The sequence below is a fragment of the Procambarus clarkii genome, chromosome 51 (assembly GCF_040958095.1).
Source record: "Procambarus clarkii isolate CNS0578487 chromosome 51, FALCON_Pclarkii_2.0, whole genome shotgun sequence".
In the NCBI taxonomy this organism is placed as follows: Eukaryota; Metazoa; Arthropoda; class Malacostraca; order Decapoda; family Cambaridae; genus Procambarus; species Procambarus clarkii.
In genome coordinates, this window is record NC_091200.1 from 13,511,923 (window position 1) to 13,633,818 (window position 121,896).

The 121,896-nt window shown below is 43.0% G+C and overlaps 1 protein-coding gene across 1 annotated transcript; it reads left to right on the forward strand.

The window, feature by feature from the left end:
* The first annotated feature begins 9,545 nt into the window (after positions 1–9,545).
* Positions 9,546–121,350, forward strand: LOC123774647 (protein SpAN). The gene is made up of 14 exons (XM_069304034.1): positions 9,546–9,722; positions 48,661–48,841; positions 55,432–55,625; positions 56,074–56,277; positions 56,542–56,668; positions 56,796–56,930; positions 75,423–75,506; positions 91,200–91,362; positions 93,094–93,231; positions 115,415–115,967; positions 116,168–116,283; positions 116,449–116,584; positions 117,020–117,118; positions 120,888–121,350. The coding sequence occupies exons 1-14, from the start codon at positions 9,600–9,602 to the stop codon at positions 121,137–121,139; spliced, it is 2,505 nt and encodes an 834-aa protein (XP_069160135.1). The 5' UTR covers positions 9,546–9,599; the 3' UTR covers positions 121,140–121,350.
* Positions 121,351–121,896: the final 546 nt, after the last annotated feature.

Sequence of the window (121,896 nt, forward strand, 5' to 3'; positions counted from 1 at the left end):
TACATTTAACTCTAGTTTCCCTTTATATATGTGTATATATATATATATATATATATATATATATATATATATATATATATATATATATATATGTATATATATATATATATATATATATATATATATATATATATATATATATATATATATATATATATATGTCGTACCTAATAGCCAGAACGCACTTTTCAGCCTACTATGCAAGGCCCGATTTGCCTAATAAGCCAAGTTTTCATGAATTAATTGTTTTTTGACTACCTAACCCTACCTAACCTAACCTAACCTATAAAGATAGGTTAGGTTAGGTTAGGTAGGGTTGGTTAGGTTCGGTCATATATCTACGTTAATTTTAACTCCAATAAAAAAAAAATTGACCTCATACATAATGAAATGGGTAGCTTTATCATTTCATAAGAAAAAAATTAGAGAAAATATATTAATTCAGGAAAACTTGGCTTATTAGGCAAATCGGGCCTAATAATGAATACAAATGGATCGAACAATATGATCAGGTGTAAACAAAAGGCATACATTGGGTAGACATGAAGGAGAAAAGAAACTAAGCATCAGGAGGTTAAATAGGGTACATACAAAGATTAATCAAGCGTAGTGGGCGCTGTTTGTCGAGCAGTGTCTTCTATGTTGGCATCTTGACGTTCTGGTCTTGTTCTTACTCTCATGGTGGGTAGAGTGAATAGTTCTGTAATTTGAGTATTTATGGTAATTTGTTCTACTTTTATGTGGTTTGCTTCAAGAATTTGTAATCTTCTTACATCTTGGGTTTTGTCTATTATACAAGTGTTTTTATTCAACATTTCTCTTGTTAGAGTGATGTCATGGGCTTGTCTCGTATGATTTCTGTGGGCATCGGATTGAAGATGACAGGTCAAGCACCTCGTCAGCTTCGTCGACGTCATACCTCTGTACTTAGATTGAAGGTTACATCCTTCGTGGGGGCAAGTGTACATGTATACAACGCTTGACTGCTGTAGAGGGTTCTCCGTCGGCTTCGGGCTGCTTTTGATAAGGAGTTCGAAAGTCTTCTTGGTTTTGTAGAATATGATTAGGTCTATGTTTTGGTTAGGAGTAATGCTTTTTACTCCTTTACGGATTATTTCTTTCATTATTCTTTCCTCTTTTTTATGTTCACTGTGCATAGTTGATTTGTAATATAATTTTATTGGAGGTATTGTGGTTTCTGTTCTAGGTTCAGGGTTATACCATCGGTCCAAGTGTCTTCTTATAGCAGCGTTTATTTCCGTGTTGCTATATTCGTTGTTCACCAATACTTGAGTTATTCTTTCAAACTCTCTACTCACGTTACGCTATTCGGAGCAGTGGGTAAGCGCTCGACGATTATAAGCATTGAGAACACTGGCTTTGTATCTTTGGGGGCACTCACCTCTACCGTTCAGGCATAATCCTATGTTGGTAGACTTAGTATATACGCTGGTGCTTAAAGAGGTTCCTGTTTTTGTTATTAGTACATCCAAGAATGGCAGACTGTTATTTTCACTATTTTCATGTGTAAATCAGAGTACTGATTCTCTCTCTAGATGGCTTTTTAGATCAATTAGTTCGTCTGAGTCTTTTACTATGACGAATATGTCATCTACATAACGGCAGTATACAATTGGTTTTTGTCTGCTACTGAAGACTGTCTTCGATGGTTCCCATATAAAAATTTGCAAATAACACTCCTAAGGGGAGCCCATTGCTACTCCGTCTATTTGAAGATACATGTCTCCTAGTGGACTGATGAAAGGAGCTTCCTTTGTGCATGTCTTTGTACATGTGTATGTCTAATTTAGGGGTGGTCTCGTCTCTGTATACTCTATCCAGTATCATTTCTATTGTAGTGTCGACTGGGACGTTGGTAAATAGGGATTCGACGTCCAGGGAAGCAATGATTCCATCGGGCTGTGTAGTTTTGATTAATTCTAGGAAATCTGCTGATGATTGTAGACTATAGTTGCTTGGAGTGTATGGAGTTAGGAGTTCATTAAGTCTTTTTGCCAGGTGATAGATTGGAGTTGGTTTTGGCTGATTACTGGGCGTAGTGGGTTACCTGGTTTGTGTGTCTTAACATTGCCATAGGCATATTCTAAGCCATAGTCGCCTTGGAGTTTAGTGAAATGAACACTACCTTTCTTTGCGTTGATTGCAGTAATAGTTTTGTTCACTTTGCGTTTAAAATCTTCCTCAGGGTTTCTCGTGATTCGTTGGAATTTAGTGTCATCACTAAGGATGTCTCTAATTTTGTTCATGTATTCTTGGGTAGGAATCAATACATATGCTGCTGTCTTGTCGGCTTTTCTTATTGTTACATATTTCAATTTTTTAGTTGTTTTGCTGCTTCTTTGAGTCGTGGGGTTAAGATTGTAGATGAGTGTTTCTCGTTTTTTTTTTTGAGTTAAAACTAACGTAGATATATGACCCAACCTAACTACCCTAACCTAACCTAAACTATACGGGAGCCGGTTGGCCGAGCGGACAGCATACTTGACTTGTGATCCTGTGGTCCCGGGTTCGATCCCGGGCGCCGGCGAGAAACATGGGCAGAGTTTATTTCACCCTGTGCCCCTGTTACCTAGCAGTAAAATAGGTACCTGGGTGTTAGTCAGCTGTCACGGGCTTCTTCCTGGGGGTGGAGGCCTGGTCGAGAACCGGGCCGCGGGGAGGTTATCTTGAGATGATTTCGGGGCTTTTAGTGTCCCCGCGGCCCGGTCCTCGACCAGGCCTCCACCCCCAGGAAGCAGCCCGTGACAGCTGACTAACTCCCAGGTACCTATTTACTGCTAGGTAACAGGGGCATTCAGGGTGAAAGAAACTTTGCCCATTTGTTTCTGCCTCGTGCGGGAATCGAACCCGCGCCACAGAATTACGAGTCCTGCGCGCTATCCACCAGGCTACGAGGCCCCTGCACTAAAGCCCCGAAATAATCTCAAGATAACCTCAAGATAACCTACCCTACCTAACCTAACCTATCTCTACATAACCTAAACTAACTTAACTAAGTCAATAATTTACGTTCCCAATATAATATAATATTAATGATTCAAATAAACTAATTAAAAACAATTTATTGAAAATAAGAAAAATTATTCGGCCTATTAGGCAAATCGGGCCTTGTATAGTAGGCCGAGAAGTGCATTCTGGCTACTAGGTACGATATATATATATATATATATATATATATATATATATATATATATATATATATATATATATATATGCGAACAAGCCTGAATGGTCCCCAGGACATATGCAACTGAAAACTCACACCCCAGAAGTGACTCGAACCCATACTCCCAGAAGCAACGCAACTGGTATGTACAAGACGCCTTAATCCACTTGACCATCACGACCGGACAAAATGAGGTGATAGCCGAGGCTATATGAACCACCCCACCGCCGGCACTCGGATAGTTATCTTGGGCATAGCATTTTACCAAATCACCTCATTCTTTGGGGCACACGTGAGGAACACAAATGCGAACAAGCCTGAATGGTCCCCAGGACATATGCAACTGAAAACTCACACCACAGAAGTGACTCGAACCCATACTCCCAGAAGCAACGCAACTGGTATGTACAAGACGCCTTAATCCACTTGACCATCACGACCGGACAAAATGAGGTGATAGCCGAGGCTATATGAACCACCCCACCGCCGGCACTCGGATAGTTATCTTGGGCATAGCATTTTACCAAATCACCTCATTCAAATCATTCATATATATATATATATATATATATATATATATATATATATATATATATATATATATATATATATATATATATATATAACTGAAAACTCACTGAAAATTCCTTTAATGGTCAAGTGGATTTGGATTAAGGCGTCTTGTACATACCAGTTGCGTTGCTTCTGGGAGTATGGGTTCGAGTCACTTCTGGGGTGTGAGTTTTCAGTTGCATATTGTCCTGGGGACCATTCAGGCTTGTTCGCATTTGTGTTCCTCACGTGTGCCCCAAAGAATGAGGTGATTTGGTAAAATGCTATGCCCAAGATTACTATCCGAGTGCCGGCGGTGGGGTGGTTCAAATAGCTTAGGCTATCACCTCATTATGTCCGGTCGTGATGGTCAAGTGGATTAAGGCGTCTTGTACATACCAGTTGCGTTGCTTCTGGGAGTATGGGTTCGAGTCACTTCTGGGGTGTGAGTTTTCAGTTGCATATTGTCCTGGGGACCATTCAGGCTTGTTCGCATATATATATATATATATATATATATATATATATATATATATATATATAGGGGTACCACCTCTATAGGGGTATATATAGGGAGCCGGTCGGCCGAGCGGACAGCACGCTGGACTTGTGATCCTGTGGTCCTGGGTTCGATCCCAGGCGCCGGCGAGAAATAATGGTCAGTTTCTTTCACCCTATGCCCCTGTTACCTAGCAGTAAAATAGGTACCTGGGTGTTAGTCAGCTGTCACGGGCTGCTTCCTGGGGGTGGAGGCCTGGTCGAGGACCGGGCCGCGGGGACACTAAAAAGCCCCGAAATCATCTCTAGATAACCTCAAGAAGATAACCTCTGGTGCAATTGCAGAGACTCACATCCTCGAAGAAGAAAACAAAGAGCTTTCAGAGAAGACCTTAAGGATTCTCACTGAACACTTTAATCTTTTCCTCTCCTACCATCCCTATTATTTTTTGTATGTTTTGTTTTATTTTATATTGTTTTATTTTATTGCAATGCTACAGTTTACAGAGAACACACATATATACCAATTTATTATAACAATCAGCGTTCGAAGACCTCGTCCAGCTCCTCGGAGGTTGGGTGCGTACCCAGGATACAGCACGCATTTCCCCTCTGAACTGCGACACTGAGGCGCTGGAACAGAAAACTGGCCGCTCGTGGGTCTCTAGTTTTCCAAATGAGTTCCTCACCCACCTCCTTTATGAACTTAAGTGCACATTTACCCCAGGCGCCCAGAGTCTCAGAGCCTATCGGCACGAACCTGTAACAACGTTCGATGTCTCTGTACTTATTGATTTTCTGGGTTCTCCCTGAAGGTGGCTGCCCCACCTCCCTCCGCTGAGCTGTAACGTAGATAGGTATCAGCCAATGTGGAAGCCCATACGACCTGTTTACCTTCCCTCCACGGCTGCAGGGTGACTCCATCTGGGCGTTTTTGGCTGTTGTCAGGTCTGCACAACTGAGGTTCCCTTTGTGCTGGGCACCCAGCTGTTGCAAAACTTCTCTTGATGATGTCATTGACTGCTTCATGTCTGGCAATCTTTCCCTGTGTCTTACGACAGATGAGACCATGGCTGCCGTATTGGTCTGCCCATGCATGGCCGCAAATACACCGGTGTTCGGTGGAGATAGGGGCGACAAGGCGCAGGGCAACACCAATACTTTGGGCCCGATGGTCCAGGCGGGTGCCCAAGGCGGAATTAGGGACTGCCAACAGGAAGTCCCCGGCATGGGGGGCTTGCATATCTAGGAGACACGCTCTGTCCTTCTGAGAAGCTGCCTCCAGCAATGCTTTGGCGATGTTTTCCATTATGGGGCTATCCCATTTCGCCTCTTTGCCGTCGTTTGGAAAAGTTGGTCGAGTGTGTGAAATGGCAAGAGTGTCCCACTGACCAGCTCCTTCCACAAATTTGAGATCACGAATCCCAATGGAGTTCCTTAGGTATTCTGGTAGTATTTCATTCTCTAATTCACTTGTGGCACTGGTCGAGGATAAGAATGCCGGCAATGCTAACTGTGTCGCCTTGCGAATATTTATACCCCCGAGTCTAACTGGGAGCGTTGCTTGGTCCCACTGGTCATCTTGCAGGGAGAGGTTTAACACTTTCATAGTTATTGACTTTGGGAGTGAGTCGTATTCCGTTAATTTTGGGCTGTCAAAGGAAGGAGCACACCTGAGGAAATAGTTAAGTCTGGGCAAAGCCAGGCTTTGCCCAGACTTACGTTTTTCATTTCTTACGTTTTTCTTCACTGTCGAGGGTAAGTGAAAAATTAACTCTGCAAAGTTCATTTTCATATTTTTATTTATGGACTGAAGCCTAGAAGTGTTTCATAAGAGACTTTTCACATTTTCAAAAACAAATTTTGTATGTACTCCGTTTCATGCTTATATTTGTTTTTGGGTGAGGTGATAAAACACGAACCAATGGGTAATCATGGGGTAAAGATTATATTACATTGTCAGAACACGAATTATTGCGTATTTTCTCTTCTTGCTTCTGTGTTGGTTCGGGGTCTTGAAGTGGGGTAGAATGTAATTATGTGTAAATTGCTGGTGTTGACTTTTTGATGTGTAGGGCCTCACTGATGTCGAGCCGCCTGCTATCGCTGTATCTATCAATTATTTCTGTGTTGCTTGTTAAGATTTCTCTGGTGATGGTCTAATTGTGTGAGATTATATGCTCCTTGATGGAGCCCTGTTGTTTGTGCATTGTTAGTCGCCAAGAAAAAGACGTTGTTGTCTTGCCTATATACTGAGATCTTTGGGGCTGACAGTCCCCAAGTGGGCATGTGAAGGCATAGACGACGTTGGTTTCTTTCAAGGCGTCCTGTTTGGTGTCTGGAGAGTTCTTCATGAGTAGGTTGGCCGTTTTTTTGTTTTGTAGTAAATTGTCAATTGTATCTTCTGATATATGTCTGTGGGGATAACGTTCCTATTAATATCTTTCAGGACAGATATTATTAATAGTTCCTTATTAATAGGAACATTATCCCCCTCAACCTTATATCCGCCAGGGCAGGTCACCTGACCACCAAGAACATAAGAATAAAGGCCCATTGACCTATATACTAGTAAAGAAAGGAGATCCCTAAGGATAAAAGGTAACGAAAAAGGTGTTAAATGGATGCTATATTGCATTGACGTGCTATATTGAAGCTTATTTGGGGATATAATTTGTACATGCCAAGGCTGTTGTTACATTGTTTGATCAGAGCAGACTCGATCACATTTCGTTCAACGAAACCCTTACCTTCAACAATACATTTAATCGCCAGAATGATCACATAAACTGGAATGTAAATACAATGCACTGGAGTGCTGGGCTGTATAATAACATATAAATGTTGTTTTAAAAATGGGGAAAGATATTTACCAGTCTGGCCGCTGTAAACACCTGCACACTTATTACAAGAGATGGCGTACACACAACCCTGCTACAGACGAGGGCGAGTTCTTAATTAATATGGACTTAACTGTATTATTATTTTTGAACACTTGGTTAATATTAAGGATTTTCAGGGCTGAGGCAAGATTTACTAGGCCATTAAAATATGGTGTCACCAACAAGGTTTTTATTTCCAGCTTAGACTTGGGAGCTTGTTTGTAGAACGCCCTTTTTTGTTTGACCAAACGCGAAATCCAAGACTGATTTTGGGTAATTTAGCTTCTTCCCAATCTTCCCAAAAATATTTTTGTTATTTCTTCATAAAAAAATCCTGGCTGCAAACTCTCAAGGCTCTGAGAAACCTTCCAGAAAATACTGCCCGCTTAACCTGAACATGATGATTTGAGTAAAACTGAACTGGATATGCTAAGGTTTATGAAGCCCTGACTGTCTGGGTTCGAATCCTTCATGGGTGAGGAGTTTTCGGTTGTATATTGGCTCGGGGAATCCCAAGGCGCTTCTTTCGCATGGGCCATACGTCTCAGACACTATGGGCACAAAGGTGTATTGACCTTCCAATTGCCTGTATTTAACTGATTTTGCTTTTTCCCTGTGGTTGGCCGCCCCACCTTCTTGATCAGCACCGAAGTGTATGTAGGTGTCAGCCAGGGTGGATACACATGTGTAGTCCCAGACCAGCTGGTTGCCCCGGTCCAGGGGAATACTGTGATGCCAGAGGGCTGGAGGGCTACCTGAAGGAGAGGAGACCCCTGTGTCCGGGTGAGAGGTGATGGTGTACTACCATAGTGTCCGGGGTGAGAGGTGATGGTGTACTACCATAGTGTCCGGGTGAGAGGTGATGGTGTACCTACCATAGTGTCCGGGTGAGAGGTGATGGTGTACCTACCATAGTGTCCGGGTGAGAGGTGATGGTGTACTACCATAGTGTCCGGGGTGAGAGGTGATGGTGTACTACCATAGTGTCCGGGTGAGAGGTGATGGTGTACCTACCATAGTGTCCGGGTGAGAGGTGATGGTGTACTACCATAGTGTCTGGGTGAGAGGTGATGGTGTACCTACCATAGTGTCCGGGTGAGAGGTGATGGTGTACCTACCATAGTGTCCGGGTGAGAGGTGATGGTGTACCTACCATAGTGTCCGGGTGAGAGGTGATGGTGTACCTACCATAGTGTCCGGGTGAGAGGTGATGGTGTACTACCATAGTGTCCAGGTGAGAGGTGATGGTGTACCTACCATAGTGTCCGGGTGAGAGGTGATGGTGTACTACCATAGTGTCTGGGTGAGAGGTGATGGTGTACCTACCATAGTGTCCGGGTGAGAGGTGATGGTGTACCTACCATAGTGTCCGGGTGAGAGGTGATGGTGTACCTACCATAGTGTCCGGGTGAGAGGTGATGGTGTACCTACCATAGTGTCCGGGTGAGAGGTGATGGTGTACTACCATAGTGTCCAGGTGAGAGGTGATGGTGTACCTACCATAGTGTCCGGGTGAGAGGTGATGGTGTACCTACCATAGTGTCCGGGTGAGAGGTGATGGTGTACCTACCATAGTGTCCGGGTGAGAGGTGATGGTGTACCTACCATAGTGTCCGGGTGAGAGGTGATGGTGTACCTACCATAGTGTCCGGGTGAGAGGTGATGGTGTACTACCATAGTGTCCGGGTGAGAGGTGATGGTGTACCTACCATAGTGTCCGGGTGAGAGGTGATGGTGTACCTACCATAGTGTCCGGGTGAGAGGTGATGGTGTACCTACCATAGTGTCCGGGTGAGAGGTGATGGTGTACCTACCATCACCTGATAGTGTGGTGGTGTTTATCTATAGTAATATATATTGTTTATTCTAGTAATAAATATTTTATTAAATTGGGTCATTGGGGGATTTAGTATGTGTTTGAAAATATAATGATTAGGATATAAGATATTAAAGTTTTGACACTTTGAGAATGATGACTATTTAAGTTTTTTCAGCGATGAAAACTATTTTATGTAAATATTAAAATAATATATACAACATATAATATTTAATTGCAACTGATAGCAATTTAAGTCTCAAGCAATAAGCCTAATTTATCAAATTAAAATGTGAAATGTAACGCCTTGAGAATAAAAAAAGAACTGTCTCTTGCTGATGTAAATCGTATTTTAATAACGCAATTAAGCAAATAAATAAATAAATAAATAAATACTAAATTGGTGTTTGATAAGGTTAAACATTGGTATAATGCTTTTAGATTAGTTTTGAGTTTTGAAGTTGAGGGTTTATATATATATACAGATCCGTGCCAAAGAATTACATCGACTTTGAGGAAGGAAAACAATGTCTGGCGCCACAGGACTGAGTGAGGGAAGGCTTGGTGTAGGGGACACTGAGGTGTGCCGCAGACGGCTGACCCAATATATATCCCGGTGGAGCGAGGGTGGCGCCAGTTGTGTGGTTGGCGACGACCAGGCGACATGAAGATCTTGGTCTGGTGGTGTCTGCTGGCGATGGGTCTCCTGACTCGACCCTCGCTGCTGCTGGATTCTCCAATTTTGTTCGGAGGCAACAGCCAGAGTCTGCCACTTGCTGAAATGACGGTAAAGCTCCTTTTTTATAACAAGATGAAGGTAAAGTCTTGTTTATTTATTGCCATTTTAATTGTTTTGTAGCTGTGAAAATGACATTATAAATCAGGGTGAGAACTGAACAGTGAGGATATAGACCAAGCTTTCTCTCCACAAACATTGGCAAATATAGCCACTTGCCAGCGTTTGAGTGTTTCCAGTTGCCAGATGTTACATTTTCGTGTAGGTTAGTTGAAAGCCAGATGTACACACGATATTTAGCCCCTCTTGTGGTCAAAAAATAAGAGATAGACTAAGAATGTTGCATTCCCAACAAACAAATATGAAAATAAAGGAAATAACAAGGTTTCAGTCCTTCCTGGACCATTATCAAGTCGTGAAACGTAAGAAAAAAGAATTGTAAAGTTAATTTACGAGGATGAAGTATGGGAATAAGGATGAAGTATGGTAATAAGGATGAATTATGAGGAATAATAAGGATGAAGTATGGGAATAAGGTTGAAGTATTGGAATAAGGTTGAACGAAGAGAACGAGATATAATAGAGGTAAAAAGAGGTAGCAACATTAGAGAAAGAAAGGAGAGAAAAGCAAAAGGAGCTAACGCTAAGTCAGACCACGTTTGTGAAAAAGTTTAGAGAATTTAACTATGTAATGAGATAGATAAGAGTCAGCAGCAACAAAGCCAGGACTAAGGTTTATGTTGGGTATCAGAGCCAATTCGAGAAGACGGCGTCCGTGAAGAATAGAGGCAGGAAAGAAGAGGACCAATCAATAGGATGATTAGAATCCCTAACATGACAGAAGAAAGCATTGTTTGTGTCTGCACACTTAACACTTCTTTTGTGTTCTACTAGTCTGTCACTTAGTGTACGACCACTTTCACCAGAATATTTGAAATGACAAGAACAAGAAGTGAAATATGCACACTAGCAGCTTTGGAAGCATGTCTAATTTTCAGCCACACTGTTGTGACTTATTGGCGACTCAAAATATTCCGTCCTCTAGGGATAGGCTGAGGTCATGTTGAGCATTAGGACCTTTCCTCTCTGAGTACTGGGAGTCGAGATTACAAACCAACCCCAAATGTTATATGAATATTTTTAAACATTGAGTCGGTGACGTTATTATTACTGCATCAAAAACACTATTTAGCGATCAATTACAGCAGACAGTGAAGCATCTCCACAAAAAATGTTTGTCCTAGTCCAAAATTAAGCCATTACTTGGAATTCCGATTTTTAAGCAAGATTTAAGTTTAAGAGTCTGAATAGTTAGACTTCAACAGTAGTTGCTGCCCAAACATAGACTTTGTGGAGGACTTTAATGTTTACTGCCTTACACAAGACCCGGTCACTGTGAAGGTGTTACCTTATTGAGCATTGTGGGGCTCATTTTCATATACTAAAGGTATTAACTTGATCTTCAAGGTTGGGTTCACTCTATTTTATATTTGACCATTTCTAAGGTTATGAAGAAGAGTAAGACAAGCTTCATCAAGTCTCTAGACTTTGTCCAAGTCAAACGTTCGTAATGCTTAACATAATGTTAGTATATTAATTATCTCTTGAATTAAGTACTGCGTATTGTGTTATCTTCTTAACAAACCATTGATACTATTTGCGTCAAAATTACCTGCGGGAAGCCGCACATGGAAGTCAGGTTACAGGGCAACACATTGTCATCATTAGTCAAACTGACGGTGACAGATTCAGCCATTGCTTAGGGCCAATAACTGCTCAAGGAACAGCTTGTTCTTCGGCTAGGCTCGTCAAAGCAGTGGCCAACCCAAAACGTGCATTAATGAATTTTAACGTACCTTATATTTAATTTTTTTCTCAGACATTAATTAATATTAGAATTTTGTTTATAATTAGACATAGGTTAGGCTAGGTGTTTAGATTCCGTTGGCAATTATTCAGCATGTCCTCAAGCCGGGCTCGTTAAAGCTGCGGCCGTCCCTTTTCCTCCTTTCCACCATGACGCATTCATCAATATTGACATATTATTGTGGTGCTACTATACTAGTTATGGCAGCTCCACCACATGTGAGCATAAAAGTGTAATAATTAACAGAGGCTCACCTTGAGTTTGTAGCCATCTGAAGTGAAGTTAGAAGATATCCTAGGCTTCAGAGGTAGATGAGTATAGCCCAAGATTGGCGAGGTCCCGAGGTACAGGTAATATTAGCACCAATCAGAACCAGAACTGCCCGTGAGATAAAACACTCCTGCCTGCGAGTATTTTGAATGTGGCTCCCTTCACAACATTGTGAGAAAAAAATAATTTTTTTGTCATATATATAAATTAATATTATTATACATTAAATTTCAATGTATAGTTAGGCATAAGTTAGATGTTTAGGTTCTGCTGGAGATTATTTTGTATTCGAAGTACGAGGGTGAACCATTTGCTCGGTTGCGATTCGAACAGAGGTCGTCAGAGAAGGATTGTTCGAGAAACGCTCAAACATCAGCAGGTGTGAATCGTGTGTAAACCGTTTTGCTTTCATAAACGGGTTTGGGGAGCGGGCTGGATTAACGATTATTTGGCTTTTGTTAATGAAGATGGACTGTGGTTATTTGTATTTTAAATATAAGTATGAAGCATTAATTAGAGATGCAATGCGAACAGAGAATGTGAGCAAACTACTGTTCGAGAATTGTTCGAATGTAATCAGTCAGCCCGTCCTCCAAACAAAGACCCAAAAGTGATTCCATGTACCCGCCAAACCCCCTGTTTATGAATGAAAAACGGTTTACACACGACTCACAACTGATTTCCTTCGAACACTTCCGGAACAAGTGCTTCACTGACGAATTTTGTTCGAACAACAACGCTGTAAATGCTTCACCAGCGTACTACAAATACAAATAATCGCCAACAGAACCTAAACACCTAACCTAACATATGCCTATATATGCACAATATGCTAATATATTATAATATTAATTTATATTAGAGAAAATTACTGTTTTGAATGAACAGCATGTACAAATTTATGAATGCGTCCGTGGGGTCGACCGCTGGATGTAATGGACTTTAGTCGAGGACGGCTTGCCCAAGCAGCTCAAGAAGTATCAAGCAGCTCAAAGGACCCACTGAAATAGGCTGAAAAAACTTCGAGCAGGTCGAAGAAGGGGCGCCTCACAGCTGGGTGGACAGCACTTCGGATCCGTAACCCTGAGGTTCCGGGTTTGATCCCCGGTGGAGGCAGAGACAAATGGGCAAAATGTTTCTTTCACCCTGATGCCCCGGTTACCTAGCAGTAAATAGGTACCTGGGAGTTAGACAGCTGCTACGGGCTGCTTCCTGGGGTGTGTGTAATAAAAAGGAGGCCTGGTCAAGGACCGGGCCGCGGGGACGCTAAGCCTCGAAATCATCTTACGATAACCTCAAAATAGGTGAAGAGGACCACATGTAGCTCAAAGAGCCTCTGTGACGGTTACTTTTTTTTTTTTTTTATTTTTGTTCAGGAACTTCAAATAAATACAATACGAAATATCAGTACAGTGCAAAACATACAGAATCATGAAAAAAATAATAAAAACTGAAAAAACACAAACAACAACTAAGAACACAAACAGGAGAACATAACATGGTCATATAACATGAACAAAAACACAGAACTAACACAGAAACACAAAACAGGAAACACACACATTTGAGTGGTCATGGGTCACACCATCCTTGACGGAGTGACCCGCTGGACACGTTGCGCCGCTCTCAGTTGGGAATTCATATTTCGGGACATCTGAGGGATGCACGGATGATTCGTTGCTTGGTGATGATACGAAGTGGAACACACCGATTAGAAAATAGCAATTTCTTGGATTGTGTCCGATAGTGCAAATTGGTCAAGATCAGGGGTACGACGTCGGTGCCAGGACGGGCACGTGGCCGCCACTGCTTGGCCATAGTGTACACAACTAGATGTGATAGTGAAGATCATAACAAATAGTTCATATAATAGTGAAGAAGTGATTGTAAACGTGTAGCATTAGAGCTATACCGGTGCTAAGGGGAGCAAGAAGCTGATTACTGGTGATAGGTAGCAACAAGTTGGAGTGATCTTCACCCGGCAGCGGCGTGGACACCCGCAGGCCTACGAGGAGTAAACAAGACTGTCAACAGTAGTCAAAACACCCATTTCACTTATGGTAAAAGGAGAAATGCTTGGAGTGACTCTGTGTACATGCGGCTCAGGCTTGGGTACAAATATTACTGGGAATATGGGATAGATGTTCATGGTAATGACACGAAGTGTAAACTATGTGGTATGTTAAGGTCTCACACCCTTGCCCATTATATTCTTGATTGTCCGTTGATTAATGTATATAGAAACACTGAGATAAGGACTGTTCCTGAACAAATAGCCTGGATGTGTCACAACGGAAAGGTTGATGATATTCTTGAGAGATATAAGAATTTTGCACCAAGATTGTAATATTTTGTTGAATTATCTGCAGGTGTCTTGCAAATTGTCTATACAGTATACCTAGGTCATAAAAGTATTTGTGTGTACGTCTGATACCATACTACTTGTGAGGGAGGAAATGTATATGTTTACCTCTCAGAATGTTTGGTAATGTGTTTATTTGTGATGTGTGTATATGTATATATTAACACGTTGTACTGAATGGGGTGAGAATAGCTTGAGCTACCTCATCCCTTTGTGTGTATTTTACCTCAATAAACTTATTTCAATTTCAATTTCAATTTCAACAGTGTTTCTAACACCTGTTTGTGCTGTGGGATTTTTTAAATTGGTAGTAAGATAAGGCCTCTCAATAAGTCACTCAATCATACGGTGTACAGTGTTATTGCAATATAATAGTTAGTCTTGGATATAAGTTAACAAATGGAAACGAACCTCAAGGGACAATATACGGCTCACATGGGGACTAGTTATGTGGCACCCAAATGGGAAAAAACACTACTCCCTACACTGGACAACTCCCCCCCCTTCTCACCCCCACCCCCTCTCACCATAGCACCAACAATACACACACAGCCTCCCAACCATAAGGCCCACACCCTCCCACTCTAATCCGCCCCACACACCCTCACCATCCCCTCCCTCTCTCCCCCTCTCCCACCTCCCCCCCATACACACACACACACAGCCCTCTCTCTCTCTCTCTTTCTCTCTCTCTCTCTCTCTCTCTCTCTCTCTCTCTCTCTCTCTCTCTCTCTCTCTCTCTCTCTCTCTCTCTCTCTCTCTCTCTCCCCTTTCTCTCTCTTTCTCTCTGCCCCATTTCTCTCTCTCTCCCTCCCTGCCTCCCTCTCTCCTCTCTCTCCCCCCACTACCTGCTCTCCCTCCCTCCCTCCCTCCCTCCCTCCCTCCCTCCCTCTCTCTCTCTCTCTCTCTCTCTCTCTCTCTCTCTCTCTCTCTCTCTCTCTCTCTCTCTCTCTCTCTCTCTTTCCCTTTCTCTCTCTGTCTCTTTCTCAGGGAAAACATGGCAGGGAGACAAACTCGGGGTGACAAACGCAGGAGGACAACCACGGCAGGAACAAGCTCAGAGGAAGGGGAGGGACAGGAAACTTGGTTTAGGGATACAATCGAACACATGTGGAGTGAATTCAGTGAGGGACTGAGGGTTATGAAGGAGACAGTATTCAATCTGCAGGATGAGCTGAAGGCAGCAAAGGATGAAATAAAAAGCCTGAAAGAAAACCCTACCCAGCACCAGATGCAAACCATCTCGCAGGGAGATGGTAATGTTCTTGTTGAGGGGAATCTTACAATATAACCCTCATTTGCAGAATTGTTTAAAAAGAACCTTGAAGCTAGGTATGCAGTAAGGGAAGTTGCTATGGAAGTGGCTTCTTCTCAGGAAGCAGCTAGCTGGCTGATAGAGAAAAACAGAGCAGTAGTAGTAGCAGGCATTAAGGAGCAAACAGGGACCACCCCAAAGGAGCGGAGAGACAAGGACAAAAACATCATTACCGAGATCCTTAAAGAGGTTCAGATAGAGAGGGCTGACTAAAATATTGAAAAGGTTTTCAGGCTTAAAAAGTACAACAACGACAGAGGTGGTATTCATGATAATACCACCTCTTTATCAATAATTTATCAATAATAATTGATAAAGGTGGTATTCATGAGCGAGAACACGAAAGAGGAACTGTTGGCAAGGAAGAGCAGTCCAGCAAATGTACAGAAGTTAAAAAAAAGTATTCCTGCAGAGGGATATGACAAGGGACGAGAGAGTGAGGGCAGCAGACACGAGGAGAGAAAGCAAGGAGAGACAAAGGAATCAGAGAACCACAATCCCGAACCCTACAATCCCAGAGGGGAGTGGGGGAACCCTCCACAAACAGTTCAACTGCCACAGGGAGTGGAGCACCACCCCCACATTCTTCCCAGTAGACACCCAGTAGGGAGTCGGTCGGCCGAGCGGACAGCACACTGGACTTGTGATCCTGTGGTCCCGGGTTCGATCCCGGGCGCCGACGAGAAACAATGGGCAGAGTTTCTTTCACCTTATGCCCCTGTTACCTAGCAGTAAATAGGTACCTGGGTGTTAGTCAGCTGTCACGGGCTGCTTCCTGGGGGTGGAGGCCTGGTCGAAGACCGAGCCGGGGGAAACTAAAAAAGCCCCGAAATCATCTCAAGATAACCTCAAGAAGATAACCCAACCTGCCCCATCCCCTGACAGCCCCCACTAAGTGCCCACCTAGGGCACCCTCCCAACACTCACCCCACTTCCCCACTCACCCCTCTCCCCAGGACCTCCCTTCTCTCCCACCCCCCAAGCCCTCCCTTCTCCCACATGCCCTCCTGTCTCCCCCCCCCCAGAAGCCCCCCACTCTCCCCCACCCCCCTAAACCTTCCCTTCTCCACCACTCCCCTAATCCCTCCCCTCTTCCTCAGTCCCCTCAGCCCTTCCTTTTCCCCCATGCCCCCCAAGCCCTCCCTTTCCCCCCACGCCCCCCAATCCCTCCCCCCGCTCTTCTGCCCCCAAGCCCCCTCCCTTCTCCCCCATCCCCCCAAGCCTCCCCATATCCCACGCCCCCAACCCTCCCCATCTAACCCACCCCCCAACCCTCCCCCTCTCACTCTTCCCCCTAACCCTCTCCCTCTCAACCCCCTTCCCTCCCCACCCCCTCTCCCCCACCCCCACCCCTCAAGCCCTTCCTCCTCCACCATTCTCCCTGTATCACCTCCTCCCACCCCAGTTCCCATAGCTCCCCCCAGAGGAAGGGCAGAGGAGAGTCAGTTTCAGGGTAATGTACTCGAACATAAATGGGATTACAAGCAAGGCAAGTGAACTAAGGGAAAGAGCACAAAAAAGTGAATCCATATGTAATCGGACTCACTGAAACAAAACTCACAGGAATCATAACAAATGCTGTGTTTCCAGTACACAGTAATAAGAAAAGAGAGGGAAGGTAGTGGAGGAGGCGGAGTGGCCCTACTAATGAGAAAGGAATGGAGTTTCAAGGAGATGGTCATCCTGGGCTGTGAGGGATTCAGAGACTACATAACAGGCACCATGACAATGGGAGGACCATGAATAGTAGTAGCAAATCCACAAGGGCCGTGACGAGGATTCGAACCTGCGTCCAAGAGCATCCCAGACGCTGCCTTAATCGACTGAGCTACGACATGGTCAAAAGGAGTTGAAACCGAAGTTCTACTGAACTTACTGGATCGTGCAGCCTCTCCGAGGCACAAACCAGGGTTTTACACAACTCCCACCATGCACTCGAGCTATGTCAATAGGCCGTTCTCCCTCTTCGCCCTTATTTCATTACACACACAAATCACAATTGTGTGATGCATCGAATGAACAAATCCACAAGAGCGTGACGAGGATTCACATTGATGCATCAAATGAACAAATCCACAAGAGCGTGACGAGGATTCGCATTGATGCATCATTTGATGCATCACGCAATTGTGATTTCTGTGTGTATAGTAGTAGCAGTGATATATAACCCTTCATCAAATGACGAAGACCCAGTCAAGAGTATGACAACAACAATATGGCAGTTAACACTATAATTTAGAGGGCAGCCTCTGCTGCCTGTAGAAATAGATCCCATCTGCTAATCATGGGGGACTTCAATCACGGAAGGATAGACTGGGAGAACAAGGAACCGCATGGAGGCGAGGATACGTGGAGAGCCAAACTGTTGGAGGTGGTGACTAGAAACTTTTTAAGCCAGCATGTCAGGGAACCCACAAGGATTAGAGGAAACGATGAACAAGCGAGACTTAACCTAGTCTTCACTCTGAATGACTCCGACATAAGAGAAATCGGTTTTGAGGCCCCAGTAGGAATGAGTGACCACAATGTACTGGCGCTCGAGTACCTGGTTGAAGAAGGGTTATTGAACTCGGGGAGGGGTACTGAAAACAAAAGGCTGGCATTCCGAAAGGGAAACTACGAGGAGATAAGAAAATTTCTAACAGATATAACATGGGAAACAGAGCTCAGGGGTAAGACAGCCCAAGACATGATGGACTGCATCACGCAGAAGTGTAAGGAGGCAGCAAACAAGTTTGTCCCGGTCAAAAAGGAAAACAATGAAATGAAGATGAGAAACCCATGATTTAATCAGAGATGTAGGCTAGCTAAGCAGCAAAGTAAAAGGGCATACCTTGAGGTTACCTTGAGGTGCTTCCGGGGCTTAGCGTCCCCGCGGCCCGGTCGTCGACCAGGCCTCCTGGTTGCTGGACTGATCAACCAGGCTGTTGGACGCGGCTGCTTGCAGCCTGACGTACGAGTCACAGCCTGGTTGATCAGGTATCCTTTGGAGGTGCTTATCCAGTTCTCTCTTGAACACTGTGAGGGGTCGGCCAGTTATGCCCCTTATGTGTAGTGGAAGCGTGTTGAACAGTCTCGAACCTCTGATGTTGATAGAGTTCTCTCTCAGAGTACCAGTTGCACCTCTGTTTTTCAACGGGGGTATTCTGCACATCCTGCCATGTCTTCTGGTCTCATGTGATGTTATTTCTGTGTGCAGGTTTGGGACCAGCCCCTCTAATATTTTCCACGTGTAAATTATTATGTACCTCTCCCGCCTGCGCTCAAGGGAGTACAGTTTTAGGCTCTTTAGTCGGTCCCAATAGTTTAGATGTTTTACTGAGTGGATTCTAGCAGTAAAGGATCTCTGCACGCTCTCCAGGTCAGTAATTTCTCCAGCTTTGAAAGGTGCTGTCATTGTGCAGCAGTACTCCACTCTAGAGAGCACAAGCGTTTTGAAAAGTATCATCATCGGTATAGCATCTCTAGTGTGAAAAGTTCTTGTTATCCAACCTGTCATTTTTCTTGCAGTTGGGACGGCTACTTTATTGTGTTCTTTAAAGGTAAGGTCTTCCGACATGAGTACACCCAGATCCTTTACATTGCCTTTTCGTTCTATGTTATGATTTGCCTGAGTTTTGTACGTGGTTTCCGTTTTTATATTTTCATTTTTTTCCATAGCGCATGAGCTGGAACTTATCTTCGTTAAACACCATATTATTTTCTGTAGCCCATAGAAAGACCTGATCTACATCTGACTGGAGGTTCGCCGTGTCCTCTATGTTGCCTACTCTCATGAAGATCCTAGTGTCATCTGCAAAGGATGATACAGTGCTATAGGTTGTGTTCTTGTCTATGTCCGAAATGAGGATGAGAAAAAGTACTGGAGCAAGCACAGTACCCTGGGGGACTGAGCTCTTCACGGTTGATGGGCTGGATTTTATTTTCTTGACTATTACACATTGGGTTCTGTTGGTCAGGAAATTGTAGATCCATCTGCCTATTTTTCCGGTAATTCCTTTTGAACGCATTTTATGTGCAATAACACCATGGTCACATTTATCAAAAGCTTTTGCGAAATCTGTGTAAATTACATCCGCGTTATGTTTGTCTTCCATAGCATCTAATGCCATATCATAGTGGTCCAGCAACTGCGACAGGCAAGAGCGCCCTGTTCTGAAACCATGTTGTCCTGGGTTATGGAGTTGCTGTGATTCCATGTATTTTGTGATTTTACTTCTTAGCACTCTCTCAAAATTTTTTATGATGTGCGATGTTAGCGCTATCGGTCTGTATCGGCATGGAGAAACCATAGAAATAACAGAGCACTTGAGAGCAGAGAAAGATACCAGAGTGCCAGGAATGAATATGTCGGGTTGAGAAGAGAGGCAGAAGGGCAATACGAAAATGACATCGCATTGAAAATTGACAGGCAAAGACTCAACCTAAATTGCAGCACAGCCACATCAGGAGAAAAACAACAGTAAAGGATCAGGTAATGAAATGAAGGATAGGGGGCAGACGGATTCACTACAAACGACAAGGAAGTGTGAGAGGAACTGAATAAGAAATTCCAGGAGGTCTTCACTTTAGAGCAAGGAGAAGCTCCAGAGATAAGAGAGGGAGTAATAAACCATGATCCACTAGAAGAGTTTGAGATTACCAGCGGGGAAGTAAGGAAGCTTTTACTAAGAGTTGGATGTGACAAAGGCCATAGGCCCAGATGGAAACTCCCCTTGGATACTTACGGAAGGAGCAGAAGCTCTGTACCTGCCACTCTCCATAGTGTATAATGAATCACTGGCAACAGGGGAACGGTCAAGAATTTGGAAAGTGGCTAATTTAGTCCAGATATACAAGAAGGGGGATAGACAGGCGGCACTGAGGCAAGTTAGGGCCAGTGTCCCTAACTTGCATACCATGCATGCTGATGGAGAAGATTGTGCAAAAAAAAAAAAGCTAGTGGAACATCCGGAGTGAAAGAACTTTGTAACACAGCATCAACATAGGTTCAGGGATGGCAAGTCCTGCCTCACAGGATTAATTGAATTCTACGACCAGGCAACAAAAATCAGGCAAGAAAGAGAGGGGTGGGCAGACTGCATATTTTGGATTCCCAGAAAGCCTTTGACACAATACCACACAAGAGGCTAGTGAAAAAGCTGGAGATGCAGGCAGGAGTGAAAGGGAAGGTACTCCATTGGATAAGGGAATACCTAAGCAACAGAAGACAGCGAGTCACTGTGAGGGGCGAGTCTCAGACTGGCGGGACGTCACCAGTGGAGTCCCGCAGGGGTCAGTCCTTGTACCTATACACAATCTGATATATGTAAACGATCTCCCAGAGGGTATAGAATCGTTCCTCTCACTGTTTGCTGATGATGCAAAAATTATGAGGAGGATTAAAACAGAGGATAATAGTAGGAGGCTACAAGATGACCTAGACAGATTGAATGAATGGTCCAACAAATGGCTGCTAAAGTTCAACCCGAGTAAATGCAAAGTAATGAAACTAGGCAGTGGAAACAGGAGGCCAGACACGGGATAAAGAATAGGAGATGAAGTACTTCATGAAACAGAGATATCTATCTAGGAGTTGATATCACACCAAACCTGTCTCCTGAAGCCCACATAAAAAGAATTACATCTGCAGCATATGCGAGGCTGGATAACATCAGAACAGCCTTCAGGAACCTGTGTAAGGAATCATTCAGAGATATGATTCCTATATCCCTTACATATGTATACCACATATGTAATTATGTATTGTTAACATCTTTATTGACAAAATTAATTACAATTTTGCCTAATCTGAGGATTTTGATAGTCTTATTAAAGTGAGGATAATGCTGGTATTCACTGTCACGCAGGACAGAGGGTCATACATAAGACAATAGGTCTAAACTGTAGGCTGAAGCACATATATATCATGGTTACAATCAATGTTTTAATGTATGGATATGTGAAAACAACTTTCTATTGTGCACTGCCACACAAGGGCAGGGATGGGTTCATAAGTGATGCAGCTTAGAAGTAATATAAATAAAAATTGTTCTTCATTCTTTAAAATGGACAAGCAAATTTTGGGTAAATTGTTAGGATGTCGTCCAGAACACCTGAGTCAATAAAATAGTTACACAGTTGGTGGTACAAGAGGCCAGGAGGTCTAAAGTCCTTTACGGTTTCACATTCATCAATATAGTGTTCTAGTGAATGCATTAAAGGTTTTTCACAGATTTTACAATCTGAGTATTCTGGTAGTGGCTCAGCCTCACCAACCTGCCAGATGTGTCTATAGCCAAGGCGAATTCGCGCAATGACTACATCACATTGCCTGGTTCGGTTACTGTGCTGACCATACAAATACCTATTATTACAAAACTTGTCATAACTTTTAATACTGCAGCTTTCAGGTCTCTAGGCATTTCTTAGTTCTTCTAAATCTGAATTAATTTCTTTAATTTGTATGTTTCTAATAACTGCATTAGATAGTCCAAAGTCATAATCAATGTTTTCTTTCCTGCAAGCCTCATTGGCCAATCGATCTACAAAGTCATGTTTTCCAACTCCAACATGGGATGGGATCCACACAAATTTTATACAAGAGTTATTATCATTGGCAAAAATTACATTCCATTTAATATTACAAGCTACTTCCGACATACATTGTGATGGGTTATTTAAGGACTGCAGAGCACTTTTAGAGTCACAGAATATCACTCCACCACCATTGAGCTTAAGGTATTCAGTGGCTAGATAAATACCCAATATCTCAGTCTGTGTCGTGCTTGCCCAGTTGTTCAATCTCTGTGTATTAGAATATGATCATGTCATTCCCTTTATATACTGCACATGCACAACCTGTTCTACCAGTGCCTAACTGCACTGAGCCATCAGTAAAGGCATAGGATTCAGTCGGTTTGAGAATTTGAAGATGACTGTCAATAGCTTCTAATGTTATACATCTCAAAATGTCAGTGTTATACATTTGTTTTACACTGATGGGGATTTAATGCAGAGAGACCTCCACATCTTTCCAAGGGGGAATATATAGTGAACAGTTTTATCAGGGTTAAGAGACACATTCAGTTTCTGAAGATTATAGGCACAACAACTGAGCCACACACTGTAGGAAGCTTTTTGCGGCGGATTGAGGGAACAGTCAGAATTGTTTAGAATGGATCTCAATTTAATTTGAATAGAGTTGGGGGGACCATTATTTTTCAAGGTTTTGGCGCAAAACATAGTACTAAGTAGAACTATTTTTTCGTAAATGGAAGGTAAGTTTAGTTCCTTTCTCATGTTAACAATTCTGACAGTTCTAGGACAACCCAGGATGATGCGCATGGCATCATATGTAAGATTGAAATTGAAATTGATATTGAAATAAGTTTATTGAGGTAAAATACACACAAAGGGATGAGGTAGCTCAAGCTATTCTCACCCCATTCAGTACAACGTGTTAATACATACATAGACACACATCACAAATAAACATATTGGATATGTAAGATTAATCCTGGAGTATGCGGCCCCAGCATGGAGCCCGTACCTTGTTAAGCACAAGACGAAGCTTAAAAAACTTCAGAGGTATGCCACTAGGCTAGTCCCAGAACTAAGAGGCATGAGTTAAAAGGAAAGGCTGCGGGAAAATTCATCTCACGACTCTAGAAAACAAAAGAGTAAAGGGAGATATGATCACTACCTACAAAATTCTCAGTGGAATGGACAGGGTAGATAAGGATAAACTGTTTAACACGGGTGGTACACGAACAAGGGGACACAAGTGGAAACAAAGTACCCAAATGAGCCTCAGGGACGTTAGAAAGAACTTTTTCAGTGTCAGAGTAGTTAAGTGGTTGAATGCATTAGGCAGCAATGTGGTGCAGGTTAACTCCATACACAGTTTCAAATGTAGATATGATAGAGCCCAGTAGGCTCAGGAACCTGTACACCAGTTGATTGACTGTTGAGAGGCGGGACCAAAGAGCCCGAGCTCAACCCCCGCAAGCACTAATAGGTGAGTACAAATAGGTGAGTACACAGGAAACATACACGGGGAAAAGACACATGAGCAACAAAGAAGTGCACACAAAGAAAAACACATAGCAACAGAAGAAATTGAAAATAATAAGAGCCAGAAGGGCCACAGGTAAAACACAGAACCCAACACACACGCAGGGACCGGGAGTAACAAAAACACAGCCCCACGAAGGAGGCACACCCACACACAGAAACAAACCACCGGAACACGCAGGAACCGGGAATAATAAAACAAAGCCCCTTGAAAGAAGCACACACACATACACACAGGAAAAGACACACGCCCCAATATATACAAAACGGGGCAAAGAAAAACCGCACACCACGTCAAAGCCTACACATATTTTCCAGGAAACTTATCTTGGGGATACTGGATACAATATACCTCCCAAAGCGCCTAGTCAAACTGGGTAAGGCAACCGCCCGGTGGCACCTTAGGGCACTGCATGTAAATGGGAATCTCAGGGAAGAAAGCCCTCACACTAGGCACCCACACAGCTGGTAAGTCATCGCAGACCTGCTGCACACTGATCCGCAGCACAGGGCCCGACCCCACTGTAGCAACCGATACGGTGCCCCCCGACACGGCGACCTCTCCCCCTGGAAGGGGGCACCATAGGGAATACCAGCACAGAAGGAGGCACAGGGGGTGACTCCACACTGGGGCCAACACCTCAGGGGGGAGGCAGCACATAAGGCGGCAGCACAACCGACGGCAGTACAGGGGACAGGGGCACAAAGCCCATATGGAAGCATCCTTCTTCAGGACCACGATCAAATCATGAGCCCCACCAACGTCCTCGTCAGGGAGGACCACCCCCCACGCCGGGGAACTGAAACACGGACGCGGGCGAGGCAGCCAAAGCAGGAACCAAAGTCTCTGCACCAGCCACCACTAGTCCAACAGGGTCAACAGCCAGCCACCGCCTCCCTGAACAAAAGGGTAAACAGCCACCACCCTGCCACGCCACCCCACCAGTATCACACTAGTCCCCCTGCACTCCACAGAGGAAGAGCTCACAGAGCCCTCAAATTCATGCTCGTTAGTTCATGCATGACGGGGCGACACACTCTGAACCCACCTGGAAAGTTTGGCTACAGGCCGTTGATCGTCAGAACTATCGTATCTCTCAGGAGGCACCCCAGGAGAGCCCCCCAGGCAGCCACACCACACCACACCACACCACACAAGGCACGATCCCGAATCACAGCAGCTTCGACGACTGGGGGCACAAGCCCACACCCCCACAGGCAACACCGGAATCGGAGATGGGACAGGCAGAACCGGCAGGGGCGGGGTCTCACGCACCACCACCTCTACACCTAAACCACCAACCCCACCGTCGTCCATGCAGGCCAAAGAACCCGGCAACACCACAGGGGCACCAGACGGCAGGGAAGCCTCCTCTACCACACCATCACAAGGTGACAGGTCCAGGGCCACCAACGGGGAAAAGTCCTCCCTGAACAAATTGACAGGAGCCGCCACCACACATGGCAGACTGCCACCTGGTGCCCCGCAAAGCCACACCGGAAACATGTCCTGGGTTGCCCAGCATAGAAGGTGCATAAGGTGAAGCCAAGTAACATGACTGAAGATGGTATAAGGGACTGGAGATGCAAAGCAATGGTCCGGGTCCTATTCGAGATCCCCCGCCATCTTCCGGAAGAGACAACGTTCATCCGGAGGGAAGGCACTGCACCATATTTTCTAAAGTAATGGCGCAGCAAACTGTTTGGGAACTCAAACAAGACCCCATGAAGCTCCTCATACGTAAGATTACAGCAGCGGTTGGACACAGTGACAGTGCCCCTGTCATCAGGGAGCAGGAACGACCGACCATCGTTGAGAGCTGCACACCACAGACGCCCGCCACCTCAACTGCCAGCATATCTAGCATCACCACCTCCACTGACCGGTATGATGCCCGTCCAGAGAACGCTAAGCTAATAGTCTCCGAGCGGCGGACAGGGGGCAGAGGCTGCCCCATTGTGCCAACAGACGGCCGTGCCCCTGGTCTTGACACACCGACTGCTAGGTCAACACTGGAGTAGGGCGCCACGCACATCCGCCCCCGACGCCGGCCAACTAGCCAAAACTTTGTTTGGTTATTGTTTGCATCCTTGCAACACCTGTAAATTTCATGCAACTGCACCAACACCAGTGGGGGCCGCACCACAAGAGGTCACTTTGCAGAAAGTCACAACAAACAAACCCCGATGTGTGAGTAAAACGCCAAAGTCATCGGCATTTTACGACACTTAGGCTGTTCGTTCTGCAACTTGTTTGCAAGCAAATATAGCAGGTAACGGATGGATCGTCACACCAAATTTGCATTCACTGCTTGAGGCTTTGGGCTGGATCTCGAGCCAACTTATCAGTTGCACATGAGCACAAACATGGGGGTAGTACTTTAAAATGAGGATTGACATAATGGCACGTGTACTAGCCAAAATTAATTTACACAATGACATCCGTTCGTTACGTTACTCAAGAGGGTTACCTCAAAAGCTATCAACACACTAACTTGCAGCAGGAATCCATTCTCACAGCTCAGACAGGTGCTAAAGAGACCTTAGTTTCGACCCACTGGATAGGTCATGAACAAAAATGAACTAACTGAACACTTTGTGAACACTGGCAATTACTGTACTCGACACTGGTAGTATCAAACACTTCAACATCACATGAAATTAACATACGTTAATGAATGCAAATAAACAATGTCACTAAAACATTAAATCACAATTAATGAATTACTAGATTGCCTGCTTGCCTGTCAGAGGGAGTAGTCACTGCGTTGGCGCTCTTCAGTTGTTGGCTGACGCAGGTCACTGTTGTTGGTGTGTGGTGTGCCGGCTGGTGGTATGACGGCGTCTGTGACTCAGATTCGACGGGTTAATTCTGCAGGATTGGAATTCTTGAAGGCTGCTGATTGAACGATTATGGAGGTGGCCCTTTTGGACGTTTTCCGGGTGAAGCTGACTTCAATTTACTGTCTTGAGAAGATCTCTAACAGGCGTGTGGTGGTTAAATTCTCTGCACCTGCTCCGTATCAACATTTCGTGGGTGATTTTGCAGGACGTACTTTCCAGCTCCCTGGCTCTTCCAGTCCTGTGGCGCTGTTGGACCGGTGTGGATTTTCCTGAGTATGCTCTTCGCACCTGCTTCTCCTGGTTTGGTACAGTGTTCACCCACCGCATAAATCGTCTCCGCATTGGCCGGCTGATGGGCTTGAGGACCGGTGTGTGTGTGGACGCTTTGCATGCGTCCACACACTTGTCACGTGCTATTCCGTCTCATGTCACATTCTACGGGTTCAACTTGAGGGTCTTCTACTAGGATTAACCATGCACCTGTTTCTGGTGTGGTTTGAGCGGGCATCTTGCAGCCGGATGAGGTGCTTCCGGGGTGGGGAGGCCATCCCTCTCTCAGGAGGGTGACTTCCTCCCCTTGGAAGTTGGGGGGGGTCAGGCCCAGTGTTGCGGGGGCTGTGGTTGTCCCCCATGAACCCTCCCCGACGGTGATGCATTCTGATTCATCTGTTCCTGCTCTGCCTGTTCAGCAGTTCGGCCCACCTGACCCGTAGGTGTTTGCTGTGACGGCCTCACTTCCTGAGAAGATCGTTTCTGCGGAGGTTCATCAGGCTTCTACTGTTGCTGATGTGAAGGTACGTGCGCCTGTGGAGATTGTTCCGGCGTGTGTGGGTGGGGGTATCGATCCTATGGGCCCTCCATTTGGTGTTGCCCCTTCGTCTGGTGGTGGTGTGTCCGTTGTGGTTGCTGCTGCTCCAGAGCTGCTTACTTTTTTTACAAAGCATGCCATTGGCTGAGCTTTGGTTTGGTGTCCTACCTCCACTGCAATCCTCTCGTGGCTCTAGAGGGCCTTCCCCTGTAACGGCGTCGGATCAGCCCGTCGTAAGCGAGAGGCACGGACGCGTTCCTCAGACAGGGGTCCTCCCATCAAGAAAGGGGGGCCTACGGCTGGGGCTGCCATGGCATGCGCCCCTCCCTCTCCCCTTTGGTGGCCTTCTGGGGTCTGTTGATCCTGGGATTCCCTCTGGAGGCGGCGAAGCCCCAATGGTGGTGGAAGATGCTCAGTAGGTGGTGTCTACTGGTGTGGAGGATGGCGATGGGGATGCGCTGACCATGAAGTTGAAGAGGTCTACGAAGTGTTTGGTACCACCGTGCCTGTGGGGACCTCTGCTGCAGTGTTGCCCGATGATGCGCATTCTGTTCCTGTTGCCTCCCCTGTGGGGGGGTTCTAGTGCATATTCACAGGGGCCCTGTGGGGTTGGCAGGGTCCTGATTGCCCTTCCTGATGGCGCCCTCTCTGACTTGTGCGACGTTGAATGTGCGTGGGTTGCATGACTTAAGTGTGCAGATGGGCTTGGTGTCTGTGCTTCGTAAGCAGCGTATGGATGTACCCTTTATTCAGGAGCATGATGTGCGTGACTTGGCTGCTTTGTCTGGGTTGACTGCAGATTTTCGTGTAGGGCTTAATCCGCCGAGGTTGTCTTTTGGGGGCACGTTGATGCTGTTCTCCCAGAGGGCATCCATTTCGGTGCTTCACATGGAGGTGGATGAGGATGGACGGGTGCTGTTCGTTCGTGTGCGGTACTTAGGGGTGGAGATCCCCTTATTAATTGTGTACGCTATTTCTGTGGTGGCACGTCGCCAAGAGAGGGAGGAGTTTTTCAAGGGTAGGCTGTTGCACCTTCTGCGTCACGACACGAGGGCGATTTTTGTAGGCGATTTTAATTGTGTCGCTCAGGTGTGGGATTGCAATAGCGCGCATCTGCAGAACGTTTCTAAGGTGTTAGTTTCCACTTTACAGAGTTGTGGGTTTCGTGATGTTGCGCTCATGTTTGGTGGCGAATTGGAATTCATCTTTGCTGTGCGTGGGGCACGTTCCAGGCTTGATCGTTTTTTATGTTCATGGGCGGGAGGGCTCTGTTTTTACGTTTCGTGTGGTTCTGGCTACTTTTTCTGATAATTGTTTGGTGGTGGTGCGTGTTGCTGTTTAGTCAGATATGTGTGGGGTGGGGTTGATGGAAGTTGAATTGTCGGTTGCTACATTGTCCTTGGGTGTGTGATGAGTTTCGTTGGTGGTGGGAGGGGTTTGTTGCTTGGAAGTTTGATTTTTTCTCTGTGTTGGACTGGTGGGAGTGATGCAAGGTGGAATGCAAGATTTCTTTGTTGTGGTTGCAAAGCGTGAGGCAGCAGGACGGTTTGGTTTATTGCGCTTCCTTCAGGCCTGGTTGACTCAGTTGTATGTGTTGCTTAATTGTGGGGGTTGATTGTTTTGATGTTATTTCTGTGTGCAAGGAGTGCATTTGTGGTTTGTGATGGGGGGGGGGGGGAGTTGGCAGAGGGGGTTCGGCTGCGGCGCATGTGGAAGAGCGTGTGTCTGGTGAACGTCTTTCTCCCTTTCTTCTGCTGAAGGAGAAGGCCCTTTGGGACTGTTCTTTTCACTGATCTCCATCGTCCGGACGGTTCCGTTTTGTCTAACACGGATGGGGTACTGTTGTATGTGCAGCAGGAGTTGGGGGCACTGTATGAGGAGGTAGGGGTGGATGAGGGTCTTGCTGCTTTCTTTTTACTTCACTGCTCGCCTGGGTTGTCGGCTGTGAGTTGTTCTGCTTTGGTAGGGAACATGCCATTGGCTGAGCTTTGGTTTGGTGTCCTACCTCCACGTCGGCAACAACATGTAATTGGCTGAGTGCACCACATGTCATGTGGTGCGGTCTTTCCTGTCCTGCAGGGTGCCTGGTTCGGATGGGCTCCCTGTGGACTTTTATGTTAGGTTTTTTAATGTACTTGGTGCGGCTTTCTTGGAGGTGGTGCGTTCTTGTTTCCAGAACTGTTCTTTACACGAGTCCCATTATGATAGGGTTGTGCAGTTGCTTCCGAAGCCGGGCGATTTGCGTTTTCTATCTAACTGGAGGCCGATCACCTTGTTGAATGTTGATTATAAGGTTGTCTCAAAGCTGCTGGCGGGTCGGTATTGGGATGTTATTGGTTCTGTGGTTTCGGTTGAGCAATTTTGTGGCGTTCTGGGTAAGTCTTTGCTTCATTGCAATGGTCTTTTCCGTTATGTGATTATGTGTGCCTCTGAGCTTCGCCTGCCTGCTGTGATGCTCAGCTTAGATTGGTCGAAGGCATTCGACCCTGTGTCGATTGGCTTTGTGTTGCGGGCTATGGAGAGGTTTGAGTTTCCTCCTTTGCTTGTTGCTTGGGTGCGCATGTTGTATGCCCGTTGTCGTAGTAGTGTGTGCATTAATGTTTTTTTGTGCCCTGCTTGCCGTTCGTCGGTCGGTGTGGCAAGGTTGTCCTTTATCTATGCATCCTTATGTTATTTTTCAGGAGCCTTTTTTCCATGCAGTTAAGTCCTGTGCTTTGGTAGTTCCTCGTGTTTGCCCGCTGGTATCCGTTTACGGATCTGTGGGTATGCTGACGATACGGTGCTGTTCGTGGCGACCAGGGGTTCTGTTGGTGCGGTTCAGGAAGTCGTTCGACGTTTTGAACTTGCCATGGGGGCCCTCGTTAATATGGATAAGTCCTGTCTGATGTTGTGCTGGGCCTCCCGTTCTGTGTGGGTGGGGTCGTGGTTTCCAGTGGTCGAGTCGCTTCGGGTTCTCGGGGTTACTTGGTTTAGCTCGTATGACCGTTCTTTGGCATGGAATTGGAACGCTGTCTCTCGGTCGGTTGAGTTAGCGGTTGGTTTATTGTCTTCACACCTGTTGACGATTTATCAGCGGACGATTGTTGTTACTAGTAAGGTTCTTTCGATTGTGTGGTTTCTGGTCGGCGCTTCCCCTTGGATGGGCGGCGTGCTCGTGGTTTGGAGTGCAGCGTTTATTGGTATGTGTGGTGTGGGACGTATCATCCAGTTCGTCGCTCCTCCTTGGTTTTGTGGGTGGAGGAGGAGGGTGTTGGTATCCCTAATGTTTTTACCAAGGCAATGGCCTTGTCTTGAATTTCGTTGCGTCAATATTTGAGGTTGGGTGGGGGGTCTAAATGCATTTGTGTTTACTTTTGTTCTGTTAGGTTTGAACAAATCCACAAGGGCCGTGACGAGGATTCGAACCTGCGTCAGGGAGCATCCCAGACGCTGCCTTAATCGGCTGTTCATTTGATGCATCACGCTATTGTGATTTCTGTCTGTTAGGTTTAGTTATTTTCTGGAGTTGGAAGCTGGTTGTGAGGTAGCTTTTTGTATGCCTGTTGAGTATTCGTGGGCGGTTGGGATTCTGGGGGCACTCTGTCGTCTCCCAGGGTTTTTTGTTCTTGTCATGTCGAGGGGTTTATGAGACTCTCCTTTGCTGCGAGCGCCATCGGGTTGAGGGCTTATTTCCGTGCTGGTATTGTGGGGGGGGGGGGGGATTTGGTCGGTTTTGGGTGGGCAGCATCTGACTCCGCAGCAGCGGGAGTTTTTCTTTCGCATGCTGCTCGAGCCGTTGCCGTCGAATGATCGTTTGTGTATGCTTGGGTTGCATTCTTCCACGGCGTGTGCACATTGTGGGTTGGTTCAGATGCAGTTGCATGTGTTTTATTTTTGTGTGCGGTTTCAGGGCTTAGTTGATTGGTTGCGTGATGTGATTGAGGTGTTCTGTGGGCCGGGGTTTTGGGGTGATGTTTTGTGGTTCCTATTTCTTTCATTTCCTCAGAGCTCCCGGTGGCTTCGAAACACCCTGTGTATTTTAATTGTGGATTATGTGTTTTGCATGTGGGTTGGGCATTTGGAGGACTATGGGGTTCATTAGATTCTGAGTTTTCTGCTTAGGCGTTTGCATTTCACATGGTGGTGATTGCGGCGTGCTTTTCCGGTGGAGTTTGTTGGTTGACGAACATACTCTGACGCGTATGTTCGGGGGTGATGCTTTGGGGCTGGTAGGGGGGTCGGGGGAGTGATCGGTGTGATAGGGGTGGGTTTGGGGGAGGTAGATTATTGGGTAGTTTGAGCGTTTGGGTTGTGGGTGGTTGGGTCTTCTCCCTGGGGGGCTTCCTCGACGGTGTGTGGTGTGTTTTTGCGTGTGTTACGTCAATATTAGTTGTTCACGCAATGGGGTTTTGTGCTGCTCCATGTGTGAGTGTGTGTGCCTTTGGTGTTTGGTTTTGTGTGTGTTTTGTGTTCCTTTTTGCCCGTTCCTGCGTGCACCCGTGTTTTTTATTGTGTGCTTGGGTGTGATTGTGTACTATGTTTCCGCTGTTTTATTCTGTTTGTGTGTGTGGGTGTGGCTGCTTTGTCGCGTCCGGCTCCTGTGTGTGTGCTGGTCTTTGTTTTCTGGTGTGTCTGCCTGTGTGTCTTTCCTTATGTTCCACCGGTTCCTGCGTGTTTCAGTCCTGTGCTCCTGTCTGCGTGGGGTTTTTACCCTGTATGCGTGGCCTTTTTGGCTGAGTTTATCCATCATGCTTTACAGTGTTATTTACCATGTGTTATTTTACCTTGTTTTCTTTTGCCGCTGACTTGTTATATGTACATGTACTTTGTGTGTGCCTTTGTGTTCTCTCTGTTAATCCTGTAGTTCCTGTTTTGTGCTTGATTGTATTTATTTTTTATTGTTTTTCTATTTCTTTTCTGTTGTATTCATATTCTTACATTTATGTTTTTGCATTGTTTAGCATTGAACCCATATGCTTGTTGACCATCTGGGTCCCTTTATGTTCATTTGTTATGTACTTTGTCAGGATTTGTAATTCTTTATTGTATATATTGTACTACTTTTAAAAAAATAATATTGACATATGTTCGTTACGTTACTCGAGAATGTTACCTTACGTCGAGAACAGAACCCTTACGTCGATCTCTCCACAGTGGAGCTGTAACACCTGCTACCACTATAACACCTGTTACCATTGTAACACTTGCTACCATTGTAACACTTGCTACCATTGTAACACCTGCTACCATTGTAACACCTGCTACCATTGTAACACTTGCTACAATTGTAACACTTGCCATCATTGTAACACCTGCTACCATTGTAACACCTGCTACCATTGTAACACCTGCTACCATTGTAACACTTGCTACCATTGTAACACCTGCTACCATTGTAACACTTGCTACCATTGTAACACTTGCCATCATTGTAACACCTGCTACCATTGTAACACTTGCTACCATTGTAACACTTGCTACCATTGTAACACTTGCTACCATTGTAACACTTGCTACCATTGTAACACTTGCTACCATTGTAACACATGCTACCATTGTAACACTTGCTACCATTGTAACACCTGCTACCATTGTAACACTTGCTACCATTGTAACACTTGCTACCATTGTAACACTTGCTACCATTGTAACACTTGCTACCATTGTAACACCTGCTACCATTGTAACACCTGCTACCATTGTAACACTTGCTACCATTGTAACACCTGCTACCATTGTAACACTTGCTACCATTGTGACACTTGCTACCATTGTAACACTTGCCATCATTGTAACACCTGCTACCATTGTAACACTTGCTACCATTGTAACACTTGCTACCATTGTAACACTTGCTACCATTGTAACACATGCTACCATTGTAACACTTGCTACCATTGTAACACCTGCTACCATTGTAACACCTGCTACCATTGTAACACTTGCTACCATTGTAACACATGCTACCATTGTAACACTTGCTACCATTGTAACACTTGCTACCATTGTAACACCTGCTACCATTGTAACACCTGCCACCATTGTAACACATGCTGCTATCCTACTATGGGCAGATTTAATTGTGTTTTGTACCCTGTATTATGTTTAAAGTTCTCATTTTTACAGTTTACAGTACCTACCTTGAGTTGGTTTCGGGGCTTAGCTTCCCCGCGGCCCGGTCATCGCCCAGGCCTCCTCGTTGCTGGACTGGTCAACCAGGCTGTTGGACGCGACTGCTCGCAGCCTGAAGCATGAATCACAGCCTGGTTGATCAGGTATCCTTTGGAGGTGCTTATCGAGTTCTCTCTTGAACACTGTGAGGGGTCGGCCAGTTATGCCCCTTATGTGTAGTGGAAGCGTGTTGAACAGTCTCGGGCCTCTGATGTTGATAGAGTTCTCTCTCAGAGTACCTGTTGCACCTCTGCTCTTCAATGGGGGCATTCTGCACATCCTGCCGTGTCTTCTGGTCTCATGTGGTGTTATTTCTGTGTTCAGGTTTGGGACCAGGCCCTCCATTATTTTTCCCGTGTAAATTATTATGTATCTCTCACGCCTGCGCTCATGAGAATACAGATTTAGGCTCTTTAGTCGGTCCCAGTAGTTTAGATGTTTTACTGAGTGGATTCTAGCAGTAAAGGATCTCTGCACGCTCTCCAGGTCAGCAATTTCTCCAGCTTTGAAAGGGGCTGTCATTGTGCAACAGTATTCCACTCTTATAGAGAGCACTAGCGTCTTGAAGTGTATCATGATTGGTATAGCATCTCTAATTTGAAAAGTTCTTGTTATCCAACTTGTCATTTTTCTTGCAGTTGTGACGGCTACTTTATTGTGTTCTTTAAAGGTAAGGTCTTCCGACATGAGAACACCCAAATCCTTTATATTGCTTTTTCGTTCAATGTTATGATTTGACAGCGTTTTGTACGTGGTTTCTGTTTTTATGTTTTCATTTTTTCCGTAGCACAATAGCTGGAACTTTAATCTGGTACTAGTACTGTAACTGGTATTTAATCGTCATTAAATACCTCAGAGTATTTAGGTTCTCTCTCTCGCAATCTCTTTGGTACCTAGAATTTATCACTGTTAAACATCATGTTATTTTCTGCAACCCAGTCTAAAACTATATTAATATCTGCTTGTAGTTTTTCAGTGTCTTCAGCAGATGTAATTTTCATGCTGATATTTGAGTCTATATCTGATATGAGAATAAGGAAAAGCAGTGGTGCAAGGATTGTACCTTGAGGTACAGAGCTTTTAACTGCGCTTGAACTCGATTTTATTTGGTTGACTGTTATTCTTTGTGTTCTGTTCAACAGAAAACTGAGTATCCACCATCATGCTTTACCTGTTATTCCCAATGACATCATTTTGTGTGCTATCACTCCATGGTCACATATATCAAATGCCTTTGTGAAGTCCGTGTATACCACATCTTCATTTTGTTTTTCTTCTAATGTCTCAGTGATTTTGTCGTAATGGTCAAGTAGCTGTGAGAGGCGTAATCTTCCCGCTCTAAATCCATGTTGGCCTGGGTTGTGGAGGTTATTGGTCTTCATGAAGCTGGTGACCTGACTCCTGATCATTCTCTCCAATACTTTTATTATGTGGAACGTTAGTGCAACTGGTGTCTAATTCTTTGCCAATGCTTTGCTCCCTCCCTTGTGTAGAGGGGCAATGTCTGCTACTTTAAGCGCATCTGGTATTTCCCCCGTGTCCAAACTTATCCTCCACACTATACTGAGTTCCTGTGCAACTGGAACTTTGCATTTTTTTTTATAAATATTGAATTCCATGAGTGGACCCGGGGCTGAGTGCATGGGCATATTGTAAATTTATCTTTCAAAATCTGCCACGCTCGTGTTGATATCACTTATATTTTCAGGGGTTTGGATATCACGCAAAAATAAGTTGTCTGGATCTTCCACTTTTATGCTGCTTATTGGAGTGCTAAATATGTCTTCATACTGCTTTTTTAGGATTTCACTAATTTCCTTGTCATCCTCAGTGTATGACCCTTCAATAGTACGAATAGGTCCAATACTGGCAGCGGTTTTTGCTTTTGATTTCGCATATGTGAAAAAATATTTTGGGTTTTTCTTTATCTCTTGTTCTGCTTTCTGTTCTAGTTGCATTTCTTCAATCTGATATGAATGCTTCAGTCTCTGTTAGATATCTTCAATCTCCCTGTTTAAATTATTCCTTCTTTGACGGGAAATTCGTGTCTGCTTAAGCATTCCCGTTATTTGTTTCCTTCTCTTGTAGTGTCGTCAGCGTTCTCTTTCTATATTGGACCTCTTTCTGGCTTTCCTCAAAGGAACATTTTTCAGACAGACTTTATATGCTACGGAAGTCAGTTGTTCTATTCCTTGTGTAGGATTTTTATTACATAGAACAATTTCCCCCATTGAATGTTTGTAAGTTTCCTGTTTATTTGTTCCCTGTCTATCCTTTTATTATTAAAATTGAATTAACTGAATAACCCATCTCGCTTGATCATTGTTTTAGGTCTATTATGAGTATTGATGTTAGTTTGCACTTGAATGAGCTGGTGATCTGAGTATATGGTATACTATATATGATCGTAAGTACACGTATAGGTATGTACAGTATAGTATAGTATATGATCGTAATGTCCCTGATTGTTTTAATTGTTTAAAGCTGTAGAATTTTGGGAGGTTCTAACAAGGAGGTTCAACGTTCCTGATGATGTACACCGGAGATGACAATGGGGGAAATCAGAGACACAAAGATGGGGAATTAACAAGATTTTATGTAATTGAAATTATGATATTCACCAAAAATTCGTAAGTTACTCTTATCCAACTACTGGCAATTGTAAGTAATTTATACATGGACAATAACATTAGAGATATCACACGTTACCTTATGACCATAAACTCTCAACAGCTGGAGAGACTGTGGTCATCACTGACTATGACTCTGCCCTCTACCCGACTCTTGATAACACAGACCTGCTCCAGTCACTACCCCAAGTTACTCTGAATTCTATCATCCTGCCCAAGGGTTTATATACTCGAAACTGCGCCAGCTAATGCAAGCTTGTAGTTTTTTTAGCTTGTTTCCAATTACAAGTTGATGGTTTGTAGTTTAGTCAGCTTGTAATGTCGGCTCACCCAAGTACATCTTATCTATTACATTAACACGAGGCAAAATATCACACTCGGTATTCTATAGGAATTTCGGTTATAGCTGTTTTGTCATAAGTTTTTACCAGACTTTCTTTTAACTGGCAAAACATACCACTCAGCGTGTTATGGGGGGAAAGATCAAATACCTCCTACTTGCTTTGTCAAGTCAGCCTTCTTGACCCCTTACTCGTATACTCATACTAGGAAATGGGACATGACCTCTCCCAGGAGAGGGACCTAGGAATAGAAGAGGAGGGGGATTTTCCCGGGCGTTACAGTTCGACGCGACCATTGAAGGTGGTTACTGAACTGAACAGTTACTGAACTGACAGTTTAACACTTCGCAATCTCTTTGGATCCAAACATCAGAGAAAGCTTGTTGCAAAATCTGATCTAAAATTGGGTGAGTACTGATCATCAAAACTTACGTGCACAACAACAGATAAATGGGGCCCTTTTCTACGTATATGCAGTTACTCCTCCACACCGACATTCATTCATCCTCCTCGATGAAGATACAGGTGACTTCAGGCGCTAACTATGCTTGTTATTATCCGTGAGGAAACACCGCCCTGATTTATCTTCTCCACAAAGCTGTGATCGTTCAAACCTCCAGCTGATCAGGTGAATAAAATCCAGGAATAACTGGAATGCACCACGCAAGCTGGCCAGATCACCAGACATCATCATCAAGAGCTCTAGCTTAATTACAACCACACTTTACACAGTCCGTCATGAATGCTGGTACATCCCCGCCCACTTCGTGAGAGAGCCCTGCCTCGGCTGAGGGTTCTCACCTCTCCTCTGACCCAGCTAATGTTACCTCAACACGAAGATCAACAGTTAAGTCTTTTTACACTGCTATTGGGACTTTTCACAGCTATTGTCACTAATGATGTTTCACTGCTACATAGATTATCAATTCCTCTAAGACTCACTTGACACTGAGTCTTACCATTGTTGCTTAATTAAGATGCTAGTACACAAGATTACACTGCTGGCATTTACCGGTTAACTGAGATTGTCCTCTACACTGTTTTTCCTCTATGAAATCACACGTGTCTCTCTTACACACTCTGCTAGTATTGTCCATACAAACACCGGTGGTTTTGGCTAATCCTTACCCGTTGCTGGCGTCGTAGTCTCCCAACAGCCTTAGGTGAGATTAGTTGACCCCAAGCTCTAGTGGGCCAACGTCCTCTCCCCTCGATATCTGGTGTCCAAATACCAGCCAAAGGCACTCCATATTCTCTCCAGGACTCTGTGACATCATCAACTGTCGACCAATGACAAAAGGCCTTTCCCGCCTTTTCTGTAAACACCCGATTGGTAACAACACCTGAGTGCTCGGTGACATCGTTTAGTTCCCCAGTGTCTCGCTAGGAGAGATTCTGTCGAAGAGGGGAGATGGGGGGATTTTGCATTAAAAAATCCAACGGTTTATGTAGGGAGGCCCACTTCCAGCTTCTCCCACCACACTCTGTAGCTCCAAATATTCCCCCTGGGTAATATGGTACCTACCCCCCCTGATCCTGTCTCTGCCCGAAACGCTTTGCGTAATAGTGGCTTAATTTAGGCATTGTATGTACTAGCTCTATCTATAAATCCATCAGTGTTTTGTATCTCACCTTGTATGTATGTACTTTACCTGAATGAACATTTGATTTGATTTGATTTGATTTGATTTGATTTGTGCCTCTGCATAGTTCATTGCAACAGAACTAGATGACCTAGGTCAGAATTTATGACCTCTTTGTTCTCCTCATACCAAGTAATGAGGAGTCAATTCGTTTATGGTCAACGAATCCATAAACTCCAAACCTGACAAATATTGGATGACAAATAATAAAGTTATATCATGCAAGCACGCATGCAAGCAATCATCCATATTTCCAATGAGGAGGATCCTCACATAACCCCCAAATTGTAATGTATGTAGCAACTTGCAACCATGCATTAACACAAGCATAAACTTATGAGTGTTCATACATGCTTGCAATAAGCAATGTGCGTGCTTGCTTGCAACATAACTTTTTTTATTGATATAAAAAGCCAAAGTACAAATCACATAACAAGGAGATAACAGAAAACTTAAGACAGAAATAGACAAAAAATACATCATATAAAAAGCAAAAAGAACATCAACAAAACATGAACAAAACATGAACATAAGACAAATACAGAGGCGCACAATAACACGCAAAAGGCATGCGCCTCACACCATAAAAAAGGCATAAATAACAAATTTGGTACAGAGCACAAGAAGAGCCCCATTCAGGAGCCAGGAAAGAAACACACTCACACACATCCAAATTCAAAACAACAAAACAATCGTGCAACTTGCAAACAGGAAACAGACATAAAATACACACGAAGGGACACAGGAAAGCACAAAAGATACAAGCAAAGAAACTGCATAAAATATACAACAAATAAATGACATAAGAACAATAACAAAAACGTACAAGAAAAAATACACAAATTCATAATAAATATACAGAAAGCCAACCACCCCTAAAACAAAAAAAAGGGGGGGGGGGGGTCGGAAGAAAATCACAAGCACGGGCATCACAGGCAGTCCGACCCCACCCACAAAGGGGACATAAATGAGGGCACCAACAACCAAGTAACATGACACCCAAAAAACTACACACGAGAACATAAATAACAGAAATAACATAAAATATGTACAAGGAAGAAAGCAATCACCAGGACAAGAAAATAATCACACGCACACAAGCGACATACACAACCACACCGCCTGCCACCCCAACACAATACACGGGGCGGGTGCAACGACACGAAAGAAATAACTCCAAACACCCACAACCGAACACAACCACAACACAAACCCATACCAAAGACAAAGCACAAAACAAATAGCAAACACAACAAAACAGGCCACGCAAGGGTCAGGAACAACACCCACACGCACAGACAAGGACACCAATCTGTGCACGCAGGCACTGGGGAAACATCACGTACAACACAGACAGAAACCAACCACACCAATCACTCATACTTCTCCGGGTACTCCCGAGCTGGAAACCGTAAGCAATAAGCTTCCCAAACAAGTTGGTCACCTTCAGGAAGCGGATATCCAGGAGTCGCAGTAGGCTGAGGCATCGAATTCGGCATGCCCAAGACAAAACACTATGCCCGCGGAACCCAGATGGTAGATGGGCACCAGGCAACAGGACGCACCAGGGTATCATACTCAAAAGACAGAGTTGCGTTAGATCTGTTGATCATCTCGCCGGACAGGAGGATGAAAGGGATGGGTTTCCCCCTAGGAAGCTGGTCACAAGGCTGCACACTTGGAAGCACACCGGGCTGCACGGCAGGCCGCACACCGGTCCGCCCACTAGGGCGCGCACTCTGTTCGACGCCGGACACTGCACCGAGCCCCGCGGAGGGGGAGGACTCTGCAGGGGCCCCAGTGCTCCCACAAGCCGGAACAGGAGCAGAGGGCCCCCCCGTCGCACATCCTTCGACAACATCACTACAAGGTCGCGATCACCAGGGGCTACCATCCACTGAGGGGAGCCACCAGCAGGAGGCACAGCGTCCAAGACAGAAGGCACCACAGGCGCTACACAGCGGCGCCCACATCATCATCATCCATCGCATCACGTTTCTCTGCCCACGTCCGGCGAGGGGACGCATCCTGAGCTGAATGACGGCGCTTAAAAAGAGGCCGCTGATCGTCGGAACCATTACTCCCAGTAAACGGTGCCCCAGAAGAACCATCGGCAGGCGGCCCCAAAGCCGGGGCAGTACGATCACGCAGAACAGCAGCATCAACGACGTGGGGCAAAAAGCCACTACCATTCAAGGAGACTGGAATCAGAGAAGGAAGAGACACAGCAGGTGGCAGGGCAGACTCCAGCACACGTGAGGTATCCAGTGAGGGCGACGGAATCAGCAGAGGAGAAGAGGTCCTGGGAAGCACATGTTCTTCAGCAGGGGATGCAGGCGACCCTCCAACAGCACTATCCAAGGCCACCAACGGAAGCAACCGGCTGCGGATGCACCTCCACATCCGTCGAACTGCGACGGTCCGAAGCAAGCGCCACTAGGTCCCCCGAGCTCACCGGTGGGGCAGACAGATCAGGTCCAGATGGAGCAACAGCTGGAACCGCCGCGGGAACCACACCAGGCACCTGCACAGAGCGAGGACCCGCCGGGAAATCCCAATGCACAGATAAGCGGGAAAAATCATCCTCCAGGAAAACTGAAGGGGCCTCAGCACGAGGAGCGTCGCAACAGGCCGCTTCGTGGCCCTCAGCACCACACCGGAAACACGTGCGGGTTTGACCTTGATAAAAGGTACACAGAGAAAGCCCACGAAACGAAACCCTGGATGGAATAGGACTCGTGAGCCGCATGATGAGCATGCGGGAACCCAGCTGGACCCCCTTCAGCCGGCCCACACTCAAAATGTTGAACCGGTGCTTCACCACCGTCCCAAACTGCGTAAACAATCTCATGAGTTCCGCCTCGGGGAAGGTCACCGGCACGCCGTGAACACTCACAAACGTTAAGGGCCCCCAGGGATCCGATATCTCCACAGACACAGCCGAAGCCGGGAGAGGAAGCGAGTGGCCATCCCAGCGAGCCACAAACTCCTGGTAAACATGTGACGCGGCAAACGACACCGCAACATGGGTAGGCGATAACTTCTCGAGTCCCAAAAGCTCGGGGACGTCGACACGGAATACGTCTAGGAGAGCAATTTCCACAATGGGCGTGTCCACAGCAGCAGAAAATTCCATCCATACAGTATCTATCCTCCGAATACGGCCATTGCCAGCCGCGTCCATCCCATCAAGCGGAGCCCCGACTAGCAGGCGCTCCACACCCCCCACAGCAAACCACCACTCAGCAACAGCAGACGACTACTGAGAGTTGAAGCCCGACACCTTCACTCTCTGGCAGCGCATCCAGGAATCTCACTCAACATAACAACTTGAGCAATCCATGTTGACCATTCCATCCTTGACAACTTCCGATGACACTTGATCTTCACAACTGAGTGTCCATCCTGTGTTCTGTTCCTCCTCGAGTTTAGACATATAGCGCAGCTCGTCAAGTGCTCGTGCATGCACCGGTGGAACAAATGGTTCAACGCCTCGAATTCGTTACCAGACACATGACTCAAGCAACCATACTACATTAGGCAAGTTAATAATAATAATAATAATAATTTTTATTTAGGTAAAAGTACATACATAAAGAGATTTTACAAAGTTTGTTGGCTTTATAGATAGAGCTAGTACATACAATGCCTAAAGCCACTATTACGCAAAGCGTTTCGGGCAGGAAAAAACACTAATGACTAAAGCTTAAAACTAATGGGTAAAAAGAATAAAATGTGTTGAGTACAAATAAAAATAGAGGTAAAAGAGGGGGGAACATTGTTGAAAAAGCAGCACAAATACAATTACAAATTACTACAGAAAATTACATTCAAACAGCGTTGAATTGAAAAAAAAAAAAAAAAAAAAAAAAAAAAACATACATGGGTTGACAGCAGAGGGGTAAGGTAGGTTACAGGGAATTTATTAGGTATAGCTTCGTTTTTAACTTAAACTGGTTGAGAGAGGTACAGTCTTTAACATGGTTGGGAAGGTCATTCCACATTCTGGGCCCCTTGATTTGTAGAGCATTTCTGGTTTGATTAAGTCGTACTCTAGGAATATCAAAACTGTATTTATTTCTGGTGTGGTGCTCATGGGTTCTGTTACAACCTTCTATGAAGCTTTTGAGATCAGGATTGGCATTATAGTTTAGCGTTATATATATGTATAATACACATGAGAGAATGTGCAGTGACTTAATGTCTAACATATTCACAGATTTGAGTAGGGGTACCGAGTGATGTCTGGGGCCAGAATTGGATATTGTCCTTATAGCAGCTTTGTGTTGAGTAATTAGAGGACGTAAGTGATTTTGGGTAGTAGAGCCCCAAGCACAAATACCATAGTTGAGATATGGATAGATAAGGGAGTAATAGAGAGTCACCAGGGCAGGGCGTGGTACATAATATCTGATCTTAGAAAGAATGCCCACAGTTTTTGAAACTTTTTTTGATATGTTTAGAATGTGTCCCTGGAAATTCAGCTTGTGGTCAATGAGAATGCCAAGGAATTTGCCATCTAATTTGTTACAAATTTGGGTATTGTTTATTTTGAGATTTATTTGATTAGAGGATTTATTGCCAAACAGAATATAGAAAGTTTTGTTAATGTTAAGGGTGAGTTTGTTGGCAGTTAGCCACAGATGGACTTTATTTAGCTCAGTATTTACTGTGGCATTTAGAGCAAGGGGATCAGGACTGGAGTAAATGAAGGTTGTGTCGTCAGCAAATAGAATTGGTTTGAGGTGTTGGGAGGCATTTGGAAGGTCATTAATGTAGATCAGAAAGAGGAGAGGGCCAAGTATGCTGCCCTGGGGAACACCAATGTTGATGGGTAGGGTGGGAGAAATTGTATTATTCACAGAAACACATTGGAGCCTGTCAGTAAGGTAGGATTTGAGGTATTGTAGGGAGTGTCCTCTGACACCATAATGATGTAATTTAAGAAGAAGGTTTTGGTGGTTGACAGTATCGAAAGCTTTACACAGGTCCACAAATAACCCAACAGGGAACTCATTTTTATCAAGAGCTGTATGAATCGAGTTAAGCATACTAATAAGTGCATCGTTAGTGCTTTTTTTGGGCCTGAAGCCATATTGGCAAGGGCTAAGTATATTGAGTTTGGCTAGATATGAGTAAAGCTGCATATAGATTAGTTTTTCAAAAATTTTTGACAAGTTTGGCAGGATTGATATAGGTCTGTAGTTGTTAACATCTGTGAGATCACCACATTTGTGGACAGGCGTTACTCTCGCTTTTTTTAGAATATCTGGAAAGGTTTGGAGTTCAAGTGACTTGTTGAAGAGCAAAGCAATAGCAGGGGCTAAAGATCTGGAGGCTTTTTTGTAGATTAAAGTTGGTATCTCCTCAAGGGCACCAGACTTGGTTTTAAGGGAAAGGATTGTCTCATTGACGTCAGTGGAATTAATAGGCTTTAGGTACAGAGACTGTGGATAGTTCCCTGTAAGATAGTCCTTAATGTCAGTACTGGAAGATGGAATATCATTAGCAAGGGATGAACCAATGGAAGAGAAGAACCTATTGAACTCAATAGCAGAATCAGAGGCTGAAAGCTGACCATCGTTATTAGACAGGAGAGTCGGGTTGTTATTTAAAGACTTCTTTGATCCCAATATTTGTGAAATTGTTCTCCAAGTTTGTTTAATGTTGCTCTTTATTTGGGTAAATTTATCTTCGTAGTATTTAGTTTTGGCTCGTCTAATTATCTTAGATAGCAATAATGAGTAATTCTTTGTGAATTCTTTGGAGACAATTCCTAACCTATACTTCTTCTCAAGATCATGTTTTTTATTAATAGATTTAAGTATTCCCTTTGTGAGCCAGGGATTGTTAAGCCTTTTGGTTGTGACTTGTTTTGTAAGCATAGGACAGTGGGTATTATAAAGGCTAAGAGTTTTTTGAAGAAAAGATTGAACTGCTAGGTTGATGTCCTCTATGTTACCTAGCTCGGACTCCCAGTTGACATTATCAGTAGCAGTTATAAAATTGTCTATAGCAGTTTCATTGTGTAGTCTAAAACGTATCTCTCTTGACTCAAGAGGTGGTTTGCTAATGTTAGTTAAGAGAAATGTGGGGTAATGGTCAGTAGTGCTATCGGTGATTATACCTGAAGTAAGCGGAGAGGTTATGTTTGTCCAGATGTGATCTAGAGTCGTGGCAGTGCTATCAGTGATTCTAGTAGGTCTAGTGATTAAGGGTATGAGGAAGCAGGAATTCATACAGTTGAGGAAGCTAACAGCAGTAGGGTGTTCTGGCTCGCAGAGGTCAATATTAAAGTCCCCTGCGATAATTAGGTGGTTTTTGTTCAGTCTGTCATCAAGTATTAGATTTCTAAGGTTTGAGTTGAATTCGGACACATCAGTGTTAGGAATTCTATAAACTGCACCCACAGACAGGATAGACTCAGCACCCTTGACTCTGAAGCTGGCGAAGATATACTCCCCATAGCAGTCTCTAGTTCTAATTTCTTTTAAGCATGTTAGTTCTTGGTGGTAGTAAAGAGCAGTGCCACCACCTCTCTGAAGTTGACGACAGTTGTGAATTGCTGAGTAGTTAGGCATGTTAAAGAGTTGAGTAGTATCCTCTTTCAACCATGTTTCAGTAAGTATAATAAAAGAGAATTTGTTGTCAATAGCTTCAATCAAGGCACTAACATCATCGAAGTGTTTACCTAGGGATCTAACGTTCAAATTGATTACAGAGATATTGTGATTATGAGTTAATACATTGTTTACATCATGTGCTGCAAAATATCTGCAATTTAGATCATTAAAGTGATTATTGTCATAGATAGTGGATAAGAGGTTAAGTTCTGGGTCTATACTTGACTGCATAAAAAAAGCTGATTGCAGGAAAAACAAGAAAAAAAAAATGTACACAATACTGTACCAAACAAACACAAAAAGGGCTTACAGGGGTACAATGGAGTAAGGGAGTATGGCTAGGCTAGGAAACCTAGGTAATAAATGAGATTAAAGAAAAAATATATAAACATGGACTATATAAAACACAAGATATAGATATACAAAGCAAAAATATAAACAAGACTAAGCAATACAAAAACAAATTGAGCAAAAATGAAAAATGAGGTAGATTGCTTACAGGTACTCTCAGGTACACTGTAAGTAACAATAGACAGATAATATATATCAATATAGATAAGAATGTCACGATACAATAAGATAAGCAATTACAGGAACAGATGAAAAACAAATCTGCTGTAAAATAGAAAGTAATTATAGCAAAACACAATAATATAATAAAATGACAATAATAGTTCTTCAATAATAGTACACCTTGGGTCGTACGCTAATGACAGCTGGCTGGCAAACATAGACTCCAAATTATTGACTCCATAGACTCCAAAATCCATAGACTCTTAATTTGAAACACATTCGATAGTAAATAACGAAGTTATATCATGCAAGCAATCATCCATTTGTGCACTGAGGAGGATCCTCACACCCTCTTAACAGTTGAAAGGGTCTCCCAATCTACACCAGGGTGCCTCCAGAAGCTAAATTAGATCCCGATTAGTGAAAACGGGTCTTTAAACAGCTGAAGGGCAGCCCCAAGCACCTCAAGGGGCAGCCCATCCTCACTAACAAAAATAAACCAACCCGTCCTCGACTCAAGTCCATTACATCCAGCGGTCGACCCCACAGACGCAATCATAAATTTTAACATCTTGTTCATTCAAACAGGAATTTTCTCAAATAAAAATTAATATTATAATATATTAGCATATTGTGCATATATAGACATAGGTTTGGTTAGGTTAGGTGTTTAGGTTCTGTTGGCGATTATTTGTATTTGAAGTACGTGGGTGAAACATTTACAGCGTTGTGGTTCGAACAAAATTCGTCAGTGAAGCATTTGTTCCGGAAGTGTCCGAACGAAGTCAATTGAGAGTCGTGTGTAAAACGTTTTTCATTCATAAACAGGGGGTTTGGCGGGTGCATGGAATCGCTTTTGGGTCCTTGTTTGGAGGACGGGCTCCATTATGAATGTTTCGGCCCGTCCTCCAGTCAAAGACCCAAAAGTGATCAGAAGACCCATCCTCCAATCAAAGACCCAAACCTAAACACCTAACCTAACCTATGCCTATATATGCACAATATGCTAATATATTATAATATTAATTTATATTTGAGAAAATTCTCGATTTGAATGAACAGCTTGTAAAAATTTATGAATGCGTCTGTGGGGTCGACCGCTGGATGTAATGGACTGGGGCCAGATTCATGAAGCAGTCACCAAGCACTTACGAACCTGTACATCTGTTCTTATTCTTTGGCGGCTTTGTTTACAATTATTAAACAGTTAATGAGCTCCGAAGCACCAGAAGGCTATTTATAACAATAATAACAGTTGATGGGGAAGTTTTCATGCTTTAAACTGTTTAATAAATATAACCAAAGCCGTCAAAGATTGAGGAAAGATGAGAACGTTCGTAAGTACTTGCGTAACTGCTTCGTGAATCTGTCCCTTGAGTCGAGGACGAATTGGAATGTTTAGTTTCCTGGGGAGCTGATTACCAGTGGTGTGCGAGGCGAGACAAGTCTCGACCAATTCTTACTGATAATGAAGCAAGATCACACTTGCAGTTTGTGTTCGAAATTAAAATTACAAAATCAATGTTTTGATTTAAATGATATTGAGTGCATAATAAAGATAATAAACTAAGTAGCATAATACCTTGCAGTATATATTTTCTTGGCTTGGGAATGCACTATTATTATTAATTATGTAAGAGATCATGCTGTTTAAACCTGTTCGTAAATTTGGACACAATAATACTCGCATTTGTCATCTTAGCCGAGGGCCATACATCTTGTACTTATTAATTGGAGATGGGCTGGGGTTTAGACTTGTTATCTGTCGTGATCCTGAAGCCCCCAAAGTGCCTTCTGGGTATATATGTGTATATGCATCGATACATACTGTTGTTGTTGTTGCTGTTTTAGATTTAGCTACTCAGAACGAGATGTCCATGTAACACGGGCTATAGTGAGCCCGTAATCGAGACATACACTTATCGGTGTATAAATACATCTGTTCATTGCTTTGCACCTTATTTGTTGTACACCTGCTCATTGTTGTGCATCTTGTAATGACCGCTTACCCTGTCGTAATAACCGCGGCCTCTATTGTAATAACCCGATGTTCCCCAGTATTAATCCTGTTATCTTGTTATCTCTCGTGATCGTAATATACGCTCTCTGTTGTACATCTCTGTCTCTCTTCACTCAATACCCCAGCTTAACACTGTTACAGTCCAGCATGACCCCTCACTGGACGGCCCCGTATATGAGAGGAATATTAAATGAGGAAGATACACCAAGGACAAGGGTTATTAGTTAAAAAAAATAACAAAACACATTTGCACTGCCACCACCTTCCCGACCAACCATACCTGAATGTGTCTTATCACCGATCCCCCAGGAAGGCAAGGAATCAGTAACCATGGGACTCCGGGTAATATGAATTTCAGTAATAAATTTTGGAAAATTAGTTTGTTTAATTTACGTTACTTATTTGAATCCAAGGGCAACTTTAGTATCTATTAATAGTAGGAGAACATGGGGGCTTCCAATACAACACCTAGAAATGACAAAGTAGCAAAATATATCAAAGGGGAGTTAAGTGAATACCACTGGACAAGCTATACAATTTATTTTATGAAACATGTAAATTAAGACAATTTGAACACATTACCTATTCTATTTCCCTAGAGGCACAATGGATATTTATTGAGGGCACGAACTCAAGTGCTACTATACCTTAAATACCCGCACTACGGCCACGATGTTGATAGCTGCCCTCAGTCCCGAGGATACGGGCTTGCGGCCCTGTTCCTAATACACTCCCAAGACACACTGATGAAATTTAGTTTTTCCAACTTATTGCTGGGAAGGATTACTCCTCCCACCATCTAATACAGCCCCAGGGCTCCACCCATTATTTTGGCAATGGCCAACCATTTAACACGTAGGCCTGAGGTCTGGCTCTCTAGGGCCAATAAGGACTTGGCCCTTATCTCAGGCCAATCACCTTCACTGATCTGTCGTGGAAAGCTACATGAATTCCTGAAGATTGAGTCAGCTCTCCCCAGCTAAAGAGAAGGGGGACAAGGCGCGTCTATGGAGCCCAGGCACCTGCGAGCAATGTTTACAAAACTGATAAATTATGTTCAAGCCTGTCTCCTCTAAGATAGCGAGTAGGGACATTTGACTCTGCCTCGTATGGGGAAGAGGCCGGTGAGAGGGGAAGAGAGGGGATGAGAGGGAAAGAGAGGGGATGAGAGGGGGAAGTTGAGTGGGAGAAGCCAAGGTATCCAAGACCACCCTACCCTCAGGTCAACCCCTTGACCCTGACAAATGGGCGACAGGGGGGGGGAAGAGGAGGAGACGAATGACGGCCAAGGGGAGGGGAGAAGGAAGGAGGGGAGAGGGAGAAGGAAAGGAGGGGAGAAGGAGAGGGGAAAGAGGGGAGAAGGGAGAACCAATGATCTGAGCCCCAGATCATTACAATCTGTTCACTGCTGTACAACTATAAGTTGCAAATACTGAATCCTGTTTATTGCTGTTCTCTTGTTCACTATTGTTCTGTTCATTACAACCAGAGTACAGCGATATAATTGGCTACGAACAAAGTGTCTGACTCTGATGTTCTCCCTGACAGGAGCTGGACGTCCGGGAGACCAGCCCGGAGGTGGTGCGGGGACAGGTGTTCGAGGGTGACATGCTGCTGACGGTGGACCAGTGGCAGTCGCTGCGGGAGAGGAAGGGCCTGGGCCACAGTGTTCTCCTGTGGCCAGATGGTCCAGACGGCTACCCACACGTACCGTATGTCTTTAATGATGGTGAGTTGTAATCTGATGGTTGATCCCCTCACTTGGTGAGGTCTTCCACGACATTAGGATATAGACAAATAGGTAAAGAGGATGCATTTATTTAGTTAATAACTACTCGAATTCCTAGGCGTTATTGGGTGAAGAACAAGAGCTACGTTACTACTCACGATGGTCGTTGAAACATCTCTGCAATATCCGACCCTCCCGGAAGTCTTATGGGACTTACCCCTAGGAACGTTGGTCTTTGGAATTGCTCAATGGTTATGAAAACGGAAGATAATAATCGTGTTAGGGACGATTGTTACAAAAGTTTCAAACATAGCCATTGTGATGAATAGAACTATCATTGCTACAGGAAGGGTCTATGAATTGAAGCCTCATATATTCTATGACCTTCCTAGGGTCAAATGGTAAAGCGTTGTCAAGTTTTATATTTAAAAATTTTGGACGATGAAGAGGTTCGCTTCGTCCATAGGAAGTGAGTGTACGCTCGATAAGAGTAGTGTCCGAGATTACTTTGATGTTGGACCGCCACTGTGTGCTGCTAGGCTGGGACTAGGTGCTCAAACCACTCACAGGGGTTATCAACAAGGTAAAATGCCTAGAGCAACATGCACAAGATCTTGAAGGGATCTTGGCAGATACAGCTCGTGTCTGGTCTCTACCTGGTGGTACAGGCAGATCACAGTAACCGGTTTATTAAAAAATAATAATTGTCTACTTTAAGAGGTGTCAGAGGCAATCAACGCACAGTATAGTCTCTTACCAACTCTTCCCAGGTGACGTAATGCAGCCTAACTTAACACTGTTAATGTGAACACCTCGTGCAATACCGCTGCCTAAACACCACTGCTGTGTGCAAGGGACAATTTGAACCTCACATGATGCTCGGGAAATTATTTGTATGCACATAAAACTGACACGTATTATAAATATATTCAAGAACACGTGCACAGTCAAGAACCAGAACTCCGCAGAATGTTGCTCTGAATGTGTGGGGAAATCTCCCAGCAGGAATTTATTTATTTATTTAAATTATTGATTTAACTTTTAAGCACTTATTTTAATTTGAATGGTCTGTATTTTCTTAGTGGACTGAAGGATTTTATAATTTTCCTGCTTGGAGCCTCCCTTCACATATCTGTAGGGTTTAATACACCTAGACTATCAATCGAAATTAATCAACTAATATAAATTTGCTAAAATTGGTTAGTCTACAACTAATTGGGTTAATTAAAGTACTGTACAGCTTAGCTGTTATGTTGAGTGAGGCCTGGTCAACTAGACATGGACACAAAAGATCAAGAAAACTGATGCTCCTTGTGGATCAGGCTATAGCAGGGGTGGGCAACCTTTTTGAGAGTGCGTGCCAAAATCAGCCAAGTCTCTTGACACAAACTTTTTCCACGTGCCAACCATTTTTTTTTAGAACATATTTGGTATCTCTTAAGAACTTTTTAAACGAAAAAATAATAAATTACCTCAGTGCAGTAAAACATAGTATAAAAAAAAAAACAGAAAAACAATTATTTAACCTTCAGAAGTACATTTCAACAGCCTTTAAGCTTTTGTGACTAATAGAATACAACAGATAAAAAACTTGTTGACTCCTTTTATATACTGTCAGTGAGACTTCTGCTGCTGCATAACTGATGACAGATTTTACATCGGTTTATATTTAGTAACATTGAGAGAGATGCATGCAGCGCTAGTTTCATCTGTCATGCTACTCCTGTTACGAGACTTAACAAAGTTCATAATTGAGAACAAAGATTCGCAAGCATATGTAGACGAAAACATGGTTAGCAATGCTGTTGCAAGGTTTTTTAAACAGACATAATTTTCTGGAATAGTATTCCAAGTCCTTAATACTTCGTTTTCCGCATTTCTCTGTTACTTTCATCTCTAATCTCTCTCTTTCAATATTTTCCAAGTCAACTCTAAGGTCAACAAATTTCTGCTTCCAAATTGAGCTACTCTGAAATTCAATCAACTGCATCTCAAAATCATCCATGTCTATCCATGAAAACATTTGCAAGTTTAGTTCATCCATTTTGATGCTATCTGGAAACTTGATGAACTTTACTGTGTCTTCCAGTTCTCTGAATTTGGCAAATCTTGTAGAGAACTTTTATGAAAATTAGAGGGTTTTCTTTATTTTACATAATTCCAGAAACAACACCAGCAGCCGCTTATCACAAAGACACTACTTCCTAGGCATTGAGTACTTATGCCAAGAGTTTATAAGACTTCACTTGGTTCGATAGACACGTTTTTGTGTGTTTGTGTGGTGTGTTGTGGCGAAACATCGTTGAGTCGGTGACATCTTGCTTATGTCAGCTCTGTTCTTAGGGAGCAGGCGAGCGAGTACGTGTGAATTTAAGGATTAAGACTATTCTTACAATGATATTGAGTTTCACAAAGTTATTGATTTATAAGGGGAATAATTTTCACCTGGAGATGAAGTACTGACCTTCTTCTCGGGGAGGAGGCAAGTGAGCAACTGTGAGAAACACTACGAAGCAAGACTGCGAGAGAGAGTTACGAGTCTGAGATCGTCTGAACATGTGCTCATTACGGGGACTTCATGGGGGGTGGGGGACTGTTGATTTCACTGGTTATATTACGGCCGTCAATGGAGAGAAGGGGAGAACATAAGAATTCTCATCTTTCTTTAGCTTTCGAAGGTGAAGATGCTTTAGATTTAGATAGTAAAGCGAGTTTAATTAATATGCGTCAAACTGAAGTCGGGCGGCATTCAAACACATGAGGTTTAGGGGGGGGGGGGAGATGTTGTGGGAGTTTAAATTCAAAGTTTACGAAATTAATTTTTAAAGGTGGGCAGACATGGCGTATTTTGCCTTCACAGATATGATTGTCAGTGTACACTATGGTTATGGGTGCAGCCTTTAGGTTAGAAAGGCTTATTACATAAAATATGAGCCAAAGTAAATAGAGGGGAATCATCATACATCGGCATGATCGATGACGTAAAAAAAGAAGGTAACTATGGCAACAAGATCAACTTCTTTTTCTTGAGACTTCTTTAGCTTCGTAGAGCTTAAACCTCTTCACCACCAGGACGTACATATACTGTCATGGCATGTAAGCTTATACCCCAAGGAAAGTAGTTTTTTTTCGTCTGTGCTTAGGGTAACATGTGCTTGCATCTGTGCTTAGGGTAACCTATGCTCTTGCGTGCCAGAGACAAGTCATCGGCGTGCCAAGTTTGGCACGCGTGCCAGAGGTTGCCCACCCCTGGGCTATAGCATCCTCACGTCTCACGTGTTGTACCAGGTAGCGTTGCTACTTCAGGTCGTCACAGGTTACATAGTGGAATTATACACCGTAAAAAAATGCAATATCATTCTTATAACAGATTTTTTTTTACATGCAAGCATGTGTATAAAGAAAATAAAACGAGAACAAAACAAACAGAACAAATCACAAATTACAAAATCACAGAAGCACAAAAATTACAAAACACAAAATACCGGCCTGAAGGGCCGACAACAAAAACATAAACACAAACAATGCAAAACAGTACAGAAATAAGAACAGTACAAGACATGAGGGTAACGTTAGCTTGACACGCAAGCATGCACATAAATACAATAAACCGAGAACAAAACAACCATAACACAAATCACAACCTACAAAGGCACAAAAGTACAAAATTACAAAGACATAAAATACCACCCCGAGGGGCCGACAACAAAAAGCACAAACGTAATGCAAGACAGTACAAAAATAACAACAGTACAATATATATTACCCAAACCCGCACCCAGCAACCCAACCATCGAAACCACACAAAACAAGCCTACCGTCCCAGGAAACCACACACGGAGAGGCACCAATACATAATGACAATAAGAAGAAAGGAAACAAAAATAAAACACAAACACAAAGAAATTAACATCGGCAATTCATGATAATGGGAATAAAAGCAGGCACGGCCACACAAGCATCCCGAAGGGCACGCATCCACTCAACAAACAAGCACACACCGGAATACACAGGAACCGGGAAAACAAACCCGGCCCACCCACACACACACATGCAACCTCGCCCCACGTCCACGCACACAAACGGACACAACCCCACAACACACAGCAAACAAATTAAATCACTTGAAAGAAGAACAAATCTCAATGGGAGGTGAATATTTCTCAGGGAACTCATACACAGGATATTTGTGCTTATAAGCCTCCTATATCAAATACTCCATGTCGGTAGGGTAACGATCCCCGTGCTTCAGGGAGGGCCGCATAAACTCAGGAATCACTAAATCAGGTGGAAACCAGCAGCTCCCGGAGCTGGTCGTCAGAAGTCGCATAACGAGGAGGGGTATGGCAAACCAACTCCTCTGTGGAAACAGAAGATACCGAAGAAGAGTACGTAGGCCGCCGAGACGGCCCCGCTGCCGGATGCACAGGAGAAGAAGGCGAAGGCTGCCGAGACGGTAACACAACTCCCGACACAGCAGGAGATGCAGAAGAGACAGCTGGAAATGGGAGAGGCGGCAAAACCGCCGCCGATGAAACTGGGATCGAGGCTGGGGGCACGGAACCCCCAGAGCGAGCAGCCATTTTCAACAGATCAGATCACCACGCTCACCACGAACCTCATCAGGGTGAACCACCCCCTACGCAGAACCAGAACCATCCGACGCGGGCGACGCACCTGAAGCAAGATCCACAGGTACCATACCAAAAAAGAAGTCTGAGACACCGTCACCGACAGCCACAGGCACATGGACCTCCACCACCACCGAAGAATGCGACACAACCGGAACCACTCCGCCATCGCCGGAAGATCCACAGTCGTCGAACTCTCCTACATCAGCCCAGTCATGAAAAGAACGCCGGGAACGCTTAGGCACCGGCCGCACATCATCAGCGCCGGATGTCGACCCAGAGACCTGGGCAACACAAGCCGGGCGAACCAACGTTCTCCACAGGACGGCAGCATCCTCAACCACACTAGCACAGTAGGAGGCCCTACAACCACCCCAGCACCCAGCACTGCCTGGACACACGGCGAAGGGGTAGGGGACAGGCACAACAGCTGAAGAACATGAAGACGGGGGAGCCGTGCAGAGGGCAGCCGGATGAACCACGGGAGCACCAGAGACAACAACCTTGGCAGGACAAGCACCCGACGGTGACACAACCTCCGGAAGAGAGGCGACAGCAACAGGAGGCGCAACAGGTGAAACAGGAGGCACTTCAGCAGCCAAAGAGTCGTCCACATCCACAGCTACCGAACCCTCCTCCAAAGAGTGCGGCGGGAAGTCCTCCTCACGGTTGACGGGCGCGATGGCAGGTGCAGAGCACCCAGCAGCCTGATGGCCCAAGATGCCATAACGGTAACACGTACGAGGCTGGCGGGTGTAATACACCCTTACATAACAACCCAGGAGCTTCACCGAGGACAGAATGTCTGCCTACAGTCTCTTTCCCAGTGTGCGAATGTTCGACCGCACACCCTTAAGCGATCCCAAGGAGAGCAGGTCCAACCGCACACTGACAACAGCTCCAAACTAGTCGAAATAATGCCGCAGCAGCCCCTCCGGGAATTCCAAGGGTGCCCCATGCACGCATAACATACGTAATGGCACCACTCCGATCTGAGACAGTCACAGTACCTGCACCTTCCTGCAGGGGCAAGGTTCGCCCCTCGTAATGACGTAAAAATCCCCAGTACACCTCCGTCTTAAACTTGACAATCATCCTGCGGGCAGTCACCAGTTCAATGCCATAAACGTCCACCATCGGGACACGCAGCAATTCACACAGCACGAGCCCCACCTCAGGATATCCAGCTCGATCAAAAAACTCGAGACCCACAGACTGGGCACACACAACATGGGGGAGGGGGGTTCCCATGGCGCCGCTACGCCAAACAGCACCCTCCCGCTCGCAACTCCAGACAACAACTGGCAGGGCAGGCTAGCACGTCCAAACCCCCTGGTGGCCAATGAGGCAATCTATTATAACATATGATATTACACTGATTGTGGTTAAATTAATATTGGACTCTTACCCAGTTCTGGGTGGTTGTCAGCCTCATAACTGGGTTGAAATTTAACTAATACTATCAGATCTGGTAATATAGAGAATTATTTCAACCCGATAACAAGGTACTCCCCATAATTGGTGAGGTCACTTTGGCAACTTGACTACAAGTTGACTCGGGAGACACCTTACATGAGGTATTTGTCTCCTTAATAGAGGCAATAACCAATGTTCAGTGCACAACACTGCACATACAGCGGCCATGGGGTATACGTTTAGCTTTGAGAACATCATTATCTCATACTGAGAGTGTTTACTGAATCAAAACGATATAGCACATGACTTTCTTCGTACAAATAGAAAAACTGTGCAGTTGAACTGAAATTCGTTATGGAGTGCATGAACACATTGTGGACAGACGCACACAAATAGAAAGTGATATAGTGATATAGGTTACATGGTCAATCAAACTCACTATAAGAGACAGGCACGTGTCTGAGTGAAGATAGTAACATTCATATGTGATGTAATGAAGCCGTTCCGCCCGGGATGGTATACAACAAAGTTGTAAATTTGCAGATACTGTAAACCAGAGAGTGTGTCTGGCTGGGATGAGGCACTGGATGACTCACACCTGCATCAAGTTCTCCCCGACCACCGACACTGACCAGCCCCACCTGAGGTTCATATATGGAGATGGGTGCTACTCGTCCCTGGGCCGCGTGTTCTTCCTCAATGGTCAGGATGTCTCCATGGGCAGCGGCTGTGACAAAGTCAGTACCACCACCTTCATCTGATTATTATTTGTCATGTCCATTAACATTATATCTTACGATATTTCTCTATTCTGAAGAGCTGCTAAGCTTTTGAATAAATGCCAGAATGCCTTTTCAACAACAACAATAATAATAATAATAATAATAATAATAATAATATCTTACTTATTCTAGGTACATATAATGATCAAACCACACATCAGAAAATGAAAAGTAATTAATTAACAAAAAAGGGCACCAAGCCGGGACAGAAACAAAATACGACGACATTTCGGTCCATCCAGGATGGATCGAAACGTCGTCGTTTCTTTACTTTCTGATGTGTGGTTTGGTCATCATATCTTCAGCCACGTTATTGTGACTCATCGACTAGAAAATTTAATTTGTGTTCTACTATATTCTGTACCCCCCCCCCCCAACAATAACCACCCCCCTCCTCCTGCAGCTGGAGACCATTGCTCACGCCCTTGGTCATGCTGTGGGCTTTGTACATGAACACTCTCGCTCTGACAGAGATGACTTCGTCCACATCAACCAGGAGAACATCATTCCCAGATACGTTGACAAGTTTACAAAGACCTCCCCGTCTGGTGTCAACAACTTCAGCGTCGCCTATGACTACACTTCTCTGATGCACTACAAGGACAAGGTGTGTACAATGGACTTACTTTCCCAAAGTTGCTGCTGTCTATAATAATTTACATACCGTCTATCTGAGCATATATCAGTTACCAAAAGCACCTAAGCAGTGTTTTTATGGCTAGTAATATTGTGCTGTTCTTAATATATACTTCCGATAATTCAGAAATCTCTTTAGGTAACGGTAGTCGCCTATTAAGAACTAGGTAATATATTTGAATCATTCATAAGAGGCTATTGTCTGGATTGGCGGCGCTCTCTTTCTCTCCCCCAGACATACACCATCAACGGCAAGCCCACCATCGTTACGCTCGACCCTCTCCTCCAGGGGCTCATGGGCCAGAGTAATGGACTGTCTCACAGGGATAAGTTGCTGGCGAACAAGCTCTATAACTGCATCGGTGAATGACCGTGGCTGTGTTTGCTCGTGTAATAATTCCGTTCTCTTTGACTACTTACCGCGTCACATTTTCAACTGTTGTGAGAGTTGAGTGTCTTGTAATCTTAGATGAACTGTTCTCCCCACAGGCAAGTGGCTGAGAAGCTGCAACTTGACGACTGACCCGTGTGAGAACGAAGGCTATCTAGGTGCCAACTGTGGGTGCGTGTGTCCCCCTGGAACCTCCGGCATCTACTGCCAGGACAAGATTTATGGCTATTACGGTAAGGGGCAAGCAAGCTCTCCAGGGACCTGTCCATCATGTACAGTTTGGCATCACTGCACCACAATGCTAAATGCTCTCCAGTCAGCTTTAATTCTTGGAGAGAATATTCTCTAGTCAACCCATCAACTGAATTACTTGGAACTGAACAGTATTTACCAGTCATCCCGTTCATGTGTTCGTTTACGTGTTTACACCACTACCGTTGACCGGGGCAAGGGAAGGGAACTATCAGGAGGAAGCACCAAGCCATTACGACTATGTAGCACTTGGAAGGGGTCAGGATAAGGATTTAGGATGGGACGGGGGGCGGGGGGGAACGAATGGTGCCCAACCACTTGGACGGTCTGAGATTGAACGCCGACCTGCATGAAGCGAGACCGTCGCTCTACCGTCCAGCCCAAGTAGTTAGGTTGACCGGTTGAGAAAAAATTACATCTTTCTCATTTAGTTGTAAATTTGTAAATCAGTTAAGTTTTAACGAAAATCCAGTAGGGATATAGTTGTGATTCATGAATCTAGCTTGAACTATACATTTTCAGAAAGATTCGAATTCGGGACATCTGGGGTGGAAAACTAACGATAACCAACTACTCTGCCATCCGTACCTGATAAACATTCGTTAATAATTGGTTTTCACAAGCATATAAGTAATGAGTGCAACATTTAAAGTGGCTATTTCAAGAAATAAACGATAGGGGTATTCTTAAAACATCAGTTTCATTAAATATAGAGACAATTAACTTAAACAAATAGACAGCGGGACGACAGTAGGAGGCTTGGCAGCTTAGCAGAAAGTTTTTTTTTGGGTGGGGAAACTTACTGCTAAGTTGCCATCCTTAAAAAAAAAAAGAGTCCCCAGGTCAGACCTACAAACTTACCGCTAAGTTGCCACCTGTTTTCAGGCGGAATTATTTCAGAGTCCAGTTTTAGTTAAAATCGTATAAAATTCCATGTTCAGAGAATAGTTTTATTAGGAGTTTGTTAAAGAATTCTTATATAAAAAATATACACTGTTTCCGTTTAAGACTGAATATTTTCAAAGTTATAAATAAATAAATAATAAATGTTTATTTAGGTAAGGTACATACATACAAGAGATTTTACAAAGTTTGTTGGATTAATAGATAGAGCTAGTATATACAATGCCTAAAGCCACTATTACGCAAAGCGTTTCGGGCAGAAACGAAGTTATACTTACAGAAGTTATACTTACACCTGAAGTATTAAAGAGTTATTACGTAGAAACAATATAAGCTCTACGGGCTTAAGTTTCCATTTTAAAAGTAATTCACAGTATCAGAAGTTAGTTCTTGGACCTGGCTCTATACATTTATAAGTGAAGTGTTCTTACTAGTAGCCCAAATTTAAACAATCATATTTCGGACACAGTATATCAGATCAAGACAGTTACCGAGTTCTAGTTCCCATCCCCGCCTTAGATCACTCGTAAATTCTCTACTATCAGTCCAACTTCCCTGAAATTTAAAACCGCTATATGTCGGACGTAGTAAATATGATCAAGGAAGTTACTGAGTTTCATCTCTTGTCCTCCACCTTAGTTCCCTCTCATATCTTCGTTAGTATCAGTTCAATTCCTTTAACATTTAAACCCGCTGTATTACAGACGTTGTAAAATAAATCAAAAGCAAATACCGAGCTCTGGTTCTTGCCCCCCCCCCCCACCCCCCATCTTAGTTCATTCGTACTACTCCGCTATGATCCGATGAATTTCCTCAAGATTTAAACAGTCATTTCAGACATAGTAATAAAAGAAAGTAAAGTTGCCGAGTTCCAGCTCCTGGTCTCCACCTTAGTTCCCTCTCATATCTTCATTAATATCTACCCCAAATCCTCTGAGATTTAAAACCGCTATATTTCCGACACGGTAAATATAATCAAGGCAAAGTCCAGTTCTCTGTGTTCTTTGTTACGTTCTCAGAATGTTCTTCACAAGTTTGTTGTTCATTCTTCATGTACTCTCTATATTCTTTTTATGTTTCCATGTTCTCTTTTATTCATATTTGCTGCATGTTCACTGCTGTGTTCATCAAATTCTCTTACATGTTCTTTAAAATCAAATGTACAGTTGTTTATAACATTCATTAACTAGTTCTTTTTCAAATATTATCAACCGTATTACTGTTTCTCCTTACAAATTAGTTAAACTTTATTTTGTTTTCAAATATTTAGTTAAAATTTATTTAAAAATTTATAAATTACTTAGTTACACAGTATTTATTTAGTCATTGTTGACCAATCCACACACTAGAAAATGAAGGGACGACGACGTTTCGGTCCGTCCTGGACCATTCTCAAGTCGATTGTCGTTTACAATCTTTACAATTTACATTTACGTATTTAGTCATTTACCAAGGTTATTTACAATCGACTATTCTTAAATAGTTCTTAACAAAAATTTACTGTTCTTTGATGTTTAAGATGTTTATGGCACTGTTTTAAAAATAATCTACACTTTATTCAGTAACAAATTTACTAAGACAATCTTTTCTTTACGTTTCTTACTAAAATCAACCATCAGTCAACTGAAAATAGCTAACTTTTTAAATTCATTTCTTAACTAAGATAACTCGTTGTTCGTTCTAAAAAATAGCCAAATGATTCTTTCCAGCATCATTCTTAAATAAATAAAACTTCTCTCAGCTGAAAATAGTCAAATGTAACTTCTTTCAACACTTTCGTAACTAACAATATACTTCGTGGAGTAAGAAAAATAGTCAAAGATACTCTTCAAGACATCAATAATACACTCAAAAACATCAAAGATACACTCAGAGTCATTAAAGGCATACCCAAAGACAACAAAAAAATTCTATTCATGCCATCAAAAGTTATTCTCAGAGACATCTCCAAACATTTATAGGTACACACAATGCTCTCTTTATGTAAGAAGAATGCGCTCAGAAACATCAAGAATACTATTCGAATCATCAAGGTTATTCTCTGAGTCATCAAGATACAATCTATGACATTTTTATGCATCAAATGATACTCTCGTGACATCTTTGTTCTCCAATGACACTCTCAAAGACATTAAGAATATTCTCACTGTAGTGTATTTACGTAAAAGAATACTCTCCGACCCATCAAAGATATTCTCAGAGACCTTAAAGCTTATCTCAGATCCAATAGTGTTATTCTCAGAGTCATCAAAGATAATCTCTTAAACATCAAGAATAGTCTTCAATCATTAAATAACATTTTCACTGTAACAAACATTGTAACAAACGTCTCTCTGTAACATATCTAACATTTCTTATTTACATAACTTCCCTTACACAACCTATCCCACCTGACATAACTTACCCATTCTAACTTGATCTAACTTACATAACTTAATAATGTAACTTACCTATCCTGATTTACCTCTACTACCCTATCCTAATGTAACTTACCTAACCTACCCTACCTAAAGTAATTTACCTAACCTACCCTACCTAAAGTAATTTACCTAACCTACCCTACCTAAAGTAACTTACCTATCCCAACATAACTTATATAACTTACAAAACCTAACTTACTTAACATAACTTATTTAAAGCACCATCTTGTTCTCTCTGAAACATATACCTTTCGTTTACTCACACAACACTCTTTCACACTTACTAATGAAAGTGTCAGACTACGGAGGAAAATTAAAACAGGAATTTCCTTAAGTACTTTCGTATATTAATACATCTTCAGAAGGAGTGATCACGTGTCTATTTTTCGTGATTTACACACTTATTAATGAATATAAATTCATTCTTTATCTTAGTAATAATGCAAGTAAAGTATTAAAGAAGCAGAGCCACTAAGACTTGAGACTAATAAAGGAAGAAAGAAAGAAAGATAGAAGAGAGACTGACTAAGCCAACTAAAAGATAAAGATACAATAAGATGACAGAAAGAGTGAATCTGAAACTAAGAGATAGGAAAAGGAAGCACACTAATACATTGACAAAGAGACAGACAGTGAAAAAGACATTGCCAGAATAACGGAAACTGAGACAGACACAGACATTGACAAAATAAAGAGGGACAGAGGTAGGCATTGACCGAAAACAAAGACTAAGAAAGATAAAAGCTAAGGCATTGAGACAGACATGAATACACTGAGAAACGAACGAGAAAGAGGTACGAAAAGCTAAGACATTGAAATTTAAAATATAAAGTACAGAGGATTAAAGAAAACTTAAATAATTTATTGTAACTAAATATTTGAAGCTAAATGAAATTGAACTAATTTGTTAGAGGAACAGTAATGCTTTGTTAATATTTGATAAAGAACTAGTTACTGAATGATAGAAACAATTATACATTTGATTTTAAATAACATGTAAGAGAATGCGAAGAACGCAGTGAACATGTGGGGAATATGAATTGAACTCGCATAGAACATTAAAACACAAAAATAATTTATGTTTTTATCAATTTTATAAATTTATTATAGGGAAATTTATCAGTTAATAGGAGAGTTGTAGGATCGAACTAAGATCAGGGATAGGAGCTGAAGCTCGGAAACTGCCTTGATTTTATTTACCAAGTTACATAGCCTTCCCGGTTTGGTGTCTTCTTTTGATAATTACTTACTTACTTATTTACCGAGTCGGAAATATAGCGGTTTTAAATCTCAGAGGATTTGGGGTAGATATTAATGAAGATAAGAGAGGGAACTAAGGTGGACGACAGGAGCAGAAGCAGGACTCGGTAACTTTACTTTCTTTTATTACTATGTCTGAAATGACTGTTTTAAATCTTGAGGAAATTGATCGGATAATAGCATAATAGCGGAGTTGTACGAATGAACTAAGGCGGGGACAATAGCCGGAGCTCGATATTTGCTTTTGATTTATTTTTCTGCATCTGAAATACAGTGGGTTTAAACTTTAGAGGAATTGGACTAATACTAATGAAGATACGAGAGGGAACTTAAGGCTAAGGATACAAGCTGAAACTCAATAACTTCCTTGATATTATTTACTACGTTTGAAATATAACGGTTTTAATTACCAGGGAAATTGGACAGATAGTAGTAAATTTACAAGAGTGATCTAAGGCGGGGGGCGGGAGCTAGAACTCCGTAACTGTCTTGATCTCTTTTACTGTGTCCAAAATATGACTGTTTTAAATTGGGCTAATAGTAGCGAAACTACACTTACAAACGAATAGAGCCGGGTCCAAGATCTAACTTCTGATACTGTGAATTACTTTTAAACTGAAACTTAAGTCCGTAGAGTTTATTACCTGGTTGATACCTGGTTGATGAGGTTCTGGGAGTTCTTCTACTCCCCAAGCCCGGCCCAATGCCAGACTTGACTTGTGAGAGTTTGGTCCACCAGGCTGTTGCTTGGAGCGGCCCGCAGGCCCACATACCCACCACAGCCCGGTTGGTCCGGCACTCCTTGAAAGAAACAATCTAGTTTCCTCTTGAAGATGTCCACGGTTGCTCCTGTAATATTTCTGATGCTCGCTGGTAGGACGTTGAACAACCGTGGACCTCTGATGTTTATACAGTGTTCTCTGATTGTGCCCATGGCACCTCTGCTCTTAACTGGTTCTATTCTGCATTTTCTTCCATGTCGTTCACTCCAGTACGTTGTTATTTTACTGTGCAGATTTGGGACCTGTCCCTCCAGTATTTTTCACGTGTATATTATTTGGTATCTCTTTCGTCTCCTTTCTAGTCAGTACATTTGGAGAGCTTTGAGACGATCCCCATAATTTAGGTGCTTTATCTCGTCTATGCGTGCCGTACTTGTTCTCTGTATTCCCTCAATTTCAGCAATCTCTCCTGCTCTGAAGGGGGAAGTGAGTACTGAGCAGTACTCAAGACGGGACAATACAAGTGATTTGAAGAGTACAATCATTGTGATGGGATTTCTGGACTTGAAGGTTCTCGTAATCCATCCTATCATTTTTCTGGCTGACGCAATACTTGCTTGGTTATGCTCCCTAAACGTTAGGTCGTCGGACATCATTATTCCCAAATCCTTGACATGCTGTTTTCCTACTATGGGCAGATTCGATTGTGTTTTGTACCCTGTATTATGTTTAAGGTCCTCATTTTTGCCGTATCTGAGTACCTGGAATTTATCACCGTTAAACATCATGTTATTTTCTGCTGCCCAATCGAAAACTTTGTTAATATCTGTTTGTAGTTTATCAGTGTCTTCAGCAGAGGTAATTTTCATGCTGATTTTTGTATCAGCAGCAAAGGATGACATGAAGCTGTAACTTGTGTTTTTGTCTATATTTGATATGAGAATAAGGAACAGCAGTGGTGCAAGAACTGTACCTTGAGGTACACAGCTTTTAACTGCACTCGGACTCGATTTTACTTGATTGACTGTTACTCTTTGTGTTCTGTTCGACAGGAAATTGAGTATCCATCGTCCTACTTTACCAGTTATACCCATTGACCTCATTTTGTATGCAATCACTCCATGGTATTATAGACTGTGGGTTGGTTGGTGTTGTCGTCGTTGATCCTTCTCTACGGACAACCCAACCCACAACTCGGTAGAGTGCTTACACTTCACTAGGAGATCACACTAGGCGCTTCTGGCTCTTGGAGAGGGGCTCCACGTCACACGTTTAGGGGATGCGGCTCCAACACTCAGCCTCGTTGTCACGTGCACACACCCACTTGAGCCGCTGTGACTCCCCACTCTCTCCTTATGAGATATGATCTCCTCAATCCCCTATGACTTACTAGTATTACCTCTTACCCTGTCCACAGCAGTGGTTCTTGGTTCTTTCTCTCTCCTTCTTTACTACCTCCTGGGAAGCCTCACTAGGACAAGGGCAAACACCAGCAAATTGTGACACATTTACTGGACAAAGCACATACACGATACATACACACATATAATAATAATGAATCCTATACTCTATAATATCACAATCAGGTTGCACTCCAACACCATCAGAACTCTATTATCAGCTTATCCAGTGGTATCCTATCTCCTGGTTCACCACCTGATACTATTAACCTCCTCAAGTTGGTCAAGCCTACATACACTGTTGCCCCATCAGCAAGATAATATATATATAGAAAATCAGCATTTGAATGCAATCACATATATCAGTATAAATGTTCATTGATACACAACAATGATTAATCGATCACTGTCAGTCCTCGAGCACATACATCTGTAGGTAATCAAGCCTACGACTGCAACTCTAAACTTCAGTATAAAAAACTCCTTGGCATAAGAATGCCAACAGTCACTCACCTCTCACTGCGTCTTGCACGCTACTGACAACCAAACACTATCAACTCCCTACAAGTAATCCATCAGAACTTCCCCTTCCACCTCTGGAAGTTCACAACCCTAATATCCCTTAGGTTCTTCCGGGCTTCACTACCAGGATCCTCTGCAGCTCCTCCAGGCTGCTATCATGAAGTTTCCTTGAGTAACTACGGTGCTTCACCCTTCTGCTAGGTTCCTCCACAGCTCTCTTGGCTGCTACACCATGAAGTTTCCCCGAGCAACTATGGTGCTTCTCCACCTCTGCAGAAGCACGTGACACTCCTCTTCACTGCTGCTTCTCCTCACAGCTCGAGGTCCTCTGCTCCACTACCTTGGAGTCTCATCAGCTACTTCCTCTGCTGGCTTCGAAGTTCTCAGCAACTTCTTCCCCAAAGAACAAACCTGCAACCCATCGACACTCCAATAAAATGTTCCCCTTTAACACATAAACAAAAATAACCACACAATATGCTTGCCTCAAACCTCTATCTGTCCTCTACATACAGTGAGAGTGGACTCCCCCGTTTTGGGCGGGTCCATACTCCACCTCGCCTGGCGGCGGTCCTCACTCGCTGGGAGGGTCTTCCTCCATCCGGAGCCAGGCTCCCTCAGTCGTCCGCCAGCGCTCAGAGGGGACGGACGTCGCTCCGTGTTCCTCCCTCTCCACTCTCTTATTTCAGGCTTTCTGCCTTATTAAAATATGTCTAACTTATAAATAAACATCGCTACTGTCGCTGGGCACACGACCAACTACAAGCAATCACTATGAACTGGCGTTTATCGTGCTTACCACAGATTAATTGGTCGAGGGCGCTTTCCCTCTGACGGCGTCTGGTCAGGGCGCTCCACACAGCCCACAATAATGCTTCTGGGCGATTTAATATCTGCTCGTCGACCAGGACTTGAGACCACAACGTTCCCAGCTCGATTCCACAGCTGGTACGTCCGCACACTTCTCTTCTCTTCGAGATATATCACTAGGGGTTCCCTTCTAACGGGAGCTCAACGGAGCGCGGCTTCCCCCTGCGATGTCTGGCACTCAAGTGAGGTCAAGGTCCTCCAGAAGCGAGCCTCACGCCTCCAGCAAAATGTCCACATCTCCTAGCCCGTCATTTATCTATTTTCTTCTGCATTGCCCATAATCTCAAACTGTTACACATACCCAACCAACTATTTTACATATGCGTTATCACCTCAATACTTGCTAGACCTTCTAGTTAGGTCAGGCTTGCTGAATAACTCTCAAGAAGGGAGACTCGTTTCTCCTGCAGGCTGAGATCATAACAATGGTCACATTTGTTCTCCGTAATAACTTAAATACCGCAGGTGTAAGTAAAACTGAAAATATTCAGATTTTAACTAAAACTGGACTCCAAAATAATTAATCTTAAACTGGACTCTGAAATAATTCATCTTAAACTGGACTCTGATATAATTCAGTATTAAACTGGACTAAAACATTAACCGGAAAATAGGTGGCATCTTAGCGGTAAGTGAAATTCTGAAAAAATTTTACCCGAAAACAGGTGGCAACTTAGCAGTAAGTTTTTAGGTCTAACCCGAGGACCCTTTTAAGGATGGCAACTTTGCAGTAAATTTCGAAAAAAAACGAAAACTTACTGCTAAGCTGCTAAACCACTAATGGCGACAGCACGGGCGACAGCAGGCCTGGAGCTGCACTCTTTAGTGTCCCTGGGCTCACTCTAACTCCTACATTGCTCACCATGTATATAAAGGAATTTGACGTGAAATTAACAGCAGCATAAGTAAATTTCCCGAAGACACTAAAATAGGGGCAATAATAAACCTATGTGAAGATTCAACTTTATTGCAAAAAAACACACATTCACTGTCAAATTGGACTGAAAATTGGCATATACATCTCATTATTCATAAGTGAATAGTTCTATGCCTATAAAAAGTCAACGTACCAACAAGATATACACTAACAATATTTAAATTGCTAAATTTAACTGTGGAAAGTATCATGATTAATTCGCATCTGAAACCTAGAAAAAATAAATAATTGTTCGAAATTAGACGGATAGGTGAAGTAAGGTAAGTATGGAGAGGCAGCACTAAACCAGTAGGACTATAAAGCAGCTGGAAGAGATAACAGGTAAAGCAGCTGGAAGAGATAACAGGTAAAGCAGCTGGAAGAGATAACAGGTAAAGCAGCTGGAAGAGATAACAGGTAAAGCAGCTGGAAGAGATAACAGGTAAAGCAGCTGGAAGAGATAACAGGTAAAGCAGCTGGGATATGATGATAAAGTGAAGGAACAGTGCCCAACAACTTGAATCATCAGGACTCGAACGCCGACCCTATAAAGTGCCGAGCCGTCGTTCTATTGACCAGGGGCCAGATTCACGAAGCAGTTACGTACGTACTTACGAATGTTTTTCTTCTTAGCATCTTCGTAGCGGCTACGTCGGTATTCAGGTAGGCATTTACATATAAAAATCTTCGTAAGTACACCGCCTCAAACTAAGGGCGCTCTGGACCACTCGTTGCTTTATGTTAACAGGATATAACTCAATTTTTTTCTACTACACAACATGGTGGATCGATTTTATTATAAACAAACAATTTAGCTGGTGAGTTTCATCAAGACGGAGTCCTTCGTGTTAACTATATATGCATTCTCTGCTTGAAAGTTGTAGCAAATATGTCTTTTATAATATTAGAATTAGTTTTATAATAGCAAGATATTATACCAGTAGTTAATAAGTAAATAAACACTGGTGAACATGAAATATGAGAGAAGGTGATGAGCCCTGCCTGATGGGAGCATTTACTACCACCAAATGCCCCTGTTCACCTAGTAGTAAGGGTGTACCTTAGCTAAAAATACCCATTTTTAATTTATTTTCATTGGTTTTATTTTGAAATTAAATCTGAGTGAGACATAAAAGAAAAATATGCTGCACAAATGATGTTAGGTAAGGGTAAGTGTAAAAACTTCAAACTTTTCTCATTGAATATTTAATTCTATAATAATGACTATATGGACTATTATAGCTTGTTAAAAAAGAGAGGGGGAAGTAGGGATCCAAGACCTCTTCCTGTTACCCAATTTGGCTGTGTGTAACAATAAGTAATTATCAAAAGAAGGCACCGAGCCGGGAAGGCTTTGTAGCAGTAGGGCAGTGAGGTGAGGCAGCTACTTATTTGAGGAATGCTTAATTTATTTTATTTTATTTACTTTGTAAGCTTAGGTAGCTTATTTTATTTGAGGAATGCTCAGCTGATTCCTCTACATTTAGTATGGAACAAATTTGTGTCCAAGACCTCTTCCTGTTACACAATTTGGCTGTGTGTAACATTAATAAGTAAGTAATTCTCAAAAGAAGGCACCAAGCCGGGAAGGCTATGTAGCACCATTGTGTGTAACAATAAACCAAATTTTGTTTAACAGATAATGCACTTATGAGTAAAAACAAATCCTGTCAGCTGTTAAAAATATGGATCCAGTTATTTAAATAAAAAATATAATGAAACTAATATTTATGGGTTGTTTATCATATTTTTTTCTAATGTATACCTAAAGAAGTGAAAATTGAGACATACTGCACAATTTAATGATTCACAAGAAATATTAATAACATTGTTGTCCTCTTTTTATCTTCTAGTGTGTGGTTTTGTTAACATTACTAACATTACATATCAATATGAGATCTTAATAATCCATGGTTAACATTTATATTTAATAAGAATAATACTAGTAATAATAATAATACAAGCTATAATTTAAAACCTTTAATACTGAGTTATTTTTAATAACAAGCTTAGGTACACACAGCAATGTGCTGCTACCCTATTCTATATGAAAGATTACAGTGTAGGCAATATGGGAGTAAATAAACAAATTTGTGGCCACTGTAACAACTTCTTAAAGACGAAGGTAACGGGAATTGAATGTTATATCTGTAAGACTAGATTCCATTCGGCTTGTACAGGAGTGAGTAACACTACGGCACTGAGAGCTGGCCACTTGCTCTGGGTGTGTAAAAATGACCTGCCAGCTTGGAATATCCTAAAAAACCTTCTAGATAACATGACGCATGATCGGAAAACATCATTCATTGGAAGCCTACCAGCCATCCAGAAGGAGTGGGAAAGGAACAACAATTCTAATATACAAGGGGCGGAGGCTATAGTCAGGGATGAAACTGAGGCTGAAACTCAGGAAGTTGTAAACTCTGACTCAGTAGGCCAGGATGTAGAGGACAGTAAACTAGAAAGTGTACCAGACAGCACTGACTGCTCGATAGGTACAGACACTACGACGGTTCCCGATAGAGCAATTCAGAACAGAAGGACAGACTTATGCAAATTTTATGCAAAGGGCATATGCAGACATAGATATGCTGGTAATAAGAAAGGATTAGAATGCAGTTACCAACATCCCAAAAAATGTTTAAATATGCTTAGGAAAGGTGAGTGTCGATTTGGATCAATATGTAGGCTTTTCCATCCTGACATGTGCCAAACCTCACTGGAGGACAGAAAATGCTATGACCTCAGCTGCCCACACTTTCACGTGAAAGGCACGGAACGCTACATAAAGAGTGGCAAGCAGGATAATGAATTTGGAGGAAACTCTATAAATTTTTTATACCAGACCGGCAGAGAATTCAAAAGGAGCAGCATGGAGAGTGTATGGAACTGGATGCCAGATCCACTTGCATTCCAGAATTACAGATACAATTACCCACTGAAAGGGAACTACAACTACGACAGACAACTGCCCTACAACAATCAGTACTGGTCAGAACAAACTCATTATGTCCACGAATAATGGACTTGCCGAAAAAGTCTCCCATTCAAACTATCACTAATAGAGTAACCTCATTCATCTTTGCCAACATACAAGGACTGAAAACAAGAACAAACAACAAAGTACAGTTCATAAATGGCCTCCTCACAGAGTCAAATGCAGTATTTGGAGCTTACACAGAAACCCATGCAGGGGAATTGTTGGACAGTGAGATCTGGATTCCAGGATATAACCTATACAGGTGTGATAGGAAAATTAGGTCACATGGAGGAGTGGGTCTGTATATTAGGGAAGACCTTGTATGCTCGGAGCTCCTAAACGTTACAAATGAGGTGGTAGAGGTACTGGGATTAAAAATAGGGAAAATAAATTTAGTGATTATACTAATATACAAACCGCCAGATGCAACGGCTGAAGAATTCACAGAACAGATAAGCAAAATAGAGAATAGCCTTGATAATTTGGAGAACCCGATACCTGATATTATCTTCCTAGGTGACTTCAACTTGCCTAGTCTCAGGTGGAAAATAGCAAACAATAATATTATACCAGGAAATCTATCAGGATCTAACCAACCACAGATTAGAGAACTACTTAGATTCTGTGACAAATTTTCACTCAATCAGCAGATATCGGAGCCAACGAGAAATGAAAATATTCTAGATCTGGTTTTTACGAACAATGAAGACATTATCAGAGACATTACGATATCAGATACCACATACTCAGATCACAAGCTCATTGAAGTGCAAACGACCATCAATACTCAGAATAGACCTAAAACGTTGATAAAGCGAGAGGGGCTATTCAGTAAATTCAATTTTAATAATAAAAGGATAGACTGGGAGATAATAAACAGGGAACTTACAAACATTCCATGGGGAACTGTTCTAAATAATACAAGTCCTACAGAAGGAATAGAAAAACTGACTTCAGAAGCGTATCAAGTCTGTCTGAAACTTGTTCCTTTGAGGAAAGCCAGAAAGAGATCTAACGTGGAAAGAGAACGCAGACGACACTATAAACGCAGGAAAAAAATAACGGAACTGCTTATGCAGACACGAATTTCCCGTCAAAGAAGGAATAATTTAAATAGGGAGATTGAAAAAATCGAGCGGAAATTGAAACACTCATATGAAACTGAAGAAAGGCAGTTAGAACAGGAAGCAATTCAGGAAATAAAGAAAAATCCAAAATATTTCTTCTCATATGCGAAATCAAAATAAAAAATCACTGCCAGTATTGGACCTATTCGTACAAGTGAAGGTTCATACACGGAGGATGACAAAGAAATTAGTGAAATCCTAAAAAAGCAGTATGAGGACATGTTTAGCACTCCAATAAACAACATGAAGGTGGAAGATCCAGACAATTTCTTTATGCGGGATATTCAAACCCCTGTAAATATAGCTGATATAAACACGAGCGCACTAAATTTTGAAAAAGAAATTGAAAACATGCCCATGCACTCGGTCCCAGGTCCAGACTCATGGAATTCAATATTTATAAAGAAATGCAAAGTGCCGGTAGCACAGGCACTCAGTATAGTGTGGAGGAAGAGCTTGGACACGGGGGAGATACCAGATGCACTTAAAGTAGCAGACATAGCCCCTCTACACAAGGGAGGGAGCAAAGCATTGGCAAAAAATTATAGACCAGTTGCACTAACATCGCACATCATAAAAGTATTTGAGAGAGTGATTAGGAGTCAGGTCACCAATTTCATGGAGACCAATGACCTTCACAACCCAGGCCAACATGGATTTCGAGCGGAAAGATCGTGCCTCTCACAGCTACTTGAGCACTACGACAAAGTCACTGAGGCATTAGAAGAGAAACAGAATGCTGATGTGATATACACGGACTTCGCAAAGGCTTTCGATAAATGTGACCATGGCGTGATAGCACACAAAATGAAGTCAATATGAATAACCGGTAAAGTAGGACGCTGGATACTCAGTTTTCTGTCAAACAGGACTCAGCGAGTAACTGTCAACCATATAAAATCTAGTCCAAGTGCAGTGAAAAGTTCTGTACCTCAGGGTACAGTCCTTGCACCGCTGCTTTTCCTTATTCTCATATCAGATATAGATAAAAATACAAGTCACAGCCTCGTATCATCCTTTGCAGATGACACAAAAATCAGTATGAAAATTACCTCGGCTGAGGACATTGAAAAACTTCAAGCTGATATTAATAAAGTTTTCGACTGGGCATCAGAAAATAACATGATGTTTAACAGTGATAAATTCCAGGTACTCAGGTACGGTAAAAATGAGGACCTTAAACATAATACAGAGTACAAAACACAATCAAATGTACCCATAGTAGGAAAACAGCATGTAAAGGATTTGGGAATAATAATGTCTGACGACCTAACGTTTAAGGAGCATAACCAAGCAAATATTGCGACAGACAGAAAAATGATAGGATGGATTACGAGAACTTTCAAATCCAGGAATCCCATCACAATGGTTGTACTTGTCCCGTCTTGAGTACTGCTCAGTACTCACTTCCCCCTTCAGAGCAGGAGAGATTGCTGAAATAGAGGGAATACAGAGAACATATACGGCACGCATAGACGCAATAAAGCACCTAAATTATTGGGATCGTCTCAAAGCCCTCCAAATGTACTCACTAGAAAGAAGACGAGAGAGATATCAAATAATATACACCTGGAAGATACTGGAGGGCCAAGTACCAAATCTACACAGTAAAATAACAACGTACTGGAGTAAACGATATGGAAGAAAATGTAGAATAGAACCAGTGAAGAGAAGAGGTGCCATAGGCACAATCAGAGAACACTGTATAAACATCAGAGGTCCCCGGTTGTTCAACGTCCTCCCAGCAAGCATAAGAAATATTGCCGGAACAACCGTGGACATTTTCAAGAGGAAACTAGATTTATTCCTCCAAGGAGTGCCGGACCAACCGGGCTGTGGTGGGTATGTGGGCCTGCGGGCCGCTGCAAGCAACAGCCTGGTGGACCAAACTCTCACAAGTCAAGCCTGGCTTCGGGCCGGGCTTGGGGAGTAGAAGAACTCCCAGAACCCCATCAACCAGGTAAGCTCATCCAATATCCCACCTCAAAGGACGGCCAGTCATACATGGAATCAGGAGAGAACAATAAATGTAAGGCTGATCTATTAGCCCCCACTAGCAAAATCTGGGTACAGCACAAGAATATCTTCCAATATTCCTGTGTATAAAGTAATTACAGAGCTCAAAGTACCTCATACCATTTGGTCTGAAATCACTGATAACAGGGCAATCACAGATATAGTGTTGAAGAGTATGTCCTCTCAATAGGACTGAAAGCATGTTTTTTTTTTCACCAAGAGGGTTATAAACCCATGGAACCGCCTACGCGCTGAAGCCGTAAATGCCAAAATCCAGCTAGAAAATATCATTAGGACAATTGGCGGGATTTAACAAGCCCCCGGCTTTCTGTCCTCGTCGAGGCCACTAGATAGTTATTGGCCCTTGGGTAAATTTAGGTAAATATATACGTAAAAATATACCATCGCTTCTCAAATCTTGGGAGCGACAAGGAAAGCTACACACTATCTCTTAGAATTATGTAGGTAAACAAAAAAATAACATATTTGTTTACTACAATGTCGGCGCTGATTCTATAAGTTAAATAAACATAGTTTTACTTCGAAATATACTAATTTTATAAGAAAATTATAAATATAAATATAAGTGATCACTTGCCAGTAAATAACTGGCAAGTGATCACGGATAAGCTCCGATATGCCAGCGTCGTGATTGGCTACAGTTGTAAGATGAAAAATGTTACCTTCTCTCTGATTGGCCAAACTAAAAGCCCTAGTGACATCTAGCAAGACCTAAGTGAATTACTTAAAAATCCTCGTAAGTACACTTTTCTGAATTGCACTTTGGCGCATTCTTAGCCGGTACTTAGGACCCTTCGTAGCATACATACTTACGAAGAAATACATGGAACTTCGTGAATCTAGGTCCAGTCCACTATGATGAGCAGTAACGTGGGTACTGTGATTTAGCAGCATTAGTAATAATGTAACGTTACTGTTCCCAGGAACTTGTTATTGCGAGGGCCCCAACAGCACTAGTCCTTAAAGCTTTATTCACTGAGCTTTATGGTTCTTTATAGTAAGCTTTATTCACTGAGCTTTACGGTTCTTTATAGTAAGCTTTATTCACTGAGCTTTATGGTTCCTTATAGTAAGCTTTATTCACTGAGCTTAATGGTTCTTTATAGTAAGCTTTATTCACTGAGCTTTATGATTCTTTATAGTAAGCTTTATTCACTGAGCTTTATGGTTCTTTATAGTAAGCTTTATTCACTGAGCTTTATGGTTCTTTATAGTAAGCTTTATTCACTGAGCTTTATGATTCTTTATAGTAAGCTTTATTCACTGAGCTTTATGGTTCTTTATAGTAAGCTTTATTCACTGAGCTTTATGGTTCTAAAATTATGTAATTTTAATTTACATTAGGTTTAAATTAGACAGAGAAGGATGATGAAGCTAATCCCGAGAATTAGGTTGTCTAGCACATGGAGCAACTAAGAAAGCTTAGTTTACACGTTCTAAAAACACGTAAATGTGCACGACGGTAGTTACCGCATGCATTACAAGGTTTAACAAGCGTATCAGATATATTGGTAAATTAAATTACTAAACTATACAATTAAAATATCGTCAAGCACAATACAAATATACCTTTTGTATATCTCTCTCTTCCTCTGACTCTCTCCAAACGTCTCTCCACCCATTCCTCCCCCCCCCTGTCCCATCCCAAATCCTTATCCTGACTTATCCGCACTAACCACTCCCCTCTCCCTCACACGACCACCAGGCCGCACTAACCACTCCCCTCTCCCTCACACGACCACCAGGCCGCACTAACCACTCCCCTCTCCCTCACACGACCACCAGGCCGCACTAACCACTCTTCTCTCCCTCACACGACCACCAGGCCGCACTAACCACTTTTCTCTTCCTCACACGACCACCAGGCCGGACTAACCACTCCTCTCTCCCTCACACGACCACCAGGCCGCACTAACCACTCCCCTCTCCCTCACACGACCACCAGGCCGCACTAACCACTCCCCTCTCCCTCACAGGCGACCACCAGGCCGCACTAACCACTCCCCTCTCCCTCACAGGCGACCATCAGGCCGCACTAACCACTCCCCTCTCCCTCACACGACCACCAGGCCGCACTAACCACTCCCCTCTCCCTCACACGACCACCAGGCCGCACTAACCACTCCCCTCTCCCTCACACGACCACCAGGCCGCACTAACCACTCCCCTCTCCCTCACACGACCACCAGGCCGCACAAACCACTCCCCTCTCCCTCACAGGCGACCACCAGGCCGCACTAACCACTCCCCTCTCCCTCACACGACCACCAGGCCGCACTAACCACTCCCCTCTCCCTCACACGACCACCAGGCCGCACTAACCACTCCCCTCTCCCTCACACGACCACCAGGCCGCACTAACCACTTTTCTCTCCCTCACACGACCACCAGGCCGCACTAACCACTCCCCTCTCCCTCACAGGCGACCACCAGGCCGCACTAACCACTCCCCTCTCCCTCACACGACCACCAGGCCGCACTAACCACTCCCCTCTCCCTCACACGACCACCAGGCCGCACTAACCACTTTTCTCTCCCTCACACGACCACCAGGCCGCACTAACCACTCCCCTCTCCCTCACACGACCTCCAGGCCGCACTAACCACTCCCCTCTCCCTCACACGACCACCAGGCCGCACTAACCACTCCCCTCTCCCTCACACGACCACCAGGCCGCACTAACCACTTTTCTCTCCCTCACACGACCACCAGGCCGCACTAACCACTCCCCTCTCCCTCACAGGCGACCACCAGGCCGCACTAACCACTCCCCTCTCCCTCACAGGCGATCACCAGGCGGCACTAACCACTCCCCTCTCCCTCACAGGCGATCACCAGGCGGCACTAACCACTCCCCTCTCCCTCACACGACCACCAGGCCGCACTAACCACTTTTCTCTCCCTCACACGACCACCAGGCCGCACTAACCACTCCCCTCTCCCTCACACGACCACCAGGCGGCACTAACCACTCCCCTCTCCCTCACAGGCGACCACCAGGCCGCACTAACCACTCCCCTCTCCCTCACAGGCGACCACCAGGCCGCACTAACCACTCCCCTCTCCCTCACACGACCACCAGGCCGCACTAACCACTCCCTTCTCCCTCACACGACCACCAGGCCGCACTAACCACTCCCCTCTCCCTCACACGACCACCAGGCCGCACTAACCACTCCCCTCTCCCTCACACGACCACCAGGCCGCACTAACCACTCCCCTTTCCCTCACAGGCGACCACCAGGCCGCACTAACCACTCCCCTCTCCCTCACACGACCACCAGGCCGCACTAACCACTCCCCTCTCCCTCACAGGCGACCACCTGGACACGTGCTCTGAGATGATCACGGAGCCTGGGACAATCACCTCACCTAACTACCCCAGGAACTACGATGCTGGTAACTATCAGTCACTACCCTGACTGCCTCACAAGAATTACATTTTCCTGTTTAAGTGATGGTGTTGGCGGAGTTGTGTAGACACGTGAAGTATTGTGTCTATTGTGTAGACACGTGAAGTATTGTGTCTATTGTGTAGACACGTGAAGTATTGTGTCTATTGTGTAGACAACATGAAGTATAGTGACTATTGTGTAGACATCATGAAGTATAGTGACTATTGTGTAGACAACATGAAGTATAGTGACTATTGTGTAGACATCATGAAGTATAGTGACTATTGTGTAGACAACATGAAGTATAGTGACTATTGTGTAGACAACATGAAGTATAGTGACTATTGTGTAGGCAACATGAAGTATTGTGACTATTGTGTAGACAACATGAAGTAGAGTGACTATTGTGTAGACAACATGAAGTATGAGTGACTATTGTGTAGACAACATGAAGTATAGTGACTATTGTGTAGACAACATGAAGTATAGTGACTATTGTGTAGACAACATGAAGTATAGTGACTATTGTGTAGACAACATGAAGTATTGTGACTACTGTGTAGACAACATGAAGTATAGTGACTATTGTGTAGACAACATGAAGTATTGTGACTATTGTGTAGACAACATGAAGTATAGTGACTATTGTGTAGACAACATGAAGTATAGTGACTATTGTGTAGACAACATGAAGTATAGTGACTATTGTGTAGACAACATGAAGTATTGTGACTATTGTGTAGACAACATGAAGTATTGTGACTATTGTGTAGACAACATGAAGTATAGTGACTATTGTGTAGGCAACATGAAGTATTGTGACTATTGTGTAGACAACATGAAGTAGAGTGACTATTGTGTAGACAACATGAAGTATAGTGACTATTGTGTAGACAACATGAAGTATAGTGACGATTTGCCATTCTGTGTATTTTGTGATGAGGTGAGTAACTTTTGTAGATATACTTCAGCTCTTGGTCACCGGCTTTCCAGCCGCCAGTCACCACATCTCCCAAGACACATGTCTCCTGTCATCTAGTTTTGAAATTGTGAACGGCAAAAATGAATTTTATTATATATTTATATCGTTTATTCTATATAGTGTGTGTGTGTGTGCGTGTGTGTAATTACTATTTGTATTTAGGATTTGTGACAGTAGTATAGAACTGTTAGCTCTTGGACTTCGCCTTTCTAACCGTCGGTTGTCAAATGGTCTGACTCATGGCCTATTTTTGCTCTATCATATCCACTGCATATTTCTTTCCAACACACATACCCAGGATACAGCTTGTAGCAGCTGTCTAAATACCAGGTACGTATTTACTGCTGCGTGAACAGAGGCATCAAGTGAACAAAATTCTGTCCCATGTGTGTCTGCCTCGACCGACTCCAGAACGCTGTCCGATCTGCTGCTAGGACCTGTGTGTGTGTAAAGACAATGACAATGACAGTCTGACTATTGTGTAATCAATTAGTGTTACACCACACAAACACTGATGCCTAACACTACCATGCATATATATATATATATATATAACTGAAAACTCACACCCCAGAAGTGACTCAAACCCATACTCCCAGAAGCAACGCAACTGGTATGTACAAGACGCCTTAATCCACTTGACCATCACGACCGGACATAATGAGGTGATAGCCGAGGCTATTTGAACCACCCCACCGCCGGCACTCGGATAGTAATCTTGGGCATAGCATTTTACCAAATCACCTCATTCTTTGGGGCACACGTGAGGAACACAAATGCGAACAAGCCTGAATGGTCCCCAGGACAATATGCAACTGAAAACTCACACCCCAGAAGTGACTCGAACCCATACTCCCAGAAGCAACGCAACTGGTATGTACAAGACGCCTTAATCCACTTGACCATCACGACCGGACATAATGAGGTGATAGCCGAGGCTATTTGAACCACCCCACCGCCGGCACTCGGATAGTAATCTTGGGCATAGCATTTTACCAAATCACCTCATTCTTTGGGGCACACGTGAGGAACACAAATGCGAACAAGCCTGAATGGTCCCCAGGACAATATGCAACTGAAAACTCACACCCCAGAAGTGACTCGAACCCATACTCCCAGAAGCAACGCAACTGGTATGTACAAGACGCCTTAATCCAAGTAATTAATTGTCCTGGGGACCATTCAGGCTTGTTCGCATTTGTGTTCCTCACGTGTGCCCCAAAGAATGAGGTGATTTGGTAAAATGCTATGCCCAAGATTACTATCCGAGTGCCGGCGGTGGGGTGGTTCAAATAGCCTCGGCTATCACCTCATTATGTCCGGTCGTGATGGTCAAGTGGATTAAGGCGTCTTGTACATACCAGTTGCGTTGCTTCTGGGAGTATGGGTTCGAGTCACTTCTGGGGTGTGAGTTTTCAGTTGCATATTGTCCTGGGGACCATTCAGGCTTGTTCGCATTTGTGTTCCTCACGTGTGCCCCAAAGAATGAGGTGATTTGGTAAAATGCTATGCCCAAGATTACTATCCGAGTGCCGGCGGTGGGGTGGTTCAAATAGCCTCGGCTATCACCTCATTATGTCCGGTCGTGATGGTCAAGTGGATTAAGGCGTCTTGTACATACCAGTTGCGTTGCTTCTGGGAGTATGGGTTCGAGTCACTTCTGGGGTGTGAGTTTTCAGTTGCATATTGTCCTGGGGACCATTCAGGCTTGTTCGCATTTGTGTTCCTCACGTGTGCCCCAAAGAATGAGGTGATTTGGTAAAATGCTATGCCCAAGATTACTATCCGAGTGCCGGCGGTGGGGTGGTTCAAATAGCCTCGGCTATCACCTCATTATGTCTGGTCGTGATGGTCAAGTGGATTAAGGCGTCTTGTACATACCAGTTGCGTTGCTTCTGGGAGTATGGGTTCGAGTCACTTCTGGGGTGTGAGTTTTCAGTTGCATATTGTCCTGGGGACCATTCAGGCTTGTTCGCATTTGTGTTCCTCACGTGTGCCCCAAAGAATGAGGTGATTTGGTAAAATGCTATGCCCAAGATTACTATCCGAGTGCCGGCGGTGGGGTGGTTCAAATAGCCTCGGCTATCACCTCATTATGTCCGGTCGTGATGGTCAAGTGGATTAAGGCGTCTTGTACATACCAGTTGCGTTGCTTCTGGGAGTATGGGTTCGAGTCACTTCTGGGGTGTGAGTTTTCAGTTGCATATTGTCCTGGGGACCATTCAGGCTTGTTCGCATATATATATATATATATATATATATATATATATATATATATATATATATATATATATATATATATATATATATATATATATATATATATATATATATATATATATATATATATATATAATCTACCAGTGGGCCTCGAACCCAGAAAGCACAACTACCTTCCAGTAGCTGCCATAACTAGTACGCCTTAACCCATTACACCATCAGACCCTACAAAAGAAGTAGAGACTTCGAGATATATATACACCTCAAATATCTCCACTTCCCGAGGGCACTAGACAAGTGAGAGGTTACTCTGCGTTTTTCATCAAGCCAATATTAATGTGAGAGAACTCGTGTCCATGCTATAAGCCTACACTTGCATAAACCACAAGTGAAGATTAACAATCATTGGACAACACCCACCAGTGAGCCTCGAACCCAGAAAGCACAACTACCTTCCAGTAGCTGCCATAACTAGTACGCCTTAACCCACTACACCATCAGACCCTACAAAAGAAGTAGAGACTTCGAGATATATATACACCTCAAATATCTCCACTTCCCGAGGGCACTAGACAAGTGAGACGTTACTCTGCGTTTTTCATCAAGCCACTATTAATGTGAGAGAACTCGTGTCCATGCTATAAGCCTACACTTGTATAAACCACAAGTGAAGATTAACAATCTTTGGACAACACCCACCAGTGGGCCTCGAACCCAGAAAGCACAACTACCTTCCAGTAGCTGCCATAACTAGTACGCCTTAACCCACTACACCATCAGACCCTACAAAAGAAGTAGAGACTTCGAGATATATATACACCTCAAATATCTCCACTTCCTGAGGGCACTAGACAAGTGAGAGGTTACTCTGCGTTTTTCATCAAGCCACTGTTAATGTGAGCGAACTCGTGTCCATGCTATAAGCCTATACTTGCATAAACCACAAGTGAAGATTAACAATCTTTGGACAACACCCACCAGTGGGCCTCGAACCCAGAAAGCACAACTACCTTCCAGTAGCTGCCATAACTAGTACGCCTTAACCCACTACACCATCAGACCCTACAAAAGAAGTAGAGACTTCGAGATATATATACACCTCAAATATCTCCACTTCCTGAGGGCACTAGACAAGTGAGAGGTTACTCTGCGTTTTTCATCAAGCCACTGTTAATGTGAGAGAACTCGTGTCCATGCTATAAGCCTATACTTGCATAAACCACAAGTGAAGATTAACAATCTTTGGACAACACCCACCAGTGGGCCTCGAACCCAGAAAGCACAACTACCTTCCAGTAGCTGCCATAACTAGTACGCCTTAACCCACTACACCATCAGACCCTACAAAAGAAGTAGAGACTTCGAGATCTATATACACCTCAAATATCTCCACTTCCTGAGGGCACTAGACAAGTGAGAGGTTACTCTGCGTTTTTCATCAAGCCACTATTAATGTGAGAGAACTCGTGTCCATGCTGTAAGCCTACACTTGCATAAACCACAAGTGAAGATTAACAATCTTTGGACAACACCCACCAGTGGGCCTCGAACCCAGAAAGCACAACTACCTTCCAGTAGCTGCCATAACTAGTACGCCTTAACCCACTACACCATCAGACCCTACAAAAGAAGTAGAGACTTCGAGATATATATACACCTCAAATATCTCCACTTCCCGAGGGCACTAGACAAGTGAGAGGTTACTCTGCGTTTTTCATCAAGCCACTATTAATGTGAGAGAACTCGTGTCCATGCTATAAGCCTATACTTGCATAAACCACAAGTGAAGATTAACAATCTTTGGACAACACCCACCAGTGGGCCTCAAACCCAAAAAGCACAACTACCTTCCAGTAGCTGCCATAACTAGTACGCCTTAACCCACTACAACATCAGACCATACAAAAGAAGTAGAGACTTCGAGATATATATACACCTCAAATATCTCCACTTCCAGAGGGCATTAGACAAGTAAGAGGTTACTCTGCGTTTTTCATCAAGCCACTGTTAATGTGAGAGAACTCGTGTCCATGCTATAAGCCTATACTTGCATAAACCACAAGTGAAGATTAACAATCTTTGGACAACACCCACCAGTGGGCCTCGAACCCAGAAAACACAACTACCTTCCCGTAGCTGCCATAACTAGTACGCCTTAACCCACTACACCATCAGACCCTACAAAAGAAGTAGAGACTTCGAGATCTATATACACCTCAAATATCTCCACTTCCTGAGGGCACTAGACAAGTGAGAGGTTACTCTGCGTTTTTCATCAAGCCACAATTAATGTGAGAGAACTCGTGTCCATGCTATAAGCCTACACTTGCATAAACCACAAGTGAAGATTAACAATCTTTGGACAACACCCACCAGTGGGCCTCGAACCCAGAAAGCACAACTACCTTCCAGTAGCTGCCATAACTAGTACGCCTTAACCCACTACACCATCAGACCCTACAAAAGAAGTAGAGACTTCGAGATATATATACACCTCAAATATCTCCACTTCCCGAGGGCACTAGACAAGTGAGAGGTTACTCTGCGTTTTTCATCAAGCCAATATTAATGTGAGAGAACTCGTGTCCATGCTATAAGCCTACACTTGCATAAACCACAAGTGAAGATTAACAATCATTGGACAACACCCACCAGTGAGCCTCGAACCCAGAAAGCACAACTACCTTCCAGTAGCTGCCATAACTAGTACGCCTTAACCCACTACACCATCAGACCCTACAAAAGAAGTAGAGACTTCGAGATATATATACACCTCAAATATCTCCACTTCCCGAGGGCACTAGACAAGTGAGAGGTTACTCTGCATTTTTCATCAAGCCACTATTAATGTGAGAGAACTCGTGTCCACGCTATAAGCCTACACTTGCATAAACCACAAGTGAAGATTAACAATCATTGGACAACACTCACCAGTGGGCCTCGAACCCAGAAAGCACAACTACCTTCCAGTAGCTGCCAAAACTAGTACGCCTTAACCCACTACACCATCAGACCCTACAAAAGAAGTAGAGACTTCGAGATATATATACACCTCAAATATCTCCACTTCCCGAGGGCACTAGACAAGTGAGACGTTACTCTGCGTTTTTCATCAAGCCACTATTAATGTGAGAGAACTCGTGTCCATGCTATAAGCCTACACTTGTATAAACCACAAGTGAAGATTAACAATCTTTGGACAACACCCACCAGTGGGCCTCGAACCCAGAAAGCACAACTACCTTCCAGTAGCTGCCATAACTAGTACGCCTTAACCCACTACACCATCAGACCCTACAAAAGAAGTAGAGACTTCGAGATATATATACACTTCAAATATCTCCACTTCCTGAGGGCACTAGACAAGTGAGAGATTACTCTGCGTTTTTCATCAAGCCACTGTTAATGTGAGAGAACTCGTGTCCATGCTATAAGCCTATACTTGCATAAACCACAAGTGAAGATTAACAATCTTTGGACAACACCCACCAGTGGGCCTCGAACCCAGAAAGCACAACTACCTTCCAGTAGCTGCCATAACTAGTACGCCTTAACCCACTACCCCATCAGACCCTACAAAAGAAGTAGAGACTTCGAGATCTATATACACCTCAAATATCTCCACTTCCTGAGGGCACTAGACAAGTGAGAGGTTACTCTGCGTTTTTCATCAAGCCACTATTAATGTGAGAGAACTCGTGTCCATGCTATAAGCCTACACTTGCATCAACCACAAGTGAAGATTAACAATCTTTGGACAACACCCACCAGTGGGCCTCGAACCCAGAAAGCACAACTACCTTCCAGTAGCTGCCATAACTAGTACGCCTTAACCCACTACACCATCAGACCCTACAAAAGAAGTAGAGACTTCGAGATATATATACACCTCAAATATCTCCACTTCCCGAGGGCACTAGACAAGTGAGAGGTTACTCTGCGTTTTTCATCAAGCCACTATTAATGTGAGAGAACTCGTGTCCATGCTATAAGCCTATACTTGCATAAACCACAAGTGAAGATTAACAATCTTTGGACAACACCCACCAGTGGGCCTCAAACCCAAAAAGCACAACTACCTTCCAGTAGCTGCCATAACTAGTACGCCTTAACCCACTACAACATCAGACCATACAAAAGAAGTAGAGACTTCGAGATATATATACACCTCAAATATCTCCACTTCCAGAGGGCATTAGACAAGTAAGAGGTTACTCTGCGTTTTTCATCAAGCCACTGTTAATGTGAGAGAACTCGTGTCCATGCTATAAGCCTATACTTGCATAAACCACAAGTGAAGATTAACAATCTTTGGACAACACCCACCAGTGGGCCTCGAACCCAGAAAGCACAACTACCTTCCAGTAGCTGCCATAACTAGTACGCCTTAACCCACTACACCATCAGACCCTACAAAAGAAGTAGAGATTTCGAGATATATATACACCTCAAATATCTCCACTTCCCGAGGGCACTAGACAAGTGAGAGGTTACTCTGCGTTTTTCATCAAGCCACTGTTAATGTGAGAGAACTCGTGTCCATGCTATAAGACTATACTTGCATAAACCACAAGTGAAGATTAATAATCTTTGGACAACACCCACCAGTGGGCCTCGAACCCAGAAAGCACAACTACCTTCCAGTAGCTGCCATAACTAGTACGCCTTAACCCACTACACCATCAGACCCTACAAAAGAAGTAGAGACTTCGAGATATATATACACCTCAAATATCTCCACTTCCCGAGGGCACTAGACAAGTGAGAGGTTACTCTGCGTTTTTCATCAAGCCACTGTTAATGTGAGAGAACTCGTGTCCATGCTATAAGCCTATACTTGCATAAACCACAAGTGAAGATTAACAATCTTTGGACAACACCCACCAGTGGGCCTCGAACCCAGAAAGCACAATTACCTTCCAGTAGCTGCCATAACTAATACGCCTTAACCCACTACACCATCAGACCCTACAAAAGAAGTAGAGACTTCGAGATATATATACACCTCAAATATCTCCACTTCCCGAGGGCACTAGACAAGTGAGAGGTTCTTCTGCGTTTTTCATCAAGCCACTGTTAATGTTTGAGAACTCGTGTCCATGCTATAAGCCTATACTTGCATAAACCACAAGTGAAGATTAACAATCTTTGGACAACACCCACCAGTGGGCCTCGAACCCAGAAAGCACAACTACCTTCCAGTAGCTGCCATAACTAGTACGCCTTAACCCACTACACCATCAGACCCTACAAAAGAAGTAGAGACTTCGAGATATATATACACCTCAAATATCTCCACTTCCCGAGGGCACTAGACAAGTGAGAGGTTACTCTGCGTTTTTCATCAAGCCACTGTTAATGTGAGAGAACTCGTGTCCATGCTATAAGCCTATACTTGCATAAACCACAAGTGAAGATTAACAATCTTTGGACAACACCCACCAGTGGGCCTCGAACCCAGAAAGCACAACTACCTTCCAGTAGCTGCCATAACTAGTACGCCTTAACCCATTACACCATCAGACCCTACAAAAGAAGTAGAGACTTCGAGATATATATACACCTCAAATATCTCCACTTCCCGAGGGCACTAGACAAGTGAGAGGTTACTCTGCATTTTTCATCAAGCCACTATTAATGTGAGAGAACTAGTGTCCACGCTATAAGCCTACACTTGCATAAACCACAAGTGAAGATTAACAATCATTGGACAACACTCACCAGTGGGCCTCGAACCCAGAAAGCACAACTACCTTCCAGTAGCTGCCAAAACTAGTACGCCTTAACCCACTACACCATCAGACCCTACAAAAGAAGTAGAGACTTCGAGATATATATACACCTCAAATATCTCCACTTCCCGAGGGCACTAGACAAGTGAGACGTTACTCTGCGTTTTTCATCAAGCCACTATTAATGTGAGAGAACTCGTGTCCATGCTATAAGCCTACACTTGTATAAACCACAAGTGAAGATTAACAATCTTTGGACAACACCCACCAGTGGGCCTCGAACCCAGAAAGCACAACTACCTTCCAGTAGCTGCCATAACTAGTACGCCTTAACCCACTACACCATCAGACCCTACAAAAGAAGTAGAGACTTCGAGATATATATACACCTCAAATATCTCCACTTCCTGAGGGCACTAGACAAGTGAGAGGTTACTCTGCGTTTTTCATCAAGCCACTGTTAATGTGAGAGAACTCGTGTCCATGCTATAAGCCTATACTTGCATAAACCACAAGTGAAGATTAACAATCTTTGGACAACACCCACCAGTGGGCCTCGAACCCAGAAAGCACAACTACCTTCCAGTAGCTGCCATAACTAGTACGCCTTAACCCACTACACCATCAGACCCTACAAAAGAAGTAGAGACTTCGAGATATATATACACCTCAAATATCTCCACTTCCCGAGGGCACTAGACAAGTGAGAGGTTACTCTGCATTTTTCATCAAGCCACTATTAATGTGAGAGAACTCGTGTCCATGCTATAAGCCTATACTTGCATAAACCACAAGTGAAGATTAACAATCTTTGGACAACACCCACCAGTGGGCCTCAAACCCAAAAAGCACAACTACCTTCCAGTAGCTGCCATAACTAGTACGCCTTAACCCACTACAACATCAGACCATACAAAAGAAGTAGAGACTTCGAGATATATATACACCTCAAATATCTCCACTTCCAGAGGGCATTAGACAAGTAAGAGGTTACTCTGCGTTTTTCATCAAGCCACTGTTAATGTGAGAGAACTCGTGTCCATGCTATAAGCCTATACTTGCATAAACCACAAGTGAAGATTAACAATCTTTGGACAACACCCACCAGTGGGCCTCGAACCCAGAAAGCACAACTACCTTCCAGTAGCTGCCATAACTAATACGCCTTAACCCACTACACCATCAGACCCTACAAAAGAAGTAGAGTCTTTGAGATATATATATACCTCAAATATCTCCACTTCCCGAGGGCACTAGACAAGTGAGAGGTTACTCTGCGTTTTTCATCAAGCCACTGTTAATGTGAGAGAACTCATGTCTATGCTATAAGCCTATACTTGCATAAACCACAAGTGAAGATTACCAATCTTTGGACAACACCCACCAGTGGGCCTCGAACCCAGAAAGCACAACTACCTTCCAGTAGCTGCCATAACTAGTACGCCTTAACCCACTACACCATCAGACCCTACAAAAGAAGAAGAGACTTCGAGATATATATACACCTCAAATATCTCCACTTCCCGAGGGTACTAGACAAGTGAGAGGTTACTCTGCGTTTTTCATCAAGCCACTGTTAATGTGAGAGAACTCGTGTCCATGCTATAAGCCTATACTTGCATAAACCAGAAGTGAAGATTAACAATCTTTGGACAACACTCACCAGTGGGCCTCGAACCCAGAAAGCACAACTACCTTCCAGTAGCTGCCATAACTAGTACGCCTTAACCCACTACACCATCAGACCCTACAAAAGAAGTAGAGATTTCGAGATATATATACACCTCAAATATCTCCACTTCCCGAGGGCACTAGACAAGTGAGAGGTTACTCTGCGTTTTTCATCAAGGCACTGTTAATGTGAGAGAACTCGTGTCCATGCTATAAGACTATACTTGCATAAACCACAAGTGAAGATTAATAATCTTTGGACAACACCCACCAGTGGGCCTCGAACCCAGAAAGCACAACTACCTTCCAGTAGCTGCCATAACTAGTACGCCTTAACCCACTACACCATCAGACCCTACAAAAGAAGTAGAGACTTCGAGATATATATACACCTCAAATATCTCCACTTCCCGAGGGCACCAGACAAGTGAGAGGTTACTCTGCGTTTTTCATCAAGCCACTGTTAATGTGAGAGAACTCGTGTCCATGCTATAAGCCTATACTTGCATAAACCACAAGTGAAGATTAACAATCTTTGGACAACACCCACCAGTGGGCCTCGAACCCAGAAAGCACAACTACCTTCCAGTAGCTGCCATAACTAGTACGCCTTAACCCATTACACCATCAGACCCTACAAAAGAAGTAGAGACTTCGAGATATATATACACCTCAAATATCTCCACTTCCCGACGGCACTAGACAAGTGAGAGGTTACTCTGCGTTTTTCATCAAGCCACTGTTAATGTGAGAGAACTCGTGTCCATGCTATAAGACTATACTTGCATAAACCACAAGTGAAGATTAACAATCTTTGGACAACACCCACCAGTGGGCCTCGAACCCAGAAAGCACAACTACCTTCCAGTAGCTGTGTTATAATTTTAAAAGGTGCTGCTATGGGGGATCTAGTAATAATTATGAGTAGGGTCAGTAGTTCGAAACAAGATGTACCCAAAGTAATGGAGATCTTAAAGGCCCGGCCCCCAATAAGATAAAACCTGTGATAATTAATTGGCTACAAGACAATGTCCGCCTAGAGGTAGATCATAGATCTCCTACACAGGAAGAATGGATACTCCTTTAAAACTAACTTATTTATTAACCCCTTAACAACCCCCATATACATTCACACCAATAACAATAATTACTTTACCACACTATCTTACGTTAAAAGCCTTGGTCCACATAAGCAGGATACAAGGTTTTACAATAGCACAAGCTAGGGTAAAGTTTAATGGCAAGGGACACTTGCAAGGACTCTAAGTAGCTTACTGGTACTACTGGAGCCCTCGTGGTTCCACTGGGACCCCCTTAGAGTAACTTAGGGATATAAACACTAGTGATCACCTCATGAATGCTACACAGTACTACTTTACACATAGAACATGCTTATGCCAGAGAATGAGGACAATACAGTATACTTATCTTGGTAATCTAGACACAGAAATAGGTAAGAGAAGCAAGAGGAAGGGGAGGAGGTTCTTTTCACCACGACGCCAGCCCAGAGAAGGAAGCTATCCACAATGCTCAGCTCTCTCCAGCTGATTCGCTGCCGGCCGATTACTCAGCTTTTCGTACAGCAGCCCTATATTCCAGTTTACTCAGATCTACTTTACTAATACTTTCTAATCATTTGTAAACATAGTTGATGCCTATTTCATTACTTAATAATCAACCCCAAGCTCAGTCTTTAAATGCTCTGTGGGAAACAAGAATCATCTTACGTCTGGCAGGGAAGATACAACAAAGACACCTCGCCATGCGTCCCAAATAATATAAAGTAGTTTATTTAGCTCAATTTGACCTGTGGTTTCCAGCTGAGGAACCCAGCGTCGTAACAAGCTGCCATAACTTATCAGACCCTTAAAAGAAGTAGAGATTTCGAGGTATATATACACTTCAAATATCCCCACTTCCCAAGGGCAACAGATAAGTTAGGGGTTACTATATGTTTTTCATCAAGCCACTGTTAATGTGGGAGAACTCGTGTCCATACTCATGAGCATGGACACGTGAGACACGTGTCCATGCTCATGAGCATGGACACGAGTTCTCCCACATTAACAGTGGCTTGATGAAAAACGTATAGTAACCCCTCACTTATCTGGTGCCCTTGGGAAGTGGGGATATTTGAGGTGTATATATACCTCGAAATTTCTACTTCTTTTAAGGGTCTGATGTGGTGTAGTGGGTTAAGGCATACTAGTTATGGCAGCTACTGGAAGGTAGTTGTGCTTTCGGGGTTCGAGGCCCACTGGTGGGTGTTGTCCAAAGATTATATTATATATATATGTCGTACCTAGTAGCCAGAACGCACTTCTCAGCCTACTATGCAAGGCCCGATTTGCCTAATAAGCCAAGTTTCCCTGAATTATTATATTTTCTCTAATTTTTTTCTTATGAAATGATAAAGCTACCCATTTCATTATGTATGAGGTAAATTTTTTTGTTTTGGAGTTAAAATTAACGTAGATATATGACCAAACCTAACCAACCCTACCTAACCTAACCTAATCTATCTTTATAGGTTAGATTAGGTTAGGTAGCCAAAAAAGTTAGGTTAGGTTAGGTTAGGTAGGTTAGGTAGTCGAAAAACAATTAATTCATGAAAACTTGGCTTATTAGGCAAATCGGGCCTTGCATAGTAGGCTGAGAAGTGCGTTCTGGCTACTAGGTACGACATTATATATATATATATATATATATATATATATATATATATATATATATATATATATATATATATATATATATATATATATATATATATATATATATATATATATATATATAGTGATGGAGAAAATGTAGGTGTACGGCAGTCCTCCCAATGGCTGGTGTCAATGCCAATTACATTTACAAAAAAAAAGTTGACTGCTTGGCTGTTGCCTCCTGTGGTCAAGTAAAAGGGAAAAACACTCAAAACAAATCGTATGAACAATTAAACTTTAATTGACTTGAAACAAATATGAACAAAGATAATCCCTTGGCTATGTACAGTGCGAATTAAACAAAATTACAAAGTTAAAAAATAATATAAAATAAAACAATGGTTACGTTACTCTACAATGAACAAGACAAAAAATGAATTAAAAGGTGCTGAGAATATTGGCTGGTTGAAAACCTCCACTATTACACAGAGCGTATACTAGATAGATGTATCAGCCTTAAAAGCACAGAATATTCTAAATCCAACGGCTCGTGCACGTTCAGTCATCGGCTATGCAGATGGCGGTGAAGTCGAGTGGAGTCGCCGATTCACCAATGGGAAGCGTTCTGGCTGGAAGTGTTAGTTTGGTGATCGATGAGGGTGGTGTGGCGACAGCGAGGAGGGGGAGGTGGAGAGCGAGTGTAGGGTACGTATACTCCATGTAGAAACGTACTCTACTAAATATATACTACTCTTGATTGTAGTATCTAGATGTTGTAGATGTACTGAAGTAACATGATGCAGGAAAGAGCAGGCAAAATCTCTCTTGAAGGAGATTATCCTCACAATATACAAGAAGTTACATTGGGTTTATGAGAGAGTACATAGCATGATGTGTTTACATTCTTGTAAAGCTACTAGTACGCACAGTGTTTCGGGCAAATGTTGATGCTGTTTATTTATATATTTATTTATTTATTTATATTCAAGAAGGTACATTGGGTTTGTGAGAATACATAGCATAGTATTTACAATCTTGTAAAGCCATTAGTACGTGCAGCGTTTCGGGCAGGTCCTGAATCTAACAAATAATTTTAAGTAGGTAAATTCTAGCAGAATTAATAAAATGATAACAGATACATTGCAAGAAAAAAATGAGATGAGAGAGATTAGTAAGTATATTAAAGCACATTGGTATATTAAAACTCTGATTACATTGACAGGTTGATTGGTAATTTAAACAAACTTAATAGGTGCCATACAGCAGATTGATAGCACATATAAGAAGACAGCAATGATCACAATGGTAAAGCTGTTCGGATTGAGTACATAAAGATTGGGAGATTGAGTAGCAATAGATAAAGTGTAATTTTAAAGCAACAAGATATACAACTATGAAAATGAAATTAGGTACTTTTTAGTTCTGTTTTTGAATGATGCAAAAGTTGGACAACTTTTCAATTCATTAGGGAATGAGTTCCATAGACTGGGTCCCTTTATTTGCCTAGAGTGTTTACACAAATTAAGTTTGACTCTGGGGATATCAAAGAGATATTTATTTCTGGTGTGGTGATAATGGGTCCTATTACATCTGTCCAGGAAGAGTTTCAGAGCAGGATTTGCATTTAAGAACAGGGTTTTGTAAATGTAGTTGACACAAGAGAATATGTGGAGTGAGATTATGTTTAGCATGTTTAGGGAGTTAAACAAGGGGGCTGAGTGCTGTCTGAAAGCAGAATTTGTTATGATTCTGATAGCAGATTTTTGCTGGGTGATGATGGACTTGAGGTGGTTTGCAGTGGTTGAACCTCATGCACAGATACCATAATTAAGATAGGGATAGATTAGTGCATAATATAGAGAGATGAGAGCAGAGTTAGGTACATAATATCTGATTTTGGAGAGTATACCAACTGTTTTAGAGACTTTCTTAGTTACGTGTTGTATAGTTGTATGTGGGTGCTGAAGTTGAGTCTCGTGTCTAGGAATAGGCCAAAAAACTTTCCATCATTTTTATTATTAATGTTTACATTGTCTATCTGAAGCTGAATTGCATTTGTAGATTTGCTACCAAATAAGATGTAGCAGGTCTTTTCTATGTTCAGTGTTAGTTTGTTGGTTGACATCCATAAGTGGACTGATGTTTGATGATGGTGAAGATGCTTGATGGTACTGGCCCTAAGGGGGGTGGAGGCGTTTAGAAGGGAGGCGGCCCTTAGGAGAGAGGTGGTGGTCCTTAGGGAGGTGGTGGCCCTAAGAGGGTGGCTGCTCAGTCACTTGAGTGCCAAGGATGCTCAAGAAATGGGATGACAGCGATTGTTACTTAACATCAACAAAAACTAGAAGTGGACACTTTTTTAACTTCATTTTAATCAATACCAATCAGCATATGTGTCACCATCAACCATAATGTGTTTGACCATCTGCGTGTGCTCTCAGGTGTCAAATGCGTCAAGTGGATCGTGGCTCCAGAGTGCTACACCCCGAGTGTCAGCTTCTCCTTCTTCCGCATCTCCGGCCAGACCCGCGACTGTGACGGCGCCAGCTGCTGCTACGCCGAGAGCCTCGAGATCAGGACCTCCAGCCTCTTCTCCGGTGATGTGTGGGTACCGGGTGATGACTTTTGGGGTTGCTAGTGGATGGTGGCCAGCTGTTGATGACTGGTGGAGTTGCTAGTGGAAAGTGGCCAGCTGTTGATGACTGGTGGAGTTGCTAGTGGAAAGTGGCCAGCTGTTGATGACTGGTGGAGTTGCTAGTGGATGGTGGCCAGCTGTTGATGACTGGTGGAGTTGCTAGTGGATGGTGGCCAGCTGTTGATGACTGGTGGAGTTGCTAGTGGATGGTGGCCAGCTGTTGATGACTGGTGGAGTTGCTAGTGGATGGTGGCCAGCTGTTGATGACTGGTGGAGTTGCTAATGGATGGTGGCCAGCTGTTGATGACTGGTGGAGTTGCTAGTGGATGGTGGCCAGCTGTTGATGACTGGTGGAGTTGCTAGTGGATGGTGGCCAGCTGTTGATGACTGGTGGAGTTGCTAGTGGATGGTGGCCGGCTATATACATCATGTGACTAAAGTCTACAGCACAGTAAAAGTAAAAATTTGGAAACTATAGAAATTTAAGTAATAGATAAGTTAGTCATACTTGAAGAAGAAATTACTCAATGGAAACGTAGATTATGCCAATATAAACTATGTCAAGTTACTTAACTTAGTGAACTATGAATCTTCTGGTGTGACGTGTAACCTTAGAAATTGGATCAGAATTGTATTTGGGGAATATTGATTGTTACACTTGGGAGCCTGTGAGAGGACGAATAGAGGCCCACAAGCGTTACCGGCCACCTCCGCGCCCAGGGGGGAGAAGAAGGAGCTCTGGCAGCCTCCTCCCTGCCCTTGGTGCTGGTTTGGTCCAACAGATCCTCCAGTAACCACTTACTTAACCTCTACTACTATATTTAATTGCCAACATTCAATTCCTAGTATAACTGTAACATCCTAGCTTTACATATCTACAAAAAAATCGCCACAATATGTCTAATATATCTCGGAGCCCCAAATGCTCTTACGTCTGGCAGGGACTCAATCATCCGCCATTTTCCGATAAGAACCAACATGTGTATAACTTACATTAGATATATAAAAAAAAAAAAAATTAAACCAAACCTATATAACTAACGTTATAATTTAAACTATTTAATTATCACAACATATTTTCTTCACATTCAGGGGCCTACCACAATAAAATACATCTAAGGTCGCTCACATTCTCTATATTTATATATTTATTTATTTTTTTATGTATATATATACAAGAAGGTACAGGTACATTGGGTTTGTGAGAATACATTGGATAGTACAGTATTTACATTCTTGTAAAGTCACTAGTACGCGCAGCGTTTCGGGCAGGTCCTTAATCTAGCAGATAATTTTAAGTAGGTAATTTCAATCAGAATTGATAAATGAGAAAGATACATTACAAGAGAAAAATGAGATGAGAGAGATAAGTAGGTATATTAAAGCACATTGTTATATTAAAGCTCTGATTGATTACATTGACAGCTTGATTAGTAATTTAAACAAGGTTAATAGACACCATACAGCAGATTGACAGCACATATAAGACAGCAATGATCACAATGGTAAAGATGTTCAGATTGGGTACATAAAGATTGGGAGACTGGGTAGCAAAAGATACAGATAAACAAGATTTATAAACACTATATAAACAAATGCTGTACGAGCCTGGTTCCCATGTGCAACACTGGGGCCAGGGTCATAACAGTGATATAAAACATGGTGGTCCTAATAGGTACTGACAGGTACTTCTTGTTCAGGTTCTGTGGGAGGGAGATTGTTGCCGGCAACGTCTTCAACTCCTCAAGCAACCAGATGATCCTGTACTTTCAATCCTCCTCAAATGTCTACAAAGGCTGGTCCGCTAATGTGACGTTTGAGCTGTCTCCTGAGTGCCAGTAAGTGTATCTCCTGAGTGCCAGTAAGTGTATCTCCTGAGTGTCAGTAAGTGTATCTCCTGAGTATGCAGGTTCTTTATTGTCTTGGATCTTCTGTGTGTGTGTACTCGCCTATTTATCCCTGCAGTATCGAGAATTGGCTCTTGGATCCCGCCTTTCAGGCCGCCGGTTGTTTAAAGCAGTTACTCCTGTCCAATTTACCTGTCATATTTACTTTTAAAATTATGAATAGAGTTTTTTCCGCAACCTGCTCCATTAGTTCATTCTATTTTCCTACTTCTCTTACACACTAAATGAAAACTTTCTGACATCTCTATGACTCATCTGAGTTTCCAGTTTCCACCCATGTCCCCTTGTTCTGTTGGTATTCAGTGTGAAAATTTCGTCTATTTCCACTCTGTCAGTCCCCCTAAGTATTTTATACGTCCAAGATGGGCTTCATACTCTAAGACTAGTCTCACGTAGGCCATGTAAAGCGCTCTAAATGCCGCCTTACTTAGATTTCTGAATGAAGTTCTAACTTTTGCCAGCTTCTGTCATTATCCTATTTATCGCTGTTTTCATTATCCAATTTATATGTGCCTCAGGAGTTATATTAAGAGTTACGTCCACTCCCAGGTCTCGTCACAGGAAGGTAGTTTCCCTTCATTGTGTACTGTCCCTTTAGTCACTTGTCACCTAATCCCATTTCCATATCTTTACACTTGCTCGTGTTGGACTCCAGTAGCCTTTTATCCAACCATCTGTGCAATTTGTTCAAGTACTCTTGGAGCATCCTACAGTCTTCATCTGTCACAACTCGTCTCAACTTTGCCCATCCTTCTTCTGTCTTGCCTTAATCTTGTTACTTTGTCATAGAATTTCAGAAGGTTTGTTAGGCATGATTTCTCTTTCCTGAACCCATGTTGGTGTTTAAGTACCTAATTCTCTCTAAGTGTGTAACCAGTCTACGCCTGATTATTTTTCAAGTACTTTGCAGGGATTGCTTGTCAGTGATACTGGTCTGTAGTTAATTGCCTCTTCCCTATCTTCTTTCTTGAAATCTGGTACTACATTTACCGTCTTCCAGGAACTGGGCAACTCTCCATTTGTAAGTGACTCGTAATTAAAGAGCTTTGCTAGAGGCACGCTGAGGACCTGCACTGCTTCTTTTAGTATCCACGGTGATACTTTGTCTGGTCCAAATGATTCAGTTTCATCCATTGTTGTTAGCTGTTTCATTACTTCCTCTGCTGCCACTTCTATATCCGTTAGTCTCTCATCTTGGGTCATCACCTCTTCTAACAATGGAAGCTGTTCAGGCTCGGTTGTGAACACTCCATGGAAACTAGCATTCAATACCTCGCAGATTTCCTTGTCGCTTTCTGTATATGCACCTTCTGTTTTCCTTAGTGTTGTTACTTGGTCGTTCACCAACATTTTAATTCTTATATGCCCATGTAGTAATTTAGGTAGCTTTCCTGCTTTGATTGCAATGTTGTTCTCAAAATTTATTTCCGACACTCTCCTTATATTTATGTATTCGTTCCTAGCTCTGTTGCATCTATTCCTGTTGTCCTCTGTTCTTTTTCCTAGGTACTTCTTCCACTCCCTCCTGTTTCTCCTTTTGGAGCAGGAGGGTGTGCTCCATGCTTCATCATGTACTCACCTATTTGTGCTTGCGGAGTTGAGCTTTAGCTCTTTGGTCCCGCCTCTCAACTGTCTATCAACTGGTGTACAGATTCCTGAGCCTACTGGGCTCTATCATATCTACATTTAAAACTGTGTATGGAGTCAGCTTCCACCACATCGCTGCCTAATGCATTCCACCTGTTAACTACTCTGACACTGAAAAAGTTTTTTCTAACGTCCCTGTGGCTCATTTGGGTACTCAGTTTCCACCTGTGTCCCCTTGTTCGCGTCCAACCAGTGTTGAGTACTTTATCAACTTTATCAACTGTACTGTTGAGTACTTTGTCTACCCTGTCAATTCCCCTGAGGATTTTGTAGGTAGTGATCATGTCTCCCCTCACTTTTCTGTCTTCCAGTGTCTTAAGGTGCATTTCCCGCAGCCTTTCCTCGTAACTCATGCCTCTTAGTTCTGGGACTAGTCTAGTGGCATACCTCTGAACTTTTTCCAGCTTACGTCTTGTGCTTGACAAGGTACGGGCTCCATGCTGGGGCCGCATACCCCAGGTTTGGTCTTACGTATGTGATATACGAGATTCTGAATGATTCCTTACACACGTTCCTAAAGGCTGTTCTGATGTTAGCCAGCCTCACATATGCCGCAGACGTAATTCTTTTATGTGGGCTTCAGGAGACAGGTTTGGTGTGATATCAATTCCTAGCTCTTTCTCTCTTTCCGTTTCATTAAGTACTTCATCTCCTATTCTGTATCCTGTCTCTGACCTCCTGTTTCCACCGCCTAGTTTCATTACTTTGCATTTACTCGGGTTAAACTTTAGCAGCCATTTGTTGGACCTTTCATTCAGTCTTTCAAGGTCGTCCTGTAGCCTCCTACTATCATCCTCTGTTTCAATCCTCCTCATAATTTTTGCATCATCAGCAAACATTGAGAGAAACGAGTCTATACCCTCTGGGAGATCATTTACATATATCAGAAACAGTATAGGTCCAAGGACTGACCCATGCGGAACTCCATTCGTGACGTCACGCCAATCCGAGACCTTGCCCGCTCACAGTGACTCGTTGTCTCCTGTTGCTTAGGTACTCCCTTATCCAATGGAGTACCTTCCCTTTTGTTCCAGCCTGCATCTCCAACTTTTTCACTAGCCTCTTGTGTGGTATTGTATCAAAGGCTTTCTGGCAATCCAAAAATATGGAGTCTGCCCACCCTTCTCTTTCTTGTCTGATTTTTGTTGCTTGGTCGTAGAATTCAATTATCCCTGTGAGGCAGGACTTGCCATCACCTGAAACCATGTTGATACTGTGTTACAAAGTTCTCTCGCTCCAGATGTTCCACTATCTTTATTTGCACAATCTTCTCCATCAGCTTGCATTGTATGCAGGTTAGGGACACTGGCCTGAAGTTCAGTGCCTCCTGTCTATCCCCTTTCTTGTATATTGGAACTACATTAGCTGCTTTCCAAATTTCTGGCAGTTCCCCTGTTGCCAGTGATTTGTTATACACTATGGAGAGTGGCAGGAACAATGCTTCTGCTCCTTCCATTAGTATCCAAGGGGAGATTCCATCTGGGCCTATAGCTTTTGTCACATCCAACTCTAGTAAACACTTCCTTACTTCCCCGCTGGTAATCTCAAACTCTTCTAGTAGTCCTGGTTAACTATTCCCTCTCTTATCTCTGGAATATCTCCTGGCTCTAAGGTGAAAACGTCCTGTAATTTCTTTTTCAGTTCCTCACACACTTCCTTGTCGTTTGTAGTGAATCCTTCTGCCAGTATCCTTATTTTCATTACCTGTTCCTTTACTGTTGTTTTTCTCCTGATGTGGCTCTGCAGCAATTTAGGTTGAGTCTTTGCCTTGCTTGCGATGTCATTTTCGTATTGTCTTTCTGCCTCTCTTCTCATCCTGATATATTCATTCCTGGCATTCTGGTATCTTTCTCTGCTCTCCAGTGTCCTGTTATTCCTATAGTTTCTCCACGCCCTTTTACTTTGTTGCTTAGCTAGCCTACATCTCTGATTAAACCAGTCTCCGTGGTGTAGTGGTAAGACACTCACCTGGCATTCCGCAAGCGCTTTGCCATGGGTTCGTATCCTGGCCGGGGAGGATTTACTGGGCGCAAATCCTTAACTGTAGCCTCTGTTTAACTCAACAGTAAAATGTATATTTGGTTGTAAAAACGATTCTTCATGGGGGTCGTATTCCAGGGACTTGCCCGAAACATTACGCGTACTAGTGGCTGTACAAAAATTTAACAACTCTTGTATATATCTCAAAAAAAAAAAACATGGGTTTCTCATCTTCATTTCATTGTTTTCCTTTGGGACAAACTTGTTTGCTGCTTCCTTGCACTTCTGCGTGATGAAGTCCATCATGTCTTGGGCCGTCTTTCCCCTGAGCTGTTTTTCCCATGTTATATCTGTTAGGAATTTTCTTAACTCCTCATAGTTTCCCTTTTTGAATGCCAGTTTTTTTCTTTTCAGTACCCCTTCTCGAGTTCTATAACCCTTCCTTAACCAGATACTCAAACCCCAGTACACTGTGGTCGCTCATTCCTACTGGGGCCTCAAAGCCGATTTCTCTTATGTCGGAGTCGTTCAGAGTGAAGACTAGGTCGAGTCTCGCTGGTTCATCGTTTCCTCTCATCCTAGTGGATTCCCTGACATGTTGGCTTAGAAAGTTTCTTGTCGCCACCTCCATTAGTTTGGTTCTCCATGTATCCTCTCCTCCATGCGGTTCCCTGTTCTCCCAGTCTATCCTTCCGTGACTGAAGTCTCTCATGATGAGCAGATGGGATCTATTTCTGCAGGAAGCAGAGGCTGCCTTCTCAATTATAGTGTTAACTGTCATGTTATTGTTGTCATACTCTTGCCTTGGCCTTCTGTCATTTGGTGGAGGGTTATATATCACTGTTACTACTACTTTCGGTCTTCCCATTGTCATTGTGCCTGTTATGTAGTCTCTGAATCCGTCACAGCCCAGGATGACCATCTCCTTGAAACTCCATTCCTTTCTCATTAGTAGGGCCACTCCACCTCCTCCCCGTCCTTTCCTCTTTTTCCTTATTACAGTGTAGTCCTGGGGAAACACTGCATTCGTTATGATGCCTGAGAGTTTTGTTTCTGTGAGTCTGATTACATCTGGGTTCACTTCTTGTGTTCTTTCCCCTAGTTCACTTGCCTTGCTTGTGATCCCATCTATGTTCGAGTACATCACCCTGAAGCTGACTCTGTTCTGTCCTTTCTCAGATCCTATTGCTTCCCCTGAAGCAGGGAAACAGGGAGGGACCGGGATGGGAGAGCCTATGAAAGGGGACCTGGGGGATCCGGGGTGTGAGGGTGGCTGGGAGGATCTGGTACGGGGTGGGTGGTGTAGGAGGAAGGGCTTGGGGGGGTTGGGGAGAAAAGAGGGCTTGGGGTGGGTGGGCAAGGGAGGCTTGGGGGGGGGTGAGAGGGGGGAGGCTTGGGGGGGTGAGAGGGGGGAGGCTTGGGGGGGGTGAGAGGGGGAGGCTTGGGGGAGTGGGTGAGAGGGGGAGGCTTTCTAGAGTGTGGGAGAAGGGGAGGCTTGGGGGGGGGGGGTATGGGAGGAGGGAGGGCTTGGGGGAATGGGGCACGAGGTTGGGGGATAGGGAGTGCCAAGGGGGATGAGGAAAACGGGAGGGCTGAGGAGAGTGGGGGAGAAGGGATGGCTCAGGAGGGTGGAGGATACTAGAGGGTTTTGGGGGGGGGGAGAATGGAGGGCTTGGGGGGGGAGAAGGGATGGCGTGGGGGGGAGAAGGGAGATCCTGGGGAGGGGGGAGGGTGCCCTAGGTCGGCATCTTGGGCACCAGGGGTTGGGGCAGGTAGGGCATCTATTGGGTGGAGGATGGGGGAGGTGCTTCTCTCACTGTGTCTGTTGAGCTGCTTGTGGAGGGTTCCCCACTCCCCTCTGGGATTGTAGGGCTTGGGGTTGTGGCTCCCTGATTCCTTTCGTTCTCCCTGCGCTCCCTCCTCGCGGCTGATGTGTATGTGTGTGTGTGTGTGTGTGTGTGTGTGTGTGTGTGTGTGTGTGTGTGTGTGTGTGTGTGTGTGTGTGTGTGTGTGTGTGTGTGTGTGTGTGTGTGTGTACTCACCTATTTGTGCTTGCAGGGGTTGAGTTTTGTCTCTTTGGTCCCGCCTCTCAACTGTCAATCAACTGTGTGTGTGTGTGTGTGTGTGTGTACCATCAGGGAACCCTGAGCTCTCTATATCAGGTGTCACCCAATTTTCCCTTGGGCTTTCACCTCGTCAAGGAGCCGCCAATAAAATTAAAAAGTAATAGTAATAATATCCTCCTTTCACCACCTCTACTACTAACACCAGCAGAGCGCACACTGGAGAGTCACCACCCGGTAATGAACTTAAATATGGAGAAGGGGCTCAACGTCATACTATTGTGGATTTGGCTCAGAACTGGCCCATTATCATGAGAACACCCTAACTGAGCCACCATGACTTACCTTCTCTCTCCTAGTCTTAGGGTGACCTCCTTCTAGCTCCCCTTTTTGTGGTCTGTATACTGTTGTTCGGCCTGCAATTATATCTCTCTGTTTCCTATTACAAATCATCGCCAGGAGAAGGTCAAAATCGCTTGTCTAACAGACAAACATTTATTACAAACAATAAATAATTAAGAATAACCTGGTAATATCAGGTAATGGTTCTACAAAAATAGGATCACTCTTCCCTGTGAACAATATACCATGTGATTGTCTCTGATAGGCTGCTGCCTGCTTCACTCCAGCCACCTGCTGTGCCTCAGTCACCTCACCGTCTGGGCTAGTTTCTTTTTTTTACATAAAATTTAACACCATCAAAAAACCTCAAACGCTCTCACCTTGCATTGTGTTAGGCATACTACATGACTCCATCCACCTCTCAAGCATATCATGATGCCCTCACAATCCTCTGTATCTTCTCTGGATGACCAGCTAATCTCGCTACACAACAAATCTGGTGATTGATCTTCCTGGACTAGGACCATCCATTAGTGGGTCCTCAAATATGTAGATACTCTTGCAGCTTCTTCTATATCACTACTACATCACTTAATGACGAATCGTGTCCACCATGTACCACTGGTACATCAACTCTGGACGCATCACGTCCCTCATACATAAACCACTACACTATATACATAAACCAACCACTACATACATAAACCACTACATTATTCCACTACAACAAAATAATAAACTATTCCCGTCCGTCGAAACACAAATAACATTCATTAAACAAAATTCTCCTCACAATTTCACATTCCATGCACCGGTCTCTACTGTGGGGGTACTTCCCTACCTGGACGAGTCCACACCAAAAATCTTCGTCCGCCGGGAGCCTCTCCCCTTCAGACTTCAGTCAGACACTGACCCCGGCCGAGTGAGCATGTGTCTCTCCCACCTTCATTATGCCAGTTCTCCTTAAACTCATTATATCATTTCATTATCCCACAAACTTACTAATCTACATTCATAAACGCCATACAAAATCGCTGGGCACACGATCTCACTGCATTAAGCAACATGTGGCAGTATACTAAGCTCTTACCGTAAATATAGAGATATCACGACGACCAAATATGGCACTCTGCTTAGTCGCCCACACAACTCTCTTTTGACTGCCACTGATCGGCTCCTCTCGATCTTGACTTGCGTGAGAAAGGTCAAGGAACAGGAGCCAACCAGGTACACCTGCTCAATAAATCCTCTTGAAGGATTCACCACCGTGGTTCCTCAGGGCACGACCATCCAACTAGCTTCAGGTCGCTCCTACTCGGTGACACGTTTAAGAGACACGTCACCAATCGCCCTCCGACAGCTTCCTCACACTTCACTCGCGAAACTCCCCACAAATTCTTCTCTATAAGCCACAATATCTTTCTTCCTCTGGAGCGACGAAGTGCGTCCTTCTCTTCAGGCTTTCCTCTCAACAAGTGACGTCTTAAGACTCTTGCACACGACATGCTCCTGCAATGACATCATTTTTACACACTGAACGTCGCATCCAGTCGACATCTTATCTCCAAGTCTTATCAAATATGCTCATCCATGACTTATCTCCCTCTTGGTCACATATAATGATGGTTGCTTGCACTATTTAATTTCCCTGACTCCTCACTATGGTTGTGGGGAAATCTGGCTCTAATTTAATACTAATAAATGTATAATTCTATGAATGCAAATAAAGATTAAATCTAAGATAGTTCGAAGGACCAGAATGCGAAGTTAAATGAGAGAACCAGTGACTTATGGATCTCTATGATTAAATGTAATTAAATTCTATTACTCTATTAAGCAATGAACCGTTAAATTCTGTACATTCTAGAACCAGCTTCTCCTGCCATTTTGGGGGGATGGGGGGACTAACTATGAGGTTAGTCTACGTGAAACATATATTATATGTTAATAATAATGATAATATGCATACACATAAATTATATTGGTTAGTAAATTGTAATGCAAAAATACTACTGCACGATAAAAATTAATAATAAGTAATCAATGCAATATAGTATGTATGTATGATTTTTACACTGAGAGAGAACGATCTACAATAAGAACTAATTAAATCTCAGTTGTGGCAGAGGAACGTAGCTGACGTCCAATCTTTACTACAGTCTGGAATCAGCCCTGAGATAATGATCCTTGAAACACGTGATCGTGGTGGACGCTGAGGTCTCGCCTACACTGCTACTCCAGCTGAAATGCAAATATTATGTAAATTCCACTCCAAACCCTAGAATCATTCATTTAATAGTAAATTCTAAATGGATCTGGGGATCAGCGGTACACTTATGTAGGATTTGGTGTCTCCAAACATCGTAACGAACCTAACAGGGACGTAACCAAATTCTATTTTAAAGGCCTCTTAAAAACAATTAATGATACTAGTCTTCCCTGCCGAACGTGGTGTCCGTAAAATGGAAGTTGCAGGATCAGTCTGGAGTCTGTAGATGGCCAGATGCTCCTAAATTAAGACTAATCTAGACAAGCAGACTTCGGAACACCTATGCAATGGCGGTTGTCTTGTGTCTCTCTCTCGCTAGTATTGGGTCTTCTCTCCCTTCCTGCTCGAAAGTCGCGCATGCACATAGCTCCCAGTAGGGGTTCCAAGCATAAATTATATGGAAGGAAATGCGTTATGACGAATATTTAGGTCACAATAAAAGTATTATGTGGCGACACCTCTTTTCTCATGATGTAGTCAATTAACTTAGACGATATTAAATGAACGAGCAAAGATCTGGAGTGGAGATACAATTTATCATTATATTCACTGACACTGCAAATCGTGGCTGCATAAATTAATTCCAGTAAAAATGATAAATTTATTAACGAAAATTGATTACTCCAGCGAATGGAGTGAATACTTTTCACTCCAGTGAAAAGCTGCATACTCTAGGATTGGTCTGACATGGTTCTCACATCACAAGGTTCTGAATGATTCTTTACACAAGTAACTAAAAGCAACTGTTATGTTGTTCAATCTTGCGTACGCCGCTGATGGTATCTAGTTTGCTTTGGGCTTCTGGGGACAGGTTTGGTGTGATATCAATCCCCAGATCTTTCTCTTTACTTGACTCTTAAAAGATTTCACCTCCCAGATGGTACCTTGTGTTCGACCCCCTGCTTCCTTCAACTAGTTTCATTACTTTACACCTGCTTGAGTTAAACTTTAGTAGCAATTTTTCTAGACCATTCCTCCAATGTGTCCCCGGTCTTCTTGTAGTCTCTGTTTTCCCTCTCTCTTGATTATTTTCATAATTTTTTCATCAGCAGCAAACATTGAAAGGAATGAGTCTATACCCTCTGAAAGATTATATATATATATATATATATATATATATATATATATATATATATATATATATATATATATATATATATATATATATATATATATATATATATATATATTATATATATATATATATATATATATATATATATATATATATATATATATTTATATATATATATAATAGAATTTGCTTACCATTTTCCCATTCCCATTTGTTTTCCACCTCGGCTGTGGGAAATTTTCTCACATAATTCCGGGGTGGGAGAAACATGGGTCGGAGTCCACTGTTTAGGACTGACCGAACACTTTATTACTTCTCATCAAAATTATGAAAATATTGTTTTAATTTGATTTTTCACTTGTATGCAGCAGTTCATACAAGACGTCCTGTACTAGAGTTGCAGGTTGTGGAGGTCTTCAGGCGACTTTATCTCCTGGTAACTCCAAGGGTGATAGTTTTTCTAATGTCTTGAGGCTAGTGGTGCCCTTGCACTTCACACTTTTACTATCCTCAAGATACCCTGGCTGTCTGGGTGAACAGAAACAATACAGCTTAGTGGCCACTCAGTAGTGGACCGTCACTGTCCATCAGAACAACATTGTCAAGCTTTAATTAGACTCTGTTATAGGGGTTGTTTGCCCTATGTGATACTTATGCAGAGCAGTTAAATATTCTCGAGTCCAAACTTTATTCCACCGACTGATTACTCTGGACAAGTGTTTATAACTGAATCAAGTCGCTCTCTCCAATTTATGAAGGTTCTCTTGGTTCCTCGTCAGTGAGGGAGGCAATAGAGGTAAGAGGTCCTCCAGACATCAGATGAGATAGCCTTAATTGCTCATGTTGAGAGTTATCATCAGAGAGGTAAGTCAGCGATTGGGTATTGACTCGCGACTCAATTTCCATGTCAACGGTTTGGTACTCCTGGAGATCGGTTTTATGGCCCAGTAAGATTTTCCTTAGACAGTGTTTCACCGTCCCCACCATCCTCTTGTAGAAGCCCTCATGCCATGGTGCTCTGGACGATATCAATTTCCAGTAGCAATGCCGTTGGCTCAGGGCAGTACGAACAACTGGATGATCCTAGACCACATCTCAGGCATGCTTCACCAGCCACCAAGTTGGACCCGTTGTCTGAGATTATCACCCTGGGACATTCAGAACTGGTTTGTAATTCTAAGTGAATTACCTGAGAGGTGGCACAAGTGAAGAGGCAAAATACCTTCACAGGGATTTTGTCCCTTGTGACTGTTAGGGTTATAGCTCCTGTTAAATACACTCCAGTGGTCTCAAAGGGACGAAGGTGCACTACTCGTTCCTTAAGAAGTGGTGGAGGTCGTGGGTAAGGACACACCTGATCATCATACCTCTGGCAAACATTGCAGGATTTAAGTATTGACTTCACAGTCTGGCTGTGACGTTACTGAGGAAGCCGGTAGTACTGTCTTAAGGATGTGAGGTTATCTAGTACCCCCACCTTGGAGTGTGCAGTTCTCATGAATATAAAGCACAAGCAATCTGCTTATCCAGTGATTCCAGGGGAGTAACCAAGGATGTTTTACTTCAAGATCAACATTTGTGTGTGTTGAATTCGTCCCCCAAAATGCAGAATGATGTGATTCTGTAGGTCAATTCAAAGACCCAGATCAATGATGATTTTAGGTGGGAGGCTTTCATAGTAATTGCCACACGTTTGTACTTGGGCTTGTTTTACTCAGAATTTTAGAACACTAGGGAACTTATGTTTGATTCCCACCTTTTGCAGGAAATCAAACACTCTTTGTGTTACTCTTAAGAAGTTTGTTTAAATTAGAGTGCTGAGTACAATCACTTACTGATAAGTGTTACTCTGGGATCTCAGTGGGAGCAGTGACATTGGTTACCATGACTTGTGGCTTTTGTTTAGGCCACTGGTCACTGACTAGCCACTGAGGCCCATGGAACCACATCTCGGCTTCAGATATTCGTTTTAATGTCAGTCCTCTGGAGAGATAGTCAGCCGGGTTCTCCTTAGTTGGGACATATTGGAGTGTGTATCCAGCTGACAAATCTCGAATTTCTTTCATGCGGTTACTAATATATGGGGTTTTTGCTATTATTATTGCGTACCCACTATAACCTATAACACCTTCATATTATGTAGCCACACCACTGTTTGTTGAAAGTGGATGTTAGTCAATATTTTGGTCAGATAATGAGCTAGCCTTACCCCTAGTAATAAGGCTATATTCCAGTTATGGCAATGACCGCTTCTTTAACGGTGCCACTCTGGCTTTGGATGAGAGCAAATTGGCTTGCCCGTTAGTTACTGGGTATGCTGCAGTACCGTAAGCACTGGGTATGTACTGTATAAGTACTGTGTGTATAAGTACTGGGTATGCTGCAGTACCGTAAGCACGCCCTGAAACGTCACAAAACACATGCAGGTGAATTGATTGATCTTGATTAGTAGTAGTTCCAGGAAACTTAATAGACTCTATGACATTTAAATCTTTCACTAACCCTTGCCAATTTTCTTGAAGTTTAGGAGTCAGAGGATCATCCCAGCCTATTTTCTCCATCCAGCATTCCTGCATCAACAACTTGCCCCTTAATTAATAATGAACTTAAGAGTCCTAAGGTGTTGAAGGATTTGTTTATTTGGGAGAGCAGTTTCCTTATGGTTAAGTTAGCAGTTTCAGTTTCTACCGAACTGATGCTAAGTTGATCCGTTGATGTTTCCCATTCAACACCTAATACCTTCATTTTCTCTGGTGGTCGGGAAAATCTGATTCTATAAGTTTATTTAATTTTTCATTATTTGAAGCCCATGACTGGAGAGGCATATTGGCTTCATGATAAACAACTCTCGATTGGCTAACACTGACGTAAATTGAAATACAATGTTAAATTAGGTTTGATGAATGTATAAATATGCATAAATTTGAATAATTAGGATTCAGGTTCCAGATAATTAGGAAATACCTGGGTCATAACATCATTCCCAATTCCTGCATTCCTTCAAAATCATAGATGTAACCAGTATTGGATTCAACCAGCATGTACAGCTTTACATCATCCTTATCAGGTTCATTTAGATTATAAACCTTGAAAGATAGATGGCCCCTCCATGACATTGTGCCTTCATCCAGACACAGATTTTTCTGAGAAATGTAGAATGTTTCGAATCTATGTTAGATATTCCAGTACTGCTCTAACTTTTATGAGTGTGTCTGTATTGTCTTTGGGAATGGCATTATTGTTATGAGTATGAAAAACCTTGCATCACTTCAGTCAAAAAAGTATTGAAAGAAGGTACTGTTATGTATCTCTAGTTATGGATACTCACATTATTTCATATAAGGTAAATTGTGTAAATTAATTTGTTATATGTACACGTGTATGCTTTTGTAAAGTCCAGTAGAACTTGGCAACATTAGGTGGAAGAGGAGCGGGCTTGCATTATTCACCTGATTAATACCTGTCCATGTCTGGTCAGCTTTTGGACCAGGAAATTGTACATGTTCACTTGTGGAGTTGCCAACGTCACCTCTTAATTCAGTCATTACTTTTATATTTACCTTTAATAAACTTGTTGTACTTTTAGTAATGTAATTTGCATGTTGCAATATATATTTTATTTTAATTTATATCTGTGTCAGCACGATTACTTTCTCAGTTATTTATTTGGGTTAAATAAAGTACTCGTTTGCCATCCCCTTTGTCTAGGAGGGAGGGGGGGGGTGATGTGGGCTGTAGGCCTGTGAGCTTCAGTTTGGAACATCGTGTGACGATAAGTCTGTGTACTGTTTATTTGTTCAGTAGGGTAGATTAATTATTCTGGTGAGACTATTTTTCCGTGTATATATAAGCCTTCTTATTCTGTAATGATATTGAAGTGAATACTTATTTGTTATATTGAGAACTTTCATATATTTGTTTTATGCAAACACTAGGCTTGAGGCTCAGCAGAAAAAAAATGAATTTTGAGGAAAAAGCTCAACAGAGAGACATTGAGGCACAAAATGCTAGACTAGTAGCTCAGTTGCAGTTAAAGGAAGCAAGGAAACAACAAGCAGAAGAACAAAGTAGACAATTAGAAATTAAAAGACAAATGGCAGAGGATAATAATAGAGTAGAGACACAGAGACTGGCAGCTGGACATGGTAATATTAGCAATATTCCAAATAATACCAACCCTCAATCTAAGATAAATAAATATGTCGAATTGCCCAAGTTCAATGAGGAAGACCCTGAGGGTTTTCTTTTCTCATTTTTCCAAGATTGCAGTCAGTATGGACTGGCCTATAGACCAGTGAGTAGCTATAATGCAGAATCAATTCAGGGGGAAGGTTCAAGAAGTAATTGCATCTCTTCCTGATGCAAATAGTTTTCTCTACCAGTTTGTCAAAAACCGCATCTTAAATGCATACCAGTTAAATCCTGAGGCACGTCGACAGAAATTTCGTAATTTAAAGAGGGCACATGAACAAATCATTGCTGATTTCACTAAGTTAAAAACTAATTATTATGAGAGATGGCTTAAATCACTTTCTATTACAGAGTTTGCAACTCTTAAAAATCTTCTTATTACAGAAGTTTTATCATGTGTCCCAGATATATTATCTACTTTTATGGTGGAACAAAAAAGCACCACAGATATTTATGAGCTCTCTAAGCTCGCTGATGAGCATGAATTGTTAACAAGGGCACATTTTAAAGCCCAGTCACAAAATTTTCACACTTGAGTAAATTATAATGCTCACAGAAATGCTTATCAGAACAAACCCAGTACTAATTGTCCAGCTGCTCTCATAAACTCTTCTCTTACAAAAACTAAACTTGATAAACCATTGACAGGGATACAAAATCCTAGTAATGTGAATTCTAAACTTGCAGTAGGTTCAACAGGTGTGACCACTGTCAGATACTGCACTCATTGTAAGAGGAAAGGACATGTGATTAATTCTCGTTTTAGTTTGCATCCTGAATTAAGACCAACTGGTCTCATCATGAGTAAAGGGTTGCAATCAAATAATTCACCATGTATTAGTCAGTCCCAATTGGATGACTGAGATTAAACCATTATGTCCACAGGTACATTACTGTGTAAAGATGGTAGTAGTAAGACTGTACAATACTCCGTGATGCTAGAGCTTCATAGTCTCTTATTTCCAATAATGTGCTTGCTGATGTTGATACAAGAGATCTTGGTGAGGTTGTACTACTACAAGGTATTGCAGGTTGTGTGCAACAAGTGTCTTTAAAACAAATATATCTTGATTCAACTTATACTTCCGGGTGGTGTAATGTTGGTGTGAGTAAACAGTTGCCCATTCCATGAGTGGACATTATTCTAGGGAATGATTTTGGGAACCGTAAGGTTGAAGGCACCAAGTGTCCAATAATGTTAATTAACCCTAATAGTGTACTGGCTCAACCTGATGTAAATGGTATTATTTACCCTGCATGTGTTGAGACCAGGTCATTGGGGAAAACGGGTGATAGTAAACCTGTTACAACCAAGGTGGATGTTCCCAAGACCAAGACCCCTTCAGTTAAGGAGTGGGAGGTGGATCTTGAGGATTCCTTCATGACTCAGTTGGATGATGAGAGTGAGTCATTAGTAGAAGCCCCGTCAAGCCCTAACCACAAGGAAGGTGAAGGTGAGGAGGCTGAGTTATCTGTGACATGTCCGCTTGTCTCCACTTCTGAACCAGTTGTCGAGAGTGAGACTGCAGTAGCTGTGACTGCTTTATTCTGACCAGCCAGAGTCAGGAAAGGAGATCAAGTTGCTAGCTACTTGCCCGCTCGCTTCTGAGTCTGAGTTCTTTACAGAATACTGATCCCAGTTTAACTGAGTGTAGTTCTGAAGCCACTGCTAATGTAGATGCATTGGAGGACGGGACGGGTTTCTTCTTCAAGGATCAACTTCTAATGAGAAGATGGAGAACTAAGGGAGCTCCCTCATCAGATGATTGTGAGACGAGGACCCAACTAGTTATCCCCAGGGAATATTGCGAGCAGGTCTTGCAGGCTGCACATGATAAGTCTAAGGGAGGTCACCAAGGTATAAATAATATGTACCATAAAATATGTAAGTATTTTTACTGGCCTAAATTGAAGAGAGGTGTGGTCAGATATTGCCATAATTGTGAAACATGTCAAACTGTGGGAAAGCCCAATCAATCTGTGCCAAGAGCATCATGACAACCTATTATAGCTCCAGAAGAACCTTTCTCTTATGTTGTCATGGATTGTGTAGGTCCTTTATCGAGAATTAAGTCAGGTAATATATTATTGTTCACCTTGATGTGCATGACTACGAGATTTCCTGAGGCGTATGCCTTGAGGAATACTAAGGCTCAGAATCTTATCAAGTGTCTAGAGCGATTTTTCTCCTTGTTTAGGATGCCTCGTGTTATCCAGACTGATAATGGGGTAAATTTTTATTCCAAAATTTTCAGAACTTTTTGTGAATCTCATGGGATTCAACATAAGTATACTAGTCCTTACCATCCACAAAGTCAAGGAGGAATTGAGCGTTTTCATCAAATATTAAAGCAGATGTTGAAGACTACAGGGGAGACTTATCCACGTCATTGGGACGAAAATCTTCGTTTTGTTCTTTTCACAGCCAGAGAAGGGTTACAAGAGACACTTGGTTGTTCTCCATTTGATCTCGTGTTCGGACACCAGGTAAGAGGTCCATTGAAGATGCTTCAAGAGAGGTTGCTTGGTGATGTCTCTGTTGATCAGAGTGGTCGCTACTTGAGTAATGTCAAGAACAAGTTGTGTTGTGCAAAAGAGTTGGTTATGAAACATTTTGGGAAGACTCAGCAAGAGATGAGGCAGCGATATGACAAGAAGTTTAAGACAAAGCTCAGGTCGTTTGCTGTTGGTGATTTGGTGTTGGTGTTGAAACTTTGTCTAGGGACTTCCATGTCCCATAAGTTTGACAGGACCCTACCAAGTGGTAGAAAAGTTGGGAGATTTGTCTTATAAAGTGTCTAACCCTAATATTTCAGGACAACACATGATTGTACACTTAAATAGTTTAAAAGCCTATTGTGGAGCAGGTGTTGTAGGTTGTTTTGGTCAGGAGGAGCTACCACCTGAGGAGGATTGTAATGAGGGGAAAGATGTTAACATTCCTTATCTCAGTTCCAGTTCCGGAGGGAAGGAGATGCTATGTCATTTACAGGAGCAGCAGCGTGATGAGTTCGAGGTCCTGCTGGACACACATGCGAATCTGTTTGGGGGAGATACTCACTCAGACTCATCTCATCACCGACGACATCCAACTGCTTGACAACACTCCAATTCGACAGCATCCATACAGAGTGAATCTCGAGAAAAGACAACTCATAGAGCAGGAAGTGGATTTTCTACTTCAACATAAAATCATACGTCCAAGCTAAAGTTGGGGTTCTCCCTGTTTGCTGGTACCAAACCCAGGGCGAACCTGGCGGTTATGTGTGGCCTATCGTAAATTAAACAAGGTAACAACAGTTGATGTGCTCCCCTTACCATTGTTAGAAGAGTGTATAGACCAGATTGGTAATGCTCAATCTGTATAAAAACTTGATTTGTCTAAGGGTTACCGTCAGATCTTTCTAAGTGATTATGCTAGGAAAGTGACAGCCTTTATTACACCTGATGGTGCATATGAATTTAATGTAATTCCTTCTGGCTTGAGAAATGCTCCTGCCACTTTCCAGAAACATGAATTTTTTCTGCTTAAGGACGCGCCAAATCGCAGGGCATACCTAGATGATATAGTCTTGTATAGTAAGTGTTGGACAGACCATCTGTCAGGTCTTAAGAAATTATTTCAATTGTTGCAGAATGCCAATTTAATAATAAATGTCAACAAGTGTAGTGGGGCAAAGGGCACTATAATCTATGATGAACAGGAAGTGGGACAGGGTAAGATACTTCCTTTGCAAGATAACATACAAGCAATAGTGGACTATCCAGTGTTAACTAGTAAAAAGGAAGTTTAAATATTTATTGGAATGTATGCTTACTACAGGCGGTACTGTAAGAATTTTTCTACAGTTGCTGTCCCATCTTCTTGAGGTTATCTTGAGATGATTTCGGGGCTTTAGTGTCCCCGCGGCCCGGTCCTCGACCAGGCCTCCACCCCCAGGAAGCAGCCCGTGACAGCTGACTAACACCCACGTACCTATTTTACTGCTAGGTAACAACCCCATTAACAAATTTGTTGCGAAAGCAAGTGAAATTTAAGTGGACACAAGATTGTCAACCTTTATTTCAGAATTTAAAGGGAATACTATCTACGTCACCTGTTCTATCCAGCCCTCAATATGACAGACCTTTTATCCTGCATATTGATGCGTCTGACTTAGGAATCGGTGCAGTTCTTATACAGGTTGGCCTTGATAATATTGAACACCCAGTTTACTATTCCTCTAGAAAATGTAATAAAGCACAGAAGAACTGTTCAGTAGTGGAAAAAGAGGCACTAGGTCTCATCCTATCTGTTAAGAAATATGAAATTTACCTGTCAGGTAATAAAGTATTAGTTTTCACAGATCACAATCCACTTGTCTTCATCAACATGATGAAAATTAATAATCAAAGGATTCTAAGATGGTCCTTTTTCCTGCAAGAGTTCAATGTAGAGATTCAGCACATTCTTGGTAGGCAAAATGTAATTGCAGAAGCTTTATCTCGGAGTTTTGTGTTTGATGAAACGTAATAATATGAGACATGTTGATTTTAAATTTTCATTTTAATTGTTTTATTACATTCTTACTTTCAGAAAAAATGTCATTGATCTTCAATCAATTGCATTTTTTTCTCGGAGGTGAGGGTGTGTTACGAAGCCCTGGTTATGGATGCTCACATTATTTCATGTAACATAAATTGTGGAAATTAATTTGTTTATATGTACATGTGTATGCTTTTGTAAAGTCCAGTAGAACTTGGCAACATTAGGTGGAAGAGGAGCGGACTTGCATTATTCACCTGATTAATACCTGTCCATGTCTGGTCAGCTTTTGGACCAGGAAATTGTACATGTTCACTTGTGGAGTTGCCAACGTCACCTCTTAATTCTGTCATTACTTTTATATTTACCTTTAATAAACTTGTTGTACTTTTAGTAATGTAATTTGCATGTTGCAATATATATTTTATTTTACTTTATGTGTGTGTTAGCACGATTACTTTTCTCATTTATTTATTTGGGTTAAATAAAGTAATCGTTTACCATCCCTTTTGTCTAGGAGGGAGGGGGGGGGGGTGATGTGGGCTGTAGGCCTGTGAGCTTCAGTTTGGAAACATTGTGTCACGATAAGTCTGTGTACTGTTTATTTGTTCAGTAGGGTAGATTAATTATTCTGGTGAGACTATTTGTCCATGTATATTGAGAACTTGTATATATTTTGTATATATATATATTATATATATATATATATTATATATATGTATATATATATATGTCGGAAAATCCGACACCATTTAATATCATACAGATAAAAACTGTATAAACAAGTTACCCATAGAAAACGTAACTTGTAGTGGAATTACCGTCTAAAGAAAACGGGATATCATCACCACATACTATTATAATTCACCAGCTATTCTGCTGGGAATTATTCTTAAATACATTAGTCTTTGGACTTTACCATCATAAAAACATCTTATATAAATTAACTTAATTATCAATATTAAAGTAGAGTAAATGTGACCCTTCTATCACTTTCTGAAATCTGGACAAAGTAGGCCAGGCGAGAGTGAGGAAGGAGGGCAGCCATTGTTGTGTCACCTCCGAGACGTGTGGAGCAAATTGGCTCCTATCATATCTGGACAATGTCGGCCAGACGTCAATAGAATGGAGTGTTAGATGCAGCCATTTTTTGTACTAGACCAGAGGCTCACACGGGAGCAAATTCGGCTCCTGTTAAATTTACTTGGACGTAGTGTTATGGAAACCAAAGGTGTACCATTTTTCAACACGCTGTCTACATATCAAGTTAAGTGTCTATCCGAAACCCGTTTATCATTCATTTATGGCCATTAATGTCAGGATATAGGGTGACCCGGTTAGATCGCGAAATCGCCTCAAACTAAAGGTAATTAAGCCAGGTCTTTAATGTTCCATGTACTGTTTTCTCTGATATACTTGTCATATATAGGTATCTGGCTTCACAGCTAGCACACTTTTGACAGGTCAAGACGAGGATGCAAGATTTGTGCACCAGTTACTGGGTGATATGGAAGCTACCTCAAAGAGGATAATTTGGTGTCTACACCCTAGTTATACCTGGTGGACTAACCTGCTGTACTATAAGATAAGGAACCTCATCAATGTATGTAGTTAATACTGTAGTTTGATTGGCTGCATATATATAAACTAATAAACCCCCCCTAATGTGTAGAGGATCGATTTGTGAGATTGAGATTATTGCAGAAATACAGTCCACTTAACATTATACAAATTGCTATCGAAGTATATAAATTAACGTAAATATAAATTCATATAAATTAAATAAATATAAATCTCACAGGTCGGTTCCCACAATATATATATATATATATATATATATATATATATATATATATATATATATATATATATATATATATTTATATATATATATATATATATATATATTTATATATATATATATATATATATATATATATATATATATATATATATATATATATATATATATATATATATATATATATATATATATATATATATATATATATATATATATATGTCGTACCTAGTAGCCAGAACTCACTTCTCAGCCTACTATGCAAGGCCCGATTTGCCTAATAAGCCAAGTTTTTCTGAATTAATATATTTTCTCAATTTTTTTTATGAAATGATAAAGCTACCCATTTCTTCATGTATGAGGTCAATTTTTTTTTATTGGAGTTAAAATATATGACCGAACCTAACCAACCCTACCTAACCTAACATATCTTTATAGGTTAGGTTAGGTTAGGTAACCAAAAAAAGTTAGGTTACGTAGGTTAGGTAGTCGAAAAACAATTAATTCATGAAAACTTGGCTTATTAGGCAAATCGGGCTTTGCATAGTAGGCTGAGAAGTGCGTTCTGGCTACTAGGTACGACATATATACATATACATACATACATACACACACACACACATTTTATGTGCATGTTCATCTATCCAGATCTTGTGATATTATTCTGTTTGTACCCGCTTAAGGGGCACTCTGATGTATTGCTTTTAGAGACAGTGACTTACCCTAGCCTATTCTTATCACTGTCCATTGATATACGAGCGTAGGTACCAAATACACGCCACAATTTACTTGTTCACCAGTACATACTCATCATTGGCATCATCACAATTTCCATCAACATTGTCAGTCTCAAATATCTGGCAAGCTCGTTTACATTCACTTCATCTTACTCATTCTTTTTGTAGTTAGAAACATTGGACATGCTTTGTGATGCATACAAGGTGGTTTCATATGCCAAAAATTTCAATAAATCTCGCAAATAAGTAATTATAAAAATCCCAGAGGAGTGGTTGGTACTTTGACAGTCAAGCCTGGTGTCCCAGTAAAACTGTAGAAATGGTGCAGTGTGGTCAGTTGACCAGGCTTGAGCATTACTGGTCCGTCGGATTCGTGGGGGTACTAGTTCCAATTGAAGGGCCTGCACGTGTGGCTGTATTAATTTCTTTCTTTATTATGCACCCCATACCCATCCCGTGGGCGGTGGTGTAAAGGATTACAGAGGCACATAATCGGTTCAGGAACTGAACCCTCTAGTTCGTTTAGCTAAGCAAATAACAATCTTTTGACGCTAGTTACAAAATTATTAATGGTATATATACATGTACACATACTCATACATACATTTACATATATATATATATACATACATATACATATTTAATCACCCACACAAATACACACATCAATAATCTTTTGTCACAAGTGATTCAGCAAGAGGCTCACAACAGTCACTATACAAGGCACTTTACATCTATGATGAGTCGCACAGTTACTAGTCTTGCTGCACACCCACCCAACTGGGCGGCAGCTTTACCTACAATAAGCAAATTTTGGATACTTCGATAAGATTTCGGGCAGCACATCGTTATGAATGAAGTACTTACATATTTATTGGACACTATTGTTGGTGTTATATCAAAACTCCGCGATTTTTTCACATTTCATTATGTAATGACGCAAAGTATGACTGCTGTATCGATAGCCACATCAACATCACCATCCTCACTCCCCTCACTTTCAATCTCATCCCCAGCTGCTGTTTCCTTTTCAACCACCTCACAATCTACATCATTTTCTGCACTATCAAGATCACTGCTTGAAATTTTGTTGGTGTGAGTTTCACTTTTCTATATTTTTGGCGAAAAATATTAGCTTTTCCCTCAAACATGTTTCTTTCACTGCTTTCGTCATGGATTTGCTCTGTTTATGACCACTATCCAACTTAGAGTAAATTTAGAAATGTAGTGTTTATAACGGCAGTAACAAAAATACACTAGGAAAAAGAATCGGAACGGGCACATGGTTGGACTGGAGGGCAGGCCGTGGCGGTCACCAGCGTGGTCACGATAACACTGCGGCGCTCCCGCCAAGGTGGCGACCGTCCACGCTGCGATAACATCACCAAGCCAAAGTGTTTTAAAATTAATTAAAAGTGTGTGTGTACTTAGGTTTTTTGTATATTTGAAGTTTCATGAAATGTAAATTATCTGTCTTTCAAAAGAGTTAATACTACAAATACTACAAGTGGAACTCAGTCGACAAGTACGACCTCGAGCACAACAAGTACGACTCCAGTGTCCACAAGTTCAGTTCAGAGCATCACTAACACAGACACAAGTACGACGTCCAGCACAAGTACGACTCTAGCAGAATCCACAAGTTCAGCTCAGAGCATCACTAACACAGACACAAGTACGACCTCGAGTACAACAAGTACGACTCCAGTATCTACAAGTTCAGCTCAGAGCATCACTGACACAGACACAAGTACGACCTCCAGCACTACAAGTACGACTCCAGAATCCACAAGTTCAACTCAGAGCATCACTAACACAGACACAAGAACGACCCCTAACACCCCAAGTACAACCATTAGTACGACAACAAGAGCAAACCCCAGCACCACCACAACAACAACCACCACGACCTCGACGCCGCCACAACCAGACTGCAGCTTCAGCACCTACAACAATGTCGTCTACTACTTTACCTCTCCCAACCTGGGCGTCAGGGACTACCCCAACAACTTCCAGTGTCGCCACGACAGTCTTTCAGTGAGTATAACCAGACAACACACGGAACAGTCTTTCAGCCCGGCCACTGATGGATTTACCAACAGTGCAACAGTAGTCAATTGTATCTTGTGAGAAATTCAAATGCATACTGTGTGTAGCCTACTAAGCCATTACGAACCTCAAGTCTTCTCGGTTTGTAAAAATTTGCTGATTTATTCTGTTTTTGTTATTTTCTGCAGGATAATCCGTCATTGGCAAAATTCAAATTAGTAAGTTTCCATCTACAAGACAAGCCCAAAAGAGGTGTATGTAGAGACTACGTCACGCTCCATCTTCCCTACGGTAAGACGGAAATGTAAGTTTCAGCAACATCAACACACCACCGGAGCGACATGCTAGCGGTCTGATGTTATGTTCATGTAAAAATGCACTTCACCATTGATATATAATCTATATCTTCCTCCTCTCTCACTTTGACAACGCTGATACAAAACCATCTTCTGTACGGTTATCCTTACAGCTTGTGTGGACAGCCCCGTCGAATCGTCTACAAGTCACCGACCTTCAGCTACGGAGTCTCCTTCCAGAGTGACGAATCCATCACTAGGCCTGGCTTTAACATCTCCATTACTCGCGTTACCTCCCCGTGCCATCGCGTGAGTTCTCTACTACGCTCCAGTCATCTACTCTCCTGCTGGATTGACTGAAGTTAGGAACAAAGATGAATCCTCCTTAGCTCAAGAATCATGATGAACGCCCTTAGATTAAGCCCCTGTGTGCGCCCTTTGACCAGGCAACACTGTACCGCCCTAGGGCCATATACCACACAGAGTCCGCTTAGGTCACGCTCCTCCGTGAGACCCATCGATCAGGTACTATGATGTCCTCCCAGTGATCAAGCGTACTATTATCATTTTCCAAAGAGAGGGCGTCGACAACATTTCTTATTGGTCTCCATCTTACTCTGTTTACTTCCTTACTAATTAATGTTGTTATATTGTTCGCCACTGTTACCATCTCTTCCCCACCCACGATTGTTTTGTAACTAATTTTGCCCCACGTTATGTTAATGAAGAGTATTGTTGTGACAGGTGATCAGAGCGCCCTGGGTGGGCAGTTCCGGGATCATTCAGACCCCGGGGTACTTGATCACACACACCAAGGGCACACTCTGCGAGTGGTGGATTACTGTAAGTATTAATTATTATACAGATAGAGCGACGGTCTCACTTCATGCAGGTCGGCGTTCAATCCCCGACCGTCCAAGTGATTGGCCACCATTCCTTTCCCCTGTCCCATCCCAAATCCTTATCCTGACCCCTTTCCAGTGCTATATAGCCGTAATGGCTTGGCGCATTCCTCTGATACTTCCTTCCTTCCTACCTTCTTTACCCTGCCAACTTTATCCTTCCTACCATGCCCTACCTTCCTTACCGCGCCTTCCTTACCCAGTATATTTTATCAACTCTTCCTTACTTTACCTTCCTTATCCTGCCTGTCTTACCCTACCTTCCTTACCCTACCTACCTTACCTTCCTTACCTTACCTTCTTTACCTTGCCTTCCTTACCCTACCTTCCTTACCTTATCTCCTTCACCTTGCCTTCCTTACTCTGACCTCTTTAATCATACCTTCCTTACCTTATCCCCTGCACCTTGCCTTCCTTACCCTACCTTCCTTACCTTATCCCCTGCACCTTGCCTTCCTTACCCTGCCTTCCTCATCCTCCCTTTCATACCCTGCCTTCGTTCCCCTGCTTTCCTTAATTTGCCTTCCTTACCCTATCATAGTTACTCTGCCTGCCGTCTTTATCCTATCTTCCTTATCCTGTTTTCGTTACCTTACCTTGCTTAACCTACCTTGCTTACCCCTACCTTGATTATCCCTACCTTGCTTACCCCTACCTTGTTTATCCCTACTTTGCTTACCCCTACCTTGCTTACCCTACCCTGATTACCCTACCTTGCTTTCCCCTACCTTGCTTACCCCTACCATGCTTACCCTACCCTGATTACCCTACCCTGATTACCCTACCTTGCTTTCCCCTACCTACCCCCTGGACGGCACGCGCGCGCACCCCGGGGAACCCCCAGAACCCTTTGTGACTACACACCTGCGCACCACCTGAGCAACAGGGGCCTAATTGGCTCACCTGCTCAGGTGGTGCGCACGGTCGTAGTCGCATTTTACCCTACTGTTCTCAAGGGAGACTATGGAATGCTAGGTGAAGGTGCTCAAGGGAGACTATGGAGGGTTAGGTGAGGGTGCTCAGAGGAGACTATGGAAGGCTAGGTGAAGGTGCTCAGAGGAGACTATGGAAGACTAGGTGAAGGTGCTCAGAGGAGACTATGGAGGGTTAGGTGAGGGTGCTCAAGGGAGACTATGGAAGGCTAGGTGAAGGTGCTCAAGGGAGACTATGGAAGGCTAGGTGAAGGTGCTCAAGGGAGACTATGGAAGGCTAGGTGAAGGTGCTCAGAGGAGACTATGGAGGGTTAGGTGAGGGTGCTCAAGGGAGACTATGGAAGGCTAGGTGAAGGTGCTCAAGGGAGATTATGGAAGGCTAGGTGAAGGTGCTCAGAGGAGACTATGGAGGGCTAGGTGAAGGTGCTCAGAGGAGACTATGGAAGACTAGGTGAAGGTGCTCAGAGGAGACTATGGAGGGCTAGGTGAAGGTGCTCAAGGGAGACTATGGAAGGCTAGGTGAAGGTGCTCAGAGGAGACTATGGAAGGCTAGGTGAAGGTGCTCAAGGGAGACTATGGAAGGCTAGGTGAAGGTGCTCAAGGGAGACTATGGAAGGCTAGGTGAAGGTGCTCAGAGGAGACTATGGAGGGTTAGGTGAGGGTGCTCAAGGGAGACTATGGAAGGCTAGGTGAAGGTGCTCAAGGGAGATTATGGAAGGCTAGGTGAAGGTGCTCAGAGGAGACTATGGAGGGCTAGGTGAAGGTGCTCAGAGGAGACTATGGAAGACTAGGTGAAGGTGCTCAGAGGAGACTATGGAGGGCTAGGTGAGGGTGCTCAGGGACTATGGAAGGCTAGGTGAGGGTGCTCAAGGGAGACTCTGGAAGGCTAGGTGACGGGGCTCAGGGACTATGGAAAGCTAGGTGACAGGGCTCAGGGACTATGGAAGGCTAGGTGACGGGGCTCAGGGACTATGGAAGGCTAGGTGACGGGGCTCAGGGACTATGGAAGGCTAGGTGACGGGGCTCAGGGACTATGGAAGGCTAGGTGAGGGTGCTGAGGCCTATGGAAGGCTAGGTGAGGGTGCTGAGGCCTATGGAAGGCTAGGTGAGGGTGCTGAGGCCTATGGAAGGCTAGGTGAGGGTGCTGAGGCCTATGGAAGGCTAGGTGAGGGTGCTGAGGCCTATGGAAGGCTAGGTGAGGGTGCTGAGGCCTATGGAAGGCTAGGTGAGGGTGCTGAGGCCTATGGAAGGCTAGGTGAGGGTGCTGAGGCCTATGGAAGGCTAGGTGAGGGTGCTGAGGCCTATGGAAGGCTAGGTGAGGGTGCTGAGGCCTATGGAAGGCTAGGTGAGGGTGCTGAGGCCTATGGAAGGCTGGGTGAGGGTGCTGAGGCCTATGGAAGGCTAGGTGAGGGTGCTGAGGCCTATGGAAGGCTAGGTGAGGGTGCTGAGGCCTATGGAAGGCTAGGTGAGGGTGCTGAGGCCTATGGAAGGCTAGGTGAGGGTGCTGAGGCCTATGGAAGGCTAGGTGAGGGTGCTGAGGCCTATGGAAGGCTAGGTGAGGGTGCTGAGGCCTATGGAAGGCTAGGTGAGGGTGCTGAGGCCTATGGAAGGCTAGGTGAGGGTGCTGAGGCCTATGGAAGGCTGGGTGAGGGTGCTGAGGCCTATGGAAGGCTAGGTGAGGGTGCTGAGGCCTATGGAAGGCTGGGTGAGGGTGCTGAGGCCTATGGAAGGCTGGGTGAGGGTGATGAGAGGAGTCTGGCGTGCTTGTTTATCAGCTTACAGTGGTGTGAGTACGACAAACATTGTCGATGTTTGACAGCATCATAATAGCTGGCTGTTGTTGAGTAGTGTTACCCTCCGCTGCTAGAGCTGTGCTCGTACGCTCGTCACAGTAAATAATAATCACCTAGCCTATCACACTTCAGTCCTATCTAAGGGGTATTTAAGTAAAAACACTGTTACATAAAAGTACCAGTTTACTCTTGAGAAAGGGACACAGATTCAGTAATATATTCAGAGATAATATCATGGCTCAATAATTATAATTAACCACTACTGAGGCTGATGACCACTGACATAAATAATTATATGGATGACTTATACACTGTATATTTACTTATCCAGACTCATTACAAACATTCAAGCACAGAATTAAACAAACAAAGAACTTAAGAAAACACGACCAGTGAGAGCGGCCCACAGCCAATTACTGACCCGTCCTCTTGCTCAGACGCCTGACGCCCTCACATTAGCCATAACTAACCTGACAAGAATTCTTAACAGACACACTTACATACAGCAATCATTACTCCCAGACACGTTTACACAAACGTATGTTCTACCTTATATAATCTTGAAAATAACTCTGTAATAATATAGTTGTTAAAGATAGAATAATATATGATATAACATAATGCAAACTTGGCAACAGCGACGCGCACACCTGACTCTCTCCTCACACGTGTAATACAGGTACACTTATGCACGCCATCATCACCACTCCCATACAATGTACAAAAAATACAATACACTATAATATGCAATAAACTGTATGACTGTTCCAATACTACATAACATATAATTATGCATACATTAACAATAGTGAGAATCAGGTAATTACCTGATTCATAACAAGTAATTATTAACTTTAACTTGCCTACAAGTAGTATTTCCCCACAATTTCCTAGCAGCTCTCAGAAAACTGAACATCACTGACATTCGCCGTAGTTCTTGTGCTAATTAAGGCAAAATAAATCGCTAGAGTTTCTGCTTTCCCAGGCACCAAGAGGCAGCAGGGTGCGTGTTGACAAACTAAACGTCAACACGGACTCCACCACCGGCTGCCAGAAGGACTGGGTCGTGCTCAACACGAAGGGCAATAAGACCTACCCGGTGGGCTCCAGCCAGATTTACTGCGGCACCAAGGTCCTCATCAGACCCCTCACCTCTAAAAGCAACAAGCTTTTTGTAGCCTACTACGGGAGGAGGTACAAGAGCAAAGGCATGAAGTTGAAGTACACTGTGATATAAGGAGTCGTCTTGGCTGCTACCTTCAAGGCCTGTCCACGAGAGGCGGGGATGGCCATCATAACTTGCTATCCATGTGGAAAACTTGTTAATAGTAAGGCTTGCACAACGTTTCGTTTTTAAGAGTGTTCAGAAATTAAATTTTTTGCAACTGACTTAAGTTTAATGTGTCTGGATTTTATTAGGAAGATTTTAAATAAATTTGCTTAGCATCGATATTCTTTGATTTCCCACTTTAGTCTGCACAAGGAATATTGAGCTGGAAGATAAGATTGCAACTGCTTACAATTAGCTGTGGCACCCACTAACATCTCTACATTCCCCGAATTAGTGTTTACCTTAGCGGCTGTGGGGCGCTTGCCGTCATCTCGTTATCTTGTCCAACTCGAATATTTATTGTTTTTACCGGCGTCTGTCATGATAAAATAATTACCTGCCAAAACATCTAAACAACCAATACTCATATTAAACAACCCTTCCTCATACTATACAACCGGCCCTAACACTAAACAACTTTTCTTCCCGCTAAACAATCACTCGCAATATATTACCCCTTCTCGCATTAAACAACCAGTCCTGGCACTAAACAACGAGTCACCACACTATACAACCAGTCTTCACAATTGTCGGGAATTAATCTGTGAGTTAATATCTCGCCGGGATAATATCGTGAGTTAATATTAATATCGTTAATATTATCATTAATATTATTTATGTTAATAATAACATTTAAATATTTATTAAATTTATCTTAATTTAT

What these genes read in the sequence shown, in the direction of transcription:
- LOC123774647 (XM_069304034.1), top strand. Translation starts at nt 9,600, where the DNA reads ATGAAGATCTTGGTCTGGTGGTGTCTGCTGGCGATGGGTCTCCTGACT. An exon ending in AGCCTCTTCTCCGGTGATGT is followed by an intron (nt 91,363 to 93,093) that starts GTGGGTACCGGG and finishes CTTCTTGTTCAG; the next exon opens with GTTCTGTGGGAGGGAGATTG. An exon ending in TTACCTCCCCGTGCCATCGC is followed by an intron (nt 116,585 to 117,019) that starts GTGAGTTCTCTA and finishes TTGTTGTGACAG; the next exon opens with GTGATCAGAGCGCCCTGGGT.